This window comes from Gracilinanus agilis, chromosome 1 (assembly GCF_016433145.1).
Source record: "Gracilinanus agilis isolate LMUSP501 chromosome 1, AgileGrace, whole genome shotgun sequence".
Lineage (NCBI taxonomy): Eukaryota > Metazoa > Chordata > Mammalia > Didelphimorphia > Didelphidae > Gracilinanus > Gracilinanus agilis.
This window is the reverse complement of record NC_058130.1, coordinates 13,776,860-13,881,922: the sequence shown is the minus strand read 5'-3', so window position 1 is coordinate 13,881,922 and position 105,063 is coordinate 13,776,860. Positions and strand designations below refer to the sequence as shown.

The 105,063-nt window shown below is 50.6% G+C and overlaps 2 protein-coding genes across 4 annotated transcripts in view; both read right to left on the bottom strand.

Annotated features, from left to right (window-relative positions):
- Positions 1-13,753, bottom strand: part of SLC22A13 (solute carrier family 22 member 13) — a 20,576-nt gene extending 6,823 nt beyond the window's left edge. Inside the window, exons 1-6 of the mRNA XM_044675485.1 lie at positions 13,370-13,753; positions 11,747-11,946; positions 11,204-11,378; positions 10,112-10,738; positions 9,417-9,637; positions 5,118-5,191 (exon numbers count right to left, since the gene is read on the bottom strand). Coding sequence (XP_044531420.1) covers positions 5,118-5,191; positions 9,417-9,637; positions 10,112-10,738; positions 11,204-11,378; positions 11,747-11,946; positions 13,370-13,753 — 1,681 coding nt within the window. The remainder of the gene's footprint in view (positions 1-5,117; positions 5,192-9,416; positions 9,638-10,111; positions 10,739-11,203; positions 11,379-11,746; positions 11,947-13,369) is intronic.
- A 1,912-nt stretch (positions 13,754-15,665) lies between these two features.
- On the bottom strand, positions 15,666-94,070 carry OXSR1 (oxidative stress responsive kinase 1). 3 transcript variants are annotated; one of them, XM_044656692.1, is made up of 18 exons: positions 93,860-94,070; positions 80,082-80,194; positions 73,762-73,870; positions 50,920-51,061; positions 49,440-49,495; positions 43,940-44,049; positions 40,560-40,661; positions 37,526-37,659; positions 36,606-36,654; positions 36,398-36,463; positions 32,168-32,290; positions 30,050-30,085; positions 29,264-29,425; positions 26,239-26,306; positions 22,977-23,029; positions 18,595-18,663; positions 18,006-18,070; positions 15,666-17,610 (listed from the first exon to the last, which is right to left on the bottom strand). In XM_044656692.1, exons 1-18 carry the CDS (start codon positions 93,927-93,929, stop codon positions 17,536-17,538), a joined length of 1,602 nt encoding a protein of 533 aa, XP_044512627.1. In that variant the 5' UTR covers positions 93,930-94,070; the 3' UTR covers positions 15,666-17,535. The 3 variants fall into 3 exon arrangements, with proteins under 3 accessions (XP_044512627.1, XP_044512697.1, XP_044512569.1); XM_044656762.1 differs by having other exon boundaries at positions 29,288-29,425; XM_044656634.1 differs by having other exon boundaries at positions 17,528-18,070.
- Between the last annotated feature and the right edge of the window lie 10,993 nt (positions 94,071-105,063).

The window sequence follows — 105,063 nt, the reverse complement described above, 5'->3', positions numbered from 1 at the left end:
AGAGAGAGAGAGAGAGAGAGAGAGAGAGAGAGAGAGAGAGAGAGAGTGTAGGAGGGTATTTGGCGAAACTAACCCTTATAATAACAGAGTCTGACAGTATTTTCAGTGTCCCTCAACTCTACCAAAAGGCAAGAGGTGAATGTTCTCATCTCTTCTTCTATGCTTGCTCGGGGATTATAATCATGTTCTTTTGATGGATGTGATTTCCATCATTGGCTATATGGTTTTCTTGGCTCTACAGATTTTGTTTTGCAATAATTCGTGGATTTAGAATGGAAACAGGTATTTGTTAAGTATCTACCATGTGCCAGATATGATACTAAGTACTTAACACATATTTATGTTTTTTTAATGGATTCTCACAAAAACCTTGGGAGGCAGGTGCTATTATTAACTTCATTTTACAACAGAGGAAACTGAGGCATAGATTGAAAATGACTTGCCCAAGGTGACATGGCTAATAAGTGTCTGAAGCTAGATTTAAAACTTGGGTCTTCCTGACTCCAGACCCAATGTTCTATCCACTGTGCTACTTAGCTGCCTTAGAGCTAAAAGGGATCTGGGAGATCATTTAGTTCAACCCCTTCATCTTACAGATGAAGGAACTGAGTCTTGTCGAGGTTAAGTGACTCACAGAGATAGTAAGTGGCAGTGAGAATTCAAGGCCAGGTCCTCTGACTCCAAAGCCAATGCCCTTTCCACTGTCGCACTCGAAGTCTTTCTGGATGGCTCCTAGTACTATAGGCTCCCATCCTAGGCTCTTCACCCTCTTTCTTCCTGAAGAATGAATACTAGAGCTTTACTTTATCCTTTACTGCAGCCCATGTCCTAGCAGGAACCTCCTCGATGGCCCTCTGAACAAGTGATCACATAGTCTTTCGGGGAAGCTGTCCAGAGATGGGGAACAAACTCACTCCCATTTGACTTTTTTTTTAAACCTTCACCTTTTGTCTTGGAGTCAATACTGTGTATTGCCTCCTAGGTGGAAGAGTGGTAAGGGTAGGCAATGGGGGTCAAGTGACTTGCCCAGGGTCACACAGCTGGGAAGTGTCTCAGGTCAGATTTGAACCCAGGACCTCCCGTCTCTAGGCTTGACTCTCAATCCACTGAGCTACCCAGCTGCCCCTCCCATTTGACTTTTTTTTTTAAACCCTTACCTTCTGTTTTGGAGTCAATACTGTGTATTGGCTCCAAGGCAGAAGAATGGTAAGGGTAGGCAATGGGGGTCAAGTGACTTGCCCAGGGTCACACAGCTGGGAAGTGTCTGAGGTCAGATTTGAACCTAGGACCTCCCATCTCTAGGCCTGACTCTCAATCCACTGAGCTACCCAGCTGCCCCCCCATTTGACTTTTGAATCACTTCATGTTTGATTCTATTCAATTCTTCAAACACGCATGAAGCACTTATGACTTGTCAGGTGCATTGCTAGTCAGCACAGTCAAAAATGGACCAATCCTTGTCCTCAAAGAGTTTACAGTCTACTGAGGAGAAAGAGAGGCAACAAATACACAGAGAAGTAAATGTGAAGGCATTTGAGGAGATGATTTATCATGGAGGAACTAAGAGAAGGCACCATGGAAGAGATGCCATTTGAGCCCTGATGGATGAGAACTGAGAGTAGAATAGATGAGGAAATACATTCCAGAAAGGGGGCTGCATGAGCAAAGGTATGGAGGTGGAACTGAAAAGTCAACTTGGGGAACCAGTTGATCGGGAATACCATCAACACAAGGCCAAAGAGTTTGTATTTTATCTCAGAAGCAACAGAGAGCCTTGAAAGGTTTCAGAGCAGGGCAGTGGGATGCGACACCATCAGAGCAGAAGAGTTTGGAAAAGTATTTTGGTAACCATGAAGAGGCTAGAATGGAGAAGGGACAGACTAGAGGCAGAGAATCAGGAGGTCCTTATCACAGTTTAGGCAAGAGGTGCCGAGTGCCTGACTTGTTAAGATAGTGGAAAGAAGAGGAAAGATGCAAGCCTTTTTGTGGAGAACAGATCCAATAGGGCTCAACATTCCTGTGGATTAACTGATGGACAACTGATTGCATACGTTGGGAGGAGAGACGAGGTGATGATGATTTCAAGAGTATGGAGTCAGGTAACTGATAGGATGATTGCCCAAGATCACACAAATAATGAGAGAGAGAGAGAGAGAGACAGAGAGAGAGAGAGAGACAGAGAGAGACAGAGAGAGAGAGAGACAGAGACAGAGACATAGAGACATAGAGAGAGAGAGAGAGAGAGAGAGAGAGAGAGAGACAGAGAGAGAGAGACAGAGACAGAGAGAGAGACAGAGAGAGAGAGAGAGACAGAGACAGAGACAGAGAGAGACACACAGAGAGAGAGAGAGACAGAGACAGAGACAGAGACAGAGAGACAGAGACAGAGAGAGAGACAGAGAGAGACAGAGAGACAGAGAGACAGAGAGAGACAGAGAGAATTAGAATTCAGGTTGGCCTCTTTCCAAGACACTACAGTGCTCCAAAGAGCTATGTGCAAGCAGCCAAGGGAGGAGAGACTTTCCAGGACGAAGTAGGGAGTCTGTTGCATCAAAACCTGCAGAGAGGTCTAGGAGGATGAGGACTGAGGAAAGTCCATCAGACTGAGAGGTGAAGAGATCATCGGTAACCTTTGGGGTGGCACTTTTCGCCAAGTGGTCATGCTAAAAGCCAGACAGTGAGGGAGTGAGAACGTAGAGATGTCTTTTCCCCTAGTAGTCTAGCAGTGAAACAGAGGAAAGATGTAGGATCAATTGACTACAGAGTTACCACTAAGGGACACCAGGACATGATGCTAGGCTGTAGGAAAGGAGCCAAGGGGAGAGCTTGAATAGAAGAGACAAAGAGGGGTGACCTCCCAGTGGAGGCTGGATGGACTGGATCATGGAAGGCCACATGTAAAGGAAGTGGCTGTAGAAAGAAGAAAGACCATCCCTTCTTCTGAGACTGGCTCAAAGGAGAAGTTAGCTAAGGAAAGAGAAGGCCCTTGTAGTCCATCTTGTGTATTAGGAATACACTGTTGGTAATTTTGGAAAGAGAAGTTCCAGGAGAGTATCAGGGTCAGAATCTAGATGGTAAATTGGTAGTAAGCTGCAGAGGCAGTGAGTGTAGATGATTCTTTCAAGGAATGTGCCCTTGAAAATGGAGGAAAAAGTAGAACATCGTCTGTGCCACATACTAGCCATCTGTGAAATGAAGCGGGTAGGTGATGTAGTAGATAGAGTGCTGGGCTTGGAGTTGAGAAGACTCGACTTACCAAGTTCAAATCTGGCCTCAGACACTTACTAGTTGTGTTACCCTGGGCAAGTCACTTAACCTGTGTGCCTCAGTTTCCTCAACTATTAAGTAGGCAGGAGAAGGAAGTGGCAAACCATTCCAGGATCTTTGCCGAGAAAACCTCAAATGGAGTCCCAAAGATTTGGATAGGACTGAAACGATTCAACAGCAATAAACCATGACTTGCAATTGAACTGTGACATAAAAGATCCTTCAGGAGATGTGTGGTCAGAAGAGAAGATGAGAGGTCACTTAATGAAAACAAAGTCTGTGGCTATAGATATGAATGACCATCGGAGGGTTCCTCTGGGACCTACAGACCATGGAGCTGCTCCCATGTTGGAGAGATTCCATAGGGAAGATTTAAGGGAGGATCTGGAAAATAACAGCATAGGAAGAGCACACATGGATGATTGGCAGGCATTGGAGGGACTGGCCAGAGGAGAGTCTGTTGAAACACTGGAGTATGACCTTGCTCGGGTTTTACTACCGTGATTCACCGTTGGTTCGCATGGATTGACCTTACGGTCCACTAAGAAGACCTCAAACAGATCCTTTTCACCTGACTTATTTCCTCATCCTCTGTTTGCAGAGACAATTTTTCAAGATTTGAAGTAAGACTTTATCTCTACTAAACAGTACTACACTTGGCTCATTGTTCCCACCTGTGAAGACCCACCATTCAATTTACGAACTATGAAGAAGAGGATGCCAAGAGAAAGAAAGAGGGTTGTGATATCTCAGGCAGGCTGGAGAAGAAAGCCCATGTCAGACCCAGAAAGAGAGGGAAAAGCTTGGGTCTCTCAACCTCCCTCGAGTCCCCTTTTATTCCTTTATCAAATGAGCGGACTGGAAGCAATGGCCTCTATATCCCCCTTCTGGCTCTAGATGGAAGATCCTATGACTGCCCAGGGGACCTTGGGAAACTGATCTCTTGGTGCCTCGGTTTCCTCCTCTATGAGATGAGGTTGGACTTGATGACCTTTGAGGTCCCTTCTAGTTGTAGATCGATGATTTTTTCTATTTTTTTTAAATAGAATTTTTAAATCCTCTGGCTAGGATTGATACTAAATATTGGTTTCAAGGCAGAAGAGTGGTGAAGGCTGGGCAATGGGGGTTAAGTGACTTTCCCAGGGTCACCCAGCTAGTAAGTGTCTAGGGCCACATTTGAACCCAGGACCTCCCATCTCCAGATCCCTGATTTTATGAGAATCCCGGACAGGAGAAGCCTGGGACAGGAATAATCTGGACTTTGGGATCTGACTGAGAACTCCAGCATTGAGAGGCTTCCAGCTGGGCTCGGTCCTGCGGCTACAATTTGACGACAAGTCTAAGGTCTCATCTGGGATTCCGAATGGCTCCCCAGAACGGTATGTGGCTCTCCCCTTGATAAGGCTTTGCCAGCTCCTTTATCTGTTAGGAGGGATTAACTCCGTGTATCTGCTGAAAGCAAATATCAAGGTGCAAAGAAGAAAATGTCCCCACAAGATTAGGCTGTACTTAGCCTCGGGGTTCATCTGTCACCAACACATCATGCCAATAAACATTTGTTGAGGGCCTACTGTGTGCCAGGCACAGTGCTAAACATGGTGGGCAGGGACTGAGCACAAAGGATAGAGAATCAGGCCCAGAGATGGGAGGTCCTGGGTTCAAATCTGGCCTCAGCCACTTCCTAGCTGTATGACCCTGGCCAAGTCACTTAATCCCCATTGCCCAGTCCTTGCCCTTCTGTCTTAAGAGTCCTTCCTCGGAGGGCAGGCAAGGGCTTAGAAGGGGAAACAGATAAACACCAGAGGATATAAAGAAAGGCAAAAGCCATGTCCTGCCCTCTGGGAGCTCACCTTCTAATGTGGGAGACAGCATGCAAGCAACCATGTCAAAACAAGACAGATTGTTAATAATTAAGTCACAAGACCTGAGAATGAAGGGGGATCAGGGAGGCCCTCTTAGAACAAGGTGGTCAGAAATGTGGCCCCAAGGGGGCCCTGCACCACCCACACCAAAAGAAAATTGATCAGGAATAACTGGATAAACCAAGCTGTGGTCGATCCAGATGGGACGCGGTTCTAGATCACAGATGGTTCTCCAGGCCAGTCTGTGGCCCGCAGGGATCCTTGCTTGTGGCTTTCTCGTGGACTTTAACTGCAATGGCGAGGAAGCCAGGAGATGCAGATCAGTGAGGAGGGAGAGCATTCCAGGCTCCAGCTGGGAGATGGAGTGTCCCAGCCTGCCTGGGGGAGGGACGCGGACTGGACGGGAGCAGAGCTGGCCATGGCGGGCTCTGGGGGCCAAACGGAGTGTTTCCTTTATAATGGAACCAGCAGAGGGATTTCATGGGGTGGCGGGAGGGGAGAGACAGACTCAGAAAATCCATGAATGCTGAGTGGAGGAGAAGCTGGAGGAGGGGGGCTTATTGATGACCTCTTTGGTTTTTAATTTAACTCCTTCCCTTCCATCTTAGAATCAATACTGTGTAGCAGTTCCAGGGCAGAAGAGCAGTAAAGGCTAGGCAGTGGGGGTGAAGTGACTTACCCAGGGTCACACAGCTGGGAAGTGTTGAGGCCAGACTGGAACCCAGGAGCAGCTAGCTGTCCCCTTGGATGATTCCTGAATAAATTGCTGAACAAATCTAGCCACTGGAAAATGAGCATTAGAACATTTGCTCAGGGAGAGAGTCAGGCTTAGAGATGGGTTTAAATCTGGCCTCAGACACTTCCTAGCTGGGTCACCCTGGACAAGTCACTTTACCCCCATTGCCTAGCCCTTACCACTCTTCTGTCTTGGAACTAATACTTAGTATTGATTCTAAGATGGAAGGGAAAGGCTTTTTAAAAATGTTGCCCTGCCTGCCCTGTTGGATCTGCTGTGAAGATGGTCTGGAAAATTCTTTGAAAATTGCAAAGTGATTTAAAATAGCATTATTATTAGCTGGACCTCAGAAGCCATCAAGTCTAACCCCTTCACTTTACAGATGAAACAAAAGTGGGGTCATCTTGACTCCTGGCCTGGAACGCTAACCATTGTACCCCCAGCCTGTCCCCAACCCCTTCAATTTCCAGAAGGATCTGAAACGCAGGGATGGGGAGTGACCTGCCCAAAGTTACAGAGTCAGAATTTGAACCTCAGACTCTTGGCACCAAATGAAGTGCTCTTTCCATGGTACTGACTCCTGACATCAGCTAGGCTGGTCCCCAAAGGAAGTTGGAGACACTCAGAACAAGGTTTTACAGCTCCAGGAGACCAAAGAACGTCGTGAGCTTCACAATAACCCTAAGAGATAGGCGCCATTATTATCCCCATTTTAAAGTTGAGGAAACTGAGTCAGGCAGTGATGAAGTGATTGGCCCAGGCGTAAGTAAATATCTGAGGCTGGATTCCTTCTTGGGTCTTCTTGATTCCAGGCCCAGTGGACTTGGGTTCAGATCCTAGCTCTGCCACTTATGAGGAGGCTAGATTGGATTGCCATGGGAGTTCCCTCAAGTTCTAAGCCTATGAGTCCCTCTCTCACAATCGCATCAATATTAATAAGTGCCTGCCATGTTGTAGGAGCTGTCCTAGGTAGTGAGATCCAAAGCTAAGGAAGGAGGCAGCCCTTGCCTTGACCAAGCTTATATTCTATTGGAGGAGAGGGAAAGCAGGCAAGATGGCGCCTTGGGGGGGGGCGATGGCCATGTTTGCAGCTTTGTGGAAGTTATAAATGGACACGTGTGGTCTTGGCCATGAACGCGAAGGTATGAGAAACATTACAACTGATCCAGCTCTCTACTGTCTTTTGGAAAATTAAATTAAGCTTTTAATTTAATTAATTAATCTAATTTTTTTAAGGTCGTGGAAGGATTGGGTCATGAGGGTCAAGTCTACAGATGATGCTTGAGGACACCCCATGAGGTGGCTCGGTGAGCCTGCTTCCCGGCCACACTTCACTTAACACCATGAGCAGTTCTCCTTTTGGCCTAATGTGTGACAACGAAAAGCCTCTCAATTGGCAGCTAAGTCAGAAGTGAGAACCTACAAAAGGTCTGAGAGCGTCATCTCTGCTCTCTTCCCAAGCAGGAGCTTCCTTGCTCTTTTCCCTGGCGATTTGGAGCTACCACGCTGGGGAACCTTTACGTGGTCGCCATTTGTCCACAACTTCATGAATCTTCTATTTTTTTTTTTTTTGTTTCTGTTGTGTGTCTTTTTTCCTGATCTTAGGTGAATGGGTATCAGTCAATGAGAGGGTCTGGGCAATCAGTGGTTCTTGGAGATCCACCAAAGTCGACGGAGGCACATTGACAACTGGAGTTCCGGATATGGTGGCTGAGCATCCGGGTCCAATAAAGACCAACCTGTCTGACCCCTGCTGGCAATGAAGCCAACTTGTCTATCCTAGAAGCGAGCTGGGTAGTGACTTCCCCAAGGGAGAAAAGGACTGCCAGGCCCACCTCCTCCCAATGGTTCTGCTTGAGAGCAACAACTACGCTGAGTCTCCTCTTCCCAGAGGCCAAATGGGTGCTAGATGGGAGAGTGAGGCTACGGGCTCAGAGGGGAAGTCCTTGCACTTGGTCCTCGCTACACCTCCTCAGGATGTATCCTGTCGTAAAACTGGCGTGAACTGTTTGGTTAATACTGGGGAGATATTTGCTGATTAAATGAAACTGGGGAGCCCCCTAGAGAGGCTCATAAATAACAGTATCAGGAAGCACTTCCCCTCCTGTACATTCAGGGTTCCTCCTAGAATGTGAGAGAAGTAGCAGCCACTCTTGGGGGGCCCCATCAACCTCTGTATAAACCAAGAGAGTCAGCCCAGAGGCTGCACTGCATTGGGCTATTTTTTCTATTCTGGACTTAAGAGAATCCTCGTTCTAGAATCAGAAAACATGGGTTCGCAAGAGAACATTGTACACAGAAAGTGAAACACTGTGGAACTATCTAATGGAATGGACTTTACTCCCAGTGGCAATGCGATAATCCAGGACAAGATAATCCTGAAGGACTTACGAGAAAGAACCGTGGGAGCAGAAACGCAAAAGAAAAACATGGGGCTCATCCCTTGTTTATATGGCTGCAGGATCTGGACTTCTGGTTTAAAAGATTGCTCTACAGCAAAAATGAATACTATGGAAAATGGAATCAAGTGTTAACCTTTGGACAACCCAGTGGAATGGCTTGTCGGCTCTGGGAGGGGGGAGGGAAAGAAAATGAATCATGGAAACATGGGAAAATATTTGTAAAATAAAGAAAAATTAAAAAAAAACATGGGTGCAAAACCTATTATTTTGGGGGCTGATTATCTGTGTGACCTTGAGCAAACCACTCAACATTTTTGGCCTCAGTTTCCCCATCTACAAAATGAGGTGGTTGGTCTGATCCGTGATTCCCAAAATGGGCACCATCGCCCCCTGGTGGGTGCTGCAGTGATCCAGAGAGCAGTGATGGCCACAGGGGCATTTATCTTTCCTATTAATTGCTATTAAAAATTTTTTTTAATTAATTTCCAGGGGGCTAAGTACTATTTTTTCTGGAAAGGGGGTCATAGGCCAAAAAAGTTTGGGAACCGCTGGGCTAGATGATCTCCGAAGCTCCTTCAGTCCTAAATATATCTTCTTCAGTATATCATTTTATTTTATTTTGTCTTAAAACACTTTCCTTCTGCTTCCTCCTAACATTAGTATCAAATCTTTTTAAAACCCTTACCTTCTGTCTTTGAATCAATATTAAGTATTGGTTCTAAGACATTAGAGTGGTGAGGGCTTGGCAGTGGGGGTTAAGTGACTTGCCCAGGGCCACCCAGCTAGGAAGTGCCTGAGGCCAGATTTGAATCCAGAACTTCCTCTCTCCATACTTGGCTCTCTCTCCACTGAGCCAACTAGCTGCCCCTATTAATATCCGTTCTAAGACAGAAGAGCAGTAGGGGCTTGGCAGTGGGGGTTCAGTGACTTGCCCAGGGCCTCCCAGCTGCAGGCCTGGTTCTCCAGCCACTCTGCCACCAGCTGCCTCCGGTAAATCATGTTAAACTCAGCTTGACTTCCACACAACTGTGTGGAGCTCGGGAAGCCTCGGCCTTGGGAGGGGCGGCCTCTGGCACGGCTCCCTCGGGCGGTCCGTCTTGGGCCAGAACTCCCGAGTTCTCCATCAGAACCTTTGGCCAGTTTCCCCACCTGTGGGCCCAAGCGAGCTCTCCCGGCACAGCTGTGGTCTCCGGATTCAGCCGTCCCTCCCGTCGGGCTCCCTCGATCGCTGGGCCCACGTCACAGGGCTCGTCGCCCCCTCGTCGCCTCTGCTGGGGCTGGTCGCCGGGCAGATGCCGGGAGGCCCCCCGGGCTGCGGGCCTTTGATCTCGTCTGGGCCTGCTCATCCATGAGTCCACGCGGCGCCGGCGCTGACAAGGGCCATGACGGCCGGCCTCTCGGCTGCTTCACGGGCTGACGGCCGCGGGGGGCGGATCAAAGCCGCCCGGAGTTAATGCGAAACCCGGGCCGAGGAAACGAAGCCAGGAGGCCGGTGGGCTCCTCTGAGCCGGTCAGCGCTCGGCCAAAACCCCTCCTCATCAGGAGGGCCCGTCATGGTCTCCGCGCCGTGCCACGGCCCTGAGCCTTGACCGCCCACCCAGAGCCACCTGGCCTTTCTCCTGTGCAGGAAGACCCCCAGTCTGGAGGAAGTGGGAGCAGGGGGCCAAGGCGGGAAGGATGAGGGCCAAGAGAAGCCCACTGGATGGGCCAATGAAGGAGGCAGCCGAGCGGCTCAGGGGTGGAGAGCCAGGTCTGAAGTCGGGGAGTCCTGGGTTCAGATCCAGCCTCAGACACGTGGCCCAGCATCTAGGCTCATCTCTCCACGTCCCTCCCCGGACGCTGACCGCCAGGGCCCCGCTGCAGGCCGGAGTTGTCCACTGTGGCCCTGCGGCATCCTTTGCTTCTCTGACTGCCCCTCCTTCCCCACAGGACTGTGGCATCCTCCACGCCGAAGGCCGGGTCAGTGAACGGACGAGCCTTATTGGTCCTCGCCCGTGTGGGGGAAACAAAAGCGGGAGCCCCCGATGTGGGGGGGGCTGATGTTCTAGGAAGGAGACACCATGTCTGGTGGGCGAAACGAGGGCCGGTGAGGAGGGGGAGAAGCCTCCCTGGATGTGGGAGACGAGAGGAGGGACACGGCCGGCCCGAGTGCCCGAGAGCTGGCTCCGAGGCAGCTGGCGGGGGTCCCCGAGCGAAGGGCGCTTGGAGAGGTTTGGGGCGTCCACTAGAAGGCAGCCGTGCTCGAGGAAGCGCTCGCGGGCTTCCCACACGTCATCGTCAGAGCCAACACAACGCCTCCAGCGAGGCTGGGATCGCCACCTGGCACTGCCCGCTGGGCTCCCCTGCTGTCTCCGTGACCCGCACAGGGAGGGTGCACTGGGGGACCCCTCCGGGCCTCCCTCCTGTTCCCCTCCCAAAGGGAAGCTCCCTGAGGGCAGGACGGGGCCCCCCTTCTGGGGTTTGCGGGTTGTCTGCTTTGTTAGACGGAAAGCTCTGATGGCGGACATCATTCCTCCCTTTCTTGGCATTCGCAGCACTCAGTACAGTGTCTGGCACATAGTAGGTGCTTTATAAGCGTTGCTGGGAACGAGAAGGACGTCCACCAAAGGCCAGTGTGGAGAGGCTGCTGCGGGGCTCGCTCGGTCTGAGGGGACTAAAGGCCAGGCAGTCGCCGCCTTCTCCCCTGAGCTCCAGCCAGAAGAAGAGAAGAGCAGAAGCAAGAGGCCCCCCTGAAATCGCCCCCTGCTCTCTCCTTGCTCACTCCAGGCCCTGCTGAAGGGGGACCCCCCCTTCTCATCGAGGTCAAGCCCTCAACACGCTCCCGTCCTCCCCACCTCTTCCAGCGGCTCCCTCCACCGACGACCATCTCTCCTCCGTCTTCGTCGCCTCTAAACTCGCCCGATTCTCCCCTCCATCCTCATGAGCCAGAAAAGGGCATCGAGGCGCCGGAAGGCTGACTGGTCCAAGAGCACACGGCAAGCGTCAGAACCGGGCATCGCCCTTTCGTTCTCCAACTTGTCCGGCCCCTCGTCCTCATCCCGCCTTTCAGGGTCGTCCTCCGGGTCTCCGCCCCGGCGACGGCCCGAGACGCTCCCCTCCTCCGGCCTCGCTCTGCGGCCTCGGGGCGGACCGCACGTCACGCCACGTCGGCTCTCGGGAGGGCACCGATGATCCTCTTCTCACGTAACTCCCAGGTTTCCCCGTCCGATTCCTGCCCCCGCTAAGCCTCCTCCTTCTGTGGAGGGCTCCGTCCTCCCCCCTCCGTAGGCTTCGCCTCTCCTCCATCTGCGCCCTCTTCCACACCTCTGCCAAAGGAGCATCTCTAAAGCTCAATGGGAATGCGGCTCCCCTGCCCAGGGGCGTCGGGGAAATCTGGGCCTCGGTTTCCTCCGCCGTCAAATCAAGGTTGGACCCACTAGCCTGGGAGGTTCCTTCCAGCGCCTGAACTTCGGAGGATCAAGTGGGGACTCCTCTGGCACCCGAAGCCCTCCACGATCCCGGCAGACTGGGCTCCCGTTCCGTTCTGGGTTCCGCCCAACTGGCCCCCTTGCAGCGTCCATCCCCCTCCCGAGGTCTCGGCATCCTGCTGGTGAGCTTCGGCTTCTTTATCTCCAGGGGCAGCGGGGAGAGCAGAGAGTCCTGGGATGGCGTCAGGGCCCTGCGAGGACGGAGCCTGCGCCTAGTAGGGCCACATACATATTTGCGGAGTCCATGAAGCTGCATGGATAGGTTTAGTCTTCCCCATCAGCCTTTGTTGTTTTTAACCCTTACTTTGTCCGAGAATCAGATCTAAAATGGAAAAGCAAGGGCTGGACAAACGGGTTGGAGTGATTTGCTCGAGGTCCCACGGCTAGGAAATGTCTTTGGTTTGAAGCCGGGTCCCCTGACTCCAAGGCTGGGGCTCTACCCATCGGGCTGCCCCAGCATCTAAGTGGCGAGGCCAGTCTGGAGAAGGAAAAGTGGGGGCGGGGATAGGAATGGGGTTGAGCTGGGAGAAGAGGATGGAAGGATCATGGAGGCAGAGCAGACATGCTTGAGGAATTTGGGCCCAATCCTCGGGCTTTGGGAAGAAGCATCCCCCTGACCTGATCCCTCCCTGGACTCCCAAGAACCGGTTCTGGGCTCTAAGGTCACATTTGGGCCCGGGGGCTTAAGCCGTGGTGGTTTGGGGGAAGCCGGGGGGCAGGTGCCCATCCTGGAAGACAAGAAGCCATGTCGGCTCCTCTTGGCCAAATGACTCCTCTTGGGGGTGCTGCTCTCCCCCGTCTCTGAAAGCCTTTGGACAAGATGGGCCCCCTGGGAAGGGCCTTCCAGCTCCCAGGCGGGAGCCGGGAGTCTCCGCCGGACTCGGCATCAGGCCAGTGAAGCCAGAACCCTCGTCCTTGGAGGCCCCGAGGGCCGCCTTCCTGGGCTGGCGTAGGGCCTGCCATCACGGGAGCCGAGGCAACGCGAGGGGCAAACTTGCACTGGTCAGCCGTGTGCCAGGCTCCAGACACGGGACAGAAGAGGAGGCAGGCACGAGAGGCATCCCGAGAGCCGGCCCCCGCCCGGCCAAGGCTTCCCACGGACAGAGCGCCGCCATCGGGCAGCCCTCTGCGCCTTATGAAGGTTTATCTCTCAATGCTCTTCCCCCTCCCCGAGCCCAGGAGCCACCCTGGCAAAGCCCCGGAAGCGAGCCTGGCAGGAGAGGGGCGTCTGGGGACACGCTCGGAGTCGGGAGATGAGGGCGGCAGCTCTAGGATTCTGTACCTACAGAGGAGGAACCGTGCGGGCCGGGACTCGGTTCTGACTCAGCCCCAAGGAAAGATGGGCACGAAGGCAGGGGAGAAGAGCCCGGCGGAGGGAGGCCGGGGAGGCCGGGGAGGCCAGGGAGGCCGGGGCCTCAGCTCGGGTCTGCCCGTGCCCTCGGGGAGGGCTAGGAGTTAGAGCCAAGAAAAGAAGATCCCGGGGGCCTGAGGACCCCCCACAAGGAAGGAGGAAGGGCCCCCGGGGCGGGGGGGGGCATGTGGATTTGGGAGAGGGGAGAGCCCGCCCCAGAGCCCCGGGAGGCAGAGAAGGACAGACAGGAAGGCAGACAGAGGAGAGACAGGAGCGGGCGCCACCTCGTTCTCCAGGGTCAGCGTCGTCTTCTCCGGGTACTCCCAGCCCTCCCGGCAAGGCTGCGTGTCGTTGAGGCCGTAGCGCAGGACGTCATGGAGGCTCCAGCCGGCCGGCGGAGGCGCGTACACGAGGCACGACGCCAGCTCTCCGGCGTCCGTCCTGGGGATGCTCAGGTTCCGCCTCATCTCGGCCGTCAGGTTGGAGCCGAAGCTCTCGAGCCAGCGAGCAGGAACGCAGTGGTGGGGCTCGTCCAGGACCATGAAGACCTGAGCAAACATGTAGTAGGCGGACAGGAAGCTGGGGATGGCCAGGAGGACGAGCAGCCGGACCTGGAAGCGGCCGAAGCCCCCGATCTCGGCCAGCACCTGGGCAAAGTCGGCCGCCATGCTCTGCTCCGGGCTCCGTCCCGTGCCGGGCTGCTCGGGGGCTCCGCCTGCGGCGTCTGGCCAGACCGGCAGCTGCACTTAATGTTTAATCCAGCCCCGGCCGAGCCTTATCAGCGCCTCCTCGGCACGCGCTGACCTCGGCCGGTCCTGCCAGACGGGGAAGCGGACAGAGGGACAGCGGAGGGCAGAGGCGAGGCTCGGGGCGCTCCCGGGGGGAGGGAGGCAGGGAAGGGGTTCCGGGGATGGTCTGGAAGGGCCGCCGGCGGGCTGCCCAGAGCCCCGGGCACGGTGACCGCCGTCCTGGCCCCGACTCCCTCCGGCCGGGATGGAGGCGCCGCGGCGAAGACGGCCAAGAAGCCGCGGACAGCTTTTGGGGAGAAGCGCAGGCCAGTGGGGTGGCTGGATGAAGGGCTCACAAGGCGGCTGTTAACTTTAGACTCTGCCCTGCGCCTGCCTTCACGTCCAGCCTCGCTGATAATCCCGTTATCTTGGAAACAAATTCCACAGAGCAATCGCTGATCTGACACCTGCCCTTCCTGCACGGGACACTCCCGGGACCCTCAGCCTCGCTGGGCCCACCCTGACCAGGCTCGCACTTGATGGAGCTGGAGAAGGTCCCTTCTGGAAGGAGGATTCTGGAGCAGACGGGGGCCTCGAGGGGCGAGCCAAACTGCATCACCTTTGCCACAGAGGAGACAGAGGCCCGAGGAGGGGAAGAGACTTGACCAAGGTCACACAGCCAGTCAACAAGAAGCGGGGGGGGGGGGGGGCCTGAGCCCAGGGAATCTCTGACTCCAAAGCAGGCGGCTGCCATGGAGTCCAAGGAGTCTTAACTGAAGGGGTGAGCAAGCTGACAGCCGAAGATGCCAACGTGCCCAACGGGTAGGCCTGGGCCCAGATCCTGATGCCAAGTCAGCACTGCCCCCCAGTGGAGGAGTCCAGGATTATTCATTGGGACACTGTTTTAGGAGCACTCCAAAAGCTGGCTCTTAAACTGGTTTCTGTAACCCTGAGTTCAACGGAACCTCGACCCGACCAAATTCCTAGCCCTTCCCCGAGATCACACGGGGAAACCTCGTCCGTCACGTCAGTCTCCCGATTTTACCAATAATAATCGAGTAACATTGTAGCAAGCCAACTTCGACACCTCAGGCCATGTGGACCCGATTTAGGTTCCAGCAGTTTGTGTCTCCTGACGATGACCTCAACGCCAACGTCTCCGAGCCCTCGTCCAATGACCACTTTCCCTTCCCCCCAGTCTGTGGTGACCCCAATAAAAACACCAGTATGTGGGCTAAGGGTGAAGCTCTGGACCACCAGAACCACTTCTCTGACCACTTCTTCGTCTTTGGGTCTTTCTTCTCGTCTCATGCTCCTCTCCCTTAGGCTTTAGCCCGTCACCCATTGTTCTCCCAGTCCCTGGTTCCCCTTTCTGAGTGTTTTACCCACTAGGAACTTTTGGGAAGTCGGTGGACATGTTTAACCAGTTGCCTGTTCCCTGGGCCGCTGGGGCAGGGAGGGTGGCGAGCCCTGAGGGGCGCCTGGGCCCTCATGAGAGGACACTCACAGACCGCCCTCCGCACTATTTTGCAGATGAGGAAACAAACACGGGCAGAGGAGGTTCCTTGACCCAAGCCAAGGAAGCAAGGGGTGGAGACAGAATTTGAACTTGGGTCCTCGGACCCAATTCGGCACTCCTTTGGGGCAGAGCGAGCCCGAGTTCTGCTCCCACTGGACAGTTCCCGGGAGGTGGTCCGCCGCCCCGTTAGCCCAGGGTGACCAGAGGGATGAACACAGACAAGAAAGGCCCGAGTGACCCCGAGCTAGAGCAAAAGGAAGGAGAAGAGGCCAGCAAAGCTGCCCAAGACGCCTCCAGGCTGGGGGCTGCCAAGGAAGAGCTCTGAGCACGGCTGCGGACAATTTGTTCTTTATTGATTAAAAATGAAAGGAACGTGCAGTAAAATACAAAGTCAAAAAAACGGGGAGGGGAGGCTGGATAGTTTACACCTTTTGGGACTGACCGTCCAGGGCCATCGAGGAGCCTCCGCGGAGTCCTCCACCTTTCTTCTGCTTCTCCGGGTGGGGGCTAAAGGAAGGGGAGCTGGCTCTAGGCTGGGTCTGGAGGGAGCGCTAACAACACCCCAAAGAATCCATTCGCCGGGTTACACAGGTTGTACGCTCCGGGGGTAGCCTTGGCACTTATCTGGGGCTCCCGGAAACGGATCCCCTCCTGCAGCCACCAGCCGGCTCCATCGGGGGGCTCGCAGGCCGCCGGGGAAGGCGTCCCCGAAGACGAGGCTGCCCGAACGGATCAACGGAGGCACGTGCGCGCGCCGACAGCAACCGAAGAATAACACTGTCCCGGGCTCGGAGCCACCGCCCGGCCCGGCCTCCTCCACTCTGCCTGGGACCGCCCGGGGCGAGGGGCCGCGGGGCCGGCGGGGGCCGGAGGGCTCTCTAGCTACGGAGGTGCGCTTGTACCAAAGATCTCCCCCTCTGAGTCACCCCTTCGGCCCCTTCCGCCCCCTGCCACCCCCCGCCTCGGTGAAGCCTGAAGGGGGGCAGAGGGGCTCTGCGGCTCACAGGGAGCCTACGAAGCCGTCTGAAGCGGTCGCCGGCTGGGTCAGCGGCGGAAGGACAAGGCGGCTCTGCGCTCGGATAGCCGGGAGGCCTTCCGGTCGCCTGCAGGCAGCAGGAAAGGCAAGACAAGGCCGGGCCGGTGAGGGCAGGGAAACTCCCACACAGCCTCGAAGGGCAGGCTGAGAACGAAGGCCAGTTGTGAAATTGTAGAAAAGCCCCCAAACCCAAATTCCTCCCACGGGGGGCCACAAACCCGAAGAGGCCCGTCTAGGATTCGTGGGGGCCTCGGCCCTCCCCATCCTGGCCCCGAGAGGCTTCCTTTGCACCCCAGGCAGGGCCGAGGGGATGCTGGGGGGTCTGTGGGCCTCTGCTACGCTCACCGGGCAGGCCTGGCCGGCCGGGGAGCCAGGACTCTGCTTTATTGCTGTGAAGGCCTCAGCCTTGATCCACACAGACCTTCCCTTCCATGAAGACGAGGGAGGAGGGGCAGGGAGGGAAGCTTCTTTCATTTTATTTAGGGGTGAGAATCACCGCTTCTCCAATGATACAAGTGAGGGTTTGCTTGTCGTCCCTCGAGGGAAAAGGCCCTTTAGGGGAGACCGACACGAGGGTGTCCTGCCCACCTCCCCAGGGCCACGCTGGGGGGAGGCCCAGGGTAAGGCGAGCGGCCCTGCGGGGACAGGCGTCGGGAAGCGGCCGCCGGACGGCACGCGGCCCTCGAGCTTCAGGAAAATTCTCAAGAGCGTGATGGACAAAGAGGAAAAGTTCAGGCCGATGACACCGGACTGTGCTTGAGGTGTCCCGGCACCGGCCTCCGGGAGTCCCGCAGTGGAGTCCTCCGGTGTGCAGCCGGCCGGCCGTCTTTCATGGCTATTGGTGCAGCGACAAGAGTGTCGGGCCCGGCGGGAGGACGTGCCGGAAGAAGGGGCCTCGCGCTGCGCGCCGGGCAAGTAAGGCAACGAGAGACTGGCGGGCCCCGCGGGCCGCGGACAGCCAGTCCGCGCGTCGGAGACGGGGAAGCCGGCGTGTGCGGGGAATCGGCTTCCGAGGGGAGCGCGTCCCGGCGACTTTGGTGAGCTGGTGCCGGACGGGGGAGGGAGGGAAAGGGCAGACCCGGGTTCTTTGGCAGTAAGGACTGGAGGCCGGCCGAGCGAGAGGAGGAGGACGTGGCTCTCCCAGGGACGCTTCCTCGGGACCGCGGCTTAGCTGATGCTCAGCTGTGCAAATCCTATCAGCTTGCCATCATCAGGAAGATCGGAGCCCTCCACGCCAGAGGCCTGAGGATCAAACAGAGGAGAAGCTGCAGATCTGGGGCGCCCCCGGGCTCTGGGAGCGACCAGAACTAGCCTAGGGACTGTGGAGAGAAGATCTGTGAGGAGACGGCACCCAGGCAACGGACTCAACGAGGGAGGGGGCTGCAGCCGACTAGTCAGGAAGGCTTTGGAGGAGACCCGGGGCTGGGAGCGGGGCCTCTTCCCTGAGAGCAGCAGTGAAATGTTTGGGGAGGGGGCTCTGGGGAGGGAGAGCGCAGGCCCGAGGGAGAGGAATACTGAACTCGGTATCCTCCCAGCCCTGTCGGGGAGGACGGCGGCAGGACCGCAGGGCCTACATGTAGAGAAAGAGACGAGGAGGAGGAGGGAGGCAGGGAGGAAGGAGGGGGAGGCAGGAATACCAGTTTGAAAGTGACAGAGCGATTTGACTGAGGTTCTTCCACAATTTTCTGCAAATTCGCTGCCACTGAAATCATAAAGAAAAAACATTAGGCCCAGCAGCAGCTCCATCCTCAACCCAGAACCAGAACCAGCCTCAATCCCACAGCCAGGGCACCCTTTGCCAAATCCCCTCTCAAAGGGGCCCCCAGAGAAACTGAAGCATCCTCAGTCTGGGCTGAACCCTGTGGCTTTGGTGTTGGGCCTTTGGTCCAGGGTCAGCTGCCCGGGCAGAGGGCCAGCTGTCCCTAGCCGCCTCCACAACTCCCGCATCTCCAGGACTGTCTCTGCTGGTTCGGGTCTCCTCCACCAGGACCAAGGCCAATGCCCTCCTTCTGAGACTCAGCTACTACTTGGTGAGGGTCTCCCAGAGGCCTCCGGGGCCTATTCATTCAATATCACTGGATGGCAGCGTGTAAACTGGGCCAGGACAGTGCGTCTAAAGCCCCAAGGAGGACCCTGAAGGAAGGACCTTCGATCTCATGTCCAGGGCATCGGAACGCTTCTTCCCGGACATGCAGGGACGCACACATGGGAGCACGGCAAAGTTACCTATGACTAAGTCTCTGCCATCCACGAGGCCAGCAGAGATGAGTTCTTGGGACACGCCATCAGCTGTATCTGTGAAGACAAAAGGAAGAAACGGGGTCCTGAGGCAGCCCGAGCATAAGCAGGTCTGTTGGCTATGGAGGCGACCCCTAGGAAGAGGCCAGAAGAGCGCGATATGTGGGTTCTGCACAGACAAAACAAGGCCTGTGTTCGGTTCAATAAGGAGAATGTTCTGAAGAGGAGGGCAGCTCTCCCCGGAGAAGCGCTGGCTAGAGGCCTAAGACCCTTTCCTTCAAGAGTGAAGCCATCTCGGGGCCAGCTCTGCCTGCCCTGCACTCTCTGGGCCTCTTCCTTCAAATGGAAAATGGGGCCATCAGGGCCCTCTGTCCAGCCAGGCTGGTACTTTCTAAACCACCCAGCACCAAACCAGGACCCAGTGTTCAAGCTTCCGAAGAGAAGACTTGTTTTCTTTTTCTTTAGAAGTGAGACCTGCATTGGATTCCACATCAAAGGCACCAGACTGCTTTTCTAACTTGGCACCATGTTCTTCCAGGAGCTCAGAGGGCCCGGCTTTCTACTACCTGGGGTGAGAGGGCAGGGCTGGGGGATCTCCAGATTGTCTCCTAGTGGTGACCCTCGGATTTTGTGTGACTGCATGAGCTTGGGATGGTGTTCAGAGAAGGGACAGGAAGACACTATCAATAACAGGATACGATCCTGACCTTCCATCTTAGAATTAGTATCGTGTAGAAGTTCCGAGGCAAAAAAACAGTAAGGCCTAGGCAGTGGGGGTTAAGTGACTGATCCAGGGTCACACAGTGAGGAAAGGTCTGCAATAACAGAAGAGCTTAAAGGGAAGTCAGTTCAAGAGGGATGAGAAACACCCAAGAATGGACACTAGCTGACAAGGAGATTGGGGGAGGGGGGCTGCAGCTGGGGTTCATGGGGGCTTCAAGGGAGTCCCTCACCTCGGCTTCTTAAAAGACTCAGATCGAAAAGGGCAGCAGCAGCAAGCACAGACACCCCCAAAAGCAGCACGGTCCTGCTGGCCCTGTACCAAGGGTGAGGGCCCAGATGGCACTAGGGCTGGGAATGTCCAGGACCCCAAAGGCTTTAAAATGATCTCGAAGGCAAGAGGATAGCCATGGAATGCCGAAGCCTGGGGCCCAGGACCAGGGCGTAACAGCCAAGGATGAGGGGAAGAAGGCTAACCTTCTTCCTGAAAGGCTTCCTGAAAGAATACATGTCCTGAGCCCTGACCATAGCCCTACTGTGCGCTGGGCCCTGTGAGGGCCCTGAAGCCTGGCTGCCCTGATCTGCCGCTCTACACGGGCAACCGACATGTGCCAACTTTTTGGAAAATGTCTATGCAAAGTGGACACGAAGTAACTTCAGGGGCCGAGAAGGGGAAAGCAGCCACAGAGTGGAGAAGAGAAAGGCGGCCAGGGAGCACGGGCCCAGCTCAGGACAACAGTGTAGCGCCCCAGAAAGGCAGGCTGGTGCCAGGCTGGTAAGAGCCGAGATGCCAGGGAGCACAGAGGCTCAGGGATGCCGCTTGAGAAGGGCAACTCAGCAGGTCACACTCACCTTTCAGTTGTGTAAATTTGGGAGCCATGAGGACAGACACTAGTCTGGAGAGAGAACCAACAGAAGCCTAGCCCTGGGTGGCTGCAAGAGTGGAGGGAAATGGGCACAGATGAGATGCTGTTCAACAGGACTTAGCAAATGACGGGCCACAGGCATGAGGGAAAGGCAAGGCCAGAGCAGGACTGTCAGGGTTTGATCTGAGCGACTGGAAGTGAGGAAAAGGGGTTTGGGGGGAAGTAGAGAGAATGGCTTCCATTCTGGATCTACTGAGTTTGAGATGTCTCTGGGACCATCAGGTGGGCTCATGGAGCAGGCTGGTGAGGTGACACCAAGAGCTGGAGGTGTAATGGGGGAGCTACAACAGTGGTGGGCCAATGAGATGACTTGAGAGAGAGAAGAGGGTCCAGAACAAAACCCTCGGACAAACCTCTGTAAGGGAGATGGAGGTCAGCCAGGAAGAGGACAACTGAGAACACATGGTACCATGATTATGCGGAGGAGGAGGAAGTAGTCAATGGGATCAAAATCCACAGAGAAGAGGAAGTCTGAGAAAAAACCACTGACTACCAGCATTAAGACATGGATCCCTGGCAACACCAGAGATGGTTTAGGTTGAGTGATGGGGCCAAGAGGCAGAGCAGCAGAGGAAGAGGGGAACGAAGCAGCCCCGAAGGCCCCACTGTGGCCACCCCCAAAAGGGCCCGCAGCGCTGTCCCTTGGAGCCTTGTGGGAGGCTAAAGCCTCGCGGTTCCTGCTTAGATCGTTTTCTCCTTTGTACAAAGGACGTGGGCTAGGAGGGGAAATCACAGCTGGATAAGCAAAGAGCGGATCCAGTCGCATCTAGAGACTGTCACCAGAGTACATAAAGAAGGGGCAGATGGCTGAGTGAAGTCAAGAAGTATTTGCTGCCATTCCTGTGACCTCAGAAGCATCTCGGAGAACCAGGACGGGAGCTGGGACTAAAGGGATGTTGTCTCTGTTATGGAATGGGATGGAGATGGGTCAGCCAAGGAGCTTAACATGCTGGGAAGGGGACGGTGTCTCAACTCTGGGAAGGGGAGGAAAAGGTCACCTCCTCAGAGACACCGAAGCAAACCAAATGCTTTTTTCAACTGAGCCACCAGATTAGGGAAACCTGAGGGCAAAGGAGACAGATTTCAGCAAAGTCCTCGAGTCAGCTGTCCTCGGGGCTTACTGCTACTGGCAGAACAGAGGAAGAAAGAATGGGAGTTTTTAAGGTCCTGTCATTTGACTTCACCTGAATTCTCTCGTTTTTCAGTGTTGTCTTCATGTACCTAGTTCTGGTAATTAGGTTTCTTCTAGCTCTATCCCTGGTTCTGTATTTCTTTGAATTCCTCATATCTGTCCTACCTTATGGTAGGCTAATATTCCATTAGTCATATACTACAATTTGTTCAACCACTTTCCAATTTAGCATAGCTTTGTTTCTTTATTTCTCATTTGGGGTGCCACGAAAAGTATCACGATAAACTAATTTCATCCGTATGACACTTTTCTTTGGGTCACTGGTTTTTCCAGAAGCCCCGTGGTGGCATTACAAAGTCAAAGGGCCAAACAGTTTTCTGGAAAGGTTGGCTCAATCCACAGCACCACCATAATAAGCATGTTGGTCTCTTAATGGCTCTGAACACTGACGCTTTCTATTGCTTTATTTTCTTTGCCATTTGATGGGTGTGATGAGGCCGTCTCTCCAAGCTGTTTTAATCTGTGATTCTCTTATGGTTCAGAGCATTTTCCTATGTCTACTGAAGCTGGAGGGTATCGAAAAGAGGGAGAGCAGGATGGTGAGAACACGAAAGACCATCAAAGTTAGGGACAGTTAAAGGAAGTAGGGATATTTCACCCAAAGTGAAGACATGGAGGGAGGAGCACATGAGCGCTGCCTTCGAGTATTTGAAGGGCTTTGACCAGGGGATACCGACAAGAGAATGGACTTGTTCTGCTTGGTCCCAGATAGCAGAACTAGGACCCCGAAGGGGAGGCAGCAGAGAAAGAGATTTTACTCAAGATCAAAGCTATAAAGAAAAGATGGAATGGGGTTCCCCTCTCTGACATTTTTCGAGTGGAGACCTCAGGACCACTGAGAGGAAATGATGCAGAGAGGATTTCTGCTGAGGTTCAGGTCAGACTGGATTCTCAACGAGCTGCCTAACACCCTAAAAGTGTATCTCTGTAGATATGCCTGTCACTGAAGAGCCTAGCTCAGAGGTCCCTTATAATACTGACATTTTGCAATGCCCTCATCTGGGCTGTCATTCCTTCATCAACAGATAACAGTTTTTATAAACAAAAAGAGGGGGAGGAAAGGATCCACACAGGAAAGGCCCAGCCCTGGGTCCTTTACACAAGAATTCCCATTTAGATAGCATTTGAAAGTCTGCTAAGTCTTGCAACAATCCTGTAAAGCCAATCACGCCCATGTCATTGCCCCATTTTGCAGAGTGATCACATCATGTCGGGGGTGAGATTCAAACTCGGGTCTCTCCAAGCCTAGAGAGCTCTAATTTACTGTCTGGCAGAGTCCCTTTAGATCCAACTTGTGTGTGCTGCTCATCGAAAGAAAACCACGAACCTAGAATTCTCTTCTACCTCCCAAAGCCATCAATACCGGTCTAAAGCTTAAAGCACAGACTCCCCAACACATTCCATGATTTGAACACACAATCCACTAAAGGAATGTGTGTGCCTCTGCCCAAGTCTTTTTGCTTCTTAAGGCGAGTAGCATCGACGAGAGATGGGGGGAAAGAATTTTCCTTTGTTAAAGGGTGTTGCCTCACCTCTCCCTGGAGTAAACTCGAATCGGATATCATTAAGTTCTTTCTTTGAATTCCTGTGAAAGAGAACAGAAAACACATGAAACTAGAACGTCTAAGGTGGGGTGGGTGGCTACTGCGGGGGGAGGGTGGGCAGCAGAGCAGCCAATGTGGGCTCATTTTGGACTTTTATCGGGTTGGGGGGCACTTCTGTAAAGGAAGAGGGCGCACGCGGGAGCATCCTGGGCTCAGTGGGTCGCTGGCCGGGAATGGCAGCAGCTTCTGGACGAGACTTCCCAGGTGATTTCTGGCCACGTAAGCTTGGCATGAACAACACATGCACGTGTCGGCCATCAGTAGCTCTCACGTGTAAATGCCGAGCGCACTCCCCCACAGGATGGCACGTTCGGCGGGCTGGGCCCACGGCCGTGACGGGCTCGGTAACGTCCAACGTAAGGCGATCAGCCACCGAGAAGGCCCGAGAGGCCGGGGGCAGTGTGGCTGGGGCACACCAAAGCCCCTCAGCTGCTCTCTCTCCCGAGGGCGAGCCTCTTCTCTCGGGACAAGGGGATGCCACGTATCCAGGAGCATCCTGGTCCCTCATCAGGACAAGGAAAAGGCAGGGGGCCAGCTGCGCTCAGGGAGAGCCCAAAGCCACCAGCTCCCTGACTCCTCGCCAGGGCCTGCCCAGACCCAGGAGTCTGTCCCAGAGGCCGGATGACCAAAGTCCAGACAGCTCTTGGCCCTCCCTGGCAGGAAGGGCTACTTTTCATCTCCTCTGCAACGCAGCAGCCATAGAGTGAAATTCAAAAACTCTGCAGGCGCCCCAGGCCTGGCTGACCAGAGGATAAAGCCGGGGAAGGCGTTTGCACGGGGCGCCTCGTTCTTCCATCTAGCCTGGAAGACCCCTGGGCCGAGGACCACGCCGGCTAGTGTCGTGCATCTTCCACTCCTCTGGGATGGCCGGTCTGGCTACCGATGTCGCTTCAACAGAAAATTCTGCCTCGGGTTTGAGGAATCATAAGAAAATGAATCCACGTCGAATGTGAAGCTGTGACTGGAGAGGCCGATGCGGAGCGGCCAGAGCTCCCGGCCCCAGCCCGGCCCAGAAAGGCTGCCGTAGGACTCTGCTTCCCTCGGCAGCCACCCCCTTCAGCCGCCGGAACGGCCAACGTGGTCCTCGGGACGCTCCAGCCCCCACAGGCGGATGCTGGGAACCGGCTCGCTCGCCTCGGGGAAATCGGGCGCTTTCTAGGCTTGCAGAGGCTGAGCGAGGAGGCCCAGCGCTGACTGCTCACTCTTGGCCGGCTCTCGAGTGCCCGAGCAAGAAGGCCCGCCGAGGGGAGGGCTGGGCTTTAACCTCTCATTAGAACCTCCTGGGCAGTGGGCAGGCCTCCTGGCCTTGGGGGCAGCCGTGACGGGGCGGCCGGCCCAGGGAGGCCCGGGGAGAGCTCTACAGAGCGGCTTCTGACCCACGGTGGGGGGAGGCGGAGCGTGTCCCAGGAGGGGGCCCCTTGGCCGACGGCTCTTTCCTTCCCTGGCTTCGGGCCTCGCTCCCTGCCAGGGCTCCAGGCCTTTTTCCGTCTTGGAGGGCTCGGCGGCTGCCCGGCCTTTCCGTCTTGGGCCGGGATCGCAGGCTTCGCCCCTGCAGCTCCAGGAGGCGCACGGCCAGAGCCGCCTGCCCACGTGGCTGACCATTTGGCTCTGCTGCGCCTCGTCGCATCCGAGTTCTCACCTAGCTTTCTTCGCTGCGTGGAGGCACTTTTCTTGTACATTATCTAAGCTGATGGCCCTGCACTGGGGCCTGCTCCGTGCCTGAGCCCAAAGCAAGACGGAAGGACGAGTCGGGGTTTGGGCTCCATAAGAGGGTGACAAAGTTAGGCTATAGCTTAAGTCAAGATGCCTTCTAGCTGCTTTGATTTACGGCGAGGTGGAAGGAGCGAAAGGGGGGCTGTGGATAGAGGCGGCAGCCGCCCGGAGAGGGAAGCCAGCTCAGCGCCCCGCCAGGAGGCTTCCTCGGGGATCCGTCTCCACGGGGAGCCTCCAGCCAGGGTTCCCCCCGCAGCCTCCTCCAGAGCCAAGGCAGGAATCTCAGCCGCTCGCCCAGCTGCCGCCGGATCCAGGAAAGAGGCTCCTCCAGAGCCAAGGAAGCGAGTCCTCCTCCGGTCCGACTCGCCTTTTTAAAGCCATTTTCTCCACGTCACTTCTTGTCGCTCCCCCACTTTATGGGAACTGATTGCAGCCCCCCAATCTGCCTCGCACTCCCGTGGCAGTGGCTGCGGCCTTGGAGGCGCCACTTACTCTGGTGAAGGACTTGTGAACTCTCGTCCTTAAGGCGAAGTCGGGGTGCTCTTGAGTGACTGCATTAAGACAGACCGAGAGAGAGAGCTGGACCTTCCCAAAGAGAACCACGCCTTGGGGAGGGTCTCTTCGTCCCGCTCACTCGGTCCCTCGTGCCCTCGTGCCGCCGGCCTTACAAGGGCATGAGGATGGCTCGTCCATCCGCTCGGCCGGCGTCACGGGGTGCTTACAGAAGGGGAACCGTTCCATGTGGCCCCCGCGCGGTCCCCCACCCTGAGTGAACCACGCACGACTATTCATTGAACTAAGAACGTCCTGAGCATTAGAAGGAGCCCCCCAGGATGTCCCCTTGGGCACCGCTGCTAGGGGAAGGCCTACAAAGCCCACGCGAGGCCCCGAATACAGAGGTGAGAAGTCCAGTCCGGGTCCCGGCCAACGAGGAGGGGCTGAAGGCAAGGCCCGCTGGGCTTCCTGCTCGTGTAATTGGATGTAGAAGAGTTCTCGCCAAACAAAGGGAAGCAGAGCAAACACAACCCAGCGAGCCCCTCTTGCCACGAAAGCGCCCCCTTCCCATGCTGCCTGGGGGCCGTGTTTGGGCCAGGCAAGAGGCTCTGCTCAAGTCCCTCGTTATCTGTGGGGAGAGGGCCAGAGCAGCCTCCCTGGCCATCTTGGGCCAGTGGGATGTTCCTTTCTTAACGTCCCGGGTTCGGTCCTTTTGCCTTCTCAAGCTCATCTGGTGTGGGCAAAGCCAGAGGCGTCCCTGGCCCGGAACCCTGCTCTGTGCAGATTGTGCCGCAGAGAGCATGCACCCCTCCAGGGGTCCTGGGGAGCCCCTCCAAAGCCCGGCCCAGGCTTGAACGCCAGGCAGGAAGTCTACGGGGGCTCCCAACGGGAGAAAGGAGGGAGTCCTCTCTGCCTGTAGAGAACTGGGAACCTCTGGGAAGTAAAGGGGCGGGTGAGGGGGTTCGAAGAAGCATGGACTTACCTTAACCTTAGTACTAGACTGATGGGGACCTTGGTCTCTTGGGAACCTGCCCCTTCTGACGGTGGAGCCTGTGAAATCACATTCAAAGGAAGAGCGTCATTTCCTGCCGAGCCTCCCGGGCTTGGGGATCCCCCACTTAGACAAGCCCACCCCCTCTGCCCCAGACTTAGCCCCCAGAGAGCTCCACCCGTCCCCGTTCGCCCGACGGTCTCCTGACGCTCGGGACCCAAAGGAATAAGGAAAGCCGAGCAGAACGAGGCGCGGTGCGGAGCACAGAGGTCCAGAGGGAAGACTCTCTGCTCCTCCGTGGACAAAGCCAGGCGTCACCCACAAAGCTCATACAAGGCAGAATGTGATCCGAGCTATAAAGGGGGGCTGGGAAGGCACGAGGAGACAGAGCAAGGCAGAGAACAAGATGGTGGCCTGGAGGAGAGCCCGGAAAGAGGGCCGGGAAGGAGAGGCAGAGACAGAAAAGCTCGGTGGGGTTCAGGAAAGGGCAGGAGGTAGAATACTGGCCAGCAGGGCAGGCGGGGGGAGACTCTGTCTACAGACAGGCAACTCTCATGTAACAGAGGGGCTAATGGGAGCAACCCCAAGATTTCTATGTGCCTTTGGCCTCTGTTCTAGAGAAATAAATAAGCCAAACACATCTCTCTGGAAAGTCTCATTTTGGAGAGTGAGTATGCATGAATGCGTGTGAGCATGTATACACGTATGTGGGTATTCTGGGAAAATTGGCTATAAGATAAAATCTATCTTTTCAATAACTTGCTAATGGGGAAAAAATCTTAACGATCCTTAAACAGGATTGAAAGGGCAGCTGGATGGCTCAGTGGGTAGAGAGCTGGGCCTAGTGACCTGGGTTCAAATCTGGCCTCAGACACTTCCTGCCTGAATGACCCTGGGCAACCCTTACTGCTCTTCTGCCCTAGAATCACACTTTGGATCAATTCTACAAAAAGAAGGAAAGGGTTTAGAACAAAAACACAAAAACTAAACCAGACTGAGCACTCTGAAGCTAAGCTGAGGCCAAGCCGGCAGTGTGCTGAGCAGCCCTTCCCCAAGACCCTGCAGGGGTCTCCAGCTCCATCTGCCTCGGCCCTAGGGGTCTCCTTTCCTCTTTGGCCCTTTGGGAATGACGGGGCCAGCATTACAGCCAGCGACGGAGTGTTCCTAACACACCTTCCTCAGCCATTTCTATTATTCAAAATTCATGACTAAGTGTGCTTAAACTAAGGTATAAATCTCACTGGCATAAAGAAGGATGCTAAGGTTAATTTCTAATACACAAAAAACATCACAGCCAGGCAAATATGGTTATTCATCACAATAACAAACATGAGCTTTAAAAAAAGGAACTTGCAGAGGAATTATTCTAGGCTGACCAGAACGAACAGGCCTCACCCCACAAGGCACATGCATTCTCCTGGGGGAGAACAACTGACTCCTAAGCTGGGAAACCGCAGCCAGGTACGGCTAAATCGGGAGAGGTTTCCTGGTGGGGAGAGGAACTCCGACACCCGAGGCGAGCTCCCTCGGAAGAACAGGACTTGGTGGTAATTCAAAAACATCGAGCCCCTGAACAGCCAGCTGCAGGGAAGATGTAGCAGGGAAACCAGGGGGACCCCCAGGGCGGGGAACCCTGACCTGCACACAACCTGGCTAAAAAGCTATCCTGGAACCAGCGAGCCACTGCTGGAAGGAACACGACTTGGCATTTTAACTTCTGAAAAGTAAAGCTGAAAACCTAGACTAGAAGTCAAAGCCTATTATGGTATGTGGGAGAGAATGTTCCCAATAAATTAATTTATAACTGGAAAAAAAAAACCAGACTAGTCAAGAAAGTCCAGGGTGGCCATCCGGCACTGGGGGCGTTTCACTGGAAAAGTCTACAGGGGTGAACAGCTGGGGCTCTGTGGCAGGGGGAGGCCTGTGGGGTTGTCTGGCTCCCCCGATCGGGGTCTGCACTAACTATCCTCTCAGTTCCTTGGCACAGTGAGTGTCCTGGAGCAGAACGCTCCCAGGCCGCCTGCAGGGGGGACCAGCCTCAAAAATGAAGCAGGTTTCCCTTTTCACAGGGATCACACTCAGCGGCCTGTGTGAGCCAGGGCCGGCTAACTCTGAAATAAGAGTCTGGCGTGGCACCGCAGGCAGAGTACCAAGAGGTGGCGGACCCAAGTTCAAATTCTGGCTCTGCTACCTGCCTCCTGAGAAGTGGCTCTGCCCCTCCTGGCTCTGGTAAATCTAAGCCTAGGCTCACGCCGGGCCCACACTCCCCCACACTCCCCGAACGTGGCCTCGGACGCTGCAGAGACCCTCGGCCGGGGCACCCCGCCAGCACCTCCTTCCTCTTGTTCTCGCCCTCACACGTCCCTGCTGACCCCTTGACTCCTCTCCCCAGGAGCATCCCGAAGCTGCTCACAACAAGCTGTTAGAAATGACGAGCTGTAAACTGCTCAAAGGGAACCAGAACCCATTCAGTGTGCTGGGCCGGCCCGATCCAACTAAATCTCCTGAGCGGGCTCCTGAGCTGCGTCTGAAGCGGCTCTCCTTCCTGGCTCCCCGAGCAGCCGCTGTTCGGATGAGGAAGCGCCAGGGCACAGGCAGCCCCGAACCACTATTGGGGCAAGGTGTGAAGCGTCTCTCCTTAGAGCCTGGTCGGTCCCACCCTTGCACTGGGCTCAGGGCCTTGCCCACAGCCCCAGAGGCAGTAAGGAGCAGCTCCCTCTTCTAGCTCGCCCCCCCAAACCTTCCCACATCCCTTGTACTGGGGGAAACAGAAGCAGAGGCTGAGGGGGCCACCTGGCCTGGCCTCGCATCGGCACAGATGGACGGTTGGCCTTGGTACCAAGCGGGCCCCACTTGCCCTCCTAAAACGTCCCCCTGCTGCCGTCTAGAGGGCCGTGAGCACATGGAGCACCTCCGCTGGACGCCCATCTTTCAGACCACCCGATGGCCCTTTCCCCATTCAGCTGGTACTCCCCAGACACCGTCTCATCCCCCAAACAAACAGGGCTTGTTTTACCTGTCCTGCTCCTCCCGTGGGAGCTGCGGGTGCCTGTGTCGGTGGAGGGACGGTGATGTGAGTGGACTGGGCAGGAGTCTGTCCAGCTGGCTGAGGTAGGTGATCAGGAGTCTGTCCTGGAATTTGGAGTAAAGTACCCATGGAATCGGGTGCAGGAAAGAGCTGCAACACAGAAATGGGACGTGCGGGTTCAGGGCAGGGCCGGGGGCGCCGCCGCCCAGGAAACACACGACTTCCCTGCCTCCACACAGCGTCCTTGCTGCCTCCCGCCTGCCAGGGGCCTGGGCTGGCACAGGGCTCGGGGCAGACAGCCACGGAGAACGTGGGAACAACGAAGTCAGACCCGACATAAAGACACGGTTAACAGATCTCACGTCCGGCAGGACTGTTCTAATCTTCCAGATTCATTACAGTGTAACAAAGCAAATGAAGGAAAAGAGGAAAAAATAAGCCAACTGGACAGAACGAGGGGCCTCAACGTCAGTTTTCTGTGCCATGAAGCAGGGATTAGGAGGCCTCGGGTGCCCCAAAAGGGCCAAAATACAGCAGCTCCGTAGGTGGACTAAAGCTGGGGCAACACTCGCTCCAAGAGGCAGCCCAAAGGACAGGGTTCTGTCCCTGTCAGCAAGAGGCCTCAGCTAAGGGTCTCCAGCCTAATTCAGGACAGGCTTCACTGCCAGCTCTCCGCTAGGGCCCTCCTTTGAAGCACAAAGCCAGTTTGGAAAACACGGCAAAGGCATCCTGGGAACGTGATGTTTGGGGCTCAGTTTGGCCAAGCCAACTTACCTCAGAATTGGTTAATGTTTCCTTTACTCGAGGAGACTAAAAAGAAAATAAAAAACAAAAAACAAACATTATTCTAGAACAGGGCACGTTGTTTCCCTTTAGCTCAGAGAACCCAACACATGAATGAGCTCCATTATGGAGTCATCAACAGTGAAAACAGAAAGGGAAGGACTCCAGAAATATCAAGGTCACCATCGAACATCTAGAGCAGCGATTCCCAAAGTGGGCGCCACCGCCCCCTGGTGGGTGCTGCAGCGATCCAGGAAGGTGATAATGGCCACAGGGGCATTTGGGGGCAGTGATAGTATGTGATGGGGGCGCTAAGTAATATTTTTCTGGAAAGGGGGCAGTAGGCCAAAAGAGTTTGGGAATCCCTGGTCTAAAAGAACTTTGGCCCACAGCAACTGCCCAAGGAGGACAGACCTGGGCGGGCTGCCATGATTTCTTTTTTTTTTTTTTTAAACCCTTAACTTCTGTGTATTGGCTCCTAGGTGGAAGTGTGGTAAGGGTTGGGCAATGAGGGTCAAGTGACTTGCCCAGGGTCACACAGCTGGGAAGTGTCTGAGGTTGGATTTGAACCTAGGACCTCCCGTCTTTAGGCCTGACTCTCAATCCACTGAGCTACCCAGCTGCCCCCTGCCATGATTCTTCCAGCACAAACATGGATACCATTTGCTCCTTTGGAATGATATTCAATAGCCATATGTAAGTGAGGAACATCCACTTAGCTAGATGGGCTACCCAGATTTAGATAGTATGAACTTTAGATATTATGCCTGAAAAGACTTTTTCTATAAGACTAGTACTGTAAAAAGGAACTCTTTATATTCTTTTTTTTTTTTTTTTTTTTAATTTAATGGGGGACCTGGAGGTCTTCTTACCATAAAGATTGTAGGGATTAACCATCCCAGAGTGACAGGAAGGAGAGAGACAGGAAGGAAGGTTAGAAAAAGGTATAAAAGGCTGTCATTTTGGGCTGTCAGGTGTTGACAGTTGCAGGGAAGTTGGCTGCTGGGAGTATGTTGGGTTGGTGGTTGGCCTTTAGTTGTTGAAATATAAAGGTGGGCCTGAGCTTACTGAGAGGGCCTTTTGGCTTTGGGTTTGGGCTGTTAGTTGTTTTTTTTATTTCTTGAACTTTTTGGAAGGTGGCTGGTCTTTGTTGGCAGACCTAATTGGGGTTGGATTAAACACTGATTGGGTTGTGTGCGTTTTAAAATGTTCTGAGTCCTGGGAGACTACATGTCCCAGGACTCCCTACAACTTCCTCAGACACATTCCACTTCCTTTGTGGAAGGTGTCTGAGAAAGTATAAAAGAAAGTGTTCGGCGCTTTTTTTGGAGAAGGGCACCTTTTCCCCAAACCGAGGAGAGCCTTGGTCCCGACATAGCTACCCCAGACCTTTTCCCTTTCCTAACCTAAATAAACCCAGCTTATTCTACCCCTAAAGAGTAGCTTAAACTTTGTTGAGCTCTGAAGGGCTTGGGTCAATTTCCCCACCAGGGGTTGGGGGCTGGGGACCGGCTACCCCAGCTACCTTCCTTCCCATCCTTTTCCCTTCCTTTTTCCTTTCTCCCATCATCATCCCCCAGTCCTCCTTCTTTCACCCACATCACAGTTCGTTTTGATTGGGATGGACTAGATTGGAACTTTGTGGGGTGGTTGTTAGTTACAGGTAGATATAAGCAGTTTTAGGTCATAATAGTTAGTGATAGGTATTATAGGCTAGTATAGACATTAGGAAATTTTCTTTCTCGACCTCTTCTCTATATTTCTCTCCTTTACTATATTCATTTTACTATATTCTTCTATTATCTCTATTTTAATTAAACTAAATTGTTAATTGTTAAAAGTTGCTAGAAGTTTTCTTTCCTCTGGCTTAAAGGGATAATATTAATTTACAACTCTACTCTATTTTCATTAAAACTTAAATTCTTAAAAGCTGCTCTCTTCTTTTGTCAAAACTCCTAATTTAACCCTTACAGTACTCACCCTATTTTAAACTTTGAGGCTAGAAAAGGAACCCAAGAGCATGATCTCATTCTCCAAGTCATATTCTTCAGCCGAGAAGCCATGCCTCCAAAAAAAGATCTAGGAGACCCAAAGATGGCATCTCCTTACCCTGAGCTGTGAGATGGCCGCCTTCCCTTCTTCACTTTCTTCATCAAACTCATCATCGCTCCACTCCCAGCCACCATCTTCTGTTTTATGAAGCCGACCACTGGAGCCTGGCACTCTCCGGACCTGATGGCAGAAAAAGAAGACACTGTTATTCCTGTTGAACATTTACTGACGAGTCCTCCAAGAGGACAAAATCAGCCGATTCCTTTTCCTTATACCAATGCATTCTTTGGGTAGGTATTTTCTCTGCCTTCATCAACATCTTTCTATGTTGCCTTCTCATGCTATGACGGGGTTCCTAGATCCTCAGAAGCTATGCTAGCTTCACATTCTTAAGCTAGAAATGCTTTGAGTATAACCCTGGTGAAGGACTTTGGACTTTATCCAAAACAACTTGGATGACCACATATGAAGACAGCACTTTCCATGATGTGGGGTGTTTGTCTCCCACCATAGGGAGAGGAGGAAGGACCTCTGAGACCCCAGGGAGGATGGGGTAAGGGAATAAAGCAATGGTCCCAAATTCCTAGATACTTCCAACTACAACTCCTGCATAAACACATGCCCTTATTTAAAAAAATGAAAATAAACTTCAAATCAGAGCCTACAAAAGTAAAACTAACTCATGAAATTTGTTCCAACAATAGTCGATTCATCCATACAATCATTCTGTAATGATTCTGGACATACAAATGAGGTTAAAATGGAATGGGCACTTGGTATATTTGCCATCAGCCTACCAGTCACCCTGGGCTCAGGACACACATTGCTACATATGAAGTGTCTAAACTTAAACAATTTTTGTGTCAAAGTTAAAAGGACCATCATATTTTCAATTATATTCTCAATGTCACTTATTTTGGTAAGCACAGGAAAACAAGTATAATAATTCCAAGACTACTATAACTTTATAAAAAATGGACTAACTTGGAAATGGTTATAATTGCTCAAAATTTTCAGTAACTAAATTAATATTGATCTGAACTTTCTGTGATAGCCTGCTGGTGAGTTGATCTGTTTCAAGCCTATTTCTCTCCATTCTAATCCGCATATCGTTCGGCTCCAGAGGTGATTTTTCTAAAGCACGGGTCCAACTATGTCATAGCCCACTCAACAAACTCCAGTAGCCTTGTATCTCCTCCAGGATCAAATGTTCAACACTGTTTGGCATTAAGCAATTTGTAACCTGTCTTTCCAGTCTTCTTACACTTTACCCCACAATACGTATTCTTCAATCCAGTGACGCTGGTCTCCTGACTCTTCCATCTCTTGGCTCTGAGCATCTTTTCTGGCTGTACTCCATGCCTGAACACTCTCCCTCCTTGTCTCCACCTACTGGCTTCCTTTAAGTCCCAACAAAATTTCATCTTGTACAAGAAGTCTTTCCCTTCCTCTCTAAGAATTAAGAATTGGGGGCAGCTGGGTAGCTCAGTGGATGGAGAGACAGGCCTAGAGACGGGAGGTCCTGGGTTCAAATCCGGCCTCAGACACTTCCCAGCTGTGTGACCCTGGGCAAGTCACTTGACCCCCATTGCCTACCCTTACTGCTCTTCTGCCTTGGAACCAATACATAGGATTGACTCCAAGACAGAAGGTGAGGGTTTAAAAAAAATTAAAAAAAAAAAAAAAAGAACTAAAAATTAATTCTACTGCCTTCCCCCTATTAAGTATCTCCTATTTTTCCTATATATATCTTGTTTGTATAGATCTGTTTGCATGTTGCCTCCCCTATTAGACTGTAAGCTCACTGTGAGTTCAAGACTCTGTTTGCCCTAGCACTTTGTATCTGAAGCACAGTGGTACATAGTAGGTGCTTAATAAATATTTACTGATTGATCTTATTGGTTCATTTGTAAGTGAGATAACACCCATTTGTGATGGATAAATACATAATTAATTTAAAGAGATACTTCACTGGAGCAAATAATACTAACACAAGCAAAGATGATAGATTCAGTTTATGGAGGAAATATGAGAACTCAAGGTAAAAAAGCCAAATCTAGAAAAAACAACTTCCCTCTAGTGAGCAGCAGGCAAGTTCTCTAAGCCTTAGAGCCCTCCCACCGTCCACCTCCTCCAATCTCATTCACGATCTCCTCAATGCAGAGAAAGGAAGTGTAACAACAATGCCGGCTGCGCATGTTACCCATTCATGATAGTCCAACCTCAACTGGGCCTCCCTGATTGACTCCTTAGCTCACTCCCTACAGAAAATTGGGGAAATCGAAGCCATTTGATGTGATCTCCCTCCGTTTGCCTTCTCTTCATCTCGGGGCCCACTGACATCATCTCCAACAAAGAGGTGATCCTTCTCTCCTCTTTCTTTCTCCCTCTCCCCCATCTCGCTCTTTCTTTCCTTCCCCCTCCCAAGAAAAATGGGGAAAAAATTTTTTTGGTTAAAAAAAAGAGGGGGCAATGTTATATACATGAAGTTAGAAAACCATTGGATTAAGGTATTTTTATCCATAGAAGAAAAATTCCTACACATGAATAAAGGTTCTTCTGTAAGAATTTTCATCAGACTTTTAAAGATCTCTCAGAGAAAGCCACATTCCCTGCCTTCAAAATTCTTTTTATTAGATTCTCAATCCTGTCCTGAAACTCTCCTCTCTAGAACAGCCCATCTTACTAAACAAATGTTTTTTACCTGATTTTCCCAGTTCTTAGGCACAAGCCATCATCAATAGCAAAAGGCAGTTGGCTTACTCCACTACGTGGGAATGGTAGGAATTTGTCAGTGTCTATAACCCTGAAGAGCAGTGTGATATCATAGAAAGGGCACTGGACTCAGCGGCGGGAGACTTGGGTTCGAGTCCTGCCATTTCATTTCTATGGGCCTCAGAGGCCTCCTCTCTCTCTTTCCTGTGCAATAACCCCTCCCTCTCCACCTCTGGGGCTCTGGTGGATGAAGTCCTCGGGGAAGCTGCCACGGCCACCAGCCACCCCTGCTCAGCCCAGCAGCAGCAGCAGAAGCCTGAGCCTTCTCGGATGGGGGAGAACCGGGGAGCTCCTGGCGGGCCACACGATGGTCAGGGGAACCCACTGGGGTCCGCAAGCTCGAGGGCAGGGAATTTCACTTGGATTCTTGGCAAAATTCTTGCAGGTCCTGTGAGAGGGACGGCCATGAAGCCAGAGGAAAGGGTGCAGGCCGCCAGGGCCAGCCTGGTTCCCCCCGCGAGGCCCGGCTCTTCCCTCCTCTTGGCGAGGGGCCGCTCGCCCAGCATGCCGGAGAAGCGCTCCAGGAGGTCGTGGAGAACCGCGGGCCGGACGCGAGGACAATCGGGGGGTCTGGAGCGCAGCGCTGCCCCCCCGAGAGCACTAACAGCTCCGCCGGCAGAGGAAGAAGGGGCGGCGCCGCACCCCGGGGAGCCAGGCGAGGTCCTAGTTAAGGGGCTCATCAATGCCGTGGAATAAAGGCCAGAAAGAGAGACGGTTCCATGGAGCGGGAGGGCCCTCTCGTGGTACCAGAGTCCAGATGGGCAGATGTGGACGGGCGAGGCCCCGGCCAAGAGAACGGAGATCAGTGGTACGCATGGAGGGCCTCGAGAGAGGCAGAGCAACAGACACGGCACTGGAGAAGGGAATGGCAAAGCCCTCCAGTATCTGCCCCGAACACCCCCGTGGAGCCGCCGAGTCAGACGAGAGTGAGCGAGCCGGCCGCGGGGCCCCGGGGCGGCCAAGCAGGCCTCCAGAAAAGGCCCTGCGAGCCCGGCCCACGGGGCGCCCTCAGATCCCCGCCGCGAGCCCACGGCCTCCGCCCGGCCAGCAGGGCTTTCCGAGCAGGCGGATTTCCGTAAGGGAGCCGGCGGGCTTCTCGCTCCTTCTGCTCCGGCCTCCACGGCCGGCTCCTTTACAGGCACTCCTGGAGCCTTTCCGGCCCACCAAGGAGCGGCCCAACGAGCCCTCCCCACGTCTTGTCCCACGGCGGGCGCTCCTCGGGCCTCGGCCTCGGCCAGCCCACCCCAGGCCTAACGGCTGAGCCTGAACCATCTTCTCCTGGTGGGGAAGCTCGGCGGCCTGCGCAGCAGCAGCAGCGACGCAACGGAAGGCTGAAGGAGCAGCCCGGCGGGGCGAGAGGGACCAGCCCGGCCGCCTTCACGGCCCGCCCCATCCGCGGGCACCGTGCGGAGCGGCCCAGACGAGGCTGGGCCTCCCTCGGCCCGGGGATCCGCCCTGCCTCTCCACCGGCATTTGCTGTGCGAGACGTGATGGGCCGCCCGCCCCACTCACCTTTTTAGCTCTCTCGGTTATGGTGGGCGCTCTCTGAAGCATCTTCTCTTGGAGAAACTCTTTATTCTAGCAGGGAAAGGAGAGACTTTTAGAATCCCTCCTTTTCCCCTCCAGGGGAAGCCTGTCATGCAGAGATGGGGGATCCCCAGCCCCCACCCCGATGAAGGGAGGAACAACCCCCGCTACAACCAGAGTGCGCCTTTCCTACCTTGGCTTTCTGGAAAAACTTGTGTCTTAACAGTTCGGCTGCCGTGGGTCTAAAACGAGACGGGAGGGCAAATCACGTGAGCAGATTCCCGCCTTCCGGCCAAAAGAAGGGCCCCTCGTGTCCCCACGAAGCTCGGCCCGAGCCCGGCAGGAAAGCAGAACGAAGGACGCCCCGAATCCCGGGGCTGCCCGGCCCGACACAGCCCCTCCCTCTGCATCGCTCTCTTCCCCGGGCCGGGGGGCAGCACGTGGCGAGGACGCGCCCTGGGCCGCGGCGGCTGTAAAGGCCCCACCGTGCCCGCCTCGCCCCGTGGGCCCACCACAAGCGCTCCTGCCCAAAGACCCTGAGTGACGGGGAGGGAGAGTCGGAGAGGCCGGGGCCTGCAGAAGCCGCTGCGCCCCGTGTTCCGGAGGCACCCGACGGCCTCCTTGTTCATCTCTAGTCTGGGCAGCCGGGCGCAGTGCCCTCGGCCTCGCTTAACGGTCCGTCTCTGTGGCCCCGGCGGGCACTTCTAGCAGAGCGCCGTCATTCTCGAACGGGAGAACTGCATCTCCTGGGCCGGCTGACCCGAGCCAGGATGCCGGTTCTCGGACACAAGACCTCGAGCCCCTCCGTCCCGACGCCAGCTCAGAGTTCCTGCAGCTGTGCAGACCCTCTCTGAGTGGGCAGGCCTGGGCCGCTAGGGGGACCCCCGAATGTGAGGGCCCAAGTCCACTGCAGGGTCGGCCCCCTCACATAATGAGGCCCTGGAGGGGAGCTACAGGACTAGCCTGCCCAAATCTGTGTGTGTGCACACATGTGTGTGCGTGTGTGTGTGTGTGTGTGTGCGTGTGTGTGTGCGCACAGGTGAATGTGGACGTACAAACACCTTCCAAAGTCTAAGAATTCCACAAGGAGAATCTTTCTGGGGCTTCGTTTACCTTTTTTCGGGATCTTTTTGAAGGCACAATGAAATCATTTTTCTAAAGGACTTTCCATACTTCTTCAGCATTTCTTTGTCCTGAACTCCAGTCTCCAAAGAAGGGGGGTCGTTCTGCAACGTCAGCATCAGGACCTGAAAGAATTGAGTCCGTTATAACTTCAGAAGAACCATCCATGTTTTCCAAGCCTCACCTTCTGCCTTAGAATGACGGCTGTCTATCGGTCCTGAGGCAGAAGAGCAGGAAGAGCCAGGCAATGGGGGTTTGGTGACCGGCCCACGGTCACACGGCTCGGCAGTGTCTGAGGCCACATTCGAACCCAGGACCTCCCATCTCCAAGCCTGGCTCTGCCGAGACGGCAGACTCCACGCCAACAGTCCCCACTCGCAAATGGCCCGGTCTCCAAAAGTTCTTTTGGACCTCATTTTGGGGAAATTCTGAATAAATTCTCCCATTCGAGGGAGGCTGGGTTTCCCTGTCCGTCCATTCCTGCCTCCCCCTAACCCTGTGAACCATCATGCCCGAGCCCGAGCCCGAGGAAGCACCAGGCCGTCTCCCGAGCAGGGCCCGGCGGGGCTTCCAGGACAAGGCCGGAGAACGCGGCCGGGGGACCAGGATTTTAAAGTGACCATTCGGGAAGCCCCGAACAAGGCACATTTCTGGCCATCCGCCGGGGCTCCAAGGAAGGGATTTTAGCGGCAGAGGCCAATCCTGGCTCGGATGAAGCTCTGGCGACTCGGCGCGGCCGGCGGCTCCGGGGCCTCTCCCAGACAGAACGAGGACCGGCCCGGGCGCTTCCTGGTGCCGCGACAGCGTCCTCTTTCCAGAAACCAAGCCAGAGAAGAGGCCCCGGAGGACGGCCCCGACGTGGCCGCTCGGAAGCGCCTTCCCTTTCTGGATAGACGCACCTTCCCGGCCGCCTCTCCCCATCGGCCCAAACTCCACGCGGCCGCCTCCTCGCTGCGGGGTGGCTTCTCGCACACCGGAAGGGCGCCGTCTCGCTTCCACTCTCGTACATCGAGGCTCCCCGTCTCCTCGCCGTCCTGGTCAAGGGACGGCCAGCACGAGGCCCGACTCCGGCCAGGCTGCGACCGGGGCAGGAGGCAGGCGGCCAGAGTAGCCCACAGGGAGCTGGTCCTGGAGTGAGGAGGACTCGAGTTCAAGTTCTGTCTCTGAAGTCTGCGCCGCCCAGGAGAGGGGCCGGGCCCCGCGGGCTCCAATGAGCGCTGGCCAGGATTCTTCTCCGACGGCCCCTCCGTGACTCTCCCCTCAGCAGCACCGGCAGGGGCTGGGCCGGAAGCAGGTTCTGGGCCGCTCCCATCAGGGTCCCGGGGGCAGGGGGCGGCGGACCCACCCGGCACGTTCGTCCGGCAGATAATGAAGCACCAACGTCGCACTGTGCCCACGAAGAGCCAGAAGGCCGCCCCCGGCCTGGGGACAGCAAGGGTCGGGGAGTGACGCGGGAGAAGCCTCGAAAGGGAGGAGGGCCTTGAAGGCCAAGCAGAGCCTTTCCTGTTGAATCATGGGGGGGACGGGACCACCGGCACCCGAGCAGGGGCCGGCCTGGTCAGAGCGGCCACTCGGACGGTCCCTTCAGTGCCTGAACAGAGGGGAGGCCAGGCCTGAGGCAGGCCAAGCTCCCACCTCCCAGCGGCTCCTGCTATAGTCCAGGGGCAAAGGGAAGGCGGCCTGCACCGGGGCAGAACCCCAGAGACGGGGCGAGCCCGAGGGAGCGGGCAGCCCGCACGTCCTGAAGCCAGAGGAGCTGCCCCTGGACATGGTGGCAAGAACAAGGGCATCTGTAAGCCCGGCCACAGCGGGTGCAGGAGAGCAGGCCGAGGAGCCGGGCACGGGCGGTGCCGATCCACAAGGAGCCCGGCGGGGACGGTGCCGATCCACAAGGGAGGCTGCTCTTGGGGCTGCCCAGATGGAGCCTCTCCTGGGCCTCCAGGAGGTCAGAGGAAGCTCAGGCTGGCTGGCGGGGGAAGGAGGAGGTGCTGCCTCCTGGCTCTGCCTGGGAGCCTGACTGACCACACGGAGGTGCTCACTGGAGCTCCCTCCATCGATGAACCCCAGGTCTAAGGTACCCCAGGACTCCCCCAACACCAGCCACCCTGTTTGCAACAATTTTTAAAATTCCATCATCTGGACAAGCAGCTGGGTGGCTCGGGGGACAGAGAGCCTGGCCTGGAGACGGGCAGTCCTGGGTTCTAATCTGGCCCCAGACACGTCCCAGCAGCATGACCTTGGGTGAGTCACTTGGCCCCATCGCCTCATCCTCTCCTGAGCTTTCCTGCCCACCCCATGAGCAGTCTTTGGCCCAGTCTGTGCCCGTGTGGTCCCAGCTGGGGGCCGGAGCCTGGTGACCGGGGCTTCCGCTCCAGCTGGGGTTCAAGAGACTTCTAAAAAGCAAAATGTGCAAAGAGAACTCCTTCGTTGGGTGTCTGGTGTTCCCTCAGGACAGCGAGCGCTCTTCGGCTCAAGTCCTGCTTTCCACAAAGGACCGGACAACGGCGAATCCAGGGCCCGCCTGTTGGGACCCCTACAAATGGGAAAGGAACAGCCTGTAGCTCAAACATATTTTGCAGCAGGACTCGAACCCATAACTTGTCCCATTCTGGTTCTGAAGTGTTGGGACTCTACTGTGACAGATGGTTCGTGTTCCATCCTCTGGTCATGTCTGAGGCTAGATCGGAACTCGGCTCTTCCTGACTCATCCCAGCAGGCCGGCTGGGCTCCAGCGCTGGAGCTCTCCATGGTCCCGGCCCCACGGTCCCGCCTCCGGCCTGGGTCCCTTCTCTGGCCTGGGTGCGGCCGGGGGGCTGCCCGAGCTGTCACGGAGCCGAGGTCTCCCGCAGGCCGCCGTCCTGGCCCCTCGGCCCCGGGGACGGTCGGTCTGATGCTAGGTTTGCCACTGGGCGGCCACCCTGAGGCTCCTCGAGGGCCCGTGGGGGAGGGGCCTGGAGCGCAGCCCCAGCCTGGCGCCTTTGCGGGGGCCCCAGAGGAGGCCTGGGGGGGGGAGGGGGGGGCTCACCTTCATGGGCGGGTACTTGTGGTAGGGGGCAGCCCCGGTGGCCAGCTCGATGGCGGTGATTCCGAAGCTCCAGATGTCGGCCTTGAAGTCGTAGCCGCGGACCTAAATAGAAGAAGAGGAGCGTCATGGGAGGCGTCCCGAGGGAGCCGGGCTGCAGTGGGCAGGCACGGAGGCCCCCCTGGACCACCGGCTCCTCTTCACCTCGGCTACCTCCCGAATGCCTCCAGCGAGGCCTGGAGCAGGCCGGCTGCTGCCTCTCGTCTCCATCAGAAAAGGAAACCTCCCTCCCCGGGGCCCTGCCCCCACCCCCACCCACCTCGGGTGCCCCCCCAAGGGGTTTCAGGGCCCCAGGGAGGGCCCCCCGCAGAAGGCGAGCTCTTCCGGTGACCGAGCCGAACCTCTTCTACCTCCAACAAGGGCAGAGGCTCCCAGGGGCCCCCTGCCCTCACGCGCTGCGTCAGAGCTGCCGGGGAGCCCCCCGAGGTCTCACCCCCACCTCTCCCAGCACCCCCAGCGGGGCCCCTGGGCCCCCGAGGCAGGGCCTAGGGAGGCTCCTCCTGTAGCAGAATCTTCGTTCCCAGACAGACGTGCTGCTAGTTAGGAACAACTCGGCAGCCTCGTCTCGTGTTTATTTAGAACCAAACGGTTCTGGGCTGGGAAGGACCTGAGGAGTCCCGGTCCGGCCTTCTTCCAGACCGCCCTCTTGCTGTCCGAGGCCGCCGCCACGCTCTCCTCACACACCCCAAAGGGAGGAGGGCGCCGAGCGCCTCCCCCAGGCTGTGCTGGCCACGTGGGAAGCCCGAAGCGAGCGGCCTTCAGAGGACCCACTGGAGCCGCCCAGGACGGCCCCCCTCATGGTCTCCCTTAGAGGGAGGCAACGGCTCTTTTCTGATTTCAGAAGCCACCCCTTTGCTCTCTCCCTCCTTGTCTTTTTTCCAATTAGAAACAGGATTATCTAATCTTGTATTTTGGTTTATAGCCTGCTAATTGTTCTCTTTTAATGCATAAAAAATGTGCCCCCCACATTTGGAATCCAGGGCCAAGAGGAGGAGGCCCGTCCCGACCCGTCACACAACTGGCATTCCCTGCTTAAAACGGCTCTGCTCGAAGTATTTCAGACTTTGCCCATCACAGGACGGGTCTTAGAGCCCTTCCGGCCCGGCCCCCGCCCCGCTCCCCAGCCCAGGCCTCCTCTGCACTCTGCCACCCAAGTCGTCTCCCAGCTCCAGGCCTTTGACCAGCCATCCCTCATGCCTGAAAGCACTGCCTGCTCAGCCCGGCTTCTTCTCCGGCGTCTCTGGGAAGCCTCCCTTTGCCGAGGCCCCGAAGGCAGTGCCTTCTCTCCCCCAGCCCTCGCACTCAGCTCCTTCGTACTGACTCCCTTCACACTTATTTTGTTTATGCTCGGACATGTCCCCGTCGTCTCTCCTCTTAGAATGTCACCTACTCCAACCAAGGATCCTTGGATCCATCCATCCTTCCCTTCATCCCACCTTTCCTCCTTCCTCTCTCTGCCTCTCTTTCCTGTTGCATTCCATCTTCGATTCAAAACTATATTTTGGTTCTAAGGCATAAGAGCAATACGGTCAATGGGGGCCAAGTGACTTGCCCAGGGTCACACGGCTGGGAAGTGTCTGAGGCCACACTGGACCTCCTTCTCTAGGCCTGGCTCTCTATCCACTGAGGGAGTCCCTCATGTCTGGCACAGTATCTGACCCAGCGCAGGCACTCCTGTTGGTCTTTATTCTTCGTTGCTGACGGATGGCTCTAGCCTAACCTGAGATTTTCAACCACCACCACGGAGGGGACTTGACTTGTTCAAGCTCCTCGGTGGGACGGTCAAGACTTCCACAAGATTTCTCGCCTCTCACTCGTTTCACACGGCGTGAGGCGCTTCAGCTACAGTGTATCGGCAATGAGGATGTTCAGATAAAAGGTGCTTAAGAGACACAAACTAGAACAAATCAGACAAATCCATAACCGTAAAAGAAATCTCAGAACAAAACCAAAAGATTGAAAAAAGGGAAGAAGATGTAAAGCAGCTGCCACACACACACACACACACACACACACACACACACGATTCCGAGGACTTGGGAGAAAGAACGCCGGGCGTTTTCTCAGGCTGTCCCCCATGTCTGGAGTGTTGTCCCTCCTCCTCTCTGACTTGTACAGGAAGCCTTCCCCAGCCTCTTGTCATTCTAGTCCATCCCTTGGTTAGCTCTCTCCAATTTATCCTGAATACAGCCTGTCTGTACATATCTGTTTGGGTTTCCCCATTAGACCGTGAGTTCCTCCAGGACAGGAACCATCTTCCGGTTCTCTCTGTACCCCCAGAGCTTAGCACACAGTAGGCATGCAATAAATGTGGTTCATCAAAGTCTTCTCATGATTCCACTCCAAAGAAGGAGTATGAGAATACACCTCCCCTCCCTTCCTTGCAAAGGTGAGAGCCTATGGAAGTAGAATACTGAATATAACTTTAAACTTGGCTTATATGTTGCTTATAAGGAATGGCTCTGGGAAGAGAAGGAGGGGAAACGAAGGTAACAAAAATCCAAAGATATCGGTAAAAATGTTATAAAAGAAAATCAAATACAAAATGTACCAAAAGGATAATAAAAAGCAGACCTAAGATGTGAAAGCAGGTCATCTTACTCCACTCGAGGCCACTGTCCTCTCTCCTAACTGGGCCCTGTCTGGAGTCCTCTGGGGGGACCTCAGAAAAGGTCACTGATGGCCAGGGGAAGTGCTGTAGGAGGCCACTCAGGAGGACCAAAGGCATAAAGCTAGCCTGAAGATCTGGAGAGGAACTGGCTGCACTGCCCTGCAGCTAGAAGAGACTAAAATCTAGACTGGTGTCAAAAACAACTTCCTAACACTCAGAGCCGGCCCGGCGTGGAGTGGGCTGCTTTGCAGTGGGGTGCCTTCTCCACAGAGGTCTTCGAGCAAAGGCGAGGGGACCACGGCTCAGGCGTGAGAAACCTTGTTCAGGTTGGCCCTGGAGTCCAAAGATCTCCGAGGTCTCCACCCCTGAGAGCATGTGCCACGGTCATGTCCTGCCTTCCAATGCTCTCTCCTTCTCTATCTATCCTCAGTTCTCCTTCTCCAAGTGCACGTTGTAGCCAGCTCCTGGGAGGCAGAGTCCGTTTACTATCTGTCTGTATTACTGGCATGTTGGTACCTCAGGCTCAGCAGACACAAATGCATGTGGAAGGAGGTGGCCCCAAGGCCCACTGCCCAGCTACCTCAGATGGCTACAATGTCCAAAAAGCTATCTCAGGACACCAAACTATTTAAAATAAGATTTATGTGCATGTTGAGTTAGCCGGGTAAGGAGACTGTGACTTGCTTTTTAAAAGTATAAAAATAGATTTTACCTGTTCCATAACTTCTGGTGCCATCCAGCAAGGGGTGCCCACAAACGTCTTTCTCACTTTATTTCTGGTAATGTCACCACCAGTTGCTAAAAAAGCACTAACCCCAAAGTCTGAAATAGAAGAAAGAACCACAGCATGTCAAAAAAGGCCACCGAGGACTCCGGGCACAGAAAGAAAACCCAAACCACAAAGCCGAGCGCCCCACTTTCTGAATGGGTGACTTATCAAAATCTCAGACCCATCTCGACTGAAGTCATTTGCTTCTCAAACAGCCTTTCTGTGCAGTTTTCCATCAGAACTTTGCGGCTGGCCTCCCTGACTCCTCTGCTCTCTTTCTCGCTCTCCCCTCAATACAACTCGCTGCCAGCTTACACTCCTGAAATATGGCTTGATACGATCTCTCCACAAGCACGTGCCTTCCACAGCTCCCCATTATCTAAGGGGACAAGACCAAACTCGCCAGCTGGCCCCTCAGAAGTCTCCCCCACCTTTCCAGCACAGCCTCCATCACACTCTCGGTTCAACCTTTTGCTGTTTTTTACCCAACCAAATTCTGGTCATCCCTAAAGGCCCAGCATGGGTCCATTTCCTCAAGAAAGTCCTTCCTCGCTCCCTGGGCTCCACTCACAGCCTCCCCCTGACCTCCTAACACACTGGCTGCTGGTGCCCCTCAAGGGGGGACCAAACCCCTGTGGTGTGACTCCAATTCTGTACATTCCCAGGGGCCAGAGCCAATGCCTGAGAATCCTCGGGATCTCCCACAGCAGCCAGCCATGGCAAGCACCCAGCATAGACTCTGGGACTTTCTTTAAAAACGAACAAACCAAAGAGATTTTCCAGTTGGTGTTAAAATGCTAATAAAACCTCTGAGCACTTAAAAAGAGAGAAGAATGATTTAGTGGCCCCACAAAATACCAGGGTAATCCAGCGTGACCGACAATATGCCTCCAATCCCAGAAGGTCTGCCTGGCTTCCTTCCTTCCTCCTTTCTTCCCTCAATACTAAGAATCAGTTCCAAGAGAGAAGAGCAGGAAGGGCGAGGCAATGAGGCTTAAGTGACTTGCCCAGGGTCACACCGTGAAGAAGTGTCTGGGGCCAGATTTGAGCCCAGGACCTCCTGTCTCTAGACCTGGCTCTCTCCAATGAGCCCCCCAGTCGCTTCTCTATAGAGGTGGGAGACCAGCCTCTGCACAGTCGGCTCGTGGCAGTCCTGCCCCAGGGAGAAAACAGCCCTCCTGGCTTTAGCTGTGACAGGGAGCCGCCTACCGATGGGACGGAGACCCCGTTCCACTGTGACCCATCCATAGTGCAGAGCCTGGTGACAACCACGAGACCACCAGCCACCGGGACAGGGAAAAGCCAAGCCAGGAGGCAGGCGGCCCCCTTTCTCCCCACCACTGCTGCCCATCACTCTGGAGGCTCCCCAAAAGGCAGCCGGGAACAGAGTTCGAGGAAGGTCAAATTGGCAAAAACTCCTCCGTCTGCTTCTTGCCCTGCGGTTTCAGCTTGCTTTGCCCAGAAGGCCTGTGCCAGGCTGCCTCAGGAGGGGCAAACAGCCCGGGCAGAAACAGCCCCAAAGCTTCCACGCCAACGAGGAATGTGGGGGCCCAAATGAATGGTGAAGGGGAGTTCTCGGGAGTGCCCAACACCAATAAAATCACAAATTCCTTTTAAAGACCCAATACTCAAAGAATGGAAAAGGCAAAGACATTGCAAAACTCCTATTGTAGCTCTTTCTCTTACTCAAAATCTCCTTTTGACTCTAATAGAAAAGTCTAAAGAATAACCTCAAAAACAACCACTAATCATCTACACGTTGAAAAATGGTCCTAACGAGCCAATCCAGCAGCACACGTGCGTGTCCCCGCAGACGACAAGTGGGAGGGAGCCTGTGAGGAGGGGAGCTCTGCTCAGCTTTCACACCCACCCCTGCTTTGCAGATAAGGAAACTGAGGCACAGAGCCGTGGTCCCAAAGCCCCCCTGCAGAGCAAGGCCGCCTCTCTGCTCTCCGCCCCTGCACTCCAGGTCAGGGCGTGTGGCAGTGGGTCTCGCTAGCCCCGGGCGCTTCTGCAGGTGTCCGTCGGATCAAGGCTCGGGCCTCGGTTCCATGAAGAACAACAAATTACATTTCTTTCATCCCTTCAAAACCAAAAATATGGACTCTAAAACGCGGCTCAGCACTGAACACGTCTGACAATGTGGAGAGCCATGGCCGAGCCAGCTTCCTCCTTGATGGCTCGGTGCTGGGGCACGTGGTAGGGGAGGGAGACCCCAGCGACCCTCCACCTCAGCTTCTCACCTGTAAAATGGGGATTGGGGTTAGTCAATAAGGCCCCACTCTGTGCCAGACACTGTGCTAACCCGGGGCCACGACGACCCAAAAGAAGGGCAAGCTCTCTCCAAGGCACCATGGGGGGAGATCCTGTACAAGCGGCACAGCATGGCCAGCCAGAGGAGGCGTGAGATGTCCGAGCTGAGCTCGCCCTTCGGTGGAGGTTTGGGGGTTCGCGGCCCCAGCCTCCAGACCAGGCGAGCGCAGGCTGAGGACAAAGCCCAACACCTGGGCCGAGGAGGCTTCCCCAACGCCATGCCAGAAGTCCCGGAGGAGTGTGGCCAAGTGACAGACGGATCGTGGTGAGGCTCCAGCCCCGGCCGGAGAGCCTGGCACACGGCACACTTAATGCCTCTTCCCTCGGATGCGGGCTGACAGCGGGCAGCGAGGGGCCATCCGGCACCGGCAAAACCCCCCCGTCTCAGCTTTCGGGAGGCGTGAATGGATGGCTCGCCCGCTCTGCCACGTCTACGCTGGGCATCGGCTCGGTGTTTCAACCGTCAGACAGCATGAATTCCTCAGAGGGGTCCTCCAGGGTACCGCATGCCTCCCACCCACGTTCTCATTCTACACGGTGGCCAATGGGAGAACGTGGAACCTGCGCCCTGGGGCCTCTGGCATTCCAGGAGAAGCCCCCAAACTGCGCCTGCTCCTTTCTCCCTGTGGCCACAAACCCCCAAGCACACCTCCTGAATTTGGAAAGGGACAAGCCTGACCCCCAGACACTAGCCAACCCTGGTCCTCGGTGCGTGGAAGCTGCCACTCCACACTGTCTGCTCCAGAGAGGCTACTCTCCTAGCCCCCGGGCTTGTCCAGCAAACCCCAGGATTGTCCAGCAGCCCCAGGCTTGTCCAGCGGCCCCCGGGCTTGTCCATTGGTCCCTGGGCTTGTCCATCGCCCCATGAGCTTGTCCAGCAGCTCCTAGGATTGTCCAGCTGCCCCGGGCTTGTCCAGCGGCCCCCAGGCTTGTCCAATGGTCCCCGGGCTTGTCCATCGCCCCACGGGCTTGTCCAGCAGACCCCGGGATTGTCCAGCGGCCCCTGGGATTGTCTAGCGGCCCCCAGGCTTGTCCATTGGTCCCCAGGCTTGTCCATTGCTCCATGGGCTTGTCCAGCAGACCCCAGGATTGTCCAGGGGCCCTGGGCTTGTCCAGCAGCCCCCAGGCTTGTCCAGTGGCCCAGGGCTGATCCATTGGTCCCTAGGCTTGTCCAGTGGCCCCCAGGATTGTCCAGCAGCCCTCAGGCTTGTCCAGAAGCCCCCAGGATTGTCCAGCAGCCCCGGGCTTGTCCAGTGGCCCCCAGGCTTGTCCACTGGTTCCCAGGCTTGTCCACTGCCTCACGGGCTTGTCCAGCAGACCCCAGGATTGTCCAGGGGCCCTGGGTTTGTCCAGCAGCCCCGGGCTTGTCCACCGGCCCCCAGGCTTGTCCAGCAGCCCCAGGGATCCCTGATTAGCCCCCACTCTTCCCCAGCCATCAGGCTACTATACCACCATAAACCTTTTCTTCAAATAAAATGCTTTTCTTACTTCTGGATTGAAGGGCGTTTGAGTCTCCCATTCTTGGGGAAAGACCCTGCTACAGACTTGGGTATGCTGCTCCCATGTCACCTACCCCTGCTGTCCAGACTGAACCCCAGAATGCTGGAGAGCCCCCAGAACAAGACTCAGGTCCCTTAGACGGGCACACGAAGACAGCGTTTCCCAGGAAATAAACCAGACGACCAGAAGACTTGGAGGATGCCACGAAAATCCTCACTCCAGAACGGACTTGGGCAACAGAAAGGTTGTAAAAGAAAAATTCCTCTGTGTGGAAGTGGCTCAAACAGAGTTTCTTCCCAACTGAAAGATGAATTCACAGCCTCGTCATTACTTTAATCTCGCAGAGACTCTTGGGTGTTCCGGTTCTACCACAAGTCTTGATGAGCTGAATGGCTCCAAATCACATGACAGTTCTGAGAAAGCAAAGCTTTTCAAGAGAAAAAAATTTATACACATATACGTGTGTGTGTGTGTGTGTGTGTGTGTACGTACATATACATCTCCATAAAATTAGAGCAAAAAAAGGAAAACATTCAGTTACAATTCATGCCCGAACGTTTGTGACTAAATCACCCCCAAAGTGCCATGTGTTCCCCCACAAAAGTGAACAAGTGAGGTGCTGAAGGGCATCGTGACGTTCTGACATGGGGCTCTCCTCTCTCCCTCGGCCTTGTGACTCTGGGCGGCCACTTCGATCCGGCTGACTGCCCAGGAAGCTGGGCAGCGGACCTTCGGACGGCGCGCCCGATGGCGAAGGCGCGCCACGAGCAGAAGTGGCCCTGGAGGGCGATCGAAGGGCAGCGGCCGTCCTGGGCTCAGCTCTCGGGCGGAGGCTGCTCGTCTCAGCGAGCCTTACCAGGCTCACCTTACAGCCCAGCCGGGGAACGCCGCGGGGAGTCCATGGGACATGGGGGCGGCCACGTGGGACGCACCTTCCAGCCACACGGCAGCTTCACATGTGCCCACGCTGGGTCCTCCCAGACTCCCCGGAGGCCTTGGATGGCCTCTCAGACCTTTTTTAAGCATACAGATAAGTATGTGCAGAGCACCGGCTCCAGACACTACAAGATCACACGTGTCTAAGCACAGCTTGAGGACAACAGAGGAAACAGGCGCCCGGGGCCTCCGCGGGGCACCCCGCCATCTTTCCGATGGCCTCTGCACTTTCCATCATCCTCTGCACTTCCGGGCACTGCGTGGGCGCCGCCGCCCTCTGCTCTCAGAATTGCCCACCCCACGGCCTGGCTATGGCCTCTCCTGCACGGTGTCTCCGCTTTAAAAACCCCACCTGCGCACCCCTGCAAAGAGCCCGCCACCCAGAGCCAGCAGCCCCACGGCGCCCCAGAAGAAGCGCCCCCAACAGCTTCAGACATCCTTTGAGGGGCCCCAGACACCGCAGGATGGAGCTGTTATGTCCTTTACTTCAGGGCAATGCAGGGCGGCTGCTCCCACCCCCAAGAGGGAAGCGCAGGCAGCAGGGCCACACGATGGGACCCAGGAGCGGAGGCCAGGAGTGGAGGCCAGGAGTGGAGGCCAGGAGCGGCACCCCACGAGGACAGGCTCTGGAGTTCCGCCTCCTTTCCCAGGGAGACGGAGAAAGGGAGGGAGGGAGGTAGGGAGGTCGCCTCACCTGCGATCTGCACCGAGCCATCTTCTCCCAGAAGGATATTTCCGGCCTTGACATCCCTGGGTGAACAAAGACAGAGACAAACGCTGGGCACCCCTTCCAAAAGAAGAACACAAGCCCTGCCCCGTCCATCCCTGTCCCCTGAGGGTGCAGGCAGTTGTCCACCTTGGCTGGGGCACGAAGAAGCCTGGAGCAGCTACGAGAGTAGAGCTCTGGGCTTGCAGTCACTTTTGCCAGCAAATGGCCAAAGAAGGCCCAGGAAGGGAGGCCAGGGTTGGGTCAGCAAAGGCTCTCCAGGGCGAGCAGGGCCTTTGCAGTGGTTTTGGAGGTGGCAGGGAGCCAGTGAACATCCCCGAGGGGAGTAGGGAGAGCCAGCCAAGAGGGCACCCAAATCCAACCGAAACCCAACAAAACTGGACAACAGACTGGATTTGTGGGGCAAATTAAGTTCAGTCCAGTCAGCGAGCATCTATTCAACAGCTACTACAGTCCAGGCACCGGCAGCTAGGTGGAGCAGTGGACAGAGCCCTGGGCTTAGCATCTGGAAGATCTGAGTTCAAATCTAGCCTGACACTGACTAGCTATTTGATCTTGGGGACGTCACATAAACTCTGCCTCTGTTTTTTCAACTATAAAATGGGGCTAACAAAGAACCTGCTCTCTGGGAGTCACCTTCTCCACAGAGCGCTTGGCACCCCGGGAGCACCTCCTGAAAGCTGCTTCCTCCCTTTCTCAGCACTGGCAATACAGAGGGGGCAAACACTCCCAAGCCCAGTCCCCACTCTTGCAGAGCTCAGAATCTAATGGGGAGACAGAAAGTATTCTGGACAAACAGGAGACGCTCCATGGAGCAAAGGCCCCGGCAGGAGGGGAGAGCGAGCAGAGCTTCCGGCACAAGGTGGGCTTTTAGAGAAACCAAGAAGTCGAGAAGGAGGGCTGAGGGGGAGTCAGAGTCGGAGCCATGGGAGGGAGCCAGGGGGCAGGGAGCTGCGAGGCTACTGGGGCCCAGGAAGAGGGAGACTTTGGGAAGAAAAATAAGGAATTCGGCCTGAAGTCGGAAATGGCTCCGGGATGGCCAGGCCGAGCTCTCCACAGGCAGGGCAGGCGGGGCTCGGTGTTTCCATCTGAGAACATCTCATTCATTAAGTCCAACATGCAGAGCCGTGCTGGGAGGCCCGCCGTGCAGGTGTCCAGAGAACTTCTCCTGTGAATGGACACAGGCCGTTCCTCATCCCAAACCCGGGGCTCGGCGGAGGAGAGGACAAGAGGACGGCTCTGTGGCTAACTAGAGGACGGACGAGCTCGGGCCAGGAAAGGGGCCCCACGGGCTGGCATCTCTGCTCTGCCAGGGGAGGCCTCAGGGAGAAGGGTGGCTCCAAACTCAGGCAAATACAGCAGGTTTGGACCAAGAGGCACAGGCCTAGCCTTGAGGGACCCTATTTGAGGGTCTTTCCCCAGAATGAGAAAGCTGTCTCTTACTCACCTGTGGATCTGTCCGTTTTTATGCAGATACTCCAGGCCCTCCAGCACTTCTTTGAGAATTGTGGCGATGCAGGCCTCATCGAGGACCCCACTTTTGTGCTCCCCCTTTGCAATGATGTGCTTAATGATGTCCAGAACAGACCCTGATAAAGACAGATGACATTTCACCATTAACTTTCACTCCTGAGGGGCAAGACGTACCCAAATTACATTTATTTTACTTTTCAAATTCAATTCCTGAGGAAGTAGAGAACATGCCAGAAGCAAGGGAGGACGGACACTCAGGATCCAAGATGTGTTTTAAAAGGCAATCCTTGGTAGGAGGCAGATACAAAGACAATTTCCTTCCACAAACGCTGGAAAGAGAAGAAAGTTTGAGAGCAAAAATAACGAATCCATTTTGGGGTCAGAAACGTGTCCATGCTGGGCAGGGGGCCGGGGTTCAGCTCAGGAGGGAGGCTGCCTCTGAAGTACAAATGCTTAAGGACGGTCTGGGTTCGGGGCGTTGTACACCGTGCTCAGTGATATGCAGAGGCGAGTCCTGGGCACCCTGAGAAGGGAGCCCCTAACTAAAAAGAACAAGCTCGGGCCCTCCCTCCCACGGGGTGCTGAGAGCCCCCCAAAGCAACATCCCACGCTAAGGCCGGTCTAGCAGGAAGGCTCACTGTGGTAGGGATGGCATTATGAAAAAGAAGCCCAGCACCACAACTTGCTGACGAGGTCCAAGGGAAGAACTGATAAGGGGAACACTCCATTGGCCAAAAGGCTCCAGGAAGCGAGTCTTAGAGGCATCTACAAGCTCTGAAAGGTAACCATAAGGGAGGGGGGGCAGGAGAGAATCAAATGAACAAGGGGGCCATTCCTTTTCACAAAAGGCCAAGAAACAAAAGCACATACTGTAGCATTCCTGGCACTGTAAATCTGGAGCTGGAAAGGATCTCTGAAGCCAGACAAGCCAGGCCCCCCCCCATTTCTGAGGTGAGGCATGGCTTGTCCCAGAGATGGGGAGGGGCAATCCCAAATCACAGAATTTCATTTGGCAGAGGCCTTAAAGGTTATCTTGCCCAAGTGCCAGGACTTCTGAGATGGCAAACACTAGTTCCTTGCAAAACCTGACCCAAACTCATAAAAACCCACCAACACCAGGCTCCTCAGACGACACCAGGGCCGCCTTTTAAAAGCAGAAATGCTTGCTTGGGAGGCCTAGGAGCCACAATCCCAAATGGGCCCCCCAAACAACACAGACTGTCTGAGAGGGTCAGCGGTCTATAAGCAATGCCACTGCTGAAAATGCAGGAACATTCAGGTAAGACAGTCAATACTATGAGGGCGCCCCTATTTCTGAACAAAAAGCATGATCCCCAAGCGCCTGGTCGCTCCCCACAGACAGCCCAAGAACCAAAGTCTCTCCATGAACAACTGCAACTTTGCAGGGGTGACAGAGCAGGCACAAACGAGAAGAGAAAGTTCGGCTCAGATCTGGCTTGGCCCTCCCCAGCTCAGGCATTGGCCTTCGTCTCTCCTCGTGCCCTGCCCAGAGTCTCCCTTCAGGAAAAGGGATCCTGGCAGTCACAATGAGAAGAGGCAAATCACTGGCCACCCTGATTTCCTTCTTGCCCTTAAAGAGTCAAGACCTTTACGAGTCTGCCAAAGAAGTGAAAGAAAGGCAAACTCAATATTGATCTAAACAGCCCAGAGTTTCAGACAAGATCTTTAATCCTGAAAATGGGATTGCAGCAGGCCATGGGGGAAAGACCATGAGGGACAGATGGCAGGTGCATTGCTCTGCCACAGTGGCAAGGAAGAAGGCGACTCAGCTCCACTCCCCTGGGCTCTGTCTCCGTCTGTCTGTCGGTCTCTCTCATTGCCCCTCTCTCTGGGGGCCAGATTCCTGGTACCCATAAAAAGGCAGGGTTGGTCTAGGTGCCCTTAGAGATCTCCTCCAGTCCTGATCAACGATACGGCTTTGGCATTCAAGAACCGCCAAAATCTCTTCACATGCACTTTGTACCAGCCCAACTGGACCCCTTTCCACTCCATGAGGCTGTCCTGGCTTCCCCTGCTTCTGTTAGGGATTCTCACTTCATTCCCACCTGCTAAAATCTCTCCCTTCCTTCAAGGCCTAGACTAGGATGCCGTCTCTTCTAGAGAACTTTCCTTCCTCTTCCCCTCTGCCCCCATCACAGTAAGAGAATGATTCTGTTGCCTTCTTCAAACCTTCTGTCTTTGCTTGTCCTGTCCTAAGCACTGCACTTGAGGACCCTTTAGTCCCTCCCCACAAGTACTAAATCCTTTTGCCTAGGATCCTAGGGTCACTGTGGACTTACATGATTATTTATGTATATGTCTTACCTCCTACTAAACTATTTATTCACAAGGGCAGACGCTTGCATTCTTTCTGGTACTAATAAACCTTGCCCAGAGCAAAGATTTGTTGAAATGTTAAACAGAAAGTGACCGGAAGAATTGAAAAGAGAAATCCAGAATATAATTTTACAATCTAATCCTAAAAAAAATTGTAACTAGCAGGCCTGTTGCTACACTCACAATCATTCCTATCTTGGATTTTGAGGAGCAAATTTCTCCAAAAATTCATAGCTCTTTTCCTTTGAATTTTCTTTATATGATGCCAAAGGGAAATAAATCCCAAACTAGAAGGGGCCTTGGTAACCATCTTGTCCCACCCCTTCATCTGACAGGTGAGTAAACTAAGGACCAGAAATGTCAAGTAGAAATGTCTGAGGTCAGGCAGGGAGTGGGTAGTGGGTCTGCATTCATCCCTGATCCTCTTTGTTTTATCCCAAGACCTCAGTGGTCCTCTGGTCCTGGTGCCAACATCCTGAAGGCCCCTGAAGGGCTGCCAAACCAGATGAAAATGTACCTGGGAGTTGTTTACCAACATAAGCAAGGACATACTATGGACAGTAATAGTAATTTGTGGTTTCAAGCCAATCTGCACCAGAAGGATCTGTTTCCCTTTGAGTTTGACAGCAATGTCCTGGCCAAACTTCCCTCAGTCCAGTCATGTCATTAAGGAGTCACACGGGGAGCAGGGCCAGGCAGGAGGCAGTGCCGCTGGGCTCCCACCCTCAGATTTAGAGCCCTGATGGAGAAACCCAGAAAAGGCAGAGGGAGTCCTTTGTCCAGACCAGGTCAGCATAGGAGAGAGACAGCCTGAGGCAAAGGCTTTGGCAGAAGCACCTGAGCATGAGAATTCCTGTGCCCCAGCACCAAGGGAGGGCCCAGACCCTTGGGGGCAGCCCTAAACCCTGACCAAGGCCCACTGCCCACCGGGTGGTAGATCCAGGGCCCCAGCTTAGGGAGGTCCTAAGCAGTGTACCAAAAAAGGAGGAAGTTCAGAAGTCAGCATCAAGAGTAGCAGGAGGTGGTTCAGACCTCAAGAGCTAAAGGCAGGCCCTCATTTCCAGCTTCTGGCCGGGCCTGCAGAGAAATAAGTAAGGCCAAAAAACCCAGACCAAAGCAGGTCTACAATTTGGCCACTTTGAACCAAACGAGCTCTCCAGCTGGCTGACAGGAGCACAGACCAGAGGGGCAACAATCAGACTTTGCCCTGGATCAACTCACTATGATAGTTCGTAGGTCCCTGGCCTGTCCCTAACACATTACCTAATACCCCCCAAAAAGCAGCGACAGGATCAGCCCAGATCTCCCCTTCAGAAGTGCAGAACTCAGTCCTAACATCAACTCCAAAGCCAGGAGGACACAGACTGGAGAGTGAGTAAACAAAAAAGAACCACCTCACAGTGCACTATTAGGATGGTGAGGATCCTACAGAAACAAACACAGAACAGAATGATACCCAAAAAGCTGAAGAGAAAAATGCAGCTTGGGCACAAACTTAACTAGAATTCCTAAAAGAGATGAGTCAAGAGAACGCCCCCAAAAAGCCTAAAAATATTTTTATAAATAGAATAAGGTTGCTAGAGGAAAAAACTGGAAATGAAATAAGAGCTATGGAACAAAGGTTTCAAAAGAGAATTAAGAGGTTGGCTGAATCTAAAGCTTCATAAGGCAACAAACTCTGAAAATTAGAATGGCCTAAAGAGAAGCTAAAGACTTCACAAAGGAACAAGAAATATCAAGCAAAGTAAAAAAGCTGAAAAAAATGGAAGAAAACATAATTTATCTTACAGAAAAGCCAACTGTCCTGGAAGACAGATCAAGGATAAAAAAAAAAATTCATTGAACTAGCTGAACACCAACACCAAAAAAAGAGCCAAAAATAAAACAAATCCTAAAAGAAAGCTGCCCACATCTCTTAGAACCAGAGGACTATGTTGAAATAGAATCCATTGGTCATCTTCTGAAAGAAATCCCCAAATGAAACTCCCAGGAATATGAGCCTCCCTGTCAAAGAAAAAAATACTGTAAGCAGTCAGAAACAAAAAACTGAAGTACTTACCCTAAAGTATAATACTACAGGGTGTAAAAGGGAATTCTGTGTTCTCTTTGAGTTTACACTTGTGAAAGGGAATCCTTTATTGTCTTTCCCTAGTTGGAGCTAACACTTTGGTTAACAATAACTGAAGTATTCCTACCTAGTACCTCACAAGATTGTGAAAACAGGATTAACTCTCTTTTATCTACCTTTTGATTGAATCAACAAAAGCTTGAACTAGATTGAGGAGCTCACAAACCACTTAGTGCATTCACACCTTCAGAAACTCAACCAGCCAGGATTTGTGAACCCTTTTGATAAGTGTTCACCCCTCCAGAAGGTGAGATGTGGTTCCCACAGACACTGCCCCCCTGGGTAGTGCTAGACAATTTGGAAGCTGTGATTGGCCCCTGTGACAAAGAGGAGGAGACAAGAACCCACTGAATTTCTGGCCCTGAATTTCTGGGGCTAGAGGAGGAAGTCAACTCCAAGGAGCTGGACTTCAAGAGGGAAGTCAGCTTCAAGAAGTCGGCTCAAGGAAGAAAGTAGGCCTCAGGAATCACCTTCAGCTCGAGTCTTTGTCTTGACTTGCCTCTTGGAGGGAACTTGGGTAAGTGGATAGCTGGTTTTCCCTTCCTATCTTCTGGAGAGAGTTTAATTCCTGTTGAAGGTCAAGTCCTGGCTGAGTCGAGCACCAGAGCAATATTTAGTTAATGTCTTCTCTACCCTTTTATATTTCTCTGCTTTCACTTTTTCCACCTCTTTTGTAAATAAAAGCTATTAAAGTCATTTTGACTTTGAGCAATAATACTTTGACTTGGTGATCAACCACCATTATTATTTATAATTTTCATATATTTTAGTCAAAACATTAATTTTTAATTCCTACACTCCGTGGGATGACTGATGTCGAGGGCTGGGTAATGGCAAGGTCCTCAACAGTAACAGAGAAGCTGGGAAGAGGGGAAGGAAGACAATGAGTTAGAGATGTCTCTGATGTCCAATTCGAAATGTCTGAGAAGCGGCTGATGTCGTGTGACGGGCCCAGCAGGGAGATGCACACTGGAAATACAGATCTGGGAATCATCTGCAGAGATGATAATTGAACCCATGAGAGCTAATAAGATCGTCAAGTTAATAGAGAGAAAAGAGGCTTTGAGGGACGCCCAGAGTTAGTGGACATAACAAGGAAAAAGCTCTAGCCGAGAGACCAAGAAGGAAGGAGCAGAGGCCATGTCAGGAGAATCGACAGAATGAAATCCCAAAGAAGAGGAGGAAGCAGCCAGGAGGAAAAGGCAAACCCCAGGATCAGACGCTGCAGAGACCCAGAAGGGCAAAGACTGAACAAAGGCCACGAGATTGGGCACTTAAGAGGTCAATTTTCCGCCAGCTAACAAGGACGGCAGGACTGAAAGGCTGGGGGAGATGTGGCTAGTCTGAGGGCAAAAGAGATCAGGGTGGGGAAGATGTGAGGGTGATCTGCTGCAGATCGCATCCAAGGTGCTTCCCGGGGGAGAGCTTTGACAAGCAGAAGGACCATCTCTTCATAAGAGTCTGGAGTGAATAATATAGAGGGAGATGATGGCTTCAATTTTCCCAGGAAAGTCCTGGGTGCTCAGCCAAGACGGTGGAAGGAAGGTTGCTGAGGAAGGCTGGAGCAGGACTGCTGCGGTAAATGGGATAACTATAGAAGAGAAGGACTTGCTGCCTGAAGGCCAGCCGAGATAACCAATCTGTAGTGGATGGATGTTTTCAGCTCAGTCCCAGGGAAAATAAAGCCCCCCGTCCCCATCCCACAATATGAATTTAGCTTGAAGGAGCAGAGGGAACAGGACAATGACCCCTTCTTCTCCTAGCCAGGGCTGCGTGACTTTTCTCAGCAAGATTAAGATGGTAAAGGCCAAAAGGACAGAAGGAGCTGGCTTTGGGAGCAGCACAAGATGAAGGACACACCATGCTGCCTGGTGATATTTGGGTCAGGAAAGCCCAAGTGCCAATGCTACCTCTGCTAAGTGTGTGAGCCAAGATCGTGTAATCTCACGAACCTCCACCAATGCTCTAAAACTGCCATCACAGACAGACAAACAGACAGTGGCTCCTCCCTGATTGAGTGAGTCTCTGCCCACAAACATCAATAAAATCCTGGGGCTGGGCCCAAAGCGTCCCAAATGGCATTTAGTCCATACTCTGACTTGACAGCCACACCAGCCATGAGAGGCGATCCTGCAAAGATGGTCCCCCCCAACCTGACCGATGAAAATGCAACAACCAGGGAGGGTAAGGGATTCACCCAGGGGCGTCCCCCATCTTGTGTGTGGGGGGGGTTGCGGGGGGGGATTTGGGCCCAGGTCTCTCCTCTTACCACTAACAAGAAAAAGGAATACAAGGAGGGGTTGCGTTAGTATTTTAGAGAATCAAAATTGTTATGGCAGGTGAGGGTGCTCCTGGGCAGGATAAACAAGGAAAAATGAAGGGCCTGGAGGGGAGGGAGGGGAAAGCACCAATCAAGAGACTCCAGTGAGCAGCCCTGGCCTGCTCCGGGATGGAAAGATGAAGGGGCCATAGTCCCTGCCCTCAGAAAGCTTACTCTCTGCTCTGGGAACACCTCTGCGGGGCAGCCACCAGTCACAGGGCTGGCAAGAGGAGCCACAGAGCAGCAGGCATGGTGAGCCTCCTCTGAGGGGGGGAGGACCACGGCAGCCATGACTTCATTATTGTTCCCAAAGCAAGGGCAGGAGTTGGGAAGCAAAAATGAACATGGAGGAGGGGGCAGTGGGCGTAGGAGAGAGGAAGCACCCAGCAAGATGTCTGTGCTGGGTTTCCTGGTAGAAAGCTGGATGTGATGGGAGGCTTGGTTTGAGGCCAGGGAGATGCAGAAGGCGAGTCAAGGATTCCCTCAATCTGCTGCTAATCCACAAGGAGGGAACCTCAAACTGAATCAATTATCTCCCTTCAGCAGGACAGATGGCAAGATACCCTCCTTGGGGAGGCTCACGTAGAAAAGAAGGAAACAGGAAAAAATTGTGTTCAGAAGAATTTCAGAGTTCAGAATTTTAGGGGTGGTTCAGTGTAGTTAGCACTGTGAACAACTGGGGTGGAATGAAGATAAAACCAAAAGACCCAAGGAGGCTGATGAGCTAAGAAGGAGACGGTGGTTCAAATAATGGTTTCTCTAAGGAAAAGGGAGCAAGACTGAGATAAGGACTAACCTTTTTTTAAAAAGTATATTGATCAATTTGGTTCCAGCAGATCATACAAGCCCTTAAGTATCCCCTCAATTAAATCCCCCAATATATACTAGGCTTGAAAACAATCGAGATCATACACACAATCTTCTAGATGAGTTTTCTATTTAAGATAGAGGATAGCTACATGCTCTAATTCAGCACCAATAACATGTTGGTTTTTTTAAATTTTTTGAAAAAGTTGTATTGGTGTGGTTTTTTGGTTACAAACATTTAGGCACTGCCCCAGTTCTGTGAGTTCTTTCTCTCAAAACAAAGCAGTGCAATTAAGTAAAACTAATAATACAGTGACCTCATCTGAAAGTTTGTGTAATATTCCCATCTGTCACGCCACTCCCACACAAATCTCTTTATTAAAGTTTTTTTTTAATTAACAGATATCTATTTTTTAAACTTTCTATTTTCCACACCACTAGGACAAAGAGAGGAAAAAGCGATTTCTTGTAACAAATATACATAGTCAAGCAAAACAGATTCCTTCAATGATTGGGTAAAAAAGACTGGATCCTTCCATTACCTCTCTGTAAGGGTTCATTAACAATTCTCTGGAACTAGAGATGGTTGCCGTATTGATTGCCGTCTTACAGATTTCAAAGCTGTTTATCTTAGGAGTGCTTCTCTATGTAAATTGTTCTTCTTGTTCTGTTCATTTCATCCTAAATCAGTTGGTAAAAGTTCATTTTTATAAGACTGAAGAGAAGTAGTACAAACTGTCCTGATCCATGAACTTTGCTCTCAGCCTCTGAAAGGGATCTGAACTTTGTCTCTACTGAAGGGTGTCTTCTTTGACACAGCTGTAGTAATCCATCAGCTCATACAGGAACCGGCACGCATCTATGAAGTGGCCCCATGTGCCGGGCGCTGAGCTGGGGACAGGGCTAGCAGGCCTGTGATCTAGGCCTCCCCTAGTCAGTTCCAAGAAAGGACTGCCTATAATGTGTCATTTCAGTTTCTATTTGGCCTTGTTTGGCCAAACTCCTGAGAAGGCCACCTACAATCGCCTCTCCTCTAGTTCTCATCTGGAAAACCCATTACAATCTGGCTTCCCGCTTCTCAAAGTTAACCAATGATGTCCTAACCATCCAGTCTTCACCCTACATTTCTCTGTAGCCTTGGCCACAGTCAATCCCTCTCCTCTTTGAAGTTTTCAGGATTTCACTCTCCCAAACTTCCATCCCTTCTGTCTCCTTGGCTGGATCTTATCCAGGTCACATCCATTAACCTCGCATATCCCAGAGGCCTGTCCTGGGCCCCCCGGAATACTTCACTTGGTGATCTCAAAGGCTTCATGAATTCAAGGACCATCTCTATGCTGATGATTCTCAAATCTACCTCCCCTGCCCCAATGGCTCTACTGACTTCCAATCTCCCATCTCTAACTGCTTCTCAAGACATCTCGAATGTGACATGTTTAAAATCAGGCTCATTAGTTTCTCCCCCATTCCAAAGTTTCCTTCTACTGTCAAGTGCTCCCAGTCTTTCCTAGGAGTCATCCTGGACTCATCACTCTCTCTCATCTCCATAGCCAAACTGTGATCGAGGCCTGTCCACTTTACCTTTGCAGCATCTCTCAAATACATCCCCTTCTCTCCTCTGCTGGGGGGCGGGGGGGGGGGGGATCTGTCTGCCTCAAGTCTCTCCCTACTTCAATCTAGCCTCCATTCAGTCACGGAAGTGATTGTTCTAAAGTTCAGCTCTGAACATGTCACTTGCCCTACTCAACAAACTCCAGGGGCTCCCCATAACCTCCAGGATCAAACACAAAATCCTGTTTGGCATCCAGGCCCAACCTGGACCCTCCCCATCCCTCCATTTTTCAATCCAATGACCGGATCTCCTGGCTGTTCCTCTATCCCTTGGCTCCGGCATTTTCTCAGTTGTCCCCCATGCCTAGAATGCTCTCCCTTATCTCTCCCTACTGACCGCTCTGGCTTCTTTCAAGTTCCACCTTCTACAGGAAGTTTCTCCCAACACCTCTTAATTAATCGCCATGTATTTATCCTCTAGAAATATGTGTCCGCTCACTGTTTCCCCATTAGATTGTGAACTCCCTGATTTTTGCCTCTTGTTGTATCCCCAGAACTTGGCACAATGCCTGGCACACAGGCACTTAATAAGTGCTTCCCAACTGACTGCCAGCATAAAATGTCATTTCTACTATGTAGCATCCGAATTGGAAGAAGCGGTAAGAGTCAAAGCTGAGGTAGACACTCTCTGGGCAGATGAACAGGATCCACAGACACTTGCTCACCTCCAGCTCCTGCTGCCCTGGCTTCCTTCAGGCCTTCTCTCCGGTGATCACCTCCCATTCATCCCGTGTACATCTTGTCTGTACACAGCTGCTTGCATGGGGTTCCCCCTTAGACTGGGAGCCCCTTGAGGGGAGGGACTGTTTGGGGACCTGTCTTGGGCTGCACAGTGGCTGGCCCATAGCAGGATTTTAATAAAGGCCTGCTGGCTTGACTTGTTCCCTTCTAACATCTAAAGTCATTTTATGCCGACTCTAAGCATGTCGCAATGACCCAAGAGCTGCTAATTTGCCATTTATCCTCTCAGAACAAAATATGTGGGAGGAGTATTTCTAGAGCCCCACAGAATCACACCATAGTGTATGTTTGAGCTCTCACTGAGAACAGAGCTGCTCCTTCTACTTCACCTAAGCTAGAAAGCCAAACGATCATGCCACCCCAGGATGGTAGGAAGAGGCCTTGGATCTGAATCTGGCTGGGTGACCCGGGGGGGGGGGGGGGGGTAGGGGAGGGGTGCCTGCTCGGCTTCCCCAACAGCACAGTAAGGACACTGGATCGGCCTTCAAAGCTTTCTTCCTCAAAAACTCCAGGGGCTTCCTCTGAGGTACAGTCAAGGCTTCTCAGGTCTGGCTGCAGCCAACCTGTCCAAGTTTAGTGTCTTTCTTCCCTCAGTCTCAGTTCCCGACTGGCCTCTGGACAGCTCCAGTTCCTGTTCTGTGAACAGGTGGACCCAGGCCATTCTGGGAATGCTCTCTCTTCTTCCTCTCCCACCATCAGGCTCCAGAATTTCCTTAAACTCCATTCAAATGGCACCTCTTACCAGAAGCCTTTCCAAATTGTCTCCAACTCTGGTACCTCCTCCTCAGCCCAGACAAATACCTTCTATCTGGGTATCTATTGTTTATTTATTTATATGTGTTCATGGTCATTTCCCCCAGTAGAATGGAAGCTCCTGGAGGCAGGGGCTGCAGAAATTCGAGTTGAAGGACAGATTAGGTCTCTCCTTATCAAGATCCTAGTTCTTTGTGTTCTCCACACACTCAGGCCCTTATCTTCTGGTGCTCAGATCTCCTAGGCGGTGGATGCATCTCATCCTTCCCAGGCCTTAGGGCCCCTACCCTGCCCACAAGAGGAGGTACTTGTGCCTCTTCTCGGCCCTTACTGCATATTCCAATGAAGGCCTTTGCTTTCCATCAACTGGGAGCTCTGTCTGAGGATTAAAAATCAGCGGTAAGTAGAAGGTATGGTTTGGGGGAATGTGGACCCACAGACAACTTTGTACCTGCAACGCCATTCTCTGGGGCAGCAGAGGGGATGCCCTTAGGCACCAAATAGAAACGGTTCCGTATTTTATTCATCCGTGTGCATCATACGCCATAATTTTTATGCCTCTTCCACAATGTCTTATACACAGCAGGTGCTTAAAGAGGAGCAAACAATGGAGTGCCCAGCCGAGACACAAAGTAAATATTTGCTATTTAATAGTGACCATCAATAACCAAGAGGCTGCCAGAGTCAACAAGAATATATTACAGCTTTATTAAATTGAAAATGGCTCCAAAGATTTCAAAGTGAAACAGACTACAAACACAGGCTACTCTACTGAGAGGGACAGCTGACTCATTACCTAAAATCAGCCCATCAGAGCCTACAATGCAGATTAGCCCATAGACTACCAAGGAAATGTCCAACTGCCCAATGAGCTGGTCAGAAGGAAAATCCAAGGCCTGTTTTTACCTATGTAACTCTGGCCAGGGCCAGCTGTTTAAGGGAGAACAATCATTTTTTTTAATTCTTAGAATAGCTACACTCTATTTTGTTTTCCCCAAATGATAAAAATTCATACTATTCTTATCTATGGACATTTACATATTTATTACAACACAACACAAGGACCAACCCATAACCAATGTGTCTAGGAAACCTTCCTCTATATTGCCCTCCCCCCCTTCTGTTTTTCTCTAGATAAGAGAAGGGAAGAATTGTCTTCCTGATAAATCTGACCGGGAAAGGGTGAGATCCAGGCCAGAAAGGAACAGAAGGCCAAGGAGGAAAGTCTGGGGAGGAGCATCAAGAGAAGCTACAGGGGCAAAGACTAAGGAGATTCAAGCGGTGAGGCCCCCGCTCTGTGTTTTGTCTGTTTGGGTTTTGGGGGAGAAGCCCAGTAGAGCAAAGGGGAGCTCTGTTTTTTCTAAGGTTGGCAATTTATTGTAATTAACTCTTCTTGGGGGGGGGGGCAAAAGAGATGAATAAACACTCAAGTTCAGACGGAGTAGCTTGCTTTTAAAGTACATTTTGGGAACCCCTTGGCCAAGAGCAATTTGGCAATTTTCTTTTAACTTATCTACAAAGGTGGGGCTAGCCTAGCCCGGTGCAATACAGGCAAAATCACTGCTGCACCCCTTTCTGGGAAGGAAGATGATGCAGGATACTAAGTATACCCCAGAAATAGCACAGTACGGGACCCTAGAAACAAAACAGACCCTCGAATCCAGTTTCTAGAGCTCAGTGACCTTGGAAGTCTCTTAAACCTCTACCAAGGATGATTTTGTGAGTTTATGCAGCAAAGACTCAACTCTTTGACACCTACCAGTCATTTCTCTCTTTTGAAAGCACAAGAGTTTTTAAACTACTGATTAAAAAAGTCTTTAATCACAGCTAGGAGCTAATAAAACTTGCAAATGATTATTTAGCTATCAGTTCAAGAGTGCCTGAGCTTAAATTATACTACTGAGCACCCTGATAACCCCCAAATAAGGAATCATTTATTGAAAGCACCACATTTAGAATCAGGAACACCTGAGATCAAATCTAGCCCTAGACACTTGCTAGCTGTGTGACCCTGGGCAAGTCTTTTAACCTGTGTGCCTCAATTTCCTCATCTATAAAACAAGGGCAATAATGGCTCCTGCTTCTTAGAAGGATCAAATGAAAGTGGTAAAGTACTTTGTGAATCTTAGTGTTACACAAGTATCAGCAATTGGTACCAGTCATTATTAGGTTATTGAAGTGTATTGTTAAGTTATTGAAGTATAAGTGATCCAATATGATCCAATCATTGAACTAATGAATCCAATCAAAGATATTTCATTTTATCTGACCCCCAAAAAACGGGAAGATCACTGGAGATTTTATCTTCTGTGAAAACTCCCTACAATGATTAAGATGATGCAAGGAAATTACTGTTCCTTTGGGACTTTTTCTGGCTCACCAAATCCTATTTCAAAGCAACCTCACTAAACCAAACATCCAATTTGTTTATAGCAAATATATATTACTTAAAAAAAAAATCTAACAAAACACATTACATTTAGGAGGGTGTAAACAGGCTAAGGGATCCCCTAAAGCTTTTGTGGATTTCTAAATATAAATGTACTTCAATCTATTCTACTGTAACAATATTTCCAAATTCTGCAAAGTAATACCTGAAATTTAACAGCAGACTGTCTTTGCCTCCACTTCAAACAGATTAAATTATCTTTGACCATTTCTGACAAAGTACCTGCCTGCTGCCAAGTCTGTCCATAATGAAAGACCCCTAATAACTCATAGTCCTGGCAAGCCCCAGGGGTCTGTGGCTGGTGTGTGAGCAAGGCTTCCAGCAGGACAAGTACACAAAGGAGGGATCCGTACCCAAGGTAATCAGTGTCTCTGTGGTGGCATAAATGGAATTAAGACAGAAAGGTGATGATGGCTACAGAAAAGCAAATGCCAAGCAGGCCCTGGCAGGAAGCAGAGGAGCCAAAGTTTGTGGGATCAGCCCTAGCCCTTTACAAGGAGAGGTTTTTTTATTCATTATATTTTCATCCTCAGTGAAATTTGAGAGTCCTTGAACTAATTTTGAGGTCCCTGATCTAAACTTCCTGTGGACATTTAGATCTTTTTCAAACTACATTTCCCATGATTTCTGGTTTACCTAAATGACATAGGCAATTACCTAATAATGTAAACAGAAGGCTAAATAGTGAGTGCCTGGGTTGGAACTTTCTCTTTTGTGATTGTGGAGCAGAATCGAGGATGGGAGGAACAGGAAAAGGCGGGTCCCTTTAAAATAACTCAATAGGCACATGGCTTCGTTTTTCTAAATGGCTTTCAATAAACACTTTGAAACCATATTTTTAATTTTATCACTCTATATTAATTTTATTTCTTACATTGACTGGCACACTATATAGTTGCTTAATAAATAACTTGTTGATTGATTATACTATTATAATATATAAACATTTATATCTCAAGCTAAATATATACCTACATATATGTGTTGTTGGATAGATAACTAAAAATACTAACATACTAAAATAGATTCTCAATATAAAAACTAACATTGCATTTAAAACAGATAGTTTAAACATAATTTGATAACTGCTAAGAATAAGATAATTGTATTGCATTACTTAATAGACTTATACATTAAAAGTAGAAACAAGTTAAAATTCTGTTAAAATCATAGATGAGTTAAATAACATAGAAAAGTTTAACGATAAGAAAATTGTTACACTGTAAACTTAGACATTGTGTTCAATGGAAAACTTTTCTTGTTACAAAATTGTTTTATACACTGTAAATATTGTTATATAAATTGCAACCCTCATCCCCCTACCAACCTTTCCAAAACCCATCTTAGAATAGGAATAGATAGATAATTAATATAGTGATAAGATAAGATAAGGATTTATTATTTTGAAGGGAGGGGGAACATAAGATAGGAATAGGAAATAGTGATGCATGAATTAAGTGAAACTTTTGGAAAAAGTCCCACCACACAAAACCGAGATACTGTAAGGATGGAATTTGTGCAAGGGGGATGGGAAAAAAGGAGCCAGAGAAGGAGTGGCTTACAGTTAGTGACACTTGGTGATGGTTGAGACCAGAAGGAATTCTGGGTAATTCTCCGGCGGAGGACTGAGAGAAGGAGGAGGAGAACATCTCAGTTCAGATCCAGTCCTGAGGGCTTCCTAAGGATCTTTCTTTGGACATTGAAACCCTGATTCCCTAGTCAAAGGCATCCCATCGCATCTCGCCCAGCAAGACTTCAATCATCGAGTCAGCTAAGTGTTTGGACTCCATTTGGAGAGCGATCTCTTAGGCTTTCTCCCATTACCCAACCTTGCCGAGAGACCCTTTCCAGTTTAGCTTGCAATTATAGAAAGGATAGAAATAGGAATAGAAAAACAGAAATAGAAGGAGAAGGAGCAAGGGGAGACGCTTGGGAGTGGGAACCCCAGAGGTTCCCACCCAAGTGATGGACCCCATAGAAATTGAAAAGAGGGTACCCCAAAATCCCTCTGCCCTTCACCCCTTTTCCCAATCCCTGAATTGTGATTAATAAAAGCCATTCATTAGTCAGATAGCGTTCCAGAGTGCCTGAGAGACAAGGAGGAGGGGAATCACAGCTTGGTCTAGCTGCCTCCATCTTGAAGTCAGACCACCCGCTGTGAAGTTGACTGACCTCAGGAGAAGCTTGTGTGAATCTCGCCCTCATTCAAAATCAGACTGGGGTCCCCCATACCTCATCTTACAGGGAAGCCTCACCCCCAACTCCTGTGGGGTGGCACGACTATCCAAGTCACCCAGTTTCGGGGTGACACCCCCTCGAAGTCTTGGCAGTATATATTAGGTGCTAAGGGAGAACTAGAAGAAAGTCTCACCTCACAGACTCTCTCTCCCCTCTATCATAATGACATGGGCATTGTGCAGAGATGGCAGGGACCCTGTACCCTTGACTCTGGCAGGCTATGAGCAGGGGAATTCCCTTCCCCCTTCCTGCCCTTGAGACCCCCAAGGCAAGGACCATTGTCCTTGGAATTCCTTTGAGTTGAGATAGGCAAAGAGATACACCTCCAGGACACACCTGGACAGTCTAGGCCCTGACGGTGTAGGTCTGACCCTGCACCAACTGAGTGCTTGAGAGCAGGGAGTCACACACTACCGGAAAGGATACAAATGGGCGAGAACTGGGGGGGGAAGGGAGGGGGAACCACCCATGGCTGCTCCACTCATGCTGTCTTGCCGGCCATTAATCCTATCTTACTAATAAATCTTTCTTTTTTACTTTTAAGCTAAGTTTGGAGTCCTCTCATTCTTGAAAATGGTTTCCTTCCCGAACCCAGGGGTTCACCAATTTGCTCCCCTATGACAATAACATTGGTTAATTGACTCTCATTATTATTATACTTGGTAACCCTGGGCAAGCGCTGCCCTTACCGTCCTTCTGCCTTTGGAACAAATGCTTAGTAATGACTCTGACATGGAAGGTAAAGGTTTAAAAATAATGTTTCAAAACCAGTCAGATATACACTATCTAAGCTGACCTAGCCTTGAATCCATCACCTACTGCTTGGAAAGAATAGCGAAGTAGCCTGCACATACTCTCATTTATGTAATAAAGAGATTTCAATAAATCTTTCACAAAGTCCTGTCATTTAGAACTAATTGGACCTTTTCCCTACAAAGGTAAATAAAAGGAATGTTTTTAAAGCATCCTCTACCTTCCAAAATAATCACTAACTAAACTAATTCTATTGCTGGCAAAATTAAGTTTTGCTATGAAAAGTTTTATCCCAAATTCTTGGCATATTGGGCATAAGTTTATCTTTTCTGCTAAACATCGAATGGAGGAGGCCAAGTTCCTAAGACCCAACAGGAGACAGACATTACAGAGTTGGAAAAAAAAAAAAAGAGATAAAACCACTTGAAGTAAGCTTCCTGAAAATCTGGCTCACCCCAAGACTTCCTCTTAGAATCCTGCAATTCTTCACTAATGGGATATATTTGAAAACAGGTCTTTTGTGGGGCAGAGAGGAGACTTCACAGAATTTTAAGCTATAAAAAGAGTAAATATCACCCCCATCGGTGACCTACAGGCTTCTAAACTGCATGACTGAGCTTCTTAGCTAGCAAGCGCCCGATAGGAAAGGTAAAGATGGTTGAGGCGGCAGTTTGAATACTTACAGGCGAGGTCTTATATATATTTTACCAGCATGGCCATGGCTTTAATTAAAATACTAATTTATATTATTATATCAGTCTTTATTATTTTTAATCGTAACAAAAGGAAAGACATTGCCCTTTCTCGTTCTCCAGCACACAGACCCTTCTGTGGTGGAAGTAAATGCAATTTTGTCATTTTACTCTTCACTGTTTGAAAACTACAGACCCCAACTTAGTCCTGGTTCCCCTGAGAATACACCCTGAGGGAAGTTAATTTCAGACTGAATAATAGACCTTAAGATACTTAATGGCCCCAGTTAAGTGGAGCTGGCTGACCTAAATTAAAGCAAGTGCTAAGTACCCTTTTGTCCTGGGAGTTTCTCCCATAGTGTCAAAGTCCATTCCCAGGTAGCCCAGCCTCCAGCTATGGTTCCTTTCCCAGCCTGTCAGGGTAGTGTGAGCACTGCTATTTCCTTGTAGCTGTGGTCATAGTACAGGCTGCCAGACCCAGAGCCTCTCAGGGGGCTGCTGTGGAGATCGAGAGCCTTTTTAGTCCAGGCTGCTGCAGATGGGCATTCGTCATTTTGCGATGTCGACATGGAATCTAGAGTTCCCAAACTTGTAGCTTAGTGAGATATGATGAACCCCAAGTTTAGAAATAGTTTGTAGGTTGGAGACCCCCAAAGCTTGTGCTAGTTCCCTGTTCCCGTGGGAATCCACCCTGAAGGGAATCTCAGGCTAGCAGTTGCAGACTGAATAATGGACCCCAGGGTAAATGCTAAATACCCTTTTGTCCTAGGTAGTCTTGCCCATTGTATCAGAGACCCTGTCCCAGGAAGGCACACCTGGGCAGGAACTATCCTTTAGTATCCCCTACACCCTAGCCTCTAGCTATGATCCCTTTTCTCTAGCTTGATTGTATCCTGTCAGTATAATGTCAATCATCTCTTCCAGCCCCTGGATCTTCCCAAAAGGTATATAAGTTCCCCAATTTCCTTTGTCCCTAGGAGTGGTCATCTAGCGCGGTGTCACTCCCAGGGGGATCAAGGAGCAGAGCGAAGCAGTGTTCCTTTAGACTCTGCACAAGGCGCAGCTCTGCATAAGAGGCCAAGTAGCCCTCATCCCCCTTTCCCTTGATTAAAGAGTGGTTTTATGACTATTTAATAGTCCCGCGTTTTTTTAAGTTAACAGCGATGCTGGCCCAGGACCCCTTAGCAGGGCTGCTGTGGAAAGGACCAGGTGCCAGGGCATCTGGGGACTGTAGATGTGCATATGGGTGGCTAAAGTTGCCTACCTCAGACTGAGCATTTTTCTTTTTTTGGCTAAAATGGAGTCCAGCTCAACCTGACTGCAATCTCCGCACCTGACTATGTTTTTGGTTCAGTGTTTGTGGGTGGGTCTGGGAGTGAGCCTCTGTGTTCAACTGAAGTTCTGGGTAACTGCTTTGAATCAATTAAAATAGAGAAAATTTCCTTCTGGCTTGAAATGCCATAGCTTAAGGTTAAATGGTTGTAAATCTTTGTGAAAGAGCTTCTCACTGAAGCTTAAGAACTTAAGTTCTGGATTTCTTCTGGATTTTCTATGAGGTTTTGCCTATATTGTATCTGTGATGTATTTGTTAGGTGGAGGTTTCTCTAATAATCTTAAATGCTTGTGATTTAAATGTTACCAAAAATGTCTGAAAGTTTACTAATAGTCGATTCCTCCCAAAGCTGAAACTAAAGGAACTTGTGAAGAGGGATAAGGGAATATCCAGCAGGAGGCAAAAGAAGATCCAGGATTTATAACTTTAAATTCTAATCTTTTCTCCCCAGTTTTGGTATGATTAATGTGAAAAATATTGCATATCAACAGCAGTTATTTTAATAATGTTAGTAATGAGACACATTTATTCTAGGTGTATTAACTTTTGATTTGAGTGCTATAATTTTACATTTTTGTCAAGCTGTTATTTATTTCTAGAGAAAAACTTTTTCTGATTAACATGTGTGTGTGTCCTGGAATAAAGAAAGTTCACTTCAGGTTGGTTAACTGCAAATCTGACTAGTCATTGCTGTTGTAAATGGACAAGAAATATTTGGGAAAAGGCTTTGTATTTAAATGGTAAGAAAACCCTGAATGTTTTAAATTGAACAACCAAATTCCTCTCAGAAGTGGCTTTTGCCTTAGGCCAAAAGAGAGGCTTAGGGCACAGCTGAGAGAAATGCAATTTTTGGAGCCACACATGAAATTAGAGTAAAAAGGTAAAGAGATGGGGATGGAGAGCTATTCTGATTTGAAAGTAATCTGAAGCTTTTCCTTAATAATCCTAAATTTTGTGTTTGGTGAGAACTCTTTATGGGTTTTCCTTTTTGAGAGCCTGATTTTTGTAGTTCCTTTCTTTTGGTAAATTTCCAGAGCGACCATTACAAGAGATAAGTTTTTGTTTTTAAAGACTAGTAAAATCTGCTGACCACTTGTTTTGCAGTAGATCGCCCTTATTCCCTTTCTTTTTAAGTAGGGAAAACTGGCCCGAATTAGTATCTATTTTTGACCATTATTTTTCTCTGATAGCCCTGCATTTATCACTCCACCCCAGGAGTGTGAGTGAAGTTATTCGAATGTATTAATGTTAATTTGCTAGATTTTTGGTGAAAAAGAATTCATTCAGAATTCCTGGAATCCTAATGATTATCCCAATCATTTCCCAGGGAGCCAAAACGTAGGCAAGATTTTTACAGTCTGGATCCTGAAGAAAAGAAGCTACCAAAAACATCTCTTCAAGGAACCTCACAGCTATAGAACCAGCTAGGTTTCTGTTTCTTATTGTTTTCATTGACTTTTAGATTCTTACTGAATCATTCTCTCATAATATTCATTATTATTGAAGCAATTGTAAGCTTCTCTGGATTAAACTTTCTCCAATAGGCTGTCTCCTAAGGCCTAGCCATGCTCACCTCATGTCTGAAATATAGTAGCCTAGATACTTCCATCTTCCAGGCAACTTCTCTACTGTGATATTGTTATTTGGTGGCCAATCAGATATGCCGACCCAGAGTCCAATCCAGCTATAAAATATTCAGGCTACTTCAGATCCCTAGGAGTTAATATTATAAAGAATGTATGAAGAACCTATCATCCTTTCAACTACTTTAGTCTAAGACCCTCCTAGTCAAGGCTCTCTAGCAAAGGCCTTGGTTTTCTCTTTAACCTCTCTTCTCTGTCCTTTCCTGGTTGTTATCCTGGTCCTGAGTATGGAATGCTTCCTAAGTTTTGGAGATGCCAACATCTGGTCTAGTTGCAAGTGTGTTGTCTTTGTCTTCCTCTTAGTTCTCTTAATGGAAACAAATGGCCTTTCATGATATCATTAATCTAGCTAGCCAGGAGCCTCATCCAGTTCAATTCCTTCATTTGATGAAGGCATGAGGAAACTGAGGCGCAAGGAACTCAAGTGACTTACACAGGTCACACAGGAAGTAAGTGTCGGAGATGGAACTGGAGTTCATCTTCTAACTCCAGTTAGTACTTTTTCCAGTTCTACACTGCCTTTCTCTCCTTTGAGCATGGCAAACAAAAGGGCCTATTACTCTCAGAGTTGGCCTGCTGGTAAAGCTTCCCCATTCCTTTTCTGCAGCAATAGACCGTATCACTGAATAAAATGAAGTACTACCCTTAAAAAAAAAATAGAATTCTTACTAAAGCAGATAAACATATGTATCACCCTAAACCCTGTCCATGTCAAAAAAAAACAACAGCCCATCACCTTGCCCTACAGCTGTCCCAAAGACTCTTTCTACCACCCCTCTTATTAGCCTAACTGAAAAGGGCTAAATTGCCCTAAATTCTGTTCTAATATAGGAAAGAGGGAAAACAAATCAAAATCACAAGACAATCAGTGTACCAAAAGAGACAAAGAAGTGGGCAAAAAATGTTTGAATTCAGCTCTGGGAGAGATTGTGACAATATTAGACAGCAGAAAAGAAAAGGAGCCTATCTTTCCAACCAGTAGTAGATTCTAAATTTGAATAGATAGGTAAAGTTGCCAATTTTACCAGGCATTCAAAAACCAAAAACAAAACCCCAGCTCCCATACTGGATGGAGGAAAATTTGGGCATGTCTTAAGGTGACATGGAGGTAACTCAAAACCAAGGAGACTGATGATTTGAAAAAGAAGGGATAAATAATGAGGATGAAATCTGCTAGAAAAGATGGGAGAGAGTGGGAGCAAGGCTACCTGTCTAAAGGGACTGGTTATCCTTGGTAAAGAGAAGAACCACCAGAGAAGAGTGATTGGGGGATGAGGTCAAGGGTTGTGAGATGAGGAAGAGGGACCAGACAATGACCTCCATTTTCTCAGCAAATAAGAAAAAGGTTGGCTGAGGGTAGGGATAAGGGGTGCACTATTAGAGGCTGGAGGAGAGTCTATTCTGGCAGGGAATGAACTGTCTTTTCATCTATATTCTTGAGGCCCTTCAAAATCAGTCACTGCATTTATTTCATCAGCCTTGAAGTTCCATTTTGCACAACTCTGTCAAATGTTTGGTTTTTTAAATAAAATAACAAAGTAAACATGAGCTTGCGTTTTCTACACCCTTGAGGGAACTCGGCAACTCAAAGATATGATCTGCTATCAATAAGTGTTTCATAAATTAAACCCTCATTGTGTAGAGACCATTCCTATAAAAAGCTAATAATGGTGAGAACAGAAAGAACATGGAATAGGCACAGGCCGTAGGAGGTTCTGAAGCCCCCCAAAACATCCGATCAGATCCACCTGGCAAAGAGACTGGTTATAAAGCTATTTTTGAACTGTGTTTTTCCAGCAATAGACCCCACAATAGTTCCACAAGCCCCGCTGGTCCTCGCTGGTTACTTTCCCCAAATGGGCTGAGCTAGAACTAGGGGTTCAGGGTGTAGCTCAGAGCGAAGCTAACTGGCCCAATCACCTCATGAGCTAAATGAGCTAGCCCGAACATCCCGAGAAAACAGATGGAAGGGTATGGAGCAGCTGTAGGGCTAATCTCTCACTCCCCAGTAGACAGATTCCTGCCCTAGAGAAGAAGCGATTTTCTCTTTGGTTTACTGTCACAGAAAGGGCCCATTTTTCCAGACTTTTACCTGTTCTGTGGGTTGCCACAAACCAAAAATTCCTTAGTCGGTGGTCAAATCAGCTTTGCTGGCGATGAGGCCCAGTTAGCAGGCCAAGTTGGCAGCAGGCCCACCCTCCGAAGCCTTCCAGCTTGGTAGAACTGCTAGAGCTTACCTTCTGTGGGCTTGGCCTCGGAGAAGCCAGAGTTACAGCCATGTCACAAGGAGGCAAATGACACATGCGGAAAACTTCTCCACCAGCTCACTGCTCATGTTTACAGAATTAAATTCCACCCACTAAAATAACCTGGTGGAGCACACGAGAAAGGACGCCTGAGCACAGGAGGGTAAATATAGACCTGAGTCCATTTAACTCTTTGCGGATCACCGTGTAGATGCCACGCCGTGCCTGGCACGCTCCACAAAATGGCCTTCCCAGCACACCTCTTGGGCAATGCTGCCTCGGGCACTGTTTCTACTTGGGACACTTCGGCACCTCCAGGAGCAGCCATCTGTCTGCACGGACATGGGCTCTGCAGCAAGCCTCAATCCTTAACAAATGACTTTCATCAGGGGCTCTGACCAGAGATTTCAAAAGCCTGCGGTCAGCCTGCAGTGGGGCAGCAAAGTGGCTCCTACAGGCAGGCCTGGAGACGGGAGGTCCTGGGTTCAAATCTGACCCCAGAAACTTCCTAGCTGGGTGAACCTGGGCAAAGCATTTAATTCCCATTGCCTGCCCTCAGTGCTCTTCTGACCTGGAACAAACCTGTAGTATTGGCTCTAGGACAGAAGGGAAGGGTATAAAGAAAAAAAGAAAGACGGGTTGGCCCTAGGAAGACGAGACCCTGGTATATTCTGATCTATTAGTTTCATTACCAAACATAATGTGATAAATCAAATAAAATCAACAAATCAACATGAGTCACGACAAAAATGGCGCATTCCTTACCTCCGCTGAGCAGCCGCATCACTAGCCAAAGCTCATCTTTCACCACAAAGGATGTGTAGTAAGACACAATGTTAGGATGATGGCACTGGCTCATGGCTTGAATTTCTTTCTGTAAAAGGAAAAACAAAGGTAGCGGTGAGGCCCGGATGGCTAAGATATCCCAAATCTGGCCAAGATTCCCCGTTCCATTTCTCTGCTCCTGTTCACCAACTTGGCCCTGAAGTCAGATGTGGCCTTTCCTTGGCCTTCCTTGCCTTCTCCTTCCGTTTCGCACTAAGACGGGCTGCCTCTCCAGGAGGGCTTTCCTTCTTTCTGAAATCCTTCCACGGGCTCTTCCCTTATCACCCTGGCTTCCCTGGAGCTTTTGTTCCTCCTCTTTCTTGCAGAACTTTGTCTAGACTTAAATCCAGCCTTTTGGGCAAAAAGCATCTTCACTGTAACAGAACCTGGCCAAGGGATCCCCCATTTTGGGGAGCAGTCCAGCCCCACTACTGGCATCCTGGAAATTCATTCAGTGCCTGGAGCCTTCTCGCCCTTCAACGTTCAACTCCCCAGGTGGTGGCCTCGTCCCCCAGAAGAGCTCTGTGAGGCCCACTCTCTGCTCCCACGGACAAGTTTCTCCGGGGCCATTTTGTGGAGTCCAGGCTAGTCACTTCATGCCCCTCCCAGCTCTGCTCCTGACCTTCTGGACGTCCAAACCATGCCCCTTCCTGGAGAGCCAGGGCTAGCTCACTTGTGGATGCCTGCCCTGGCACTTGGCACACAGTAAGTGCCTAATAAAGGCTTCAGACAGCCATTTCTCCAAGGGTGCATAGACATCCATGCCTCACCCCCACTATTAGAGCAAAGTGGACACATTTGAGTTTGGAGGGCCCATGGAAGAGGCAAGAGACTTGCTCTGTCTGCCCCCCATGGGCAGTGGAAGAAACAGTGAGGTTTAACGTAAGAACAGCCTGGGAACAACTAGACGGGGCAGGAGCGGGGCAGGGGGCCCAGGAGGTCCTGGTTCTGCTTCCCTGCAGGTCACAAGCACGTGCCAGGTGGGCCAGTGTAGACGGGTTTCCTGTTCAGGTCTGAGGCGGCTACCCCAGCCCCAGAGGACCCTGACAATTTAACTTGGAGGGTCTGGGGGTCACTACATATGACAAGGAGGCATCGCATCAGGACAATGGGGAGCTTTATTAAATTTATGAAAATCAATCGACTAAAAGCCCGCTTCAGGGATTTTTAAGAAAACAGCTTAGTAAGCAGTTGGTGATTACACGGGATGACAAAATGGATACTGTCGGCTCCTGCTTCAACACTACTTTCTTGTTCCTTAACCAAAGGTTTAAAAACAACCGACTCATCATGGCGAGCGAGGGGTAATCGGGTGATGGTACGTTAAGTTTCCACCTGAAATGAAAAGTTTTATCTCTAAAAAAGCAAAAACAAAAACCTTCACAAGATTTTAAAAGTCTCTTTTCTAGGAAGACATTTTACAAGGAGACATTTAAGAGTTCTCTCTTGATCATCGAAAAGCTACATCACTTACGCGGTAATTAGATGATACCCAGGAAATTCTTTTGGATCAGACTGGTGGCTCCATAAGCCTAACCAATTCTGGGTCTTTACCTACACCAAGATCTCGGGCTGACGATGTCTAGAGACGCTGCGAGGAGAAATGGGAAGCTTAACAACAAGTCCCCCAACGGCTATTTCACATCCCCCAAGAGATCGGCAGAGCAACTCTGGCTCAAAATCAACAATCAACTAATGAAGCCGCCTCCTCCTCTATCAGCAAGGGATGGTGCTACGCTCTGGAACAAATCACTTATATTGGCAAAGCCAAGAGAAGGGGCGAAGATGCCATCTGCCAGGAAAGTGAGCAAAAAGAACAGTCAGGCCTGAGAACCCCACATCGAAAGGCCAACATGACTGCAAGCGCACAGCCAAGTGCTGGACTTCCTCCAGCACTGAAGGGTACCTTGACCTGCCAAAAGGACATGGTTTGATCTTCTCCCAGAGAAGGTAAAAAGACTGGGGGAAAAAATGGTCTGATTTTTGGAAAGTATTAAGGAAATTTAAATGTTCCTTCAACAAAATGGGAAAAAAATCACAAAGAAATAAATAATGCGAGAAATGCTTTTTGTATATATATTTGAGCATACCTATAAAGGTGCTTCACTTGGTGCCTGGCACATAGTAGATGCTAGGTACATGCCTATCCTCTTCCCTTTCCTGAAAGAATGTAAGCCCTCTGAGGGCCAGATTTTTCATTTTGTTTTTTTTTCCTTAATTGACTGACTGTTAGATAATGAGAGGAAAGCTCAACATAGACCAAACTGAGATTTGGAGTAAAAATTCCAGTGGGTTCAAAGGAATAATGCCAGAATCCAAAATTCTTCTGAAGGAAATTAATACAAGAAGATAATGAGATCTCAAGAATGAAATTCTGAAAACACAAACAGGTATTGAGAAGAAAAAAAGGTGAAACACTAAAGATATGAATACTCAAAGAACAATCAAGAAATTCAGATTTTTAAAGGGTTAAGGATAAAGAAGGGAAGCAACAGGATGACTAACATTTGAACAAGAACAGCAAAGTTTGATCAAGATGTCAAGCTCTGTCACAATGACAGCCAATTACAATATGGCAAAAGAAAAACGGTCCCCCAAATGAGGCCTTTTGGGTAACAGAAAATTTAAAACCTTTTGCACCTACAAAATCCACACAGCTAGCATAAGAAAAAAACCATCAAATGGGGAAGTGGACAGCTCTACACCAAATCCGACTGAAAAAAGTCCAATTCTCACAAGGCATCCCCAACGAGGAAGTGTCATCAGAAGAAATGAACAAAGTTTTCTAAAGGAGAAGGGCAAAGTACTGATGTTCATCACAAATTAACAATGCACACATCTAAACAACCGAGGTTCTACGTCCCAACCAAAAACCAGCCGTGGTGCCGATGGAGCTGTGAGAGGACAGCCAGCTATTCAGAATGACTTCAGAAAAGTGACCAAACTATTCAGACCATCTGACCAAGGAAGGGCTCACCCTCCCAAGAAGGTCAAAGGGAAAAAAGTCTCATATTTGCCCAAATCCTCCTAACAGATTTGTATCTAACTACTGGGAAATGGCTGAATAAACTGCAGGGATTAAGACATAATCGATATTCATGGGCACTAAGAAATACTCATTCTGTTTTCTACTGGATCGAATATAAAGTCCAGGTCTTCGTGGCCTGGCCTCACCTCCCTTTCCAGGCTCATTACACCTTCCCCTCCCTCTGCCTTTCTGATTGTGGCGTCTTCACTGGTTGGCCCCCAAGCCCGGCATTCTTGCCTCCATCTCCACCTCCCAGCCTCTCTAGCTTCTGGCTAGCCTTAGCTGAAATCCAGGCTTGGAATGTCAGAGTCTTCCCTTGGAAATGATCTCCAGTTTGTCCTGTTTGTACCTAACTGTAGCACAGGGTCCCCCCACTCTTCCCCATCAGACTATGGGCTCCTGCAGGATAGGGACTGCCTTCTGCCTTCCTTTGCATGCCTCACGCTTAGTGCTTGGCACACAGCAGGCACTGAAGAAGAATTTTTTTTTTTACCTTTTGACCGAAGAATTCGGAGAAACAAACTGAAGCCCGGGGGACGTAGCCACGATAACCTACATAAGAACGGCAGTCCTAGAACGTGAACACCCAAAGGACAGCAGAATGCTGAGAGGGCCGAGCGTTCTCCACTCAGCAGAGGCAGTCTGGCTAGTGTGGGCTGCCTGGATGAGCTACTGTCGAGCTGGCTTTCCTGAACTGGGGGAGGAAGGGTTGGGGGGAAGGAATAATGACACGGAGAAAGAGCAATAGGAGTCCCAGGGCCCCTGGAATGCTTTGGGGCAATGAAGCTAAGGATGACCAAAAGGGTCTGTTTGGGGGTTTATTTGGAAAAAAACTTACCCCTCTGGTCTTGGTTTTATATCACCTATACTTCTCGGTGCATTCACTTCTCCTTCCCCTTCCCAGAAAGCTGTCCATATGAGAAATAAATCATAAAAAGAGGGAAGAGGCGGGTGACAAAACCAACCAGGATCTTTTGTGTACTTGCCTCTTCAAGACAATTTGGAGAGTAAAAAGGGACAAAAGCCAGGAACTGGACTGGATTGGCGTAGGTTAAACGTTGTGATCCTCTGGTTTTGTGTTCCCTGCTCACATTAGGCCAGTTCTGATGGCCACACTTTAGAAGGACAGTAGCAAGCTGGGGGACCTCTGGGCCTGGAGACCCTATCACACAAGGATCAGTAGAACAAGTGGAAAAGAAAAGTCAGGAGAAACGAAAGCTGTGAAGAGTTGAGGCATGGAATGAAGGACTGAGCATTTAGTAGGTCCTAATTATGTGCCAGCTGTGCTAAAGGCAGCAGAGTTCTCTGCTTAGATCCAGAGGAGGTAAAAGAAGCTGCCAACTGATGCTGAATGCTAGGGGGAAACTTCCTAAAGCTTTAAGTTGGCCAAAAGTAGAGGAAGCTCCCTCAAAAGAAGATGCATTCCCCCTCTTCAGATGCACTGGCTGACCTAAATGGCCCCTAAAGCTCCTGCCAACCCCAAGAGCCCATAACCCGACACTTCTCACCTCATGAATTGCTGTTTCCAACTTCTTAAAGCTTGCCCAGCTCCCTTCCTTCCCACTGCTAAGAACTGGGCTGCTGTGTTTAAAGAGAAGACCAGTATGGTCAAGCTAAGCATCTTCTCGGTCTCCACCTTGACTCCTCTCCAGGCGGGCAGCTGGCTCATCAATAATAATATACCAACACTGGCACCCATTTCCTTCTCAACTATTAAAAATGAAGGCATTCAACTACTGTTCCCTAAGAAACAATGAAGGATGAGTTCAGAACACCCTGGAAAGATTTCTGTGACTGACACTGAGTGAAGTGAACGGAAGCCGGAGAACAACGTACGCAGTAACAGAAATACTGCACCGTGCCCAACTGGGAAGGACTAAACCTAAATTATCAGCAAGCATGGCTCCCCAACAACCCCAAGGGACTCCTGAAAAACACCATCTGCGCAGCCACTGAAGGACTGTCAGAGAGTCTGAATGCAGAGCAAGGCAGGTCATTGTTCACTTCATTTCCTTCCTGAGTTTTCTTCTTGCATATGCAATGTGTCTTCTTTCACAACATGGGGAATTTGGAAACATGTACTGCATGACAGCATCGGAGCAACCTCGATTAGATTATTTACCATCTTGGGGATGGAGGAAAGAAGAGAATTTGGATCATAAAATATCCGAAAACAATTGTTCAAAATTATTTCTACGTGTAATTGAAAAAAAGCAAAATAAAAGGGACAGATCCATTAAAGACGGAAAAAAGGAATGTATTCCGAGGCAGATAGGCTGTACAGGAAACAAAGACCTGAGTTCAAATTCAGACTTAGACATTCAAAAGCTTTGTGATCTCAGGTCAGTCACTTAACTTCTGTTTGCCTCGAACTTTCCTCAACTATAAAATGAGGATAATAAAAGCACCTATCTCCCAGGGTTGCTGAATCAAATAAGATATCTATAAAGTGCTTAATATAGTGCTTGGCACTTAGCAGGCACTATATAAATGATAGCCCACAATAATAATTACTGTTATACCTACTAAAAATGGACAAATTTTAGCTGTTGTTACTTGGAACTGGGGGGGAAGAAAAGTAAAGTATAGGTATTGTTATAAATTTATACCATTCCAAGCATAGCCAGGAGAATTATACCCAGAAAAACGTTTTTGGAGGCTAAATGGTCTATATTAGTCAAAATGGAACAGAATGAAATATTTACAATCAATGCAAACTTCCACTGGCCCCATTACATGGCTCTCTAACATGGAGGCACAATCTTTTTCTCTCTCCCTACAGCAAAGCTGCCTAGGGCATGCTGCTGCTCAAAAAGCCAAACAAGTTCCATTTTCTTCATGGTTTCAAATGTGTCTCTACTGAGTCCTTTTCAGGTGTTTTTGGAGGGGAGGGAGATGGACAGATGAGCCACCAAAGCTGATCACATGCTGCTTGCCCCCATTCAAATGGAAACGGAACACAAGCCAGCTGCTGATTCTGGCAGCTGGCAGCAGCCTTTCTAAGCACAGAGAAGGCAAGCATGGCCATAGCAACCAGCTGGCAAGCCAATGACACAGTTAGTGTGCCATGGGCTCCCTGCTGGCAGTGGAAAGATCCATGTCCCAGAACAAAGAGTGCAAGAGCACACTAACAGAAAAGAACCAAACCACCAAAGCTTTTGCCTCCTTCCCGGCTGCCCATTTTAGTGCCTTGTGCTCTGGTTCCCCCAACACAGCTGCAGCCCATGTGTACCAGGAGCTCATCCATGCTGGTCTGGCACTTCTCCAGGTTTATCCGCTTGATCGCCACTTTCTCTTTCTTGGGGGCGCAATACGCTGCTTGGACCACAGCAGTTGCTCCACTTCCTAAGAAAAAGCATAGAGAGTGGTTAAAAGAAAGTAGGAGAATTCTGGAAGTTAATATTCAGTACACTCTGAAAATGTAAGCAAATGGAGAATTAGTAACTTTATTTCTGTCTCAATTTTGCATATGACAATAGACAAGAAGGGATGCACATTGGAAATAGTACAGTAAACATTTCCTAGAAATAGCAAAGAATCTTAGGGCAGAAAGATACCCAAAGGTCATCTAAGTTAGTGCTCTCAAAATGGGCTGCCCAGAGTAACAAGGGGCCCCACAGATACATGTAACGGTGGACCAGAGCCCCCCAAAACTAATCTATGTACTTTGGGGGTCTGTATCAGTTACATAATTAGATATTAATCAAAACCAACTACATGACTGATGAGTTTAAATCTTCCATTATTGGTCTAGGTTCAATCACTCAATGTCACCCACAACACAAGACACACAAACTGAGCTGCTGGTCTGTCCCAGGGAAGCAAATATGAAATCAACTCATATCCATTTTTAATTTTAATTTGGAATGTTGTATTATTTTACTACAAGATTTTGTGCAATAGACAAACTCTTATTATGGATAATTGGGCTAAACTGGAAGTCTGGAGGGCAGGAAATGAAAAGCATTAAAAACCAAGACCCTGGGGGCAGCTGGGTAGCTCAGTGGATTGAGACCCAGGCCTAGAGACGAGAGGTCCTAGGTTCAAATCCGGCCTCAGCCACTTCCCAGCTGTGTGACCCTGGGCAAGTCACTTGACCCCCATTGCCTACTCTTACCACTCTTCCACCTATAAGTCAATACACAGAAGTTAAGGGTTTAAAATTTAAAAAAAAAAAAAAAAAAAAGAATATAAAGATAAAAACCAAGACCCTAATGTCGAAACACCAACAAACCTTGCTCAAACTTCAAATCTAAATGATGGTGATTCCCAATGTGGATTACAAATAAATACCATTCTCTGTGCCAGGAATGTCTTCTTTAACATTCCATGACCCTCAAAGGTTTCCAAAGGACAGCTCAAAATTCACAGCCGGAGTCCTTCCAGGCAACACCACCTAGGAGCTCTTATTCCTTTCTCGGATGCAAGTGTGTCCCTGGGTATCTTATGTCTCTGGCACGCTGCCTCCCCAACAAAGCTGCTGTCTTGTATGACATCCCCAGCATCTTATTACTCCTATTACTTACTGTACATACAGAACTGGGAGGTCAATTTTCAATTTGCTTCAATCAGCATTTCTCAATCTGGATGGGAAGGTGAGGTCTCTGCCATGTGCCAAGGGAGAGGTTGAGTCAGTCCAGTACTTTACAGTTTAACAACTCCTCTCTGCTTTGAAAAGTGAGCGAGGGGACTGGCAGAGCCCAGGACCTTCTGACTTTCTTTTGCACCACCATGACCCATGCCCACATGAAGCAGATGACTCAGGAAACAAGACACAAATCAAAACATTTCTCTTGCTCCATCACATCCTAGCTAGGTACAGTCCCTTCTCACTTTATGAGATAAGTTAATGAATTGTTCTGCTCCCCCCCCAAAAAATTATTAACAACTCAAGCACAAATGCTAATATTCCCTCAGCTCTCCTCCCAAATCTCAGTCATTAAGTAAGGCAGAAAAACAAAAATGCAGAGAGCCTCTAACTGCAAAACTGGACACTGCTGAGACCTGGAATCCAAAAACCTGTGCAAGGGAGAGAAGGTGCTCAGCATGGGCAAGAACGCATGCTTTCAGATGGGCTCTTCTGCATCTCCCCCTGGCAGACATCCCTTGTGCCCCATCCTCCAGCATACCCAGACCCCTCAATGTGACTGCATGCCCTGGTCCTGTCCTGGGCCATCCTCTTCTCTCGACACTCCCTCATCAGTTCACCCCCTGCTTGGTGACTGCTTTAATGAAAGCACTCAGCCCTGTTCCCTGTCCGGGGCTCCAGCCTCTGGATGCTGTTCATTTATGGGACCTGTTCCTGACTCTCCACAGGGTTCCAGCAGCCCTCTCCTCCTGGAAGAGTCCCCCACCCTTCCTCTTTTGAGGCAGGGCTCCCCTCTTTAGTGATCAGGTGTCTCTGCTCCTGACTCTATAGACCCTCCCAAATGCTCCAGATGGGTTGCCCTCTTCTTTCAGTTCTTCTGAGCTCTGCATCAGGGGCATAGTGACATTTAACAAAGGCTAGGTAGCTTGACTTGGTGACTTGACCACTTGAAATGGATGCCTCATATGTATCTCAGGCCATTTTTACACTCATGTGAATCCCATCCTAATTCAGGCCCTCCTCATTTCTGCCTGGATGACCGTGAGAACCTTCTCACAGAACTCACTTCCTCATATCCCATCTCCCTCATCTAGAGAGGCAAAGTCCTACTCCCCTGACTGGTGTTCAAAGTCTTTCCTGACATAGAACCATGCCATCTTTTCACCTTTATGACACCCTGCTGCTCCCTGCTTGGCACTATGAGCCAATCAAACTAGCCTTTTGGGGTTCTCCTGTCTCTCTGCATTCCACAGTCCCTCCTCATGTCTTACTTCTCCAAATTCTGAGCTGCCAGTAAGATTAAAACTATGAAGTTGTCTTCTCCAGGAAGCCTTCCTAGATCCTCCCAGGCCATTGGGCCTCCTCCCTGTCTCCCACAGGCCCTCTGCATGCCATCAGCTGCCAAGCCCTATGGAGGCTCCCTTCTGAACATATGCTATGTGCACCTTCCTCTGGCACAGCTTTCACCTCATCACCTCCTCACACCTAGCCTGCAGGAGTCCCCCACCCCAAGCCTCTCCCCATTCCAGGTCATGCTCCACTCAGTTGACAAATGGATTATCTAAGGCACACGTCTGAGCACGGTATACTGCCCTCCCTCCCCCACCAATTTCCTTTCCATTAGAACCAAGATAAAATTTTAAATCCTATTTGGCTTTTTTTTTTAAACTTCTGTCTTAGAACCAGTAGTAGATATTGGATCTAAGGCAAAAGAGCAATAAGAACTAGGCAATAGGGGTTAAGTGACTTGCCCAGGGTCACACAGCTGGGTAGTGCCTGAGGTCAGATTTGAACCCAGGAACTCCTGACTGAGTCTGGCTCGCCATTCCCTAAGCCACCCAGCTGCTCCCCTCTACTGAATTCTTAAGGCCTTCCCCACCTGCCCTCCTCCTAACTTTCCAGTCCTCTTACTTTTCCTCCCCTTCATCTACTTAGCCATCTGGTGACATCAGCCTCCTGGCTAATTCTCAAACATACTTCCTCTCCCAACTCCAGGCATTTTTTTTTTTAGACCCTTAATTTCGGTGTATTGTCTCATAGGTGGAAGAGTGGTAAGGGTGGGCAATGGGGGTCAAGTGACTTGCCCAGGGTCACACAGCTGGGAAGTGGCTGAGGCCAGGTTTGAACCTAGGACCTCCTGTCTCTAGGCCTGACTCTCACTCCACTGAGCTACCCAGCTGCCCCAACTCCAGGCATTTTTGCTCACTGTCCCCCAGGCCTGAAATTCCCTCCTTCCTCAAGTCCTCCCTTCTATCAAGAACCTGTGTAACCCCTGCCCCTCCCCCCTTAATGCTAGCACCTTCCCTCAAAGACTTGCTCCATTTATCCTGGATGTAGCTTGTCTGCAAGTGGTCTCTCCCATCAGCCTCTGCAGAGCAGAGTCCTCCTTTCCTTGTTTCTCTAGCAGTCAGCACAGTCCTTGGCACTGAGGAGGCCCTTAATTAGTTCTGAGTGACTTGACCCTATCAGCAAGATCTGTCCCAATCTAGCCCTGTCTCCCCTTCCTAGACTCATCTTCCATTACACTCCAATTCAAAAGAAATGAGAAAAGAGAGCACATGTCGATGGGGTCAGCACATGTTCACTTCTATCCACATTTTCAACTTTCCACAAGCCCCACTGTATTATGTGTCTTCAAAACTTTGTGTACCTTTGTCAATTATATTTTTATCCTAATTTTTAAGAAAAATAGAAGTTTCCCCCAAACCCCATTAATCCAAAGGAGACAATGTCCAGAGGTACTATTCCAATGAGGATGGAGCAGAACTCCACTGTGGAATCCAACTAAATGATCCCCCTCCAATATAGCAGTGCCTCACACCTTCTCCAGCCTCTGCTAAGGAGCAGCATGGGGAGGTGGGGGAGATTTGAACAAAACACCCCCTAAAAACTCTTGGAAGCTGAGGGGTGGAGCCTGGTTCTTTTTTAAAGGACGATCTGCTCTTGCCTATCTATTTTGTGGATTACTCGCAATAAGAATGTTTCAAGCCTAGTTTGGCTTTCCCCTGATGCTCAGCAGGCTTTCAGTCACAAAATAACCATTTGTTACTCATAAAATGCAAAGTGATTTTAATAACAGCCTGGCTGAAACATAATTATGAAGAGTGGAAATATCATAATAGATTCCAAAGCCAAAGAGGAGTGATTCAAGGATTAACTATGCAGCTCCTCCCTCCTCCATCCCAGAGATAACTAGAGCAACAATGAGGGAGAAGAGAGGGTCGATTTTCAGTGTGCGACTTCCTATTCCCTGTAAAGAGGTTCCATTCCTGCAAGTTCATGGCATTGAGTGAGATGGGTTCTAACTCAGCGAGACTTGGGTTCAATGCCACTCTTTTGAGCATGAACATCCCTAGACACAAAAGGCTGACCTGGTCAAATCCAAGAGTCGCCTCATCTCCATGTTAAAAAGGGGAGCTCACAAACCCAAGCATGGGGCTCCGACATGCGCTTGACTGCTTCCCCCTGGATTACTTATTAGCCTGGAGGACTGGATTAATGCTCAGAGAGTTCTTTCTTAAAAGAAGTAGAAATGACCCTGCTTCTACCCATCATACCCCTGGCTCCTCATCCATCACCCTGGAACTGGCTAGAAAGCCACATGGCAATTCTTCAAAGATTGGGGCAGAAATGTTTCCCCAGCAGGCTTCTTTTCTGACACACGCTAGCATTTCTGAGTTCATTCCTTTCCATGCCCTTCATGGCCCAGCATGCATCACATACAAGGTGTCTGCGACTTGCTACATGGCACAGGTGCCAGATGGGGGAAGAATTAGGGTGCTACATCTGTCCAACGCCACAGGCTCTTCCCATTCCGGCCATCCTGCTTTCCCATCCCCAAGCATCTTCTGGTGCACATAAATGCCCAGGCCTTTGGGATAGCAAACTTGGGAGAAGGCTGGCCCTGAGAAAGGACCTTAACCTCCAGGCTCATTTCCTCATCTGTAAAAGTGGAGTCAGTGACGTAACTACCATGCATGGGCCTTGTGGGCACAAATGAGAACATAAAGTGCTTTACACACCTTAAGGCACAATGAAGAGAGGCATTACCATGACTTTAAGGGGTTTCTCCGTCTGACAAGGAGCCATCAAGGGGAGCTACAACAATCCAGATAGCCTCTTCCTTCCACAGAAAGCTCAAGGCTCCTGACCTGGGTTCGGGAGTCTGGTCCAAAGCAGATTCATCCCCTTTCTCCTCCCGGTCTCCCACGGCCCAGGCCCGCCCAGGTTTACAACCTTAGTGTTGGTCCCAGCTCCCCCCTCTCAACTACCCAACAGAGCCAAGTCCTGTCCACCCTGACTCCACATACCCCGACTTCTAAATGAAGCTGATCCCCAGCTTTAAGGTCCCTCCCTCCCTTTCTTCTGATGTAAAACATGCCTGACATATGTATGTGCTGTCTCCCCCATTCACATGCACTCTAGAACACAGGACCAGCATCCCTCCAGTCTTTGTTCACCAGTATTTAGCACCGTCCCGGCACACACAAAGGCACAAAATAAAAATGTCTGTTGATTGACAACATTGACCTTAACATCTAGCAATAATCCTCTGCATTTTCAAACGAGCTGCTGCCTACCTCCTGCTGCCCCAATTCTTGGATCTTAAGGAACCAATCTGACAACCCAAATTGAAAAGTCTGAGCTATTCCTGCTGCCTTTTCCTTTATTGGATTCGGTCCCGTCAGGATCTTTCTGGTGTGTCAGCTCTCCCTCCCCATTTTCTGCATCTCTGACAAGCCTGCCCTCCAAGCCTCTATCCAAGTCATCGATGGGAAATGTCTGATACCCCAAAGCCTGCTCCAGATTCCTGGGGGCACTCAGACCACAGACTTCCCTCCAACATGACAGAAACCCTCCTGAACTCACTCCCCGGGCACCAGGACAACACAGGTCACCATCTCCACCCTCTGCCTCAATATTCCTGGAAAGAGGACAGTTCTAAGATAGCCAAAGACCCTGACCAGAGAAGACCCTGTCCATGTGCATGCTAAAACTGCCAGACAACCTGACCAAGGAGCTGGAGCCTGGGAGAGCCCAGGCAAAGACTGTCCTGAATGCCTTCCCTGGATCTCAAGCTCATTGGCAGAATCCAAAGGGAAGACGCTGAGGGCAGGATCCATCCATATCCTACCACTGGACACAGTGCTGGGCACACAGGAAACACGCAATAAAGGCTGATTTGGCTGTTACAGAGCCCAGCCCTTCTTAGCCATGTGGGTGTCTCTGTGAATGAGCCCACCCTTCATCCTTCTCTCTTTTCAAGTTGGATCTTCTACAGGTCCTCTCTCAAGTGGAAGAGAGAAGGGCAGCTCTCCCGTGCAGAGAGGGCAGATGGAGCCCCAAATTTGGAATCCAAGGACCTGGGTCAAGTGCCTGTGAGGCCTTCCCCTTCACACGGCCTGGGCCTCAGCTTTCTCATCCACAAAATGACAAGTTCTAGAATATTTTAAGGCTCCTTCCATCTCTAAACCAATGATCCTACGGTCCCTCACCATTCTTGCCCTTCCATTTGTTGGGTAGCATGAAGCCTAGCTCCAATGCCAACCCCACTCCTAATGACACTTCCCTGAATCTGTCATTCTGCTTAAGAACCTGCAGTGATGATTACAAGAGCTTCTGGCATGTATATAGCTTTTACAGTTTGCAAATTAGTTTGCAAACAGAATCTCATTTGCTCTCCAGGACTGTTACCCTGGGAAATAGATGCTACTATTATGACCATTTTACAGTTGAGGAAACCGAGGCAGAAGTTGCCGTGGCTTGCTAGTGTCTGAGGCTAGATCTGAACTCAGGTCTTCCTGGCTCCAGGTTGGGTGCTATAACCACTTTGCCAACATGTCGCCTAGACCTTTCATCCACTCGAGCCCTCTGCACTACATTTTACCTTATTTTAGTCTTGAGAACCTTCTCCCTCTCTAGATCATCTTACCAAGCTCTGGACAAGAAAATCAGATTCATCTTTCCTCTGAACTGTTTAAGTGTCCTCTCCTAAATCAGAAGGCATGTCCGTCACCCATCAAAGCATCGAAACATGTCCTACACCAGAAAGGGAACCATCCCCAAGGGTGAGGGCCCCGGCTCAAGCGTGCCCTTCCTTGATTCCCTCCCCAGCCCCCCATCTGACTTCAAACTCTGGCTCCCTGTTCTTACATTCAGGGCTGGAGGGGCAGGGCATCTTCTCCCCTCTCAACGAGGCCAGGGCAAAGAGGATCCAGATGATCCTAAAAGTCTGCAAAGCACTTTCCAGACCGCATGTCCTGTGAGCCTCCACACAGTCCCATGACTCAGCCTGGGCAGGTGTCAGAAGCCAAAGGGAGCCCCATTAGAGTTCCGTCCTGGTCAGGGCCCACATGGAATGCTGGGTCTCATGCCAGGTACTAACTACCCTCGGGCCCAGCACTGACAAACAGGCATGTCTGGAAAAGCATGACGAAGCTGGTAAGAGCTCTGAGACTGGCTAGAGGAGGTGACTTGTAAGCCACAGCTCACACAAGAGGGGTAGAATCATGAGGCCTGGACAAAGAAGGCCCAAAGAGAATCAAAACCTCAGAGGCCACTGAGCCCAATGCCCTCACTGTCCAAGAAGGAAATCAAAGCAGATAGGTGACTCGCCCAGGGTCACACAGTGATTGAACCCAGGCCTCACTACATCATGATGTTTCAGTTTTAGAAAGGCAAAATCCAGCTCAACATAAGGAGAAATGTCCCAAACATTAAAGCTGTCCTCACCAGGGTGCCCCACACCCCAAGGATGCTGGACAGGAGGCTCATTCTGCCACAAGCCAAAGGCCTCCACGAGCCCTACAAGTGGCAAAGCCTCCCACAGAACTCTCTCTGTGCCAGTTTGGGTACTCAAATCAGGAATCCCAGGCATTTCTCTGAGCTGCTTCAGGGGTCCCTAACATAAGCCCCCAAGAAAAGATGGTTTCTCTACTCTCTCCTTTTTGCCCTTAACCAAATGCCTTCCCCCACACTTCTTCCCCTGAGGTCCATTACCCTGGGACAGATCTTAGGAGCAGATGGTGCCAGTCAAGAAATACCCTGGATTCTATGCAAGGGCTGAGCTTCCACAGCTGTCAGGGACACCTACCTTGGGGAGGGGGGGTAAATCTACCTCCCTGATTTATCACACTTAGCCAAGTGTCAAGATTGCTTTGCTAAAAATTGCCCGCCATCATCAAGAGAGCCACCGTGGCTCCATACTCCCTCCTGGCCCTCTTCCCAGATTTTTCCTCCTGTAAAATACTGGGGGCCTCTTCCATTCTATGCTTTGCATGTCATATTTCTTACTGTATACTTAATATATGTAAATTTTTGAAAAGTTCTCTCTAAGCATCCCTGTTCTCTCCCATCTCCTCCCTCTCTGATTTCTGGTTTATCATTATTATCATTTTAAAAATAATCCAAGGGCAATCGAGATTCTGCCCAGGATGCTAGATGATGCCAGCACATTGCTTTCAAATTAAGTGTTAGAATTGTTTTCATAAGTTGCAATTCAAATATTTACTTTCCTCTAAAGAGGAAAAAAGATTCTAGTTAGAAAAACTTTCTACATTCAGAATTTCAAATTGGTATATATCTATTTATCTGTCCAACAAATGCAATGAATATCATAAACAGTGTTGTTTGGAAAGATGTTTGAAAAGACAAACCTAAAGTTACTGAAATGTGCTAATTACAAATTGTTCTTATTCTAGCCATTAAAGCAAGGCCCCTTAAGGATTTCTCAAAAGCAATCATTCTCTTGGCTCAACCTGGGTTACAATAGGCTTTTGCATCTTATGCTGCTTTAACAGAAATGATTTCCAGAAAGATAGTCAGAACACGTGGAGAATTATGTTCGGTAAAAGGATATATTTCAAGGACACTGACAAGTTGGAAAATATCCAAGAGAAGGAAAACCAGGATGTCAAGAGGGCTTAAAACTGTACTACCCGAGGACCTAAGAATGTTTAGCCCCAAGAAGAGAAGATGTGGGGGCTGGAAAGCGAGGCAGGATGGCTGGCCAGCTGTTTCAATGGGCACTGGGCACAAGGGCTTATTGTGCTCATCCCCATAGAGTCAGAAGCAAAAGACGGAAATTATGGCAAGGTGGATCTTGACCCAATATGACCAGACACCCAAATGACTGAAACTCTTCTGAGCTGGCTGCTTGGGTCTAGCAGGGTCTCAAAGACCGGTGAGAGGGAATCCTGCAGAAAGAAGGGGATTCCATTAGGTCCAGGTGGAAAGAGGTCAGTCTAGAAAGGATCCTTCCCAGAAATGGTCCCTGCAGCTGAGCTCTGCTCCTACTCCCTGGGGGGATGCTAGAAAGTCCTCTCCCCTTTCTGCACCTCAGTTCTCTTAGGTGAAAAATGGGGGGACAGGACTGAAAGATGCCCAAGCTTCCCTTCTACTTCTAAATTCTAGTTGGAAATCTGGAAGAGTTCACTGGAAATACTCCAATCAGACTTTTGACTCCCCTCTATTCCTCTAACCTTTAGTGTTTATTTTACTTAGAGTGTTTTATTGATCCAGAAGAAACATCTGTAAGATGGCAGAAGGGGTTACACAGAGCCCAATTAAGCTAAGTCTTGTGCTGTGGAGGTCTTTTAAAGAATTCTAACTACCTGGGATGAGTATCAAGAAGTCAGAGGACAGCCAGACCATGAAAATCTTTTCTAGGACCATTAACCCAAATTAATCAGTCACTCGGAACAATTTTAGAAAAGAGTTGTAATGGGAAAATAATTACTTTTATATAAAAACCAATCAAAATGGTACTAAAGGAAAGCAATTTTAATTCATGGATTTGTTCATCAATAACAGAGAAAAATTCCACGTAGATCATTTTTATATTTCCAACAAGCTTTTGTAATACACTGAAGAATGGAAGGAAGGAAGCAAGGCTTTTATCTGGACTTACCTATCTAGATAGTACTACATATACTGTGCTAAGTGTTTTACAAACAGTATTTCATCTGATACTCAAAGCAGCCCTGGCAAGCAGGCACTAGTATGTTCCCCATTTTACAGTTGAGGAAATGAGGCAGACAAAGGTTAAGTGACTTTGCCTAGGGTCATACAGATAGGAAGTATCTGAAGTCACATATGAACTCAGGTCCTCCTGACTCCAGACCCAGAGCTCTAACCACCGCACCACTAGCTGCCTCTACTTGCCTAACAAAGTAAAATAATTTACATTTATATCATTTGAAAGGTTATTATTTTAAAATAAGGCAACCTTTAAAACTCATGCAGAGCAGCAAGTTCATAGAACCTACTCAAGGGTAAACAACTAAAGGGAGAAAAAAAAGTCTTCAAAGTGTTAAAAAAGGGGAGAAAAGAATCTGGGTCCTCTGCATATACAGACCACTACACAGGGCTACTTCCTAGTCTGTAGACAGCCTACACCAAACTAAAACAGACTTGGGAAATGTTTAACAAAAATACCATGTCAGTGTGCAGTCGGGGTGAGAGCCCCCTCCAGCTGGAGTAGGACACTGCCTCAGCCCTCTGGGAGGCACCTCCCGGCATCTCCTTCCACCACTCAAATGCACCTCAGGCTCATAGCCTGGGAAAAACAGTTGGTCTCTAAGGCGATATTTATGGGTAATGAATCAATCAATTAAGAAGCAGCTATCATAAAAAAGAAGAAAGCAGTGGGTGGGCTACTTCTCCAGGTGAGTCAGGTGGCTGAAAACATCTTTGAAGGGAACGATTTTCTCATCGGGGCTGAGGCAAACACTCCACATTTATCCTGGTTTCACTCACATCACTGCTGGATGAGCCCAGCTCGCTGGCTCTACCCAGGCTGCCTGGCCTGCCACCACCAGGCCATCCCCTCCCCACTCAAATCCCTGCATCCATCGGAAAGAATCATGTGGAAAGAAAATGAATTAGCAATTTTCCAAAGGGCATTAAGAGACTCCAAATATGCCAGTGTTACGAGACTGCTAAACCACGTGGCCATAGGCATTTGCTGGCAACATTAAGCCTTGAGGAATAGGAGGAGGGGAGAGAGAGGGAAAAAGCCGCTCTACCCAACTGGGTGAAGCAGCTTCCAGCTCACCCAAACTTGTTTAAACTCACATCCTCCAAACGTCTTTTAAAGGCCCTTTTCCACAGCTTCCTAAGAACTGATTTTCCTTTTCACTATAAGAAAAGGCAAAAGAAAGGAATTTTTTGTGAAACTGGAGAGGAGGCCAAATGGGAGCTCCAACCAGTAGGAATACTCCCGTTGTTCCCCGATTTTCCCACAGCAACCCTTCCAAGGTCTCTAGTGCAAGAACTGTCCCCATTTAGGGGCTGCAGCCAGACCTCCAATGCAGGTTTCTCCTGCTTCCAATCCAGCAAATTCCATTACCCACAATATCCTTCACAGGCAGAATTATTCTAGGTGTGTGAACAGGATGCAGTTTAAATATATGCTTGCAGTCTGGTGGTGTGGCAGGAAGAGGACTCAGTTTCTCCATCTGTAAAATGAAGGGGACAATTCTGGTCCCTGATCCTATGATCTCATCCTTTAAAGGCAGAAAAAGGAAATCTCTCTATTCTCTGGACTGTTTTGCTGCAAAGGAAGTAAGTCCTCTGGGGCCCGGGTCCCAATCTGCCCATTCTTGGCCTCTGCTGCTTCTCGGGAGTTCTCCAAGCCAGCACAGCCTTCCCTGAATCCCAGGGACACCCCAAAGCCCATCCACAGATCTCCTCCATTCAAATGTAAACTCCCTGACTGGAGGGCAGGGCTGGTGGGCTTCGGTGGGCACATCCTGGTGCCTGGCACAGAGTGAGCACTTAGTAATGCAAACAGCCAGGACCAACCCTGAACAGCCGAGATGGGGTGACTTCTCCATGCCTGGGCCAGGGCTCTTTAATCAGCTCTTAGTGTGTTCCATGGCCCATCAAGGAGTACTCAGACCTTTAAACACGTCAGCAGGAGCTTCTCATTCCAAAACACTTTTTGACCATGTGCCCAACTGCAGGGGCTGGAGAGTGGCCAGGCCCAGGGAAACCTGGATTCAAATCCCACCTCCAGGCCCGCCCAGCACAGGGCACTTAACCTCTGGGGCCCCAGGCCACCGTTGAGATGGGGCTGCTCCACCCTGGGCCCTGCTCCCACAGATGAAATCACACCCAAAACAAGCCTGGGGCCTCTCCTTTTCCAACACATCCAAAGCAAAGACCAGGGAGTTCCAGGGGCCTGGAGGGGTGGTGGAAACCCCTTCCCTGGTCTCTCTGCAGACCTGACCCTCCCTCCTCGGGAAGGCATAAGGCTGTCCCCAGAAACTAGCAGCACTATCCTGTGCTCCCCAAGAGTATTGCTCTGAGACTGCAGGGCACCTTGGCCTCCTGGGGTCCATCCCCTCCCCTAATCACAGGATGCCATGGGCAGAGCAACAAGGGTAAAGGCATCCCAGCCTCCAGCAGGAGATCAAAAGAAGAAAGGAAGAAGAGAGTGTAGGAGCAGGCCTGCGGGGGGGACAATCCCAAGGACTTCCTAAAGATCCCCGGTTCAGGGGCCCCAGGCTGGAGAAAGGGGTGCTGGCACTCACCTACCCTGGCTCCCTCTTTCACCATCAGGGATCCTGGCCCCCAGCCCTGCGCCTCCCTTCCGCAGCCCTCTGGCTCCCCAAGGGCTGCCAACCTGGCCTTTTGCCCTGGGCACTGGCAGTCCACGAGTGGATACCCACTCCCCTCGGAATCCCCAGCTTCCACCTTCTCCAAACTTTATTCCCCTCCTCCAAAATGTTTTATATCTATGCTGGACAGAGGCAGCCTAGGGGGCAGAGAGGGCCTGAATTCAAGTTCTGCCTTGGCCACAATCGCGCTGGGTGACCCAACAACTCTCTAGACTGAAAGCTGCAAATCTGGGGCTGGTCTTGGCCAGGGAGGACTTCCCCAAGCTTCGGGCATCACCAGTTCTGGCAGGCAGCGGGCATGAATGAGGCCCCTTACTGTGTGCATTCCGCTGAACACCAACGGGGCCAAGAAAGGTCAAAGCCTTCACTATCCATTTCCACTGATGCCTCCAACAGCCAATTTCCATCGACTTATCCACGGCCCTGTGCTCACCCTGTAAGCTCCTGGAGGCCTGGTACACAGCTGGAGCCCAATAAAGGCCTCGCTCTCTGGATCCTACAGTAAATATCTCTAAGGCTGGGTGTACAGCAGGCGCCTAATAGAAGCAACTGTCTGCCTCCACACACCCCTGGTACATAGCAGGCAATGTCTCCATGCCACCCCGACCCCCGTACACAGCAGGCGCCTAATAAAAGCAACAGTCTCCCTTCACGCCCCCCGGCCACGCCACGCTCCCACCCCGCCCCCTCCCACGTCAGTTTCAATTCCGGCTCCGCAGCCCAGCCCCGGCTTCTATTAGGCGCCTCCTAGGTGCCCGGTGGGGGGAGCACCTGGGAGCGCGCACGCGCACGCGCACTCACCGATCACCTCCTGCAGCTCGTAGTCGTCCCTGTTGATGGACCAAGGCAGTGCGCCCGCGTCTTCGGCCATGGCGGCGGCGCCCCGGCCTCCTCAGCCTCCTCCCACCCCCGCCCACAAGCACGCTGGGGATAGAAAGTCTAGCGGGGATGCAGCGGGAACCCAAGCCGGAGCCGGAGCAGGAGTGACAGCAGCAGCCAGCGGGCGCCTCACTCCGCGCCTCCGCCCGGCCCCGCCCCGCCCCGCGGCCCCGCCCAACTGCCCGGCGCCTCCGCTGCACTCAGGAGAGGCGCGGCGTGATGGCGTCACTGCCCCTCCACCATCTTAAGTGTGCCTTATCCGCGGGCTGCAGCTGGAAGAGGGGGCACTTCGGGTAGTCGTAGCCTAATGAATGACTGATGAACTGAAGGAGTAACCAGAGACCCGACGAGGCCAGCCCTGCCTTTACAGGAGGGACGCGTATCGTGGGGCCACACTCAACATGGCTCCCGGCGCAAAGTCGCCAGCGTAACTACGCCCCGCCCGGCTGTGAACCTCCGAGCCCGAGGCGCGAGGAGGAGGCGTGGCCACGCCAGCAGTCCGTCGCGCGGAGCCCCGCCTCCAAGGCGGGAGCGCGTCGTGGAGCGCCTCGAGCTCCTCCTTCAAAACCCGGAGCCCCGCCCGCGCTCGTGGCGACTTCCGGTGTGACGTCAGGGCGCCGCGGCCACTCCCTCTGGCCTGCACCCGCTGGAGGTGGAATGGAGAAGGTAAAGGGAGTGGGGGACGTGACGGCGGAGCCGGAAGTAATCGCCTGCCGGTCCTGTGACGTCATGTCCTGGCCGGTCGGCCCTTCTCACCCTTGAGGAGTAAGCCGCCGCGGGCTGTTGGTCTCCGTTTTCATTATTGAGACACATCTTAGGATGTAATTCACATGACCTTAAGGAACTAGTCGTGCCCATATCCTGTTCGCTACACAGATGAGGAACTGAACCGATGCCGGTACCCTGACTTGCAGAGTACTTTTTCCCCCCTCCAATGTTAGCCCCTTTGAGGTTCCCGCCGCAGAGGAAGTTGATGCAAACACTTGCTCTCTGCGATTGGTCGTGCCCGAGACGGAGCAGGGTCCGGCCCTCAAGGGAGGGAGTGCACTGGGCTATAGGTGCACAGGATCGGGACTGCTGTACAGAGAAGAGGCCAGGAAATCTGTGCAAAGAAACCGGGTCCAACCGGATCCGAAATCGAGGAAAGACTCCGGAGCCTGGAGAAGGTGGCTGCAAAAAAGACCTGAAAGAGGCATTGGGCATTTGGAAGAAAAACGGCTTTGGACAACTCCAATGAAAGAACTGAAGGACCCGTGAGGAAAGAAGCTGCCAGCTCCTGACCGAGATAATGCATTTATATTTATGGACCTGGCCAAAATCCATATGGCAGGTGCCCATAATGGATGATGAGGAAATTTGTTTTCTCCACTATGCATATTTGTTATAAGGTCTTTGTCCTACCCCACAGTGGGGAGGTGTGGAAGGTATAGCTTCCCCACCCCAAAAAAGAAGATAAGAAATATTTGAAAGCTATGTGTTGACTTCCTTATAAATAAATTCGAGCTCTACATTATAGATTTTTTGTTATCAAGCATTTTTCTCCACCTAATAAAAGAAAAATTTATCAACAAATATACATAAATTTTTAAATTCCTCTATGACCATATTAAAAAAATATGCATCTCATTCCATATCTTGGGTCCATTTAGTTGTCAAGAGATAAGAGACATTCTTGACCATTGGTTTAATGGAGATTTCATTTTCCCGTAGAGCCCTTTACAGTTCTACAATGTATTTGGAAATGTTTGTTTTATTTGTTGTTTATTCAGGACAAAAATTAAATGGAAAAAAACATTTTTAAGAGTTTATTGTGGGGGCAGCTGGGTAGCTCAGTGGATTGAGAGCCAGGCCTAGAGACCGGAGGTCCTAGGTTCAAATCCAGCCTCAGACACTTCCCAGCTGTGTGACCCTGGCCAAGTCACTTGACCCCCATTGCCCACTCTTACTACTCTTCCACCTAAGAGCCAATACACAGAAGTTAAGGGTTAAAAAAAAAAGTTTATTGTAATGTTATAAGCAAATATAAATGACTAAGTTTAAACTGGTAGCACTGAGGGGGAAAAAAGACAATGTGAACTATTGTAGCAGTGGAATTTATGGGATTTGAGGATATAAGACATCTGGAGCAAGGAAAAGGCTAAAATATCACCAAGGTTTTAAACATGGAAACTGGTATTACTGACAAATCACAAAAAATGATCAGGAAGGGATCTTACAGTCCAATCTATACCTGCACACCTAAAAATCTCCAATGAAAGGGAAATCACTGCTTCCCCAGACACCCTGCTTTATTTTTTTTTTTTCAAACCCTTAACTTCTATGTATTGGCTCTTAGGTGGAAGAGTGGTAAGGGTGGGCAATGGGGGTCAAATGACTTGCCCAGGGTCACACAGCTGGGAAGCGTCTGAGGCTGGATTTGAACCTAGTACCTCCGGTCTCTAGGCCTGGTTCTCAATCCACTCAGCTACCCTGCTGCCCCCTCCCACCCCCCCGCTTTATTTTTTAATAGATATTTGCAAGGACATTTTTTTCTGGAAACAAATCTAACTTTGCCTCTATGCAGCTTGGTCCCATTGCTCCTGTTTCTGTTCTGTGGTACCAAGCCAAAAACAAAAACAAAACCTGATCCCAAGTAATTCTCACATGGCAGCATCTGGGGGCTTCCCCCATGCTCATTCTCCTCTTCTGAATACTCCCCAACTTCTCATTGCTCACAGTTCTTCAATTATAATCTGACCAGAGTTACCTCCCTGTCCTAGACATAGCCACTCTAATTTGAAGCTGTCTGCTGTTCACAGCTCCACCAACTTGTATTTCTGAAGTCAATTTATTGAATCCAAGTGTACAACTCCATTATTCCTATTAAATTCCATCTTTTTAGACTTGAGTTAATGTCCCAGCCTGTTGGTATCGTTTTAGGTCCTGACTGACATATGACATATGGCTCTGGGCATCCTTGAATTAGCTAAGCATGCTAACTCTATCTACATCTAAATCACTGAGGAGGATGTTAAGCATCACTGAGCTAAGAACGGACTCCTGCCCCTCTTTCCCCCCCAACCACCAGCACTACACTGAAATCAGAAGGAGAAAAGATAATAGTATTCATATGTAATTTCAGGTTTACAAAGCACTCCACAAATATCTCCTAAGATCCTCATGATGACCCATTTTATAGATGAGGAAACTGAGTCAATTGACAATTTAAGTCTTCCTGAATCCAAGGCTAGCACTCTCCACTGTACAATGTAGCTGCCTCTGAAAGTTTGGGGCTTGTTAAGATTTCGGTTATAGTAGAAAATTCCAAGTGGAGATGGTCCTATAAGCAGTTGAAGTTGTAAGTGCAGAGCTTAGAAGAGAACTCTGAGCTAAGGATATAGGGAGTCCATCTGCATAGAGGTGGTAGCTGAAGTCCTGGGAACAAAAGGAATGCCACAGGCGAACTGAGGGTATAGGGGCAGCGAAGCTGCCTCAGAAGGACCATTAGACTGGAAGAGAGCCAGGGCCATGCTTCAAGCATCTGCTGTTTCCCTTTTCCCAGCTATAACCCTTTCTATAGGCCTTCATTATCTCCTTCCTACATTAGTGTAATGGCCTCCTGGCCAGTTTCACACACACGCACACACACACACTCCCTTCTTTACCACAGAAAAATCTACCTTGGTTCCTCTAAGGATATTGCCTGGGATGAAGACAAAACTCAAAGTTTGGCTAGGCTTTTACCCATTTTCTCCCTTCCTTTGCCTTTTGTCCTTCCTCCCTCTCTTTCGCGAAGGAGCTGGTTCCTTTAAAAGCAGGGAAGCCCATGGGATAATCCCCACCTTCCCGGCTCAGCCTACTCTGACAAGGTGCACATGACTTCATTCCCAGCTACATTCTTCTGGGAATCCTGCAGGTTGCCTTTACTAAGTCTTGATTTCTCACCTGATGGAGTCTAGTTCAGCTGAACAAGAACAGCCAACAGCCTCACCCCTAATCTATCTGTATCTATCCCTGCTTCCCAACCCTAGCCCAACCCTCCACCCCACCCAAAGCAATCATTCTAGATCTTTCCCCAAGACAAGCCCTTGAGTTAATCCCAGCCACAGCGTGCCAGAGTCACCCAAAGCTGTGGTCCTCCTTCAAAGTCTTCACTGTACCCCATTCCCCAACTGCTAAGGAGACAATTGCCCAGAGCTTCGGTATCTAGGATGAACTGTCTTATATAATCATTCAACCATATATAAATACGAACATGCCATCATGAAACTAATGTGCAATACAACTTCTTTGGGCAGCCACTTAGCCATGATCTTCCCAAGTGCTGGGCAGGCCACCAAATGTTCTACTCCTGACATTGCTCCCGGAGTTGTCAGGCAGCAAACACCATATGAATTGTTCCTCTTTGGGCCTTCCTGAAGCCACCATGGCAGATGACCACCTCTCAAGGCAAAGGATCGGCTGGTAAAGGAGGACTCTGGCAAGAATCTTGAGAGCAGTGACTAAGAGAAAGTTTCCCTGTGTTTGTCACGGGACGACCTGTTTTCCTTAGAGAGATGAACAATGGAGGAATCCTTGATCTCCTTGCCGTATAATCCAGAAGATTTCAGTCCATTTCTCTATAAGCCGCCAACCCCTGCCTTAGAGATCTTTGCTGGGCTGAAATCCCCACCATGTCTTTGCCACTCAAGAGGAAGCCAAGGCCATTCAATATTTTATGGAGAACTAGCCTAAGGCAAGACCTCACACAGGGGTCAAAAGAAGTGATAGATACAAAGACACTCTCAAGGTCTCCCCAAAGAACTTTATTTTCCTTTGGGAGATGTGGGAGATGCTGGCACAGGATTGCTCAGGGCATCATCAAAGAAGCCTCTGGGCTCCACGAGCAAGGCAGAATTGAGAAAACACAAATGGAATCTGAGATGCACAAATCTAGCGGCATTTCCATCAGAAAAGTTCTAATGGACTATTTGTGTCTGAGCCTTCCAAAATAATATTGGATTGAAGGGCCACTGCCAAACACACTGTCCCCTGACTCCAACACTGTGAGGTCATTGGTCCTCTTCAAAAATCAGCAACCACCACACATAAATAGGTTTGGTTTTGTTTTGTTTTAAACCCTTTGTATTGGCTCCAAGGCAGAAGAGTGGTCAGGGTAGGCAATGGGGGTCAAGAGACTTGCCCAGGGTCACACAGCTGGGAAGTGACTTAGGCCAGATTTGAACCCAGGACCTCCCATCTCTAGGCCTGACTCTCCATCCACTGAGCTACCCAGCTGCCCCCATAAGTAGGTTTTTATCTCCTGGCTCGGCAATGGTAATTGGGATAATGGTAAATTCTTGAGGGCAGATACTTTCTTATCTATGTTGGCTGATAATGATGCCTCTGAACACCTGCTTTTTTTCAACCCCCTTTCTTCTCAAATCACATGCTAGTCCTTCTTCCTTTGGCTGGATTCTGATTATATAAATATCCATGAAAAATAGAGGCACTCCTCAGGGAGCTCCTATTTCTCCTTGTCCCCCCTCCTATCCTCAGCTCAAATCACCCAGATGCCTTCTGCCACTATCTCCTTCCTTCCTATTTCACTTGAGGAAGTGGTCCTGCCATGAAAACCCTCTCTACATACACTAGTAATCCCATTCCAGCCTGCCTCCTCCAGCAGTTTACCCCTTCTGACATTTCCACTCTCTCACAGATTCAGTCTCTCCCTGTTTACTGGCTGCTTCACTGTTGTCTACAAGCACATCCTCAAAACTATTTACTTAATCCATCCATCCCTGCTAGCTCTCATGCAATAGCTCTTCCCTTTTGTGCCTAGCATCCTTGAGAAGTCCATCTACAATGGGGGTTTCCCTTTCATTCCTTGTAGTCTCTTCTTCTCCAAAGTCTGGCTTTTGACCTCATCATGCAACAGAAGCTGCCCTTTCCAGTCGCCACCAAAGCTAATGACCTTTTCTCAGTCCACATCCTTCTTGACCCTTCTGTAGCCTTTGATACCATTGATCATCGTCTTGTCATTGCAATGCTCTCTCCTGGTTCCTTTACCTTTCTGCCTATTCCTTTTCAGTTTCCGTTGCCCTGTCTTCATTGAGTTCCTGACTACTAACTACGGGGAACTCCCCAAGGCTTTCTACTGTGCCCTCTTCTCCCTCTATACAGTTTTGCTTGGGGATCTCATTAGATCCTAAGGATGAAATTATCATCTCTATGCAGATAATTATCAGATCTGTTTATCCAGCCCTAACCTCCCTTCTGACTTCTGTTCTCACATCTCCAACTGCCATTGGACATTGTGAACTGGATATCCCCTAAACATATTAAACCAAAACAACTCATAGTCTTCCTAACTTTTCTATTGCAATTTAGGACTGAAAAAGGGGGGTTTAGGGGTTGGGTATTAATATTTAAAGGTGTGGTCACCGAGGAACTGAATAAATATCAAATCCTAAAATGATTTTAGTAATTTATTTATAAAATATAGGGAAGAGTGGAAGTAGAGAAATGAGAAGAGGATAGAGTAAGAGATCTAACTTAATGAACTAGATTTTTATTCAAGTCTGGGCTTTACTCCGGCAGGGCTCCAGAGGCCCAGTTAGTGAGCCTAAAAATCAATTAACAAGGGGTTTAGCCATGAGGGCTTCTCCCAATCAAGGGAGCCTCTAGGAGGCTAGTGCCTCCAGAGAGGTTAAGGTAGTCATTCTTCTTTACTCATCACGTGTAGTTCTAAGGAAGAGATTTAAGAACAGTCTCACCAAGATCTCAGGGTCAAGGTCTCAGGTCCAGCAAGCAGTGTCTCCAACTCATCCTCCAACTCCAAGAAACAAACAAGAATTCACTCTACAGGAAGTTGTCACTCCCTTTTAAAGGTGCTTCTTTTTCATCACTTCCTGTGCCTTCCTCTTAGTTTACATGTCCAATCACAACAGATGCTTTGCTTAGGACTGCCCAGGGAGTAGTCAGTCAATTCTGATTCTTCCCCCACTCTTGCACACATGGGTTTCAGACTTCCCAACTTGTAAATTAAGTGGAGATGTTCTCACCTAAGGATGGGCAGGGCAGATTTAATTTCATTATCACAGGACACCACCATTCTCTTAGCCATCCATGCTGGCAACCTGTCATCCTTAACTCCTCACTCTCTCAACCCTTCCCCCCACCCCAAATCCAATCTGTTGCCAAATCCTGTTGAATCTGCCTTCCTAGCATCTCTTGTATATGCCCCCTTCCTGACTGCCACCACTCTGGTGCCAGGCTCTCACCACCCCATGCCCAGACTGCTACAGTAGCCTACTGATCAGTTTCTCAAATCTCTTCTTGCTCCAGGCCATCCCCTACTCAGCTGTTGAACTGACATCCCCTCCAAGATCAAATCTAAAATCTTCTATTTTATTTTTAAAGGCCTCCATAACTGTACCTCTTCCTCCCTGTTCAGTCTTCTCACGCCTTACTCCTCTCCCTCTCTGAGGTATATGCCCCAGTACCACTGGCCCCTTTGATGTTCCTAGAACAAGACACTCCATCTCCAGCAAGCATTTTCCTTGGCTCTCCTTCCTGCCTGAGGGTCTCCTCATCGCTCTTCCTCCTGGCTCCCTGACTGGTTTTTCTGCACCTGGTTTCTCCCCCTTCCAATCCATATCCCACAAAGTGGCAAAGATCATATTCTTCAACCACATATCTGACTGTGCCATACCCCTGCTCAAGGATCTTCTCTAGCTCCCTACCAGCCTCAGGATGAAGAACAAAGTCTAAAGTTTGGCATTTGAAGCCACTGTTAAAGAAAAAGGGGATGTAAACCCGAGGTGCTATTTATCTGGGCTGACAGACTCTATAATCTGAGCCTGCTGGCTTAAGATCCTCAGGTGATAGATGGATCTAGGCTATGTGAGAGATGAGGTTGCCTGAAAGAGCACCAAATGTGCTAGTAACCCCAGGACTTATAAAGTTCAGTTTAGCCAAGCCTACACCTCTTTAACAGTGCCCACGCCAAAGAATTAAGTGAGGAGTCCTTTGCTGATGATCAACAACTCCTCTAGCTCCTCGGCTTGGGGTTGGGTTTGATAATAAAGGGTAGATTTGGGCTACCAAATGGATAACCAATAATCTTTTATTATTTTAATTAATTTTTAAAAAATTATTTTAATTTAATTAATTGTTTTATTTATTCATTTATTTGTTTGTTTGTTTATTTAATTATTTTAATTAATAAGCCAATAATCTGACTGCGGTATGACGAATCCCTTTCCCGATAGCTGCAGATGTCACTAGTCAGGAAAGGCACCAATCTTCCGCTGGATTAAACTTGAACAGGATTTATTGCTTATCTTAAGGGTTAGGAACAAGGAATCAGGATAGAGGTTTGGGGCTGCTATACTATGGCTAATTAAGTTAGGCTCATCGAAATCTATAAGTAACAGGTTGATGTCAGGCTGGAGATTCTTCTCCTTCACACGACCCCTGGTTTCACCTGGCCGCGGTGCAAACCAAAGGACAGGGACGGATAATGATGTTCTTCTTAGCAGCTTGATGATATTCTCTCTCAGCCCTATTAGTGTCAGGAGAAATGAACTTCCTTTGGCACTCAGGTATGGATGCCGGATTTGCAGGTTCCCATATACCTCCCTCCTCCCAGAATTCCCTTCTCTGATTGAGCCCCTGGCTGGTGTAGTCCAAGGGTATCATAGGGTGCTCCCAACTGCCTCTTGGTCCTGGCTCACGCCACCTGGGTAAATTCTAAGTTCTTTAACCAACGATCTTGTCACTCAAGCTGTTTCCCATCTCGCCCCAGAAGTTCCTCATCACACCAGCTGTCGTCTGAGCCCAGGTGACCTTGCCCGAGGTAGGTCTCTTCCCTTCTTGGGATGGTGCCCTTTTCTGTTTGCTCCTTCCCCGCAGCAGCCCCAGTCAGCATTGCCTAGCAGGGCTTTGGGCTGGCGAGAGGAGGGAGGTAGGCCCCAGGAAATGACGTCAGAGGCCAGCAGAGGGGTGTTAGAAAAGGTAAAGGAGAGGCCAGGGCTGTGCGGGGGTGGCAGGGCTGGCCATGAGGTCTACTTCCTCTGCTCCATGAGGGATGAGCTAGCCGAGACAAGAAGAGTCTGGAGCTCCCTGCTCTTGCCAGGACAGAGAAGATCAAGAAAAACAGTCGGCAGGGGGAACTTCTCTTTTCTTCCAAGTCTATTGGGTTCTAAGCTGGGGAGAAGGAACCACGGTCCGTCGGCGTGTGCCTCCTAGGCGCTGGGCGTCCGTCCATCCAAATGTTCTCTGCCCTCCGGGAGTTAACACTCTAAAGCGAAGGCTGCACCAACGTACAAAACTTGTGCAAGGTCCCCCTCAGGGAGGGGGGGCACTGGCCACTCTAGGAACTGGGCCCAGCTCCAGGCAGAAGTCATGGCTTGAGCCCAAGCCACAGGCCCAGGGCCTCTGCATTCTCCTCTGCAGACCTGCCCGCCTCCAAGCATGAGTCAGACAACAAGAGAGAACTGAGTCCTGTGGTCTCCATTCCGTGCCCGCTCGCGGAGGGAGTGCCATGGGAACGGAACACGCAAACACTGGGGTTTGGTGGACGTACCTAGCATCTAGGCAGGGACATGCTGGGCAGTGTTTAACAACTGGCTCTCTGAAATAAGGAGCATGTATGACACGCTTTGTAGTTTAGTCTACCTTGTTCACTCTCTTAAGTCATGGTTATTTGATCATTTTGGACCCATTTGGAGTTTTCTTGGTAGAGGTACTGGAGTGGTTTGCCATTTCCTTTTCCAGTTCATTTTACAGATGAGGAAATAGAGGCAAACGAGGTGAAGTGACTTGCCCAGGGTCACACAGTGAGTGTGTGAAATGATGATAAAAATATAAGTCATAGTTGGCACATGAGCATTAGGCTTGGGCACAGAGTGACAGGGCAGTTTCTGACTTCAGGAATGGGCCTACGGAAGCCTCAGACCCCTTCCCAGGTAGCCTGATTATGTGCTTAGACATCAGAACACGTGACCCACACTGTCCAATCAAAAGCCAAGTGGGTGTAATGCCGTGGGCAAGCTAGAAGAGCCAGGACAGGCAGGAAAGGGGGTCTCCTGCCATTTTCTTTCAGCTTGTGGAAGAAGCTCTCTCACTGGTGACCCGTCTGGCTGCTTATCTGTATAAGCCATCTCAGGCGAGCAGGGGCCACGGGGGACCACGGGGGACCACGGAGGACCACGGGGGACCACGGGGGACTGGGAATCTAGGAGCTAAGGCTCGCAACCACGGCCGGGCCTTTGGGTAGTTAGGCTGGTCACCTTCCTTCTTGCTTTCTCTTCACTAATAAATACTTTAAAATTTAGTATAAAAGCTCCAAGATTAATTTTTACTTAGTACACTAGTAAGTATCTGAGATCACATTTGAACTCAGGTCTTCCTGGCTGGATACTTTATCCACTGCCACCTAGCTACCCTAACTTATGGCGTAGACAGTGGCAAATGCCACAAATTAGGGCTTGGATTATTGTTTGTCTACATGGAAGAGCTGAATGGCCGGGTGGTGAAGTGGTTAGAGCAGGCCTGGAATCAGGAAGATCTGGATTCAAATCTGGCCTCAGATACTTAACAGCTGTATGATCCTAGACAAGTCCCTTCACCCTGTTTGTCTCTGTTTCCTCATCTGTAACATGAGCTGGAGAAGGAAATGGCAGACCCTCCTGTATCTGCCAAGAAAACCCCAAATAGTCACGAAGAGGTGAAAGTGACTGCCCTGAGCACCAGTCACAGCAGAGTAGAAGTGCTCGCAGGGAGAATCGGACAAGCCGGCCTTTTGGTCTTCATTTCATTTCCCCCCAATTACATGTAACCACTTCTCACTCTAAGCTCCTGCTAGCTTTAGCTTCCAGCAAGGCAAGTTCCCGTGCTCTCTGCTAGTCAAACCTTCTCCAATTCCCCCAGTTTAGTGTTCTCTTCTTCCTCCCTCCCTCCATCCTTTCTTTCTTCCTTTCTCCTCTATTCCTCTTTTCCTTCCTTCCTCCCTTCTTTCCTTCTTTCCTTCCTTTTTCCCTTTCTTCCTCCCCCTTCTTCCCTTCCTTCCTTCCTCCTTCACTTCCTCCCTCCTTTCCTTCCTTCCTTCCCCCTTCCTTCCTTCCTCCCTTCATCCCTTTCTTCCTTCTTCCCTTCATCCCTTT

Bases quoted from the DNA above. Each gene is read 5' to 3' on its own strand.
- OXSR1 (XM_044656634.1), bottom strand. From the start codon at position 93,929: ATGGCCGAAGACGCGGGCGCACTGCCTTGGTCCATCAACAGGGACGAC. The intron at 49,496-50,919 runs GTGAGTAAGAGA...TTGTTCACCCAG, and splicing joins AAAAACGGACAGATCCACAG to GGATGTCAAGGCCGGAAATA. The intron at 30,086-32,167 runs GTAAGGAGATGC...TTTTCTTTTTAG, and splicing joins CGGCCATCTCACAGCTCAGG to TCTCCTCGAGTAAAGGAAAC.